The sequence below is a fragment of the Ochotona curzoniae genome, unplaced genomic scaffold, assembly GCF_017591425.1.
Source record: "Ochotona curzoniae isolate NIBS_2020 unplaced genomic scaffold, NIBS_Ocur_1.0 contig_2754, whole genome shotgun sequence".
Taxonomy (NCBI): Eukaryota; Metazoa; Chordata; class Mammalia; order Lagomorpha; family Ochotonidae; genus Ochotona; species Ochotona curzoniae.
The window spans coordinates 19520277-19664455 of NW_024465582.1; the positions used below are offsets into that span (position 1 = coordinate 19520277).

At 38.9% G+C, this 144179-nt stretch overlaps 1 protein-coding gene across 1 annotated transcript; it reads right to left on the reverse strand.

Annotated features, from left to right (window-relative positions):
• Positions 1–1525: 1525 nt before the first annotated feature.
• PLCXD3 (phosphatidylinositol specific phospholipase C X domain containing 3) lies at positions 1526–121109 on the reverse strand. The gene is made up of 3 exons (XM_040977676.1): positions 120777–121109; positions 53827–54535; positions 1526–1900 (listed from the first exon to the last, which is right to left on the reverse strand). The coding sequence occupies exons 1-3, from the start codon at positions 120877–120879 to the stop codon at positions 1747–1749; spliced, it is 966 nt and encodes a 321-aa protein (XP_040833610.1). The 5' UTR covers positions 120880–121109; the 3' UTR covers positions 1526–1746.
• Positions 121110–144179: the final 23070 nt, after the last annotated feature.

The window sequence follows — 144179 nt, forward strand, 5'->3', positions numbered from 1 at the left end:
GTTAATTTTTAAAAAAGTAAGGTGCAACAAGTCATACTTGCAAAGTTAATTCACTCAATTTTATACATTTTTAAGGATTGCAGTTTTAGTAATCCTAGTGTTTTAACTTGAAGAGTTGTACTATGTCCCTATTTCCATGCGTCTGTGCTTTTGGGTCTGCTTGCACACACGTGGGTCAATGTTGGAATGTTGTGTATGGGCATGTGTGTTCACACACCTGCAGTGGAGCAACCTCTCTTTCATGTAAGCATGCTGCTTGGTCTACAGCAGGTACCCCATGCTCTCCAGTATAAATATTTCCTATTCCTTCCCTGCAGTCAGTAACAAATGCTGTGTTCTTGTCATGAGTGCTTACAATCTGGATACATCTAATGTGCAAACCAACAGGCTTATCTGGGTGAAGAAATGAAGTCATTTGACCTGCTATTTACATGAATTAAAAGCTGAGGTCATGGCATCACTTCTCTTTGGCATGGGTTATAGAAAACTTAGAATTCTATGGGGGGAAAAAGCCTCACATATTTTTGTGAAGTGCATGCATAATAGCTACTGTGCACTTTTTGGGATAGTATTATAGCTGTTGAATAACCACCCCAAATTAAAGGATCACTGCTCTTTTTGCAGAGCAGCAGCATCAGGTGGTAGGCCACAGAAACCTCACGGGAACCTCGTGCCTTGGCTTTCATCTTGTTCTCAGGGAAGATGGAGCCCAGAGGTGGTGAGTCAGTGCCAATGTAAAACAAGACTGTCCTAACTGTAGGGATCAAGAATTTCCTAAAGATATTGAACATCTGTGGATTCATGGGTCCAGTTCCCAAAACACTGCTCTAATTTCCTCTGCCTGCCTTACAAATTAAAATCCTGAAGCATCTTCAAAATATGTGTAAAAATTTATGATTTAGAATTACGTATGTGGAAATCATAATTGGAAAGCTTGCACAGTGTTTCCTTTTTTCTTTTAATCATGCAACTATTGAGGACTTTTAAAAGACTTGTTTGAACAGTTTCCAATTTTAACATTTGTAATGACTTAACACTAACTGGGCCTTTTCTGAGAGATGCTATTTTAATTCTGCAAATTTTTAAATCTAGTATCTTTCACTACGGCCTTGGCACTCCTAGTTAAGAAAAAAAAATTGTACTCCATATTTATAGCTGCCTTAAATAGAAACACTGTAAAACATTTTCATAACACAAAAATCACTAATTATGGCCTCCAAAATTACTGATGCATAGGACCTAATTTGATGGATTTGGATTTTTTTTTCTAAGACTAAAAGCTCGCTGTGATTTCCCAACAGATAAGAACTACAGATCATTATACCAAGTTCCACAAAACAAATTTCAGCATAGCAATGCAATACACATTATGTTGGACATTTGTTTTGAATGAAAGAGGAAGCACGACATTGAGAAAATATACACAGTGTAAGAGTCCTAGAAAGTGCACTCAAGTAAACACTCAAATTTTACGTTACAAAGACTAACTTTGAAAATGAAATCCACTGGTCTTTTTAGTATCCTTAATGAGAAATAGATTGTTCTCATCACATGGGGAATGAAATATCTTTAGCAACGCAGAGTATGGCAATAAGCACTGAAGAAATGGTTTTCTCCCTTTTCCCACCCACTAGTAGCCCTAATCCCTTCAGAGACTCAGTGGAATGGGCAGGTCATAGCGTTTACAGGTAACAGTAATACAATAAGTCTTGTCTGTCTTACTCATGGGCACTCCAAACAGTATTATCAAGTGTTGGCTTCTCCTTCATCAAAGACGTAGTTGAGCTTTATGACAGTGCTGATGAAATCCCCCAGTTCGACAAAATCAGCAGTGACAATATTGATGCCACTCTCTCCGGGCTTCTGTGTGCGAACCCAGTGCATCATGGCTGGGAGAGCTCTGAGAAAAGAAACAAGAAGTGGAGTCACACAAGGTAATGTATTGCTTTTCTAGCTTATTTTTAGAATTTCCCAAGTGTTCATAGAGATGTAATATATAAAAGGCCAGTCAGGCAATGGTGAGTTCTTGAATTTGAAGACATTACATGATATGCAGGCATCATATTATTCCAAATTATTGGCGATCTCAGATAATGTTATTTATAGTGCAATATCCTATAGTAAAAAAAAAAAAACATGCTTTAGCATGGCATGGTCACAAACTCTATGCAGCAATGGGTTACAAGGCCAGAGGCAACTATATGTGCTTTGTAAGCACTTAGAATATTCCCTGAAAACAGTGGGTTTATAATATATATATGAATAGCCCTAACAAGAGTATTGTCCTTTACAAAAATTCAGTTCTAGAGTAGAAAGTAGGACAAAAAATTCAATTGTCGTACAATATGACTAATGCTTGTTCTTTCAACCATATGTACTGCATACCTATTTAGTTAGTTTCCATTGTAACCATTTAAAATAATTGTTACAGAGCTTACAACCTCAACAAGAGAAATACAATGACGCTAAGTACCTTATATACTTTTGCAGAAAGGAAGATGGAACAAGAAACGAAGATTAGGAGATGGAGGTTATGGATCTCACCTGAAAGTAAGTTGGACTCATTGATGAGGGAGATGTCTGTGGGATTGTCTAGGGAGAGAAACTCAAATATTCCTTAGGCTTAGCAATACTTGAGAAAGCAAACTGGGCTAGATTTGTGTGGGTACTATAGGCCACTGTAAGGGGCTAGATATGTTCTCTGAGTAACACTGAGGGCCTTGTGATCTGGCTCACTACGAAAGCTCCTACATTATCATGGGATCATAGAGGAGTGACCTAGCTCCTGGAAAGCCAGGAGTGAGCATTCAGAGGCATGCCACCCTGAGCTAGATGGTGAGGGATTCCAGAATGGGCATGGAGGCTAATGGCAGTGCATTTCCAGGCACAGGACAGAGACAGATACAGGTTGATGATACACATTTCCTTCTCACTGCACATTAGAGAGAAACCTACCAGGGCTTGAGCAGGATACAAAAGGAGTTTCATAAAAAGGGCAAGATGTTAAAGTGTGGGAGGAAATATTTGTGAATTCCTGGGGTGACATAGAAAGATGTCCTAGTTATTGACAAGAGAAGAAGCAACTAATTGATAGATGGTTTCGAAGAATGTGAACCAACTGAAAGTTGTTTCCCAGGGAAAGTACATGGCTAGGTATTCTTAAATGAATGAGAGAAAACCAAAAGACAGGCACAGATCACAATTAGTTGTTGAAGTAATTCCATCAGCTGCAACAGTAACTTGAATTAGACACAGCCATGAATATTTGTGAAAATGACTAAGATGAAATGACATGAAATGTAGTATGGGCAAGAAACGGAGAGCACATGAGGCCATGAATGAAGCTTGGATGTCTAGCAGAACTCTGGCAGACATACACCATCGCCTGTTCTTCAAAACAGAAGCCAGCCTTTCAGTGGAGGTGGTAAGTTTGGTCTCGAGTTTAGATCTCAAGGACAGTTAAGCATATGTCTGATATTCAGGGCTGAAAAGGGATCAGAATTCATGGTAGCTATGAATGAGAAGAAATCAGGAGGGCAAAAAAGGAAGGCAGACAGTACTTTTGGAGGCTTAAGGGAGAGTGGGCAGTGTGAAATGTGAAGTGCAGCACACACGCCTTTGTCCAGATTGCAGAAAATGTCTAAACAAACCCAACCCATTCAGAAAAAAACTGAGCCAACTGCCTTGGATCACACCAGCAATATCTTAAAAGTTTTTCTGATTTATGTTTTACATCATACACTTCTTCCTGTTAGAGACAGCGAAGGAGTTAGTTGCTTACAAAGCACTGTAATATGAATCCTCAAGGCCTTCAGTTAACAGGTGAGCAGGAGGAATAGGAACAGTTTTAAAACATTCTGTCTTAGAATGAGAAGTCTGGGTTCATGATCTGTCCAAACTCATCAGGCAGCCAGCTGCTGCGGCAATGTATATGCATCCTTGAATTTCATTCCTCTCGCTCACTCTCCTGCATTTGCTAGAACAGATGAAACACTTCTGTCATTTTAGAAAAGGCAAACAATGTCTGGAAAGAGGATCAGAACTGATTCCTTTCCTCAGACACTCATGGGGGGGGTAGGGTTATAGTGATGTGGAATCAAGCCCTAATTCTTTGCATCTTAGATTAAAATTCTTGGTCCACAATTGAGAATTAGTTGTTATCCTATTTCTCTTTCCTGCTCAGACAGAAATTTCCTGAAATCAACAAGCTACCCAAACAAAACAACCATTAGGACTAAGTTGAATTTCAAATGCTAAAGTACAGAATTATGTTAAACCAAGACTCACCTAGTAATGCTACTGACCATTAATTTAGACTATCATTTCCTAACTGTCCCAAGTGAGTTTTTTAACCACTTGCCCTCCTCCTCCATGAAATTTTAATGCTGCAAATAGACTGCATATCCATTTATATATACTCCTACTTGGCTTGTATATCTGTGATATATCCAAAGAATAAGAATTTTATTTGCCTCTCAAGAACCAGTTTTTCCTGTATGGGGGAAATATTGCCACTGAGGGTGTTTGATTTACAACTAATTGGCAAGTTCTCAATTACATTTGATGTTGCAAAATAATTAGGATAAATTGAGAAGTCTGCTCCAGTGGTGATAAAATTCCACCAATTTTCCCAATGTAAGATTGCTATTAGCAACCCCAAGCAGACTAAAAAGTAAATGTCTTATTAACTGCATGGATTATGCTATTTTGTTTTCAGTTTTGGAGGCTACTATGTCCAAGATCAAGATGCTGGAGATGGGGTGTGTCCAAGTTTCCTGATTCATAGACGGTATCTTCTCACTGTGCCCTCATGTGGTGGAAGTGCAAACAACTCGTCTCTTGCCTTTTTTTTTGGTAATACATCATCTGTGAGGATTCTAAGTTATGACAATCACCTCCTCCAAAACCTTAACTCTTAATACCATCAATGGCATACAGATCATGAAAACACAAAGAACTCCAACTTCCAACTGCTTTTGTTGTTTCAAGCCATCCATCCAAGACCAACCAAGCACCTAAGAAAGTGTGTGTCAGTTGTAGCTCCCCCAAGTCATACCAGGTACCTCATTTCCTGTAGAGTTCTTGGCAATGTCTCACCCTATACTTATTGTGCTTTTTCTACACAAAAGCTTATCTTAAAGGCTTGTGATTATTATTCCTCTCCAAGAATAACTCAAAACCTTGTTCTGATCCTGAACATAACCTTTTTCTTTATATGTCATATTCCTTACTCCTAGTTTGTTGAACATACACAACAGACAATGCTAACTATCTCTCCCTGGCTATTTCTAGCAGCAGCTTCACCCTTCTTACCACTGATGATTATTATCTGATTTTCTATATCCTGTGTACCTCTAGAATCCTTATCACCTCAGAGGAAAACACATTTGTTGAATTCCAATTGTTTACAAGAAATCTTGGGCTCAGATGTCTCCAAGCGGAACAGGTAACCTAGTCATGATGCTACAACTAGTCCCATAGGTGTGAGGACAGAATTCTCTGGGACTATATAGTAAATCCAATAATTCATTTCGTTTGAGAGAAATGGAGGAGGATTTTAAGGAACCCATCAAAAAACAGGACATTGGCAGAAGAATGAATATCCAAACTATTGGCCAAATCTTCTGAAATATCAAGCCAAAAAAATTAGGAAACCTGAAATAGAGTGTTGAGTCCTTCTTGGCCTCCTTAACAGCATTCAAAACCTCCAAATTTCAGGCTTTTGGTATTTCCAGATGAGGCCTCCTGGAAATGTCAAAGGATTCACTTCTCATTCTGTACAGACAACAACTAATTAGGCTGTTTGTGCTATATTTAAAGTTCTGTTGAGACACAAAGTGGTGTGAAATTTTATGCTATGATACTGTATAATGCTACTGATATAAATGTTCTAAGACTAAAAGTCCAGTGACTTTGTAATTAACAGTATGACTAGAAACAAAGGCCTAGAGCTCCTAAAGGTTGAAGTGTGTATAAATCCTGTATGTGCTTCCTGAAAAACAATATAGACTAAAAACCTCTCCCTGTTGGTTCATGAGATTTATGGTTCCTGCTATAACTGCTTGAAGTCTTGCCATTCACAATTCTCTGGAATCTAAATTGGACTTTAGAGTCCTTTGGCAAAAATCTTAAAGTACCTAAAACTAAAGTATTGGATAAACCTGGTTATTAAAGTATAACTTTAATTGTTAGGTTTAACAGATGAATATTTTCTAAGCATATGTACACTTGCCTCAAATCTATAGAAGGCATTGGAGCTTTAGGTAAACATTTTACCAAGTTCTTACTTGACATTGTTACCGAGAGTAATGCCATCTGATGATTCTGACTTCTCTCCATTTCTGCTCTAATCTTGGGTGGGAAACTGATTCCATTCTGAAGGACTCTCAGGATGCACAGTTTGCTATCCAGATCTAAGGGCTTAAATTATAATTTCATAGCTAGAAAGACTTAGGAGTGAGCATCCCCTTGACTCACATTCTAAAGGCTGCCTCTGTGGTCTACTTTACCAGAGGCCAAGAGAAAAGGAGTGAGATACGCAGCAAAAGGCCAATTAATGTGGCTTGATGGCATGGTGTGCCATCAAGGACACCCAAAGCCAGTCTGCTAAATAGCACTTACTTGCAGTGTGGGAAGCCAGCTTCCAAAGAGCCCTGCCAGCTCTGCCAAGAACCAAGCCACTGGCAACAGAACCACGCTTGAGGTTGAAGGACTCTAGGGCTGGAACTGCAGACCCTGTGGGCCTCAAGCTAAAACTCCCTTCACTCTGTCCAGCTTCCAAAACAACCATTGCTGCAGAGAAGATAACCCAAAGTCAGCAGAGAGGAGATGAAACTGAATTTGTGCTTCACTTCCTATTCAGATCAGCTCTCCTCACAGTCAAGCCAGGTACTGGGAGTCAATAGGTCTCCCCTAAGCAGGTTCAATTCTTTATGCTATCTGTCCAGAGCTAGGTCTGCCTCATACACACCGTACCAGGCCTACAGACTCAGCTAATTATCTAACCCCTTCAATCAATTTCTACTTGTCTCTCAGTGGGAACACTTCCTCTGGATTTGGGTAACACTGCCCTGGATTCTCTAATATTAGTCCACCTTAGGGCCAGCTGACAGTACTGTACAGTGCCCTACTACATGCCAAGCCAGCTGACAGGAACAAAACCAGACCGCTCTCCTTCTCCACTCCATCTGATATGGGGTATAGAGATCTCACCTCAGATGGATGCCTCTCAGCAGCAGCAGCAGTGAGAAAGAATCCAGTGCACAAAGAGTCAGGATTGGTGAGGTAAAGACAGTTACCCAAACAGACAATCCCATCAGGGACATTTTGTGTACTGACTTTCCAAAGACCAGCACAGTCTTGTGCATCTCCTTCTTACCTCTTGGAGCAAGACCTATCAAGGTTGAAATGCCACACAATAGCTACTTGTGTCCCACCCCTTCCACTCCTGCAAGATATTAAAAGCCGAGGCTGTGGAACAACAGCCTCCATCATGTGGTCCCTCCCTCTACATATGGACAATTATCCACCTTTGGAATGCATTAATCTCTAATAAATTCACTTTGGCTCTGAATTCACACCCATTTCTTCTGCTCTGTGCCACTTTTGTAACATTTACTATATTCCCAGGTATGAGACTGATGAAAATTTTTAGTGGTAAAGTGACAGAACAAAGCCTCCACAGGATAGGGATAAAAGAGCACATGATGGGGGAGGTAGTGGTGGCAGCTCACTCTTCTTGTGGAAGAACTCCATGGAAGTTAAACCTCTGTCTCACCCTCTCCCTTCCTGGCCCACTTTAATCCTTACCATAGCAAGTGTGTGTATATTCTTCATCTTTCTGAACAAATCAGTGCCTAAAATGCCTTAAGAAAGAGGAAAGAATTATGACAACATCTGCACAAGTCAAGGGAGGTAATTATATGATTAAGGAATCAATTCAATAGGAAAAATGTAACTAATAAATGTATATGCATCTAATGCAAGGACATCTGGCTTTTACAACAATGTTAATGGTTGCAAGGAAAGATCTATGTTCAACACAATAACGGGGACTTCAATACCCACTTTCACTAATGGACATATTAATCAAGCAGAAAATCAACAAGGTAGCAATAGATCTAATTTACATGGTTGACCAAATGGATATAATTGGTGTTTACAGAACATTTCATCCCACAGCTGCAGAAAACCCATTTTATTGGCACATGGAAATTCTCTAAGATCATATGTTAGACTGCAAAAAGAGTCAACTAATTAAACAGCTAAAATAAAGCATCTTTTCTGAACACAATAAGATGAAGCTAGAAAGTAATGTAAGAAAGTCCAGAAAATATTCAGACACATGGACAATAAGGCTCCATGCTTATGACTTAACAGCGAGTCATAGAAAAAAAATCAAAGGAAAATTTAAGAATTCTTTGGAGGAAATGAAAATGGCAACACATCAAAATTCTGGGATACAGCCAAGCCAGTGTTTAGGAAAGTTTATATCAATTAGTGCCTACATAAAAATTGGATAATTATCAAATACATAATGAACAATGTATCTCAAGGACCTAGGAAAAACCAAACAAACCAAACCACAAGTTAGGAGGAATAAAGAAATAATAAACATTAAAAATAAGGTACAAAAAAGATCAGTGAAATTAAAGAGCTTATTTTGAGATAAAATTGATAAATCATTGACTCAACTTCCCAAAAGGGATCCAAATTAATAAAATCAGATGACAAAGATGTATATTTACCTCTGGGGTAGAGATCAATCATTAGAATTTATTGAAAATGACTTTCAACAAATCAGAAATCAAGATTATATGGCAACTGTCTGGACACCTGCAATTTATGAAGACACAAGCTTGAATATATGAAAAACTATCACTAATTAAATCACTAATACAGAGCTGCTCAACAAAGAAAACCCCATGATCAGGTGGCCTCCCTGTTCTATTCTACCAAGACTTCTAAATATTTTTTTAAAAAGAACTGGGATTAGTTTTTCTTTGTTTTCCCTCTTTGTAATTTTGCTGTTCAGATAAGAGATCACCTTTCAAACTATTTCACTCCCCAGAGGGCTACAACAGCCTGAAGCCAAGACAGTGTAGTGTCTTCTCCCATGTGGGTGCAGGTCCTGAAGACTCGATCCCTCTTTGGCTGGTCTCCCAGAGCATTATCAGGGAGCAGGATCAGAAGTGGAGCTGCCAGGACTGTGGTACCCATATGGGATGCTGGTGCCAGAGGTGAAGATTAGCCTGATACACCAGGGTGGCTCTATTCCCAATTCTTAAACGACACAAGCTACCCAAAGGAAGGGGGATTCCTCCCAACTCTTCCTACAAGACCAGCACAGCTTTAATTCCCAAACCAGATAAAGATCCAAAGGAAGAAACCTATGAACAAATATACATGATGAACACTGATGCCACATTCCTGAGTGAAGTAGTAATCAACTGAATTCAATTATACCTGAAAAAGCCATCGGTCCAGACCAAACACAATTTCTCTCAGAGATGGAAGGATGATTCGACATATGCAAATCATTAAATATATCACATAATAACATCAAGAATAAAAACCATTTTATTATCTCGGATGCAGAGAAAGCAACCGATAAAATATAGCGTCCTTGTATGATTAAAAGAAAGTCTTGTACTTGCTTGAGTATAGAGGGAACACCAGCAACAATGGCCATCAACGTGATAAATGAGGGAAATCTAGAAGCATTTACACTGATACAGAACCAGTCAAGGATGCCCACTCTTAGAATTATTATTCAATATAGCTCATGTTTTAGCCAGAGTCATTAGACAAAAAAAAAAAAGACTAAGGACACAAGTTATAGAAGTCATCTTACCCATGTTTGCAGATTTAATGATCCTTTATACCAGAGAATAAAAAGATTTCAGTAAGAATTCGGCAAAGTTTCAGAATATACAATCAGCCCACAAAATCAATAGCATTTGTATGTACAAATAATACCATGGCTGAGAAAGAACTTTTAAGATCAACCCCACTCAGAATGTCCACAAATAACAACTTAGGATAAATTTTTTAAATCAACTTAGGATAAATTTTATAAAAATATGTGACTATCTCTACAATGAAACTTACAAAAGAATATGGAAACAAATAGAAGATGACACAGAGAATGGACAATCCTCCACATTCATGGACAGGAAGAGTTAATACCAAAATATCCAGGGCACTCAAATTTACAGGTTCATTAAGATCTCTGTGAAACTATGAAGGGCATTCTCAGATCTACCAAGAAGAATTCAAATAGTCACAATGAAACACAGGAGACCTTAAGTGACCAAAGCACTCAAACAATAAAAGAAGGATGGAGGAATCACAATATCCAATTTTAATACATGCAATATTACTGTTATATTCAAAGCAGCCTGATACTGGTAAAAATAGACACATGGACACATAGAACAGAATAGAAACCACAGAAATTAATCTAGATATCTCCAACCAACTAATCTTAGAAAAGTGAGCTACCACAATTTCTCAGATCTCAGATAGTCCCTTCAACAAATGGTGTTGGGAAAATTGGATCCCCTCAGAAACAACTATGAGAGCAGATCCCCTTACCTTACTTTGTTATCAAATATGTATTTGTTATAGTACGTCAAGGATGTGAATTAAAGAGCTGAAACCATCAAATTACTAGAATCAAGCAGAGGGAAATCCAGTAAGACATTACACAGGCAAAGATTTCTAGACCCCAAAAACACAGGAAACAGAAGTTTAAAAAAATCAACAAATGGGATTATATCAAGCTAAGAGGTTTCTGCCTAGCAGAAGAAACTGTCAATGAACTGAAGTGGTTATAGAAATGATGGGAGGATGTGTTTGCTGGCTATGACTCTGATAAAGGATTGACATCCTGAATACATAAAGGGCTAAAGGAAAAAATAAAGCAAATAATGATGTTAAGAAATGGGCAAAGGCAGCTCTGCTTTTAGACCAGAGATGGTCTCCCCAAGAAACTGTTGAATTTATCTGGACAATAAGATGCTGGACTCTATGCTTTGTAGATGCTTGCAATGAAAGAAGCATGACTGGATTTGAACTGTAGCACTGCAATAAGGTGGAGTAATTGGAGTAATCCACCATGGGGGGAGGGCACAGGGAGGGGTTGGGGGAACATCAGAACCTATGAAATGGTGTCATAAAATGAAATGCAATAAAAAATTGAATTATAACTAAAAAATGGGCAAAGGACATGAACAAATACTTTTCAAAGGATGAAATACAAATGGCTAGTTGACACATAAAAAGATGCTCAGGATCATTAGCCAACAGGAGAACACAAACCACAATGAAACTTCACCGCACTCCAATTAGAATGGAGGTAATTTGTAAACTTTTAAAAATGACAAATTCTGCAAGGGTCTGGAACAAATGATACTCAAATGCATTGTCAGTGGGAATACAAACTGATACAACCATTAAAAAGCACAGAGATCATACAGAAAACTAAAACTATGTATACTGTCCAACCCAGGCATCCCACTCCTGGAATATGCTCCCCCCAAATGAAATCATTATATGAAAAAGTTAGCTGTTCCCTTAGGTTTGCAGTTGCCCGATTTACAATAACTAAAACAAACTAGTTGTGCAAAAACTGATGCCTAGAAAAATATGATACACTCACACCAAATCCATCCATACAGAACAGAATACTATTACTCCATAAAAGAATGAAGCCCTATAGTTTGTAACAAAAGCAATGCAACCAGAGGCAAGTTGCTTATTGAAATAAACCAGGCCAAATAAGATCTAATGCTTTCTGATTTGTGGTAGTTAATAGAGTATAAAAGGTAGCATACATGAGTGAAATTGACTACGTGGGATTTAATTATTATAACCCTTATCTATATTCCTGCTGAACAGTAGACTTCTTATATTTGCTGAGTTCTTCTTTTAGTTATAATTACACCTTTGCCTATAAAGTCCATTAACAATAGCTTATCACAAAAAAAAATTAAGGTGAAATGAAGGAAGAGTATATCTATATTCTTTGAATTGTATCTTTGTACTTTGTGAAACCTGTTTAATGAAATTTAAATGAAAAAAAATCTGGAGGCCAACAGTAAAAGAAATAAGAAAAATAAAGTTTGCTATTGACTTAGTATTGTTAAAATATATTTTTTAAATGTCCATGTGAAGAATCTGCTATCAATACCATCCAAAGTGTTCACTGAAGCTTGTACTCCCTATATATATGTAGGGAGTGTGTGTATATATATATATATATATATATATATATATATAAACTCATGCTCACTTCAGAAGCATGTATAGTGCAAAGATTCCAGTATCATTTTTTGAAACTCTTTATAATGCTATGAGACCCCTATAACCTTCACCTATTCATACTGACCTGAACTTAATTCATAGCAAAGAACTTACTAACGGTTATAACAGTATCACCAGTATCATGAGGTATAATGTTTATAGATGAATATTATAGACTTTTTATTTTTCATAACACGTCCTTAAGTTCCTTTTGAATTTTATGTAAGTCATTTAGCATCTGTTATTGAATAGTCTATTTTGGCACAGAAAGATGGAACTATACCAAATCTGCTATGCTGTCTAATAAATGCTTTCATTACATTCTATATTTGTAGCGTGGATTTACTTGCAAGACCTAACTACCCAAGTCATTTAAATAATTACACATTTTAAATCTCAGCTGTAGAGCTGGACTTCCTTTTCTTGTCTTATCTCCGTTATTTGTTGTACAAAAGGTAGTACTCTACAGTTTTGTTTCACTCGGATAAAATTGGCTTGATTGTGAGGATTAACTTAGCACATGGGAGATGCTTAGAAAACTTCCCATCTCTCAGTTGTGGCATTGTCTTGGTACCCACTGAGTGCCACCTGTGCCATTCCCTGCTCTAGAAGCTGGAGATAGCAACAGTTAGATATTCTGAGATTCAGGGGTCAAGTCCTGACATTGCTGCAGTGTAAGCAGTCTGTAAGATTCCTTCCCACGTTTGCCAATTCCCAAATCCAAGAACAAGGAGGCAGTGGCCTGGTGCTGTCCTATCAGACTGATGGAGAATTGTGTGTGTGTGTGTGTGTGTGTGTTGGTGGGTGGTGAGAACAGTGTGATTCCTACCTATTCTTTCGTGGCTAATATATAAACAGGCTTTTTCAATTGGGGGTTCTCAAGTGAGTATTTGGTGTTTGAAGAATCAAAGCCCTTCTCTGGAAGGTGAAGCTCTCCTGAACAAATGTGAATTCAAACAGATGGCAGGCTTCTTAGGAGAGAAACAGAAGTCTACAGGAACAAGGATTCATTCTTTTAATGCAGCAGTATCAGAGGGAGAATGGGAGCCAAAGACCCTAGACCTTCTCTCTCTCTTCCCCAAAGCATTAGATAGACAGACAGATAGACAGACAGACAGATAAATAGTGTGTGTGAATGTGAGATTTGGTTTTGTTTCAACAAGGATGCCTTGATGTTCCTGACCCTTTTATATGGCCAATTCACTCATCCTTCAGGTAAAAGCTTAAATGTCACTTTTTCAAGACGTTGTAATTAAAGATGGAATTACATGCTACATCAATGTCCATCTCCCTAACTGTACTACAAGGTCTTTGTTGACTAGGATTTATCTGTTTCCTCACTGTTGTATTCCCAATGAATACACGTTGACTGTCGCAGAATAAGTATGTGACACTTAGGTTACCATACTTCGTACTCAAGTGCTCAGGTTCAAGTTCCACCTCTGCTTATGGTTCTGGTTCCCTGCAAATTAGCACCCTAGGATGCAGTAGGCAGTAACTCATGTTCTGGGTTCGCGTTACCAATGTGAGAGATTCAGACTAAATTCCCAGCTCCTGAAGTCTTTCGGTATTTGTGGGGCATGAAACTGCCACTGGAAGATCTCTATCTCCCTATTTTTGTTCTGGTTCCTTTTGAAATCAAGTGGAATTACAGAAAAATAAGTCTCATCTGTAGAAGAGACATATGCAATAGCATAATTTCTGAAAATACTTCACAGTTTTCTTTGTTGTGGCTACTGTCAGATTTTAGTTTATGAGGTCATCATTACTTTTCTAAGAAGATGATTTAAAAATTCAAATGATAAATTTCAATATTTGTTTTTGGATTTATTGGCAGAGTTTCAACGTGGGCATCTTGTGAAGTATTTTTCTTGCATTGTGCATATGGTATAATATGATTCTGCATTAATAATAGTAGTAGTCGTTACATACTTTGTGGGCATCACATTCACTTTGATTTAGATACTACACTGGTTAATTTTAAGTGCTTATCATTTAATTAAGTAGAATCCAGTTTCCTATGATTATGAATCTATCTGAAATTAATATTTAAGCCAGTATATGTAAATAGCATGCTTTTGTAACATGCATTTCATGCAGTAGATCCTATTTCCTTCACTCTTCTGGATAATACAATAGTTGTCTCAGTGAATTTTATATGAATGCATTTAATTTTCAATGAAGTATTTCTTTTCATCAATGAAACAATTACCAGCATCAGTTCATCACTTTCCACAGAGCTCTCTGGTGCACTTGGAGATAAAGATTTCTATGAAAATGTCAGGGCCTGTTCCACACACAGCCTCTTCTGAAAAGTGGAGTTTTCTCTGATCTCTAAGCTTTAAAACCATGACCCCAGCTTACTTGGAGCAACTGAGTCACCCAAAATGAATGAACTAGCATCAACTCTGGCTGATTCTCAAACACTATGATCTCTTACTCTGAAAATTTCGGAGAGAATCTGGAAATCTCACTTGACAACGGAAGAAGAAAACAGAACAAGAAGCCCTGCAAAAGCTGGCTAAACATGCAGCGAAGTAGTGAAAAAGGCACTATCTTTGTTTTGAAGGTGTGAAAGTAAAACAAACCTGAAGCAGACATTTGGGTTTCATAAGCCAGAATATCCAAATACCAAATCTGTTTCTTGTTTTTTTTTTCCTAAACCAATATATGATCAGGAAGAGCATGTCCGAACTAACAGGTCATATCATTTTCTGAATGCAATTTTGAGGGGGTATTTTTATAAAGAAATCCTAGCATTTTTTTGTAAAAAAAATTCATAACAGGTACTTCTGGAGACTCAGTGACCTGGGTTTTCTTGAACAGGGCAAAGGCCTTCCAAGTGTTTCTATATTTTGCCTCAGGTACTTTCAGAACTAAATTGCCACAACCGTTTAGGTATACAAACAAAACTATTTGAAGGAATGATTAAATCTTTGATTAATAGGAGGATTTTCCCCTGGAGCTGCAAAAGGGTGAAGTGTTTCTCTTGATTTGCCTAGAATCTCTGATGAAATCAGGTGCAAACATTACTTTTACCTTGGTAAAGAAATATGATCAACAAAAGGCACTAGCCTTCCACGTCCATGGCTTCCACAGCGTCAGATTCAATCTGATTAAAACAGTTTTTAAGAAATGTTTGTACTGAGCATGAACATTTTTCTTGTCACTGTTCCCTAAACAATTCAGGATAACGTCTGCATAGCAGTGCACTGATTACACACAAATACGATACTGCTACGTAGAAGGCATCTGAGCATCCTCAGATCCTCAGATAGTCCTGGAATCAATCTTCAGCAATTGCCAAGGGTCAGTGGTATTTATCAAGTACCACTTCTGTGTTAATTATTCTAGATTTTGAGAACACTATGATGGTAACAAGCAGATATCATTCTTACCCTTCTGGTACATGCAGTCCAGAGGGAAGGACAAATAAAACCAATCAACACCGACTGGATTAGTGTCCTAGAGAAATCTGGGTTGTACCCCTGACTAAAGTAATGTGTTTTGGTTATAAACTTGCATAATGCACATACAATTTCTGACTCTCAATTTGCTCCGATGATAAAATTACAAGTAGAAATTAGTAGGAGTTTTATCACACCCTGTGAAAATGGCCACATTCTGCCAGGAGACGACATGGCGGTAGTGTTATTTCAATTTACCCCAGGGCTGTTCAAAGCTATTTAGCCATGATGTTGTAAAAAGATGTGTTCCGGAGGCCACAGGATAGAGAAAGGACGAATGTCACACCAAAAATATGGTACAGGTTATTACCATGTCTAATCTACACCTCAACAATACCAGCTGTTTTAAATTTTCCAACAGGAAAATTTGCACAACTTGCAGATACATGAAACATGTCTTATTCCTATGCTAGCAGGTGTTGCTGCAGTTTTTGTTTGTTTTTAACAAAAAGCAACATGGTCAAATTAAGCAAATATGAAGCCATTCAAAACATTTTCTTTGATGATAGCAGCTCTTTTCTGGTAGCAAGAAAAATCATATAAATGGGAATAAAAACGGTGTTTGGAACTTAAAAAATGCTCTGTGCCCTCAGACATGAGTTAATTTAATCCAAGTCGGTGTTTCAGGGCGAGTCATACACCCTGCTTGAGACAGACCCTGAACGCAGCCAACAGCCCCCAGATGGACTACTGCTGTGCAGGCACTATTCTGCCCAATCTTTTCCTAAGGGAATGAAGGAGGCAAGAAGGTTCTGCATATTTTAAAGAATGAGCCACCAGTATGTTAATAAGATATAGAAAGCCAAGAGACAATGGACTTTTGCTCAAGGGCAGTCTCTGGTGTGTGGGGCAAGTGTTCTCGTTTCACAGTCTCTTTCCCTATACCAAACCACCCCCTTTTCGGTGTAAATGCATGCTTCAGGGTATCAGTACATTTCAAGCTCAGAAGCAGTTACTTTCCTCAAAACACAGGGTGTTTTTTACCTGCCCACATCTGTCTGCCATTGAGAAAAATAACTACAGACCAATATTCCTGATAAACATAGATCCAAAAATCCTTAAAAAAGCTATTTGAATACAAAAACATTTTAGAATGATGATTCATCCAGACCAAGCAAAATATATCCCTTGCATACAGGGATGGTTCAACATATGAAAATTAATAAATGTACTATACCACATTAATAAGCTTAAGAATAAAAACCATATGACCACCTTAGTAGATACAAAGAAAGCATTTGATAACAAAAATAACATCCATTCATGATGAAAATAATTATCAAATTAGGTATAGAAGGATCATTAATCATGAACACATCAAGGCAGTATATGAAAAACCCACAGCCTGTGTCATATTGAATGAGGGACATTTAGAGGCATGTACAGTAAGATGCAGGACCAGAGGAGGATTCCCACTTTTATCACTGCTACTTAATGTAGGGATGTTTGAATCAGAGCCATCAGGCAAGTAAAGGAAATCAAAGCCATGCATATTAAAGAGGAGGAAGTCAAGCCATCCCTTTTTGGTGGTGACATGAGCGTCTGTATAAAGGAACCAAAACATTCTACTAAGAGACTACTGAAACTCCTAGGAGAGCTTAGTAAAGATGCAGGATATAATATCGACACATCTATAACCTTTGTATACACAACTCTGACTGAGAAAGAACTAGTAAGATTAGTCCATTCACCATACTGCAGAGAATCCTACCACATAGGATGACATACTAAGCCTATATTATATATATACACACACACAATATACTATATAATATATACATTATATATAATACACAATATATTCTGTATATAGTAGGATATATATCCTACAATTTTATATATATATAATCCTACAATATAGGATTATATACTAACCCTATATGTAATCCTATGATTATATATTTAATTTTATATATCATAAATATATGATATTAATTATATATAATCCTATAACATAGGATTACTATATACAGCCTTTGCTTACACTCATGAGGAACAGCAGGTTTTTTGTTTCTGCTTGCTTGCTTTTGCTCTTTGTTATTTTCTACTTGCCATATGTTCATATCTTTAGCTAATGGAGTGTTAAATATGTGGGGAAAATAAATTTGATCAAGAATATAAAAAAAGTTATTTTACAACTTTGATTGTTTAGTGCCTGCTGTGATGAGTCATTCATTTCTACACTTGTGGATCAAGGACATTCATTCTCTAAGCTCTTCGAGTGCTGTTGGCTTTCAGTTGAGTTTGTAAGAATTGTCTTCAACCAAAACAAGCTACCACCTCACTTGGGGTCACACACCTGCATCTAGAGAATGGGTTCTGAGTAGGGGAAACGGAAAGTCTCTGGCCTCTTGGTGGCACAACTCTGAAAAGCCAGCCCAGCTCCAGAACATCTCATTCAAAGTCTTTGATTTGGATGGAAACCTAATTCAAAGTCTTTGATTTGGATGGAAGAACATTCTGTAATCGCAAAACCAATCTTCCCTTCACTCACAAGGAATCAAGAGTGGCCCCTAGCAAACTTACTGAGGTAGAGAAGTTCAAGTATTTGCAACAAAGGGGGATTCTTAGACCATAATTTCAGGGTGTTTCATGAGTGAGGTGGGGCTATGTGACCAAAACACCATCTATGCACAGACTCACATGGCTACCCCTGCTTCCTCTGGCCAAAATAAAAGCAAAAAAAAAAAAAAAAAAAAGAAAGAAAGAAAAAAGAAAAAAGAAAGAAAGAAAAAGGTGCCAAACCTAGATTGTTTATGGCATTGATCATGGTTTGTTATCTCAGTTTTCTGCCAGGATTTCTCTCTGGATACCATTAAGCTATGAATAGTATATAAAAAGCTCAGAAAACTGAGACATTCTTCCAAAGAAAATATTTATCATGGTTACTCAGATGAGAGACGTGGCAAGTGGGAACTACCGATCAGAAGACGGAAGGTAGTGATTACATCATCATGACCTCTTGGTCACTGTGGAAATCCAGGTCCGGGTCCTTTCGATCTATCTTTTCAAAGGTGCATGTGATTACCACATGCAAATCAGTAGTTCAATGACAAAATAAAGTCCAATTCTGAATGATCACATTCTTTAGAGAAAACACAAACAAGCAGAATAAATACAAGCCAAATTTAACTGGAGAATTTCCCAGGTGTTAATGCTTCTTTGAGCCCATTTAATCTTGCCCAATTATCAAAGGTACTATTTTCCCCCTATAATTAGAGACAACTGCAGGTGCCAAAGGTAGAAGAATATGTCATCTGTTCTTTTGAAACTGATGTTCATCATGCTGCTATTTGTATACTCTCTTTTTGACAGCAGTCTTGCAAAGTCCAAGCCTTAATAGTGTCACTAGACGGCAGAATTGCTGTGAGGCAGAGAAGAGTGTTATCTGTTGTTGTACTTTGGAAATGATTTTTTTTCTGGACATTTTTCAACTGTCTGATTACTTTAGTATGTTTGTCAATTTGGAAAATTCCTAATAACTTAATAATACATAGTGATTGTTGCCAAACTAATTTGGAGCCACATATGTGTCCTTATGATGCATCTCCCTTTGTTGTCTATTTCTTCATTGTCACATTTGGAAAAGTGTTGGAGAATATTATGTTTGAGAATTTCCTTAAGAACATAATAGAGTGATCACATTCTTTACAAAGAGTTTCCAACACTGAAATCTACACAACATCGCTTTATGTTAAAAAATATTCCTATGACAAAAGGTTTCCTTGACGAAAGGTTAGAGGATGCTAAAGGTTCTTTAACATTCACCATACACATAACAACATAAGCCTGTCATCAAATGGAGGACATTGATGTGTCTTCAAGTTATGAACATAGGTTCCAAGGCTGAGAACTTTTCTGATTCAAAACTGTTTCTCAACTTTGACCTGAAAAAAACCCCTCTGACAACCAACCTGACACACATGTGTATGTCTCTGCATATATACACATGTACAATCTCACCATGCAAGCAGTGGATATCTGGTGAACCCAATGTTCCAGAGATCTCTATCCTAACACACAACCCAGAAGTCTTTTCAAGAGTTCAGTATGGTCATACACATATGTTTTGGAATTCTCAGACTCTCCTTTGACTCCCCTGTCTTTGGACTATTCCTGCTATTTTTCTGACAGTAGCCATGCCTAATACCCTGTAAAATAAGACTATATTCTTTTAAATATTTGAAAATAGTTACTATCATGCTAATTCCACACTCTACCTAGAGAAAGAATGTGCTCCTCTCTGAGCACCCTACTTCATGCACTCACATGTCTGCTGAACGTGCAGGCAATAATGCAGTTTTCCAGCTTGGGTGGAGAATGTACAGAAACATAACCTACATCACTCTGGTTCTTCCATTGTGACCCAAGAGTATTTTATTTCTCCACTAAAATTTACAGACATTGTATGATCACCCTTTTCCTGAAATTCCCTGACATTTTTTCTGGAAGGATTTGGCAGGTGCAAGAGGAAGGGGGTGGACGGCAAACAACTCTGCTTCTGCAAAAACTGACTATGAGCATGATGGTCTGAACTGTCTGTCTCCCTCCTTAACTCAGCGGCTCTGCTTCCAAAGAAGAAGCAAATGAAGCAGGAAGTGAGACCTCATCAGAGCTCTGACAGAGTCTGCAACAGTGCTCTGAGGCTGGGTAATTGCTGGAAACCAAGAAGTAGGAGTAGATGAGGATTAAGAAATTTAGGATCCTTAAGGAAGAGGCAGCTTTACCTGGCAGTAGCCAATGCTGTTGCCAGGATTGATTGGCATCTGAGTCAATCTCCTCTGAGTTGCTTATGTCAACTAATTCACAGACATTATGTACGTAAACATTTTGCTTCAAACTTCAGAATTACATGAAGAGTTGTGAATCATTGGCTATATAAGTTGCCTGCTTGCTGGATTGAGTCTGCACTTTGCAAATGCAGAAGCAGTATTTGCAAGGCAACATGATGACAACAATGCTGGCTTTCCTTGAGGTTGGTGATTATTTCAGGTTTAATCAAGCAATTAATTAACTAACTATTGATTCTGGGACCCATTGAGCCTGCCTGCTTTGTTGTAAGGAAATGAAGTATTAACAATTATGTCTGGTTGGATTTTAGAAAGACATGTCATAATGTGATATTAAGGGAACTCCTGCAATACATTTTAAAAGAATTAATTAATTAAATGGATTAGTGTATTTAAAAGGTAGCATTTACAGAGCGAGAGGAAGATGCAGTGTCATCCATCTCCCATCTGCTGGTTCCTTCTCCAAAAGGCCCTGATAGCCACAAGTGGACTGATGTAAAGTCAGAGCCAGGTGCTTCTTTCTGGTCTCCCATGTGGGTCACTGGAGTCCTTCAGAAACGGCACAGGTGGGACGTTAACTGGCACCCGTTTGGAATGCTGGTATTGCAGGCAGCAATTCTATGCTCTCGCCACAACACCAGCTCCAGCATATTTTTCTTAATTAAATCATCCTTCACATTAATCTATAATGTAATAACTCCCTCCAACATTGAAAAGTAGTGCCTCCGCATAGCAGATCTTACTCAGATCTGGCTATCTTGGGGGAGGTTTGCAGAGTCTGGTCTTTAAAAATTGTTCTAGGACTTATTCTGAATGAGTAGAACAGAAAGATACTGGCCATGCAGAGACTGCGAAGAAGCTTCTGGTATATACCTGGAGAGTTGTTGAGAATGTAGAAGAAAGGGGGGGGGGGTGGGTGGGTGGGAGTGCGTGCGTGTGTGTCTGGAGTTTCAATTTCCCAAGTTCTTTAGAGATGCACTTCCAACTGTATTAGCTGCATGTTTTCTCATGTATACTGCTCTCATAAACTTCTCTCCAGAGTGCCTCGACTATGGTAACCAGTATTCACTACACTCTGCCTTGTATCAGTATGTTTACCGATGACTGAATTTTGCAACTACACATGGTGTCCTAAAAACTGATAATATGATACTATGAAATAACTACTATACTAACATATTGAAAAAATATGTTAATTAATTAACCAAACCTATTTTTGTGAGTACACAATTAGAAATATAAAGAGCATTATCATCTTCACTGACTCCACCAAGCTGTGAACAGAGAGTGGGAGATACAGCCACATTCCATTTGCCCAATGTCAAGGGGTGTTGGCTATCACTGGCTGCACCCCGTAATACAACTTCCTGTTGATAAACTCCCTGGGAAGCAATAGAAGATGCCCCAAGCAACTAGGACCCTGCCATCAACATGGCATATAAATATATACATATATATACATATACATATATATAAACACACACATATATGCTTATGTATGCATGTTTATGTATATGTGTTTATATATTATATAACAAAATTTAATTGACTAACCATTAACTAACCAAAAGTTATAAAAGTGAGTCAAATGCCATGTGGTCCTAGTTTATTTGCAGTAGACTAGAACTGTTTATAAAATTCCACATATTCTTCACCTCTTTACATTGTTAATATTTCTTTCAACAGCAGTTTAGAAGTGAGAAAAGCAGCAGAGAGAGGTGATCACCAAGGGCACTAATCCCTCATATGCCCTTGCATTGACCAGTCCATGGTACTATCAGTTTGAGAATCAGTTTGTCCCTTTGAATCTGAGAGATGTCATTGTTTTCATTCACCACACTTTAAGATCTATTCTATACCAAACACTATTAATCAATGGAGGCACCATTCTAAGCATTGGAGACTTAGCCCAGAAGAATACATGAACATGAAACATCAAGTTTCTAGTTAAAATCAGAAAAGACTGAACTGTCTGCTCAGGAGACATTTATCGGCTCAATCACAGATGTAGTAATTAATGCCATTGACTCATTTCATTCAACTAGGAAAAAAACGTATGAAAAGTTTTGCTCCCAAAGCAGCTGGAGTCCGAAGGTAGATTAGTGATTAAGATGAACAGTCATACCCTATGTCTTCTAGATACACAGTGTCGCGTATTTCAATACCTTCTAAGCAAAAAGATGATAATGTTTGGTAAGTTTCATGTAAGTATTCTCTCAGTTTTAAGATGTCATTCTGTCACTTGAACATAGCAGTGCAACTGTCATAAAAAATTAAAATCAGAAATAAATATATAAATCATTAGAAAAGCAAGTGTCGATTCCTTCCAAAATTCAAAATACTGTGTAGGCATTAGTCACTTCAATTAGCTGAAACTCTTTGCTTTCTGTATAGGAAAAAATTTGACCAATGATACCTTCATTTGCCTTTCCCCCCATTTTATTTGAGAGATAATGTCTATACAAATGTAAAATTAGTAGATGATTCCTAGGTTTCTACATGTTCACAAAATTGGAAATTGGTAACTTCAAAAACCTCTACCTACCTGCATGTGAATATAGACTGTTTAGAATAATATAGATGTTTGATGATAATTAACTTTGTATTGGTAACGTACCTGTACTGTTGGCACTGCTGCAGCTTAACAAGTTAGAGGCTGCTGAGAGCTAGACCTAGGCAACTCCATCCTCACCCTGGAGTTCGGTCCCTTGGCTTCTGGATATTACCACTGAACACCACTATGGTAAGAGACAAACTGGATTTCAGATATTAAAAGCATGCTGCGTCTTCAAATAGAGAGCCACTTGTTAATACAATCTGAAGAGTTCATGTGTACTTAAAATTGTTTATTTCAAAAAATCTTCTACACACACAAGATTCAATCCAAGGCCAAAATCAATCCTATACATACATCCAATAGCTCTTATGAAAATAGCTCTTATGAAAATGATTTACTACAAAGCAAAAGGAACACTGAGTCATTTTATACTTAAAGTAAACATCTCCTTGTAGGCTAAAAGAAATGGTCTATTCACTTCTAAAGTCAGCTGAAATGTTAAATCCCAAAGGCTCACATTACACTGCCATAAACTCCACTCAGCTCCCTTCCAGCCTGTGTCTCCCTTCCCCTCCTACCTTTTGGCTCCAGTTATTTTGGATTGAAGTGATTTAAAACCATAACCCAATGTCTAGACTGAATATGCTTTTAGTCAATGAAAATCTAACACACTTAAACTTGGAGAACATAAAGAATGGCATCAGTTAGTCTGAATTCTGACACTTCTCTGATCTTACTGAAATGTCATCCTGTGTCAAGTCACAGTCTTATTAAAACATCATCTGCTAAAGCCCAGGAGTTAGACTGGCCATCCTCAGGGCACACATTTCCATGCATTGTTACCTGCTTAAACTGAATTGGATGACTTGTTTACTGGTAAAGAAACTACTTTTCACCTCGGGAATTTATCTCAATCTAAGATAAGTACAACATAGTACATTGCTTTTTTTTTTTTTTTTTAATGTATCGTCCTGTTTGCCCTATGTGTCAAATGGCATCTACGACTTCACAGTCTCATAGAACGTTACCATGGATTGAAGAAATAATGTTTCTAAATTGATGTTCTGAATGAATGGGCATGTTTAGAAGTGATGATTTCAGATGGATTTCTAAAACATGAATAGTAAACTGGTCATAATTAGAAACATTAAACTGACATTTTGGATGTTCATAAGTGCAGGACAGAAGATAAAAGATAGATCTTTTCAACATTTTATTGACATATTTAATAAAAAACTGCAATCTATGTCAACTATCCAACCTATTTTTAGAAACAGTGGGCTAAATATTTCAGATTTCTTCAACTTGTATTCAGGCGCTTTTATATTTTTCACTCTAATTGTCCACAGAACCACTTATTTTTAATTTGATAGCAAAATGAAGAATTTGATCTACAAATAAAATTTAAAAAAAAATTATAGTCCAGAATGAACATGAATTTCCATTTATCACTTAAGGAAAAAGTATTTTATTATTATGTTTTGGGTTCATAGCATTTTCCATTAATCCACTTTGTTATTTTAATGCAATTGTTTGTCAAGAAACTATTTTAGGTGTGAAATATGTAAATGTAACAGATGCCTGTGACATCAGTTATGTACAAGAAATTACCTTTGATTGCTAACAAAATTACTAAGTTTCTGTTGAAAATTTTGTAGCTTAAATACGCAGCCATTTGGGCCCGGTGGTGTGGCCTAGCGGCTAGGGTCCTCACCTTGAACATGCTGGGATCCCATATGGGCGCCGGTTCTAATCCCGGCAGCTCCACTTGCCATCCAGCTCCCTGCTTGTGGCCTGGGAAAGCAGTCGAGGATGGCCCAATGCTTTGGGACCCTGCACCTGTGTGGGAGACCTGGAAGGAAGCTCCTGGCTCCTGGCTTCAGATTAGCGCAGCACTGGCCGTTGTGCTCACTTGGGGAGTGAGTCATCGAAGATCTTCCTCTCTATATATCTGACTTTGTATTGAAATGAATAAATCTTTTAAAAAATATGCAGCCATTTAAAAAGTTTCCTTATTTATATAGTATTCGCTACATTTAAAAAAATATTTATTCCTGGGTGCTGGTGTTGTGGTGTAGCACGTAAACCCTATATCTGCCATGCTAATGTCCTGGGTGGGCAGGGGTTCAAGTCCCAGCTGCTCCACTTTTGATCTAGCTCCCTGCTATTGTGGCTGGGGAAACAGTACAGTGTTGCGTAATTACTGAGGCTGCTGCACCTGCATGGGAGATCTCAATGATGCTCTTGCCTCCTGGCTCAGCCTGGCTCAGACCCGCCCATTGCAGCCTTTAAGGGAATCAACCACGAGATCTTTCTTCTCTTTCCCCTTCTTTCTCTTTTTTCTCCTTCTCTCTCTCTGCCTCTTTTCATCATCTTCCCCTCTTCTGTAACTATCTTTCAAAATAGATAAATCTTTAAAAAGTCTTGTACATCATGTGATTGTGTTGCATTATTTGAACACATCAGTTGATTCAATATATATATATACTTATTTATTTTGCTCACCCAGTCTGATTACTATGCATTCAAGAGTTAATAGTGAATGACATCAGATTGTAAGTTAGCTCCACGTAACTCACAGCACATTTGTGTGTGTGTGCTCACACACACGCACAGGCAGCTATTATTAAATAATCACTGCAAAAGTAACTACAAGTTACAGTACGATTTAGGACCAGATAGATGGTTCTATGAGAGCATATACTGGGATGCTTGTAGAAAATACAGATACCCGAGAAATTTATTTAGGTAGCTTTGGCGTTTTAAATTTTTTCAAAGATGTACTGATTTATTTGAAGGTCAGAATGACACACAGAAGAATAGGGTTATTTTTCACCTACAGTTCACTCCCCAAATGGTCGCAATGGCTAGGGTTGGTCCAACCTGAAACCAGGATACCAGAACTCTACTCATGTCTCAACGCGGGTTGGTGTAGACCCAGGAATGTGTGCTATGCATATGCTTTCCCACGTACCTAAGGAGGAACCTGGGTCAGAAGCAAGTAGTTAGGGCTCAAATTGGCATTCTGAAATAGGATGCAGGTTTTGTAAGCAGCCATGTAACTAATCACAACACAATGCCAGCTGCTGTAATCTTTTAAAAAGCTGAAGAGCAGATGATAGGATGGGTCAGCACTACATTTGCATCCAAGCCAGATAATCTCTGGAGACATTGGCTTTCTTAAATAGCCTCTAAACTATCCTTCACAAAATCTCACAAAAACACAATAAGGAACTGGAGAGAAAGAAAGGAGTAGAGGCAGCATTTATTCCAACCCTCTTATTGGGCAGACATGGAAACTAAACTAACTAAACTGACTAACTTGCCTCTGCGTTGCTTAATTGGGACCCATTAAGCTAAAATCCTGCATGGTGCATTGCACTCATGTATACCACTCTGGGTGTGCTTTACCTGGGATCATCTACTCTAAAGGCCTCGAGCGAAAACAAGAAACAGCTACGAGAGCTTGGAGAGCAAGATTCTTCATGAGGGAACACCGATTTTCTGAATACACAACAAAAAACGGTGATGTGTGCAGCCAGACATCATAGTAATTTTCTGATCATTTATGTGCTTCATGCTTTATTCCAAGTGTGAATGTGTGTATCATTCTCAGGTGGATAAAAGATGTTAATACAGTTTGACTATTTTTAAGGTCAATTCTATCTTTTACCTTTATGCTGTAGTTATTTGTCTTTATCCATCTGTAGTTTTAGAACAGCTATTAGTTTGTAGGAATGTATTGCACAAGAAGTGCAGGAAGCTCTTACCTACACACAACTGTAACTTGCCTCCCGCCAAAGACACCCACAATTTATCCTGTTGTTTTTACGTTGTGCTGGCACAGTACATGTGTCATAACTGATCAGCAGCAGCGACAGATTATAAACTCAGTCCATAGTTTACAGCAGCACTTCGTCTTACGGGTTTTAGCAAATTTATAAACCCACTGTTGACAGCTTAGTCTTGCTGTCCTAAAATGCTGTTTCACTCATTCTTCCCTTCTGCCCTCCAGCCTAGGCAACCGCTGATTTAACTGTTTCTGTAGTTTTTAATGTGTAGGTAAAATATAGTTAATAGAAAATTCACCATTTTAAAGTGTGCAGTACAGTGGTATTAAGTATGTTAGCACTGTTGTACCAGCACACCCAGCTGTCTCTACAGTGCAGCCTTTTCCAGAATAACCTGTGGCTGAAGTTACATGCTATATAGTTTATCAATCTCTATTCATTAATTTGCATTTAGGTTTCCCCATTGTGACTTTTTGGCTAATTTATATTCCATTTTTTGGTTATAGAATTTTCTTTTCCATTCAGCTCCTGATGGATATCTTGGTTGCTTCATGTTTGCTGTTTGTAAGTTTTGGCAATTATTACTAAAGCTCCTGTAAACATCCATGTGCAGATTTTTAGGTAGCTATCCATTCTGAGCTCATCTCAGTAACTGCCTAAGAGTGACTGCTAGATCATATGTTAAGCCTAGCTTTAGCACTTAAGAACCGGGTGTATCATGCTTTCAATATACTTGTACCATGTTACATCCCGGCAGGGATACACAGGCATTCTGGTTACACCACGCTCAACAGAACCTTTGGTGGCCCGGCGTGGTAGAGTAGTGGTTAAAGTCCTCATGTTGAATGCACTGGGATACCATATGGGTGCTGGTTCTAATCCCAGCAGGCCTGCTTCCCATCCAGCTCCCTGCTTGTGGTCTGGGAAAGCAGGAAAGCTTTGGGATCCTGCTCCGGGTTCATGGCTTCAGATTGGCTCAGCTCCAGCCGTTGTGGCCACTTGGGGAGTGGATCATTGGATAGAAGATCTTCCTCTCTATCTCTCCTCCTGTGTATCTGACTTTCCAATAAAAATAAATAAATCTTTTTTTTTTTAAAAAAAGAACTTTTGGTAATGACAATGTCTGGGATTTTAGCCATTTTAGCTGAATGGCATATTATTATTTTCATAAATAGATGTTTCTTAAGTCTCCAAATCTAACTATTAAATAGATGCTTTAGCACAGTAAGGGTAGGTAGAAAACCACGTATCTCATGTTATCCTTGGTCATAGTTGGCCAAGGCTGGAATTCAGTAGAGCTGGACTTTTGTGCACATCATTAGATCAGTTTCCTAGGTCTTCAGAAAGTTATTACTACAGAGCAAAATGATTTCTCTCTCCTTGCTCTTTTAAAGCATCTCAGCACCTGTGCACTCAAATAAGTGTTGATAACAATGCACTGTAACAATTTATTACTGTGTCAGACTTTCACTGGACTTCGTGGTCCTACAGATGGAGAGCTCCACATACAATCTTGGGTCTACACCCCTGTGCTAAGTAAGTACAGCATCTAGAATTAACCCAGGGGTGAATATTCTGCAGCTGCTCCTCACGATCATGGATACAAGTAGAAGATATGAGACCAAACTCAATCTGGTATTCTGATTGCCTTGTTTTCTCTTTAGCATGTTCACCCCTAGAATCAAACCCTTCATTCCCTATTCCAGCACTAGATTTCCTAAGTCACCAAATAGGAAAAAAAAAATACTGGCAGATGAAAAAAAGCAAGACAACATCAAATCAGTAACCGAGTTATTTTTTTGAAAGGGGAAATTTGACAGGTCTTACCATTCTTCTTTCTCTAATTGTCCTGGTAATAACATATCTAAGAGTCCCAGGGACAAACTTTACTATCTGGGGACCTTGGACAGTCTTGACTAGACTGCTGTGTGCTTCTCCACAACTGAAGAGAAACCACAGAGGTCTTTCATGGATGTTATCTGATCTGTAGCAGCTATTTAGAGAAACATGTGCTTTTTCCAGCTGATCAATAAACACTCCATGAAATTCTCAGTTGTAAGTTTCTCTCACTTTGTGAGGTCATAGTATTAGCCCCATTTCCTAAATGAATTAGGAAAGCAGCTGTTCTGGATACTTAGACATCAAAGTGTGACTGGTTGTATGAATCCCTATAGTCTAATAGGGGACACAAATGAATACCGACCTACCATCACATAAGTACAGATGAGTTGTTAAATAGGCAATGATAGAGTGATATGAAGAGGCAATCACAGTATAGATAAAAAATTCTATCAGTACCTTTTTTATGTCTATTTGACAAGAATGAGAACAAAATGTTGAGCTGTAGGAAAATATTTAACAACTCCTGATTAACATTATTTTAATAATGTTGATATGTAGGACTATTTTTAACAAGACAAAACCATTTTTGCAAACATTAAGACGTAAAGGCTTCCAACTTTGAAAGTACATTACCCCTCCCCCCCACCCTGCCCCAAGAAACTTTATGACCAGCATATGGAGAGAGATGATTTACAAATGGAAGAAATCACTAGAATTTGGGGTTTGTTCTGCATTTAATTCCAAGAGTTTTGGTGTTCTAACATGAATTCAGTATCTTCACTTTCAACATTTTAGTGTGGTGTTGAGTATGTTGGCCTTTTGGCAGTCTCTGAAAATCCAGGCTCATCAAGTAAAAAGGCCTTGTGGGAGAGTGGGACCTGCGGTTGAAATGTGAGGACTTGACACTGAAGACTCAAACAGCCTGGGGATGAAGACAAGTCAACTCTTCCAAAGAGTGGAAATACTGAGCTCCGGAGAGTCGGCTAAAAGCAGTGAAAACCAGGCAAATGACCCTAACACATCCAAATTTGCTTTAATTACTCAGTTGTTAGATCTAAACATGTAATTCAACGGTCCCATAGGGTTACAATGTGAATTATTCATCTTCTACAATTCATTGACAATTTCCATCAACAGATAATAACTGTTAGGATGCATTAGAAAGATTCAAAGTGTGACCAGTTCTGCTTCTGCAAGGTAAAAACCCTTAGTTGTACTTGGCAGTTGTTTAAAGGATCAGAAAAATCTGGCGAATTTTCTTGTGTTTCCAAAGTAAAATCTATCCATGTATTTTCTAATGGTTAGGTTTACTAGAGACTGCTTGGCTGCCAAGTGTGGCAGTAGAAACAAATCAGTCATCAAAAGTGCAAAATGTTGTCAGGATGAAAATGTCATCAGACCTCTCCTGTGGAGACTGTTACTTTCAGGAGAATACCTGGAGACAGTCAAATGAGTTCTTAATATGCTGAGTTCTATCACTTTTTGTGTTACAAGGATATTACCTTGACAGAGTCACCTTGCTGCACCTATAGCAACTAGAGCACCCATTACATCCTGCAGAGCATGGCCTCAGAGGTGAGGGTTGTCAAAAGCAGCCCATGCTTGTGCCACAGGAAACAGTACAAGAGTTTAAACTAGTGATTCTTTTCTTTTGAAAGTTTCAACAACTCTTCAAAAAATGCTAGAATTTTTTTATTGCACACATGAGGAAATTTAAAGACTCAAGCAAGCATAACCTACACATATGCTAAAGAATGTTATTCCAGCGTAAGAAAGGATGAAATCTTGTCATTTGCAGTAACATGGGAAATTGAAGGTCATCATATTAAGTGAAAAAAACCCCAGGCACAGGGAAAGTACCTACACAATCTCACTCATGTGTGGACTTTAAAAATGGATCTTACATTAGCTAAGAACAGAATGATAGTGAGGGCAGGTTTTGATATAATGGCTATTCCACTTTTGACCCAGCTTCCTGCTAATGTGCCTGGGAAGGTACCCAGTATGGCAAATATCTTGGAAATCCTGACATCCACGTGAGAGACCAGGATGAATCTCCTGGCTGAACTTTAGCTTGGCTGAAACTTGGCTATGGTTATGAGCATCTGGAGAGTGAACGAAACTGTCTTCACTCATTCTTTGCCTTCCAATTAAGTGAATAATTTTTTTTTAAAAAAGAAAGAGTATAATAGTGGGAAGTTGGGGAGAATAGAAAGGAGGGAAAAATGAGGATAGGTCAATTGAAAAATATCAAATACTAAATACTAGTTATAAGGGGAAGAAATATTCTAGAGTTTGGCTGCATAGTACTATAGATAACAATGTAGAGCCCCTTTTCCAAAGCGTTCTAACATGTCTCAGATGATGGCTGGATGAAACCCTTTCTGAAGCCACTTGGTACAGAAGAAAGAGCCAGATAGGATGAGCTCTTGCAGTGCCATTGCTTTTTCTGTCTCTGGAGCCGCTGGACTTCACACTTGCAATTGTTGAAAATATGTGGGCATCATCACTGTTAGTGGTTACATTCTTTTTTAATGCTTATTTCATCCATTCTCTTTAGCTGAAGTCTTTTTTTCTGATAACATCAGTTACTACTTTGGTAACAGAAATACACAGGACAGTACAGTAGGAAGACTATAAATAATGTTAATATACTATATATTTCTCTAAAAAATTCTAGAATATAGAATTATCCTGATTAGACATGACATGACGAATACATATATCCAAACATCACAGGCTACCCCATAAATATGTATCATTTTAAGTATCTGTTCAAAACAAATAAATCAGTTGATGATATATGGCAGTTTCTGGCAAAATCAAGTGCTAGAAAAAAATGAATGAATGATAATTAGCTCACTTGTATCTCTGCTTGTTTTTAATGTATCTGATTCAAATAAAGGTGGCAATATATTACACAAAGCATTTTTTACATTCAGAGTTCCACATTGCTAAAGCCTGCAGATTTTAGACCTCGCTGTGTTCAAGTACAAAATAGACATATATTTGAACTACTTTTGACAGCTGAAACTACTTTGCTTAGAGAGCTTAAAATGAAGCAAATGATTTAAAAGCAATTTTTCTTTGGAGCAAAGGAATTGTTTAATGTTATATAATTTTCTACCATATTCAATAAGTGATTAGAATTAATTTGAACAGTGGCTCGTCCTATGATGTCTCAGAACTGACTGGCTTAAAGAATTCTCTTAGGGATAGTTTTAAATAGTAAGAAAATAGGTTGGACTTTTTATGATCTTTAAAGACAGGCTTTTCCTGTTTAAGAACTGAAGGTGCTGAATTCTTATGTCATGGTGAACTCTGGTTAATTAAAGCACAGCACCTTAGAACCTTCTGCCAAAAGTAGTATTTTGAGCACTCAGCTTTTAAGGGGGAACAAACAATACACACTCAGGAAAATAAATTTATATGAGGACTTTTCCACCAGGAGGCTTTCCTAGAATGGCTCTGATGTGAGAACACATCTGGTCCTGAAGTAGGATTAGCCTTCTAGTCTTCCAACACAAATGTACTGAGTCTCTACTATATGCTGGAGATTGTTCTAGATACTGGAGACAGCAGCAACCGCAGACTAGATCCTACAACACTGTGGAGCTTCAGTTTTGTTGAAGGGAGACAGATGCAACACAGCTTTCCACTTGCAACGTGGTCACATGGGATTGTTTCCCTCCTTAGTTTTCTCTCATTAGGGACTTAGGAATAGAGGGAAGGCTTGGTAGAGAAAACTTCCCTTTTGTGCAATCCCGTTTCTCTGTTGTAAATATCTGTGCATTTCCGTAATCTACTTAACTATCTCCTCCCTCACCACAGTTTTGACTTCTTCAGTTGGAGGTCATGTTTATTTTATTTTAAATCTTTAATGCCTAGAATACATGGCCTTTTTTCTTAAGCCACTAGGCCACTACACCAGGAAACCACCCCCCCACCCCTCTTTTTTTTCTTGAAACTCCTTCCTCTGACTGCTAAGAATCTGTATTCTTTCCAGCCTTTTCTATTTAATTATCTTCTGTGTCTGGTCCTTCCCCAGTTTTCCTGCAACCAATTTTCCTCTATCCATGCCTACACTGTCTACTTCTGTTGGACTGCCGTTTCCTCTCGCAACCATCTCATTATTCTCATAGTTCTAATTTCCACCTATACCACAGCAATCCTCAAACTACTTTTGGAGTTCAGACTTTTTCCCAGACCTTAGGAAACAAGAGCACTTTGTGATCCTGAAAACCCAAGGACCCTACAATGGGCTCAAGATCTACATAACCAAAACAGCCTACCATCTTCCCCATCTTTACAACATGGTTGTATGTCCAACGTTGTATGTCAGTGAGTCATTCCATAAATCTGCTTCTCTTTTGGCTCACCTAATCCATCAGCTCCCTGACGCAAGTAGCTAACTCCTGTAAATTCTGTTTCTCCAGCAATTTTGGAATTCTACTCCATTTCTTCTCATTCCTATAGCCACACCTTAATTCATTATACTGTCATAATATCTAAATTACTGCGACAGCGTCATCTAGTGCCACATCTACACTGATTAATATGCACCTAGAGTCTGGGGAGCAAAGATAAATGAGGTCCATTGAGAATTTGGTCTGATGACACTGCTTTGATAGCCCTGCCTGCAGTGATGCTCTGATGGAAACGACTGCTTCTGCAATGACATGATTTGTCAAACTCCAAATAGGTTTCTATGTAAAGCCCTTCAATTAATTCCCAGACTTAAGAAAATTCTAAAATTTCTTAGCATGAAATACAAGCTTGTAATATGCACCTTTTTTCCCCCACTGAGTTCTCGATCTAATCCTAAAATGCTGTGCTTCTGTGTTCACGGCTGCTTGCAGTTTTCTGAATGCATTGTGTTTTCTTTTACCTATAAGTACAAACATTTTTTTAGGTTACAAAAAAAGCTCTAGCCAGAGTACAAGCACTCACCAGCTCTCAATACCTCAACCATGTTTACTCTCAGACAAACCCTGCTATTTCTTCTCTTGCTTTTCTTAACACTGGACTGACACCAGGATTCAGGCCAATAATAGTATACAAGCAGGCAGTCTCTCACTTATCAGCTAGGAAACAGCCACAGAATTCTCTACACTACGGATCTTCCCCAGACATTCTGGGTTATGTTATACAAATGGTTCTTGTGTCTATGAAGGATATATTCTAACAGAGCCACATGGTTCCTACAACACCTTCCATCAAGAATGTGGCCACTGCACTCTAGAACATCTCTCAGCTTGCATAATTCTCTCCAGCTATCTAAGGCTGAAACAGTAATATCCTCCTCTACATCTGCACTCTTCCCCTACTCCTGCTTCAACTTGAACCTTTCCCTTTTTATTCGCTCTGCCACGGACTCTCCAAAGTTATTTATACTCCCCTCTATCCGGACTCTTCCTGGCTACTCCTCAAGAAGGCCTTAGCTACAGGAGCAAGAAGACACCACCTCAGGGCTTTTACTATATGTTGACCATATGTTTAGAAGAAATGTTGAACATCTTTGCATTGCACCTTCAAACTGCCTTAGTTAGAAGGTGGATTGCACAAAAGACAATTCTGGTTCCATGGAGAAAGCAAGCACAGGGGAGCTTTGGCCAGAAAAAAAGTTAGGAACAAGTGAGGAAATATTAGAGAAGAGAATAAAAGATTTTGTCATCACAAATCTGGGCTTATTTATTACAAAGACATCTTTTTCCTTTGCACATAGAATAGGTTTTTTGGCTTCAATTTTAACTTGTATATGAAAAAATTGTAAGCATATCCAGGGCATTTATCTCTGTTACTCAATCACTTCTCCAAAACAGGAAACTTCAGCATCTTGACATCCTCCAAAAATTCACTACAGTGGTGACGGGTAGTTTTAAGAGATGGCTTCATATCCATGAGTAAATGACTGGATGCAATAACAGAAGTGAAAATTAGCAAGGTAGCTATAAGCAATGATATCATGCATGTGGATCTAGGAATTTGGGCATCATCAACTGTCAAATGCTGTTCCTAGATAATTTCTTCTTGCTTGTTTTACTTGTTTCTTAATAGATACAAATGCTAAGTTTCTTAGTATTGGAGGTATCATTAATTCCCATATCATGTAGATCCCTGTTCAAATGAGAACAGCTTCTCATTGAAGTCTAGGTTACTGAGTATCATGTCTGGAAATTTCTGTGAGTAATGTATCCTGCAACACATACTATGAAACACTCCCCACTACCACCACCACCACCAAACACACACACGCGCGCGCGCGCACACACACACACACACACACACACACACACACACACACACACACACACACATTCTCCTAGGCAAGTGATCCCCAGTGTTAGGAGACACACTTCCCTCTCCACATCTCTGCTGATGGCACCAACACAGGAGGGCTCACTAGGCACTGCCCTCTGGAGGGTTGCATGTCATCACTGCCAGAAATGTGGCAAGCAGGAAGGACTGCATGGCGTATGGAGAATCTGATACCCCAGGGGCTCGCATTAGCTGCTGCATTAGCTGCACGATTATCCGAGTCACAACTAACTGTCAACAATGGAAATTCAAATCCCAAATGCCACCTAATGCACCATTTTCACTTTTACTGTGACAACTGTGTATGTACAGATACGCTTGACCTAACCCTGAAGTGGACATCTGCTCACTTGCAGCAGAAATCTGCTGGCTTGGTTGATGTACTTAACTAATGGAAATGTGATTAATGGTGCAACACGTTCTTTCCTGGAATGGTACCTTGTCCACATCATCCAGCTAGTACAAGCTGTCAACAACTCCTTGGAGGACGAGTATTTAAGCTGTTTGCTAACCATGACATAAAACAGCATAGCCATCAGAAAGTACCAGAGACTGAATTCTAGGCGGAAAAATGTTATCATTTAATCTATTATGGTCATAATTTAACCTGGCATTGAACAATAATGGTTCTGTCAGAATATTCTCATCATTTCTTAAAACATGCAAGATGCGAATATTGTGAAGAATATATAGCTGAATTTCTCTTTTGTGTGTTCCCATGATGACTGACCTTCAAATCCACTAGGAAAGGATAGTCGTGACAGCAATTTTATGGAATACAAAACCAAGGAGATGATATTTCCTGTCTTCAAGGAGCATATGATTTGACCAATTGGTGATTGTTAAGCCTGGCTCAATGCCAAAATGACACCAGGCTTTTTGTCCCCTGCACAATCTCTGGAGGGAAAGGAGAGGTATGCGTAGATTCTAAGGTCTCACTGGTAACTCTGTTACAGTGGTTCTGTGCTCCACAATTAAGTGAAGGTCTCAAATTAATTCCAACCAAATTAAAATAACACAGCAACACTGTGTAATATCAACAGAAGAAAAAAAAACATTATGCCCAGTGAATTAAGTAATCTCAAAAGGACAAGTATCATATGTTCTGATATAAGGCAACCTTCCTGCACAATACGAAATACATACATACATAAACATGTATATATATATATATTCATCTAGATGAATTGCGTAATGGAATATAGCACCCTGGAAAGTGAAAATGAAGTAGAGTATTCATCTCTACTCCTGAATAAAAGGATGATTTCCAGTGAGACTTAAATACCTTGACAATATGATACTAAATTTCCTACCACTGCCTCTACTATAATGCCATGCTATGCTTAAATAGCAGAATGTTGGGCTTGTGACTGTTGCTAAAAGTCTATACTATTTTAACAAAATTGGGAAAAAGTGTGTGGGGGGCAGAAAATGAGGGAGGAAGGGGAGTTGGAGGGTGGAATCCCTACAGCTATAAAACTATACTATGGAAAATAATTTTTTTAAAAAAAAAGAGGAGAGGAGAAGAGGGGTGGAGTGAATGGGAGAGGAGTGGAGCAGATAGAAGAAGGGAGGGAAGGAGAAGGAAGAAGAGGGAAAAGAAGAGGGTTGAAGAGTTAAAAGGAACAGTCTGAATAAGAATCACTGACACCTCTTGGAAGCTTTACACATCTAATCACCTACCAGAATTACTAAGCTGTCTGTCACTGAAAAGGCTTGAATTTGGGAATGGATAGAAACATTTTCTTCTATTTTGTTTTGCAACTGCTAGAAAATATCTGTTAATATTACTGTTTTGAGAGATTTCTGAAAGGCATCATTTAATCTCAAATCTTCAACTCAGACTGGAGGAATGGATAGCGGGTAAATAAATGGAGCATAAATTCTGAAAATCAGAATAATGTTTGCTTGGATGCCAGCTGTGCTGTTGATGCCAATGAGCTCAAGTGCAGGTCTGCTTTGCTAGGCTTAATTTTTTTCCATATGTAAAATGAAAATGTCTTTACTGTCCTAGTATTAGGAAGATTAAAATGAAATACTTTGTAACTTCTATTGTAGTCATTTAAAGATATTTCCGGCTCCAATTCCAAACTCTTCATCTTTCAGTGAAGAATGTTCACTCCAAAAAACCTCATCTTGTGAATCATACAAACTTTAACAGACTTGTCAATGGCAGTCTTATTTTTCTGATGAAACAATGCCAAAAGGATTATGAATTCGGTTTTAAATATGGGCATTTTACTTCACTTGCTACCACCTGCTATTTTCTTAGAATACAACAGCTCCTAATCAAGGAAGTAATTCGCTAAGTTTTTTGCAACTCAGTTTAGTCCAGGTAGGAGAAAATAAGAATTGGCTTGGCTTATGATCATTTTTTTTTACAATAAACCATCAATAACAGGACAAAGCCCTTGACAGCTGGCATTTATGAATGCTTAGTTGAGCCTATCTTTCTGTTTTGGTAACGCAAACTACTAGTCACCATGTGGTATTATATGACGACTTTTTTCATTTGCAAAACGTTGAAACACACGTACATAGAAACTGTCAGTGTCACCACAGAATCAGAATATTGACATTGACCGAGGACAAAGGTTTGTGGATTCCTGATTTTACAGTTTGGAAAGTCAAAGCTAAGTGAAATGATATTGCTTTTTTCAGTTTACACAGTTAGCGTGTGGTAGTGTAGAAACCAGGCAAACCCCCATTTCTGATTCATCTTACATTTACCAACCTTGTTGACATAAGCTATTCATCAAACTCGCTCTCATACTAACAGTGAACAGCTTTGAGAAGTGGAGGCTGTATCTTAGTCATTTCAAATTACAAGTACTTGTAGACACTCAGCAAAACTACTGTAAATAACTATTATCTGATCATACTATTAACAATAAGTGTATCTATCAGAAGACATTTGCTCAAGAACCCAGAATATTTTCCCTTGTAACATCTAATTCTACAAGGTATGACTAAAATAATGGGTTTTTTTTAGAACTGACATCCCAAAATATACAGGCTAAAAGTGAGCTTTCATCCCATGGAGAGGGCTGTTCACTTAGTCCAGCTCTGACAGGATGACTCAATCCTTTCATGACTCATCCATTTAAATTGAGTTTAATGTCTATTCATAAGGCGTAAAAGAAAAATTGATCCTCATTATTGTTCTACTCAGATTTTATAATCAGCTTTACTCATCCACCTTATTTACTGACTGGCTCTGAATGAGTTCTGGTTGTTTCAAAAGCCAATTTACCTTGAAAGGATAAAAACTTACCCCCACTAAAATTATTCTTAAAATTGAGGCAACATCATTTGAATAGATAAGTAAATTCCCATGATGACTAATGTTAAGGTGTCAGAAGACACTAAAAATGCTCAGGTTCTGTCATACTTGCTTGAACAGAAAGCAAGCCATATTAACCATTACATGTTCTTCTGGTTCTTGAGCAGTTGGTATCATCTTTTTAATTTTTTAAAGGTTTATTTATTTTTATTGGAAAGGCAGATTTTACAGAGAAGCAGAGGCAGAGAGAGAGAGAGAGATCTACCATCTACCGGTTCACTCCCCAAACAGCTGCCACTGCCAGAGATGAGCCAGTCTGAAGCTTCTTTTGGGTCTCCAACATGAGTCCAGGATTCCAAGGCTTTACTGCTTTCCCAGGCCGTAAGCAAAGGGAGCTGTGTGGGAAGTGGAGCAACTAGGACATGAAACAGCATTCATTCGGAATCTCAGCACCTCAAGGAGGGAAGATTAGCCAATTGAGCCATTGTGTTGGACCCAGTTATTAGCTATTTAACACGGGAAGAAATTAAGCTCTGGGGAAAAAAACCCACAGTATTGCATGACTATTGCATGATCTTCATTGCAGTGGAAGATATAGGTTATTGGTTTCCACACAGGGGTAATGCATATCTTCCCCTGGATGGCAAGCATTTGGCAATGATTAGCTATCAATCAATGGGAAAGTTGCTGTTACTATATAGTAGGTACATGGCAGGAATGCTGAATGTCCTACAATGTACAAGGGTTCTCTAAAACAAAGACTTATGTTATCCAAAATGTCAGTATTTTTGAAGCCAAGAAACCCAATATAGTCCAAGAATTCTGATTCCAATTCTCTCCAGTTCCTCCTCTACAATCAGTATTGATAACTCTGTATCCTCATGTTCCTATTAGTGAAAGCATGTGCATATAATTCTTTCTAACTAAAAGAATAAAAATCTGACCACACTATTGGGCCACTTGAAAATTCCCTGTAGCCCATGGCTTCCTAGCAAAGAATGCTAAATAGCCACAATCACAGAGCTTGTCTGGAGATGCATTTAGCATCTTAAAAATCTAATTTTCAGGAAAATCAAAGTAACGTCAATGTGTGTGCTTTAGGGAGAAGTGCCAGTCCCATGCCCTCTGTGGTTTTTTTTTTTTTAATTTAATCTTAGACAGGGCTGCTGGGGCCAGAACAGCTGGAACTTTCTGCACTCCCGTTTTGTCAAGTTGGTATAAAATTATCCCTTCTCACCACAAAACTGAAATGGAAACAGAAAAAAAAGCAGCATACTGGCCAACTCTCTGCTATTCCTCAGGGCTCCTCAGGAATCCCAATGGTGGCTTATCGGTTGGTACATTAATTCAATAAAGGAAAGGAATGTACTGCACTCCATGAGGACTTTTGACAAAGAGTATTGTTGGCAACGCCTGCATCGCCATGTACTTCCAGCCCCGAGTCGAGTGGAGGGACTAGGGTTATGAGACAGACAAGACACACAAGACACACAACACACTGAGGCTCATTCTTGTGAAGTGAAGCCTTTATTCAAAGTCGAACTCTCTTATATAGTCTGCTTGGCCCCTCGCAGGATCTTCCCAATGGTTAAGCAACACCTAAGCTCCCCCAAGGACGTGCAAAAAGGGGAAGCAGGAAGGAGGGAAATTGCAGTCAGGACATGCAAAAATGGGAAGCAGGAAGGAGGGAAATTGCAGTCAAACCACTGGGGCTAAATGTATCAGGCCATGATTGCCCTTCCTGTTACACCTTTGAGAAACAAGCTGAGCTGTGTTGTTAACCCTTGGGAGACTGGGGCCTACAGAGTATGTCTTCGCATATGAACAGAGCATGAAATGATGTCAAATCTGAAAGCTCATTTTTCCACTTCAAATTCTTTAAATGCACTACACAACATACAGTTACCATGTTTTCACGGCATCTTGTTGACTTCTGTGGTTGAGAGTCAGCTCTTTCACATAGCAATTTTGCTTGTCCTTTCTTATCTGCAGCTGCCACTATCATCAAGCAGAAAAAGGTATGTGTCTTGTCTCAACTCTCCATGGAAGTCTTGTTCTTTGGCCTGCTCTGAATCTTACTGTCTGGGAATGTTCCTCAAATTAAACATTATGGTAATGATCATACAACTGCCAAAGTAGATTGCAACTGGGTAGAGAAAATAGAAATATGCTCCTGGTTGTTTGGCCACACAATTATAATTCTTTGAAGAAAGATAAAGGGCAGGAAAAGTGACTTTGATAATTGTTTTCAAATCACATTTGCCATACTTTCCTCCTTTGGACACCTCTGGCACGTATCATGTTCAGGTCAACATTTTCATACTCAATTGCAAACTATGTCTTGTACCATTTTCTAATCATGTCCTTTACATAAACCACAGACTCAATGGGGTTTGCCCACTGATCCAAGGACAAGGATGAGACAAAGTTTTGTAATATCCTACACATCATTTGTTAGCTCTTTTTACGCAACCAATTTTCAGCAGCCAAGTCCTTTTTTCGGGATAAGTTTGCCACAATAAGCTAAAGTACCAGACTCAGCAAGGTACCTAGGAGATCCTTTTACTCTTATAGCATCAAGAGGGAAGCAGAGGCAGAGGGAGGGAAAGAGAAGGGGCAAGTCTCTTGCCATGGTAGCACGAAGGGGTTGCAATGGAAGGGGAAAGCTGGAGGCAAGAGGAAGGAGGATGGGAGAAAGTGGGAAGCACGCTAAGGGCAAAAAGAAGACACACACCTGAGTGTGCCCTTTTTTGCAATGGTGGTGGGCATCATGGGGCTGTAAAGGATTGGTGGATGGTATTGTCAGAGCTGCAGGGGATTGGTGGGAGGATGGGGTTGGGGAAGGGCCCAGGAGGGTTTGGTGGGTGGGGCTGTCAGGTATGGTGTCATGAGGTTACAGTGTATTGGTGAGTAACCAGAATGGCATGAAGTTTGCCAACTGTGGAAAGGGGAAGCAGATATCTAAAATGGCAGGGGGTTTTCAGGACTGGTGTTTGGGTTACCCCTCATATCATTCCTGTCTTGTTCCCACTCCAAGCCCACATCACCTTCACTTAAACAGATTCTTGTCTCTGTCCTTGCATGATCCAAAGAATGCTGAACCCTGAGAAAATTACTTTGGATTGCTTTATATAAAGAAACAAACCATTTTTCCTGAAGTCATACCAGAAATACCATCCCAGTCATTAAGTTGATTGCATCACTTTCTGCCCCTATACATCCCACTATCTTATTCATGACTATTAAATTTTTAATGAATTATAAAATTTTAATGAGTTATAAAAAATCCTCAGATATAACAAAGACAAACTATATAAGGTTGGAAACTAATCTTTCTGATGTACCCCAAACAAATTCTGCATGGAAAATGCTAGAAGAAAACACAAGGTTCAGAGTAAGCTAAAAGAATGCAGACAGGTGTTCTGGGCCAATCAAGAACTTAGGTAAGAAAAGACCCTACTAGGTACCTTAACACTTAAGAGTTAATCGACTCTTAGGAGGTCATCAGCTCTTTCATTTTGGAAGATAAAGGCACAGTGCAAGTAAAATTGTTCATTTTTAGAGTTGAAGACAGAAATATATTTTTATAGAATGGAGAGTAAAGCAGGTAAATACTTTTTGTCATTACTTCCTGCTTACTCCTTTCAACATCTACCCTCCCTCCACTCAGACATCATACTTGATCTAGGGCTGTTCACTCAGTGCTTGCTCGAGTAGAATATGGTGGGCCATTGAGACAGTCATTTAAATCCATACCATGTCATGCAGATGTCAACATGGCACAGCTATGGCTCATGGCATTAAGAAGCTTTCTATCTTTGTGAGATACAAGAATTCTCAGCCACATCCTGTTTGAGGATAGCTTCAACTTCAGACATATGAAAAAATGTTAATGCATGAGCATGGAGTAGCAATGAGAACTGTTAACACGCAAAGGTGAGAGATCTTCCCTCTGCCACATAGGGCCAAGTGGAAGTCACAGCAGCTTGCTGCCTTTCTGAAAAGCAATACAGACCAATTAATTCTTTAATTCCTAGCCTACAGTATAGGAGGAAGACGAGAATAAAGCCAAGCTTCTAGGCTGCTTAACAGCAGAACCATCAGGTCTCCTTTGAGTCCACACATGGTCTACACTAACAGATTCAACTTAGGCTAAATCATGTATTGAATCAAGATTTCCTACAATGTATTGATTGCAGGATCCTGATTATAAGTATTTTATTTGAAGACAAGCAAACTGAATTAAATGCTTCACAAAGATCGATTGAAATGGGAAGATCTACATGCATGAGTAGATAATATTCCTGAGTTACTTATTTTCTAGATTGGTTCTGCTTTGAAACAGAGCTAAACAGTTTGGGGAAAGTGCCTTGTTCAGAATTCAGACATGTGGCAGCTGCTCAATGAATTGTGTGCGTGTGTGTGTGTGTGTGTGTGTGTTTTAAATTGGCCAGCTCTCATACTTCCAAAAGGCTACTGTGCTTTTGGCATCCACAGATTATAGTCTCACTATCATATACTGCTGCATCCAGACACAATCATCCAGCTCCCCAAAAAAACACCTCATAGACATTTTTTTCATTTGATGCCCAAAGCCACGGGAAAAGTGATGTGGGAGGAGCAGAAAGGAGTATTTTAAAGCAAAACTTCAAGCTATACTTGTGATTTATTTAAAGAAATAACGACAAATAAGTAATTCTTGACTAACTCATTTTAGTGCTTTAAAATAATTAGCAATAGGTTAAAATCTTAGACTCAGCAAGAGCCACACTGATGCTCTAATGAGCAAAGCCCAAGATTGATGCCTGTAGTTCATCATATTTTCTTCTACAACTCTCCAAGGTCAGATATCCTAAGAAAACTTATCTCCAATCTTATTGTTGTGGCTATATTCCAGTTACAATTGAAGAAATACTTGATCAAATACATCTGCTAATTTAAAAGCTGGAATGTCTTCTCTTAGAGAAGTGTCAGTAAATTGTTGGAAATTAATGTGACTAGTTGGCTAGGTAAGGTGTATTTAACCCATTTACCAATTAAGATTTAGCCAGTATCATCTCACTTAGCAAAGCATGTACTTTTCAGAGCCTTTCTCTTTTAATCGTATCAGTCACTGAAAGCTGTCCCTACCAAACTGATGCAACAGAAGGACCTAGACCACAAACCTTCAAGGGCATCCACTCATAAGTCCAGAGAAAAGCTGCTTCTCCCTTGTTAAAGGGTCAATAAAACAACTGAGTTGAAAACATGATGTTCCACCATCCTCTATCTTCTTCCTCATGCCCCGAATGGATTCTGAAACACAAGCAAGTTGAATCTGCAATTCCCTTCACACAAAGCTGAACTTTTCACTTCTTTCCTCTGTCAGTCCCCATTATCTGAGATTTGGTTTTTATTTCTAAATGTTTATTCACTCCTTTGAAAGGTAGAGTGACAGAGAGAGAGAGGCAGAGACAGAAATCTGTCATCTGTTGACTCATTCCCCACATGGCTGCCATATTCCATGTCTCTCCCAGGCACATGAGCAGGGAGCTTGAACCAGAAGAGCAGCATCTGGCATTCAAACGGTGCCCATATCCTGGGTGACAGCATCCCAAGTAGCAGTTTATTATGGTGCACCACAGTGCTGACCCCCAAACTGTTCATAATTATCAATCAATACTCAGTTGTTTGGTGATATAGGGAGAAATTTCTTAGGATCACATAAAATCAACTGAATGTCAGTATGGCTAAATTGTAAGAGTTTGCGTTTTTCAATAGATAATCCCTGGGCTAGGATATTATGAATTCTTGAATTTGTTTTATTATAAGGATGGGTTGGATTTTTTATCTGCATGACCTCAACAGCTTCAGTGAAAAACAACAAACAACAAAACGCACATAAAAAGCCTAACTCACACGAGAAGTTCTGAAACCAAATACCAATAATAGATATTCTCTTTATATTTCTCTCTATATTTTTTATATTTGGAGGGAAAAGAGATGGGGACAAAGAAACAACCTTAGCCTGTGATGGCCGGGAATAGACCTGACACAGAAAACCGTGTTAATCTCAAATGCATATATTATTTCCTAGAATTGCAATCTCAGACAAGATCACTATAAAATCATGAAATAAGGTGTATGAATAATGAAGAGATTTAAGTTTGCTCACGTTATACAAATAAGGTAAAACGGAAGATAGTCATAATTTTGTTTAAGCACAAAAAATAAGATCACTGTGCCTGCCAAATAACTAAACAGTTCCCTTCCTCTCTAAAATAAGTAGCTTTTTCTTTTACCAGTTGTACTTTAATTCCTCTAGTACTATAGATGAGACATTGAAATATTCAATTACAAAATTAACCTCACTCTGATACCATCTCAAGGGAATCCTTGTTCCTTTGGACATTCTCCAAAATCATTCCATTTAAGCCCCAACCCTACAAAGTCCTTGTTATCATCCTTCTACCAGTGTGTTTCATTGTTCCCCAGGGCATGTAATCTCCTATTCCAACAACTAATAAACCAGTCTACTCAACAATACATTTGTGCCTGGGGATCTTTGGCTTAAGAAGGAAAAGCACAGAAGTCTTGCGCTTGCTCTCCTTCTGTTGAAAACAAAGGGCCCTCGTGAGAGGAGCGGTGGTTCATTGGATGAGTTCTCAGCTGAATGATCTCCAATTCAGGAGCTCTGGCTTTCAACAGCATAACGGAAGAACTAGGCAAAAGTACTCTTCCTTCTATTCCCAATGTGTCCTGTGATATCCAGACCTGGTCCATCTTTCTTCTCTAGTCAGACACTTCTCTTTTTCAAACAAAAGCTTAAATTATAGTTAACTTCAAATAATCTTTTCCATTCAGTTGCTCACTGAAGCACCCAAACCCAGTGCTACTACCTGAGTCAATATCCCTGCTGCTCATCTGACCCCACCCCTACCTCCCTGATTCTTCTCATACTATGCAAGTACCAACAATGTATATTAGGTCTGTATTGGATAGTTCATTTCAGAAATTAAACTCAATCCGACCAGCAACCCCAGGTAAGAAAACAGAATGTATTACACCTGTTATATATTTATTCCACGCCATGTGATATGTGACATATCATACACACGCAGTCACCAGGCACTCAATGGATACCGGACTTCTGAACAGTTTAGAATCCTCTCCAGTCCCTGACTTCTACAACACAGATACTTGAAAGCAACTTTCCTGTGTCTGCATGTGCCTTAATCTCACAACATCAGCAGGAAGGAGATAAAGAGCTTTTATACGTATGACTGTTTCAAAAACCCTCAGGTCAAAACTGTTAAAAGAAAGTTGCAGACAGCCTTTGCTCCTGCCACATGGCAGAAGGCACAGGTTGTGGTCACTCTCCTCTCACTTGCTTTTACAAGTCACTACAGCATCATCATTACTCGCTGGTAGGGAGACAGTCTGGATTTAAAACGCTGCAATGTTAGCTGTGTTCAACTTAGCAGGGTAGTCCATGGGAATGTGTTGGTTAGTTCACAGGAGCCTATGGTCATGCTTTGTAACAGAGTAACCCTGGAATCCAGCTAAGTGATGTGAGAGAGAATTTCAGGAGCAGAAGCCTATGCCTTGGAAATCATTGATAGGCAACCACACCTAAGTGACAGAACAAGCAAATTAGAACTTAAATCTGGCAGGCACTGTGGGTAAAAGAGTCATAGCTTAGAATGAATACAAGCAAGCTGAGCCTGGAGGAGATACCCTAGGTTTGACTCTCTCCAAATTTGCCTAAACATGTGCTGAGATGCTCAGTGCTCCTCAAAGGGCGCCTCCAGGAACCTGCATCTGAACAAAACCTCCAAACACATATTCAGTTTGCCAAACTCTGGGTTTGGGATTGCTTTCTGGAACTTCCTCTTGATCTCCAAAACAGATCCTAATGTTTCATCTCAGACTACTCTAGGAATGCATATGATATCAATTCTGGGCCTGGACAGTAGCCTAGTGGCTAAAGTGCTCGCCTTGCATGTGCTAGGATTCCATATGGGCACTGGTTTGTATCCTGGCTGCTCTACTTCCTATGCAGCTCCCTGCTTGTGTCCTGGAAAAGCAGTAGAGGATGCTCTAAGGCCTTGGAACCCTACGCCCATGTGGGAGATCCAGAGGAGGCTCCTGGCTCTGGATGGACTCAGCTCTGGCCATTGTAGCCATTTGGGAATTGAACTAGCAGATGGAAGCCCTTTCTCTATGTCCCCCTGCCCTCCTGTATATCTGACTTTCCAAAAAAAATAAATATTTTTTAAAAGGTAGCAATTCTGAACTGATTGTGACCTTCATTAGCTATAAGTCACTTGTGCAAAGTGACCCTTAACTTCTTAGACTGCAAAGTGGTATGACACTTGCTGCACATGTTAAGACACGCAGAGGTTGACACATAAATACATGCATATGTACATACACATTTATGTATGTTGGAGAAAGAGGAGTATGAAGGCCTCTCATAAGCAATGACTATTCTAGTGCTGGCTTATCAGTATCTTTTCGAACGCAGCATCTGTTATCTGCTGTGATAGGAATATGTTGATCCTTTGGGAGGGCTGGCCCTGGGTATAACATCAAAGCAGAGCTGCTCTTCTTGGACAGCAGTGCTGTCCTGTACAGCTCTGCAGCTTACCGAGAGCTCCTGAGTCTGATGACCAGGGAGGTTTTTCTCGGTTTCTCCAAGCTCCTAAAATGATGATACTGTAACTGAGTATCTTTAAGAGAATGAATCCACATTTGCTGAGTCCAGGTAAAGATAGAGTCACTTGGGAAAACACCCTTGTTTACAAGCCTCCTACTGCCCATCAAATAGAGAAAGGAAAAAAAAAAAGAATCTTGGGTTCATGACATATAGAGAAAGCACAAGGAAGGAAGTCCAGTCCTCAAGCCTGCTCTCTTAGCTCTTTAGTCAAGGGTCTACAATACCATGTAGCATTCAACACTGGGCTGTCTGAAAGCCAGACTGTCCTTCCTTATGGGTTTCTGCATTCTGGTGCTCTCTCTTGCCCTCCCCAGGCTCCTCTGGCCCTTCCTCTAGCCTTATCCTTCCCTGTGGTATGGAAGAAAGAGCTTTATCTAAGGGGAAGGAAACCTGGCTTTTAAACCCATATCTGCTATGAATTAGCTCTGGGATGTTGGGTAATCTCTTAAAATTCATCTGGATCTCAATTTACTTACAAAATGGAAAATAGCCAATTGGCTAATAATTGTAGTCAAAGAGGGTTAAGCATAGTAACCTCTAAGATCCCTTCCTGAACTCTTGCTTTGTAACTGCTTCCCCACAGGTCCCCAGACCAGCATTCTCTCTGGGTCTGCTTCCCGCCAAGCTGTACACTTCAGACCTTCACTTCTTACAGATGTGTCATACTTCCTCCCTGAATAATTTGCTTTCCCAGTTCCTTACACTTGACTCTCCTTTTCTAGATGAAAAATTGTTACATGTATTTATTGCTAAGATATGCAGACTCTACATGAAGAAAAAACTTTATGAGATATGAATAAACCATTGTTAAGGGGAAAGTTCATTTTAGTTAACATTTACATCAAGATATTAGAAAGGCACCAGGTCAATGAGCTAATCATATGTCTGAAGAAGACAGAAAAACAGCAAAGCAATCCCAAGATTAGCAGAAAAAATAATCAAAATAACGGAAGAAAAAATCAAATGGAGACCAAAATAGCAACACATAAGATCAATAAATCAAAAAGCCGATTCTTTGAGAAAATTAACAAAATATATTCCCAATTAGCTCAACTAATCAAAAAGGAGGAAGAAAATATCAATAGAATCAGATGAAAAAGGAAATATAACAAATACTTCAGACATACATATAGGATAATCAGTAACTATTGTAAGCAACTATGTGCCAACAAATCAGAAGATCTTGAAGAAATGGTCCCAGCTAGAGACCATTATGCTCAGTGGAAAAAGCCAATTCCAAAACGGCAAATATCACGTTCTCTGATGTAAGGCAACCTTCTTGTACAATACAAAATAAGTACACATAAGTAAACATTCATATGCATATATTCATCTAGATGGACTGTATACTGGAAACAAGTATACCAGGAATGAAGATACATTGCAGTATGCATCTCTACTCAAGTAAAAGAAGGAATCCCAATGAAACTGTTAAATATATCGTGACAATAGGATAGTATACTTTCTGCTAGTGTCTATACCTACAATGTCATGATACACTCAATTAGCAGAATGATGGACTTGTGACTTGCTGAAGGACTATACTATCATAATAACATGGTAGAAAACAGTGGGTGGGGGAGCAGAGAAGGAATTCCTGTGCCTATGGAATCATATCATGGCGAATAAAGGCCTTCTAAAAAGGCTACATACTATAGGATTCCAACTAGATAACATTTTGGAAAAGGCAAAACTATGGTGACAGTAAAAAAAAACAAAAACAAAAAAACCCAGTTGTTTTCAGGGCTCGGATGAAGGGAGAGATGAACAGATGGAGCCTGCAGGAGTTTCAGAGCAGAAAAACTACTCTATGTGTTCCATGGTGATGAATACATGTCTCGATTCATTTGTCAAAACCTACAGCACATCCAACACCAACAGTGAAGCCCAATGTAAGCTCTGTACATTGAGTGAGGAGCACGTACACCACTCTGGTGGGGATGCAGACAGTGGCGAAGGTTGTGGTGCTTGTGAGGCAGTGTGTGGAAACTGCCTACTCTTCAAATTTCAGCAGGGATCTCAACCTGCTCTTAATGGTTTTTTCTTTTTTTTTAAGAATGAATGCCTCAACATCTGTCCCAGATTAAGGGGAAAAAGATGTATGCTAAACTGAACCTAGTATCCTTGAACATTCTGCCAGATATGTTGCTGATATTATTGAACAGCATAGACGCAAACTAGCAAACCCTTCTTCACAATGGTGTTGCATATCTAAAATGACACACTTAATGGAGTGTCTGGAACAGAACAGAGAGGCAGAGGTGTTTTTTTTTTTTTCTGTGAACAAATGGAACAATGGGATTTAAATCCTGAATCAAACTTTTTTCCCCTAACTTATCTGGGTAAGTTGCTGAACACTTTCAAGGCTTAACTCCTTTAACACATATTGGCAGTAGAACCTACATTTGAGAGGACCTGAGTTTTAAATCAAATAATTCATATGATGCTGTTAATACAGCATATTAACAGAAAGCACTTAAAATAATTCATTGTTATTGCTATCATCTCAATTATTGTATAAATACTGTCTAATTTAGTTCAGCATCAATTGATTTGCAAAAAATGCACTGCTTCTTAAAAATTGTAACAGGTGGTATGACTGTATTTTAAACAACCCCAAAACACACAATAAATTAGGAAAGGACTTGACTCAAGCTGCACACCTTTTCAGGAGTGTATTAATTCTACGGGAGTGAGGTACAAAAGCTGTTTTTTTTTGAGAAACACATTAAAAATTGTTAAGAAAAAAGAATTTGTCTTTTAACATCACTAAAATGTGGAAAACACATCTGCAATATTTGGAAGTAATAGACTGAAGGCTAAGGCATCTACATCTAGGATGAATTTACCTTCCCTGAAAGCCACCAACAATAGCAAACATTTGTTAAATGCATATGCTCAGAATGTTGTTAACCCAGATGTTAGACAAGATCGGTTAATCAAATGCAGGATCTTTCAATTATGGGAATTACTAAGTGGAAAGCATATTAGAGATAAGCTAGTTCTAACTCCAAATGTTGCAAGCAAAAAGCCTTAATATCCAGAGAGGAATTCTGACAGCTGATGACTTTTCCTTAGCTCGAAAAGGATTACTCATTCTTCCTGTTGACTCCAACATTGGACTTTCTGAAGGAAAGGTGGCATTTGGTACAAAGACCAAGAGAACAATACATGACTGAATCTTCTCTGTAGGTTTCATCACTTACTAGGAAAAAAAAAAAAAACAAGCTAAGGGAAGAATGAATGCTCCTTTACTGCCTTTCAGATGTAACAAAATTGCTTTTGCAAAGCAAGACCCCGGAGTTGACAATTGCCTCTTCTAACAGGCCATTCCAGAAGCCCAGAATATGTAAAGAATGTAACAACATCCTGAACTTTAACACCACATTCAGAACACAGCTGTGCAAATAGTTAAGCAGCAAATCCTTCTGATACTTCTGACACTGAATTCTCCAGAAAATGCTTCTAGCACAAGTATAAGCATAATGGCGGATTTGACATAGGTTTGTGAACCATTTACAAATAATTTAGATGCTCCTAGAGAGGAAAAAGTTGATTCATACAATAGGATCTTCATTTCCACTTTCATTCCTCTTCTTGATCCTATTTCTTTTCAATGATGCAGCTCTATGTTTATGGATAGGTAAGTCAGAGACAAGCAAGAAGGTCTGAATAAGAGCAGATGGGTGAGCATTATTTTGCAAAATTAATTCTATGTGCTTGTAATAAATGTTATTGGAAAAAAACGAGTGCTTGGAAATATTATACTAAATCTAAACAGAATTCTTCTCTAAAATAATTGTTAGTGCCTTTTATATGCTAATATGCATTGTGACTCTCTTGAGAGAGCTACCTAGAATAGTTTCCAGCATTTTCCTGATTTGATCTCTTGGCATGAATGGCCAAAAATAGTTTAGCCATGTTCTGCAAACTCCCAAAGTGTATCTCATGTGGTATGAGACAAAAATGAAAAAATTTTCAGGAGTGGGTTTTCATTCTTGGCTTCTTCATTGACTGGCCCCTACTCAACTAAAATCAGAATTCAGTACTTGACCAGGATGCAAAATAGGTATATAACATGGATAAATGTTTCCCTAAGCACAAAACTACAGAGAATGTTCAAGATGATAGAGATCTTATGTCATGCTCATGACATGGAGTAGTGACAATGAAGTTTTCATTAAATTATCAGGATAAAGGAAAGTGCCAGAGTCACCTCTTTCAAGGACTTCTCCTGTGACTTTTGACATCTAGTATTTTTTGCAGGGGAGGGGATTCCTCAAAATGTGGGAACTTTTGGGATAACACTTGATTATCAATGTATTCTTTTCTAAGTTTATGGAAGAGGGAGTAAAATACTATTTACTGGGACAATTAGCATTTGTAGAAAGTGCTATCACATACAAACTCTTCTTGTTTTAATGGGTTCTTTGAGGGTACTAAGTAAGTTTGGGCTTAGAGATGGTGTGGGAGATAGTTAGGCAGGCGTAAGAATCTACTGAAGAATGCAGGGTTATCCCAGTAAGGGGAATAGTAGGGTTTCCATCATAGGATGTGACAGAAAGCCTAGGTCATCAGGGGAGGATAAAGCCAGAGGACCATGATAGACAAGCCTGTAATTTAATGATGAATTACCTACACTATCAGGATTATACAATCTTTCTTTCTCCTCACTTCTTCAGCAAGGCCAGAATGAAGCACAGAGCCAGATCACTGGAGACTGACCCCTGATATAATCCAGCAGTGGGAAGGCTCACAACATGAGAATGCCATTATTATTGATAGAGATCATGGGGAAGGGCTTGTGCTCATACATGTATACACTGAGGGAGTGAGACTTATTTAAAGCCTAAGAAACAGAGATCCCAGCTGATACATAAATAGCATAAGGAAACCATTGGACATGGTGGAACTCTTCTACTCCAGTTACTTATGGCTTTTGCAACCTGTCAGAAATTCCAGTAACTCCCAGATGAACTGGCTTATATTCCCAATTATGAATCATATTGCATTGTAAATTTACATTCAATACTACCCAAGTTATATCTCCCAGGCTTCTTCCAAGTTCCTGTGACTTTGTTCCCTGCCTCTGTAAACATCTCCACTATCTCTTCCACTTCCCAAGCAGACATCTTAACTCTTCCCTTCCATTCATACCACATAGCTAACTAGACACTAAATTCATCCTAATTTTCAGTTTATGCATCATCCCATTCTGTATTACTCCTCAGTTTCAAATGCATTTTTTAAATCTTGGAACTTTATTATATTCAAATGCATAATACTCCAGTAACTAAAGAATTCAACAACAAAAAGTAAAAATCACTATAGTTCAGTAGGAACACAGACAAGGACCATCAAGAACAACAAATGGAAAGATGCCAACTTCACCCAAGAAAAGTCATCATCAAGCTAGCACCTCATAAACACTCACCTTTTTCATTCCATCTATTCCCTAGACTGAATCAATTATTACAAAGATCTGATCAAAAGTCACTCTAATGTGAGACAACCTCCAAGTCCACCATTGCCAAGTTCTCTGCCAGGCTTAAAGGTTCTTTATTGTATCTTGCTTCTGTTACCAATTTTACCCACTGTTGCTTACCATGCTATATATATTTTTAAATAGGAAATGAATTTGTTAAAAATTATCAGGTATTTTACAGCATCTTAAGGAAATCTGTAACTTAGGTGTGCAATGAATAAGAAGCAAGGACCAAAACTTTATAACATCAATTTTAAGAAGTATAGATTACATCAATTATAAGCAAAAAGTGAAAGCCTGGAAAGAATTTGTTCAAGATGACATTTGTATCATCTATGCTTCAAATTAAAAACATTAGTTTGCATTTTTATCACTCATTGGAAAGCATTACAAAGATCCTTGATGATTGCTAGAGTTACACCTTATGAGCAAATACCCTTCATGTGGTTGAGATGTTACCAATGTAAGGCGCACTTCCTAGAGGGCGACCTTTCATTCTAAAGCTGCTGTGGGTAGTTTTAAGGACACAGGAGGTGGCTGGAGAACAGAATCTGAGTTTGTTTCATCCTTCATTGCTGAAGGGGCCTTAGGCAGACCATTTCATTTTCTTAACCTCATTTCCTTTTACTCTGCAAGATAATATCTACTTCTCAGTGTGGTTATGCAGAGCAAATAGAATCCGCGCACAGAGATTGTGCAAACTGCACAGATTTACATCAGGCACTATGTAAATGCAAAAAGGAGTGCTATGAGCAGAGAAACAGACATGAACTCAAAACACATGGAAACATGATCCATGTCACAAAAGGACTGGTTAAAGTCCCATCCCTGTACCTGCAGATAGGATGGTTGGAAATACGGTCTTTTCACAAATAACTGAGTTAACATGGTGCCCACTCCAGGTAGGTTTTAATCCAAAATGAACTGATGTCCTGATTAGGGGAGAGAGAAGACACGGTGACGTAAGAGAGAGACAGCAGATGATGAAATGATACAGTTACAAGACAAGGAACACTGAGCATTGTCAGCTGTCCTCAGAAAGCAGGAGAAGCACAGAACAGGTTCTGCCTCAGTCCTTGGGAGGAACCGATTGCATTGACACCTAGATCTCGGATTTCTAGCCTCTAGGAACTTGAGATCATACAGCTAGCTAGTTTTAAGCACCTGCTTTGTGGTATTTTGTTATGGAATCCCTAGGAAACCAAGATGCATAGTTCTATTACTCATTAGCTCTATTCATTTGAGTTAAATTATGGAGACATTTCCGCTGATCATCGCAAGTCACTCACCGTTCTGTGATTGTCTCTCTGAGTCCACTTGCCACACCTTTGACCACAGTGCTAGCTTTGGGGGTCAGCACCACCTGAGATATAAAAAATGAGCCCTTCTTTCTTCTCTCAGTGATGGATGCCTGAAGAAACTGGATCAGCTTTTCAGGGTCTGTGGTGTTGGCCCAGGGTGCTGGCATCATCTGCCCAGGCCATAGGAAGGGGACTTCCAGGGCCACTGGACTGTGGTAGAAAACCAACACCTGATAGTCCTTCTCCCACAGGTACTTCAAACTAACTTCCTGGGCGAAAATAGCTGGGCACATTTTGTTGCCATAGATGTCTTTCAGCATTTGGACCAGTTTTTCATGGTGATATTTCTGCATCCCATAAAAATGGTTGAAGTCCAAGAACACCACTTCCTTGTGGTGATCTGTGAGGAATGCATTGATCTCCTCAAGGCCTTCATTGACTTTGGCACTGAACAAGCCATGAGCAAAATAGAGTTCATTATCAGGATCCCTGGGCTTGGTGGAAATTCGAAGATCAAAATAACGGATACCAGCTCCTAGCTGACCAGTAAAGTTCATTGTCTGAGTGGCTAACCATTTCCTCATCAATTTTTTGGCCACAGTCCCAAACACAGAAACAAAATTCTGGACAGTTTCTGGCTGCTCAGGACCCACAGGAGAGGCTTCATCAATGTAGAAGCTGAAGGAATCATGAGAACCTAGGAGAATAACAAGGAAAAATGTGGTGAATTTTCAGGTTTTTATCTGTCACACCATCTTGCCCTATTGCAATGCCCATACCACTCCTTCAAATGAGCCAAACGTTGAGCAACATATCTTAGAGTTAATTACTGTCTCAGGATGATTCATTTTATGACCCAGTACAGAACACAGAATACAGCTCGATGTATCAAGTTGACAGTGAAATATTACAATTTCCTTTTGCTAAATATTTTAAAAATTTCTTTGAGAGGTAGAGAGATAAACAGAACATTCACTCACTGGTTCACTCCCTAAAAGCCTGCCATGATAAGGGTTTGGCCTGACCACATCCAGAAGCCAGGAACTAAATCCAGATCTTCTTACATGGTTGGAAAAAAAATAATTACTCAAGTCATTGGTACAGCTTGCTGGAGTTCATTAGCAGGAGACCAGTCAGGAGTGTGAGCCAACTTCAAATGCAGACATTCCAGTGAGATCCAGGCATCTTGATGGTCACTTAGTGGCAAATTTAAATGTTTCATATCCAGCAACATTTTAAAAACCACATATTCACCTAGTCTGGTGAGCCAAACATGCAGCATATAATCTAGGGCTGTCTTTCCATGTAGATCACCAAAGTCATCTTTCCCAAAGATTTATGGGGACTCACTACTTCCCCAGTACTTTGTCTAAGATACTCTCTATCATTTTATGTTGATTTCAAGTGTAAAAGCCTTATCTCAATGAATAAAGCTTGTTTTTTGTCCCCATCCACTGACAATTATGAATTTTTTTGAATTGTTATCTCACACTTTGGAAAAGCACAAGAGGTCAAATGTTTAGAGGAAAGGAGAACTAAGATGAGAAGACAGTACAACACTGATATTCATCACTTAACAGGGATTTATTTTGATAAGATCATGAAGTGATTCCATCATGAACGTATTAATAGCATATACTTAAACCAAAATAGCTATAACATCACTAGCTGATATGCCACCACCAGGGGTATGATTTGTTGCTATTCAGCATATGCCTATATTTAACTTCATTCCTGGCATTGTGTTTTGGCGATTGTGAACTTAGATGTGGTTTAGAATTTTTTATATTAAATAATCAATGAATTTTTCTTGCAAGTTAACACAACTGGCAATATTTAAGAACCAATTAATGGTCTGGGTCCCCTCAACAGTGAAAATGAACCTTGAAGCTCGCTTTTAAGTTTAGATTCCTCTGTTAGGAAGAATTAGGATTAATTATTTTTGTAAGTTACAAATCTACAAACTAACAACAATGTGGTGTGTTGGCCTATAAATACTGCAAAGGATTTAAAGCATAATTAGAAACTAATAAAGAAAAATGGTTTCAAGATTGAATTTTCTTTTTAAACTTTCCTTTAATTCTGGATAGGATTAATTGTGTAGCTAAAATGAAATGATCACACCCTAAGTGGTTTACGCATGATCAGAATCAGACCTTTCGTCTTTCACGACCTGGTTCCAGCACCATCTTTCCCCATATGTTACTCGGGCTCTTCCTGCAGACACCTGCACTGACTGCTTCTGCCTCAGATCCCTTGAGGCAGATGCTTTTCTAGTCATTTTACTCCCAATGCTAGCACACACGTATACACATACACACGTATTATACATATATACTTACATACACATACCTCTGATTTTACCCAAACACCCACCTTTGGTGCCTTTTTCTTGCACGTTATTTGAAGTAACTTTTTAGGGATGCAATATTTATGTCTATATTCCATGTTTGTATCTATATACATCAACATATATGTATGTGTATCTACAGATGTCCAACTTTAATAATCCGTAATAACCTCAAGATTATGAGGTTCAGATACCATGGTAGGTTGTTAGAAAAAAATACTTTCCTGAACACTAGTATTTTGATGTCCTACAGATCAAAACATTTTGGATTTAGTGAAAATGTTTCAATATTGCTAATTTGTTTAAAATAAAGAAAAATAGCCCAAATATACAGAAATGCCTTGCTGACTACCTGAAACTGTGTGATCTATTCATTTACTCTAAATGAGTAAAGGTGGCAACTGAAATTCAGCATGGGCAAATTTCCACAGGCCTATAAATTACTACATATTGATTCATTAATTGCTATTCAGTTGACTATTAAATGAACAAGTCAATCTATGCTGCAGTTCACTATACACAGACATGTTTAAGAAATAATGAGTTTGAGTTATAATTAAATGATCCAAGATTAAAATAAATAAACATTTCTTCGAAACAAAATTTGAAGATGCTCATTTCCAAGCATGTGGAGTAGGGTAGATGAAAATAATTGATTACTTCTGTACTCTTGTAGAAGATATAATTGGAAGCGCACAGAAAGGGAATCGGGTGTAATTTAATTTTGTTTTTCTAGAAAGAAGTGGTCTTTGTTACCCATATGCCTTTGACTTTAGCTTATTGTATGGTCATAATAAATACACACAATTCTAAAGGCAAAAATAATCAACTACTTTGAACTCTCATGAAACAATGTTATTTCTAGATTGCATTATCTGTTGACATGCAAAGAATTTTATTAAGATAAAAACTGAAATTTTAAAAGCAGACAGGAAACAGGAGGAAAAACCAACAGTACTTCTATCAACATTCACCCTGCATAGGCAACCCCATGGCATGTGCACAGGAGCCATGTGGAATGGTGCCCTATGAAGGGGCTTCACACTTTAGATATTGTTTGAATCAGAGACCTTTTTTTGAGACTGTTACAGCTGAAGGGAGCGGCTACTGGCAGCTAGTGGGTTAGGACCAAGTTTTGTGTGAGAATATTCTCTTAAAATCAAACAAATTGAGTGCCTATAGCATGCAAGAAACACATAAATGGTACATGTGAGCACAGGTGGGATTGTGGCTGAAAATTAAATTAATAGCATTTATTAAGGGAATAAAAGTCTGTTTAATCAAGTGCCTGTTATGTCCCATTTCCTTGTACATTTAAAGATTGTGAAGACATTAAGTATTCACTACACACCATACATTAGCTCAATGACATACAAATAAAGCACATATATGATCGTTTGGGACTCTGTCCTTGTAGAATTCATATCACAGTGGAGAGGCAAGAAAACCCACCACGACCACAAAGTTTGCTGAATGCACAGATCTATACTGTATCTTTTGATACTAGAGGGGAAACTCAATTGGGCATGGAGGGAATTCAGGGAGGAGGACAGGAAATCTCCGAGCCTATGGAACTGTATCATAAAACAATAATAAAGTCAATTACTCCAAGGCATCTCCTCCCACAACAGGTTTATCCTGATGACAGGTACCTAAAACACAGCATCAACAGCAGCCCCTGAAAGGAAGGCAATGAGGATTCAGTGTCCAGTACAGTTACGTGCATGACAAGGGAAAGGAACAAACCTGGGAAGGAGGTGCAGATGCCACCCAGGGAGCATTTCTGATCCATCTCTGTTAGCTCATTGCATGAAATACTGATCTCCATTCCAGCTCCTACCCATGACCGACTGATCCCCTGGAGACCATCTGGCATGGCAAACCCAGAGCATCAGGAAGCCCTGAGTATCTGTAACCACAGGGGTAACCCTGATTTCTTGGGCAAACAGATGAAATAGCCTTGAGAAAGGGAGAGGGAACACTGGATAAAACCAAATCCACTTTACAGAAACCAGCTATTCTGAAAGAAAAATGGCTGTGTCTTTTTCTCTTAGAAGAAAATGAACATGAAACATGGAAAATAAATAGTGCAATTATTAAATACTCTGAGATTTGAGAGCCAGGATTTGAAAGCCCAACTATTTAGTTTTGTCCTTGCATGTCTGGAACTATTTGTTTTCCTTTTATGAATAATGAGAATCTGAAATAACACACATTACCCTTAATCATGTTTGTACAGAAGAAACATCTCCTTGAAATACAAGTCTTTGATTCTCCGATGTGCTCAGAAAACAGTACTTCCTGCCAACAGTTCTTTTTCTTATCAGGAAAGGAATTGAGTTTGGGGAATATTCCTTTCCTCTTTCCTTCCAGTTTCTCTCTCCTTCCAGATTTGAGATTTGAGGATAGAGAACACATCTTCTCTTACTTCCAGCACTGAATCAGAAATGCAGTAATAAGAAATTGTCTATGGAACCAGTGCACGTGTCCTGGCTGGCCTCTAAAAACTAGGAGATAGTTACATGAAGGGATCTATCGCCACACACACGATTTATACAATCATGCTAACGATCTAGAGTATCAATTACAAATAGACATAATATGTATCAGATTACGTTATGAATATATTTACATAGTGCTATAGTCTTCAAACATTGTTTACATAATTGCATCCTGTATTTACTAATATGAGTCTTCTAATTTGCATTTGATTTTCCTCTCATAAAAATTATATGATAATGAACTCATTTTCTTATAACAAATTCTTAGGCATTCAGTAGTATCATTTCTTGGGTGACATTAGCTCTTTTTCCTCCTCTACTTCACTCCTTTTCTCATCTCAGTCAAAACTCTCTTAACGGGAGCAAAGGATAGACGGGTGCTGTGGAGGTCACGAGGGATGTGTGGGTAACGACAGTGCCCAGGAACTTATGCACTAATCATTTCTTACTATGATCCTCTTCCATTCATGAAACATTTATCTGTTCTACATAATTTGTTTTCTTCTGTTTTTAAAATTGTTAATTGCTTCAAAGTTTTTATTATTATGCATATATTCTCATACATGGACTATATAATGAAGACTAGCATATTGGGCAGTGAAGACACATTGCAGTATGCATCTCTATTCCCTAGTAAAAGGAGGACTCAATAACACTGGTAAATACACCTTGACAATGGAATATCAGACTTCCTACCATTGCCTAGACCTACAATGCCATGGTAAAGGGCAGAATATTGGACTTGTGACTATTGCTGAAGGACAATCCTATCATAGTAATATAGGGGGAAAAGCAGAGTGGGGATAATGGGGAGGCGGGAATCCCTATGCCTACAACACTGTATCATGGAAAACGATAAAACTATTTTTTTTAAAAAAACATGTAATACATGCATGTTTTCTAGAGTTCATTGTAATATTTTGACATGTATGCAGCACATACTAATAAAACCTGGTAATAGCCTTTGCTTTTTAGTACCTTATCTTTTATTTATGTTTGAAGTCTGAAAACTTCTGCCTTCCGGTTTTTTATGCAGTTAGGAATATCAGTACGCTATTATGTGTTATATCTTGTTCCTTAAATAGGACTACTTTTAGTAGTCACTATCTAATCTCTCTATTCTCCTTTCTTTCCAGTTCATAATCGCTATTCAAAGTTCAAATTCACATTGGCTTCCACACATAATGGAAAACATGCAGGGCTTGCCTTTATATAGCTGGCTAATTTCACTTGACATAGTGACTTCTAGAGCATTCATTTTGCTGGAAGTCTCAGAAATGCATTCTTTTCATGGTCCAACAATATCCCACTTCATATATTTTCTTGATCCATCAGTGGTCAATTAGGCTCAGTCTGTATCTTCACTATTATGAACCACCATCCCCTAAATCCTGGATGCAAGGATGTCCTTCATGACCCGATTTCCCCTACCTCCTTTCCCTTCCCACCTAGATACATGATTCCGCCTCACCTCTCCCACCACTTCCTACCTTGGTGCTGCACAGCTCTTATTTTCATTCTTGCCAGTCCTTATTCATGCCTGTTGGCCATTCAGGAGTTAACTCAAAGATCCCCACTCCGGATACTCAAAGACAATATCATTATCAGTACCCTTCAAGTTAACTCCTTTAAGCACACAGACATAAATGCACCTCAAACAATTGTTTTACTTCTCAAAAAATTTTTAAACAGCCTTTTTTATTATAGCAGAATATTTGTATTTTGTTACTATGAACTGTTCAAACTAGATTTAAAATATGATAAAATATGCACTCTATGTTTACTTTTGGTCTCTCTGGGGGGGAAATTGTGAGTATTGGAATGATATCCCATGACAAATTATTTTGAAATAACCCAAATTAAGATAAAGACAAATATTGCAATACAGGGCCTGGCACAGTAGCCTAGCAGCTAAAGTCCTCGCCTTGCATGAGCTAGGATTCCATATAGGCTCCGATTCTAATCCTGGTAGCCCCATTTCCCATCCAGCTCCCCGCTTGTGGCCTTAGAAAGCAGTTGAGAATGTCCCAAAGCCTTGGGACCCTGAACCTGTGTGAGAGATCTGGAAGAGGCTCCCAGCTCCTGGCTTTGGATTGGCCCAGCTCAGGCCATTGTAGCTATTTGGGGAGTCAATCAATGGATGGAAGATCTTCCTCTGTCTCTCTTCCTCTCTGTATATCTGATTTTCCAATAAAAATAATTTTTAAAATTGCAATTCAGTAAATTCTGCCATAAATTATTTTCCATTCATTATAGGATATGTTTAATTTGAAAATTAACACTCAATCATATAAAAGTGCAAGTAATTTAAAAACTTTGCTTAGTTCAAAGTTAATTCTATGCCAACCAAGAAAATACTTCAGAGTGAAAACAATCACACATTCTGTGAAATCTAAGGAATTATTGTGAGCAGGCTTAGACTCCGTGTCAGCCCAAGCTGAGCAAGAGAATATTGGGACCATCCTGATTTTTGCAATGAACTTAGAATTCATTCAAATAAAGTGAGTAAAAAATATTGAATATCTGCAATGTAGAGGGAAACATGCTAAGGAATCATGAGATAAAGTAAGACCATCTCTGGCACCAATCAACTTCTGAATTATAAATTATCCTTTTACTTTCTCATTATTTGAATAGTTAACATTCTTGAATTGCTCCTTCTTTAGTTTATAAGAAAGTTTTCTCTTTTCATGCAAGTTAGGCAGTGACTTGCTGATGAGGTAAGAGAAGAGTTTTTAAACTCCCATGAGGCCAGCCTAATTCTTAGTATTAAGTATAATAATTTCTGGGGCCCAGCACAATAGTGTAGTGATCAAAGTCCTCACCTTGCACAAGCTGGGATCCCATATGGTCGCCGGTTCTAATTCCAGCGGCTCCACTTCCCATCCAGCTCCCTGCTTGTAGCCTGGGACCGCAGTTGAGGATGGCCCAAATCCTTGGGACTCTGCACCCACGTGGGAGACCTGGAAGAGCTCCTGGCTCCTGGCTTCAGATTGGCTCAGCTCTGACTGCTGTGGCTCACTTGGGGAGTGAACCATTGGAAAGAAGATCTTCCTCTCTGTCTCTCCTCCTCTCTGTATATTTCCCTTTTCAATAAAAAGAAATAAATCTTTTTAAATAGTAATTTCTGTACTTCATTATATGGAAAAATTTTAAAGTCTCCTATTGTAAGAATACATAAAAATATTTTGATAACATTTTAAAATTTTCAGTTGCCCTAGTCAGAAACTAAAGGTTCCAAGTGTGAAACAAGATGAAACAAAAACAAGGGAAAGAATTCAGTGGGTAAGTCAGTAGGCACGACATGAGTTATTTGAAGCAAAAGCCTATAGCCTTTTTTTTAAAATGGGTACATAGTGGGGAAAAAAAAGCTACCAGGAGAGGAACAAGAAACTTCAGTGAAGGGATTCAGAAGGATTCAGCCATCCAGAAACAAGCCCATGGAATGGGATCAGAAGGAATGAAGGAATGAATTTTGTGGTCACTCTTACAACCTTCTTAGGTTACTTTCAATAATCAAATCCAACTATTTAACTTGGTAGCAAAGACGTTGATTCATGAATTTGATCATAGTCAGCCTCACTGAGACAAGGACAAAATGAGGGATGCTAGAGAGGTCTAGAGAGAAAAATATTTTGATACGCTAGACATTTTTGGCTCTGCTATGGTTTGAACAAGTCTTGGTTCTATAATTCATGCATCCATTTAAACCCCAACCTGATGGTACTAAAGAGGGCAGAAGCTTAACCCAGTTGTGGTGTCTCGGATGGGTTTAAGATCATTGAGAATATGCATTCAAAAGTTAAGGTAGACCTAGCCTCCCCCTCTCTGCCTCTTGCCTTGCCATGTGCTTTTTGCTTTACGTTTGCTTCACCATCCAATGACATCATCACCACAATCAGACAGAGGCAGCTCTCTGATCTTGAGTGGGGAGCAAAAGCCCAAGTAAAAGTTCCTGCCAGTATCCAGGGATGGGTATTTAGGTGTAGTATTGAGAAACTGAGGAACACAGAGTGAAATTTAGGCTTCCTTATTCTGAATCCACTTTGAACTGTAATATAACTTTCCTTGTATCGCTCACAGGATGTTTAATGAATTACATTGACTTTGAACAAACCTAAACTTCTAAACAAGGAACATTAGCCTCATGTTGACTTCAGGCGCAAAGAGGGTGGGTCTCAGATCAGCTTCTGCTTTCGGAATTGGAATCAAATCCAAGAGCTGTGTTCAGAAGCAGATGGGAGCCAGTGTGGAGTACAGGCCAAGTGAGTGCAATGTTCCAAACAGCCAGATTCACTCAGCATCCTCTTTTGCTAAACAGTGACACAACCCAGCATATGGCAGGATGGACATGTACGCGGATTTCAAAGAAACATACTAGCTTTCAAATGTGAGAGCTAATTCTGTGCAGTAGCTTTCCATGAGAAAAGAGATTTGATAGATTGAAAAAGTTCAAGACCATCATGTTCTTTTGTTCATGTCTAAGACCTCTGCCATAGGATGACTTGGATCTTAACTCTAAAAGACAAGAGTACCATGGAGTGCAGGTGTCAAAGCTAAGCCTCCGCAGAGGCTCAGACAGAGCAGTAGACAGCATACACAGGTGCACATGGAGGATATGGCAGTCCATGGGAACCTACAGAAGACACCTGGCATCACGACAGAGGACAGAACAAATCAATCCACTACCCCAGCCATGTGTTGGCAGTGCAAACCTGGGCAAACAGAAACTAAGCTGGACCATGTCAACCAGTGGATTCTGCAGCAATTTCATCTTGCTTGGAATGGCGAGATTGGCAGCAATTCATAACTGTTGAATTAACAAAACCACTTGAGCAGGACCCTTGAAGCATGCCCCACATTGGCAACCTGAGATGGGTGGGAGGCTAGGTGGGGCTTCTCCCTTTATCTCCCTCCCTCTTTGCCCTCAGTTACAAGGGGGGAAAAAAGCAATAATGTGGAAACAATAATACACACTTTCCTGTAGCCCTTGACCCTTTGTGTCCTAATCATCTATATAAAGATTGTCAAACATTAAAAAAAAAATTTTTTTTTAAAGACAAGAGTAAATACAACTTTTTCTGGGCTTGAAGGAGGTTCCATTATCCTTACTCCAGTAAGCCCCAGAGTACCAAACATGATAAATCCACCTTTTGTGAAGATGAAAAGCATGCAAGCAGAGATGAGCTACCAATTAATTCAGTGTGAACACAGATATTCCCCATGACTACTTAACATTGTGGTCATGTAGACTTTGACAAGAACAATGGCAGTGATGTTTGAGGATGATCTGGTGGATCTCCTTCCTTCTCAAACTTGTGGTGAACATGAGTATGGCTGATTTTTCTCTGTAGGCATACATCCCCGGTATTTCAAGGTAAACAAAAAGTTAAACTGTATCTGTAACATATATGGCTATCTTGGGCCAGTGCTGTGGCACAGTAGTCTAAGCCTCCACCTGTGATGCTGGCATCCCATTTGAGTGCTGGTTCCAGACCTGGCTACTTCACTTGCATTTCAGTGCCCTGCTTATGGAAAATAGTGGAGGATGGCCCCAAGTGTTGGGCCTCTGCACCCACATGGGAGACCTAAAGGAAGCTCCTGGCTTTGGATCAGCTCAGATCTGGTCACTGCAGACAAATGGGGGAGTGAACTGGTAGATCTAAGAAAGGAATTCTCTTTCTCTCTTCTACTCTACCTTTCAAATGCAAACAAAGTAAAAACACAGCTCTGTAAATAGGACATGGCTTGTTATTATCCACTGTAGGCCACTGAAGGTGCCAAAAAGAAATGCTCATTTCTACCCTTGGATGGCCATTCTTATTCTGAGGCTTTCATTTTAAGAGTTTTCCAGTTGCATTTGAAGGGTAAGAGGACTCAACATGCCTTCACAGGAGCCTGAGCTAGGACCCTTAGTTCAGCTTCCTCATTCCCACCTGAAAACTTGAGCTGCCACTAGCTGAAGAGACCTGACTCAACAGCAAGAAAGAGGTTCAGGATCTGCTGTAGCCAGACTGAGAAAGTGCTGCCTCTTCTACCAACTACAGCAAGAAGAACGAACTAGGGGCTGAAGAAGCGATAGGAGGGAGGCAACTGGGTCTCTGAGAAAATCCTTGGAGAATCCCAAGGAAGGGGAAAAAATATCCCAGAGCAGAATAACATATTAACTAACCTCTCATTAGCAGCTAATTGCAGCAAATGAGTTTACCGACCTTTTCCCTGATGATTAGGAGTGCACTGCCGTCATAAAGCTGTCATGCCTTGGCATAAATCTGTGCTGCCCAACCCTGCAGAGATGGGGCTTTACCAAGGAGCCAGGGATAGCAAGGGGCAAGCTGACCATTGATACCCAGGGATGGTGGTCAGGAAATCTCATCTATATGAGGGGCTCAAACTGATGCACATGTCGGATGGGCAAAGTGGACTGAGCTAGTCTTTGGAGATTACAATGTTTGTGCTAAAGAAAAGAACATATGCTTAAGTGGGTTTTTTTTTTTTTGGACCCATCTCACTAGTAATAGAACTATGTATTTGCTTCCAGAATTTAAATGGCACATTAAGGTGTCTGAAATTAAATTATCAAATAGAGTTTGTAACAACCCAATGACAAATAAAAGTGCCTCTCCAATTTAAAAAAAAATGTGTCTAGGACAGCTTAGGATACTATTTTCAAACTGCAGTGGATGTATACAGCAGTATACAATTCTGGATGCCATTGAAATATGCGTGCTGTGTTACTTCTAGAGCATCAATTTTTATTTGGCACTTAGAGAATATTTTCATCTAAAATTCTCCCTCTCCTTCCTGCTCTTTCTCATTCTCCCATGGCCCATTCCCCATCCCTGTCACATGTGCACATGCACACACACCATACACTCTCAGATTAAGGATGAGAGGGCAACATTTGCTTTTGCTTTTGTTTTTAAGATGAAACACAAGGCTTCAAAGACTTTCCTTTCTTGTGACAAGCTACTTTGAAAAACACACAGATCATGCCCCCTGGGGTCTGCTCTCCACGTGCAGCTATTAGAACTACGTGGGCAGAAAATTCAAAGGAGTCCTGGTGATGTACCAGCTGTATGAACAAGCAGAGGGACAGGAAGTAGAAAAAGCCCTTAAGGTCTTTCACAAACCTAGAAACTGAAGTAAAAACAAAATGCATGAGTTGCGATCATTTTTTTGGTAAGTCATGCTTCATATTTTAAATGTGTCTAGATTAAGGGCCTCTATGGTAGATAAATACTTGGCTTTTGCTTCCCTCCTACTATAAGACCTTCCTCTACCTTCCATCCTACCTTCCAATTGGAAACACATTCACTCACAAACCATTCTAATTGTTATTTCAACAGTAACAGTGGAACAAGTTTTCAGAAGAATATAATCCTGAAATATTTTGCCATTTCTTATGATTCACAATCAAATGATGAGCCTTTATACTCCCAAAGTTGACTGTTCAGCAGACGTCACCTTGTGACTGGGAAGCAGCGAGCAGAAGAACAGAGGGGGAGGCTGAGCAGCAAGCAGGGAATCCTCCCTTTGGAAGCCACAATCCTTGGTTAACAGAAAATACATTTTGCTTTAGATGCCTCCTAGTTCCCTTCTCTCCATCTGTGTAGACTAGAATGTTAAAGCACGAGTTTGGCAGAGGATGGGGAGCAGAAGCAATGTCTTTGAGGGTTCCAACCAGCAGCAAGAGTTCCTTTCCAATTATTTGGAATTTCATAACCACAAATTCCCCCTAGATCATAAAAGGTCCCTAGCATTTAACGTTGGTTAAATCCAACGTTTCATGGTAATAAATACTGTACAAGGCACAGATTACAATGAAAGAGCTAAAAGTCTAGTCAAGAAGCTTCCCAGGGCATGTTATTTTCTTTCCAATGGAGGACAACGAATCATGTGGCAGCTCAGGCAATTTTGAATAAGACAAGGCCAGAACTTGGAGACAACAGTAGCTAGAATATCTTGGTTTTTGAGGGGCAGCGTGACTGTGAGAAAAGCAGTGACTCGGATTAAAAGATCCCCCATCCACTGGCTCATTCCCCACATGGTCATAATGGTAACAACTAGGCCAAACTGAAGCCAGCAGCTTGGACCTTCATCCAAGTATCTCACATGAGTGGCAGGACCCCCAAGTACTTGAACAATCTTCTCCTGCCTTCCCAGGGACAATAGTAGGGAGTTGGATAGGAACTGGAGTAGCTGGGGCTATAATTGGTACCCCAATATTGAGATGCCAGCATCATAGGCAGTGTCTTACCCCACTGTGCCATAATACCACAGACAGCTTTTCTACTGTGTTGCCTTTGAAATCATTTTAGAGATACTGAGATTGTCCTACCAACATTTTAAATGTCTTCCTAAATTACAATCACATCAGCAACTAAAAATTCTGTATCAATGATCATGTCAGAGAAAATGCTATGTATTTTAGAATTAGTTTGCCTTGTTTAATTAGTTCTTAGCTACGTAACAGGCTAAATTCCTTATCTCTGTTTCCTTAGAAATCTCAACAGTTTATCTGTAAAAGTAAGAAAACTATCATGGCCCAAATACATTCAATAGGCTGTTGCAAGATTTAAGTAAGATGTACAGCGAGCACTTACATAGTGTTTTAGTGCTAATTCATTAACTTAAGATTGGCAGAATTTTTTTCTGAGTTTTCATAGGAAGCTGCTATAGTAGCTAAATAAATTCTATGCACACAGAATTTTCTAGTCTTTTCAATAATTATCTTTTACTTATTCTATGTCAAATGCATTGTTATTGCTATACTACTTATATCTTATAATTTATATGCCATATGCTGTTTGAAAAGTAAAATTGGGGCAGCCATTTGCTGCAGTAGTTAAGATGCTGCTTTGAATATTTGCATCTCATATCAAAATCCCAGGGTTCAAGTTCCAGCTCACTTCTGATCCAGCTTCCTGCTAATGGACACCCTGAGAGGCAGCGAGTGATGGCTCAGATGTGGATCCCTGCCCATCCACATGAGAAACCCAGATTGAGTTCCTGGCTCCTGGATTCTACCCAATAGAGCATGGATTGTTGTTGGCAGTTGAGAAGCAGGTCAGAGGACAGAAATCGTGTCTGTGTCTCAATGATAGATATAAATAGAAAATATTAAAGTCCATACTTGAAATATGAGTTTTTAAATGAGCTTTAACACCTACAGCCTACTCCTAGAACATGACAACTCATTTGAATATGTTAAAGTACCTAACAAAAGGAAACTCTTGCAAGCCACTCAACCAGATCTATTTGCAATGAATCTATTATATTAACTCCTTCTTGATCTAGAACTATACATCTTTTAAATTCATGTGGCTGCCCGTCCAATGTAGATAACAGCTAAACAATACATTAGGACCAATTCAGAATCCCTCACCCCCTCCAAACCAACCATTGTCAAATGCTACATGAAGCAAGATGATGATTATCACATTTTCTTTCAGCAATATATAGAGTAAGAAGTGATACAAAGAAATTACAGTGTCTGAATCTAGCCCTCTTCCCATGCTCATTAACAAACAGCTTACACATCTCAGAGTGGGCTTCTGCCAAACCTGCCATGCTTAGCAATCCAATTCCTTCTGTTTCTTTATGGCAAGAGGCACTTCCAATGCCTAAGCAGAGAATTTGTCTTTGTAGGCAGGATAATTGCAGACAGTAACCCAGGACACATAAGATACAGAGGACATTATTTCAGCATTTTATGTCTTTCCTCCACCCTCTAATTCAGTCCAACCACCTCTGCATTGTCTGCAACTTATTTGTTACCATCAGTATGCCAAATCTTTAAGGCAGCTTCTCTCTGCAAACATATGGTCAAGAAACTCCATTTTAGGAGACTATAAGCAACAAAAATCCTATCCAGGATGCTCACAAGTTGGCATGTTTTCCTGTGAGTTCTCTTTTGAATCTTACCCACCAGGCAAACCCCTGATAACTTTATTCTCTCCCAAGGCAGGTAGAGCAAACTTCTAGTAACAATATCTGCTCTCTGAAGCCCTGAGAGTTCAGCAAAACATAATAATGGGACTCCAAGCACTGAAACAGAGTGCATTTCAATTCTTCCCTACTTCTCTTTGTTTATGCATCTTTTATAAAATTTATTTCAGCTCTGCCTTTCTCAACTTTAAGTCCTTTTTTATTATATTCTGGGCCATCTTGCTCAAACAGATGGAATTTAGGGCTGGGTATTAAGCAATGGGTTCAATCACTGCTTGAGATGTTCTAACCCCAAATTGGAGCGTCTGGTTCGAGTCCCAGCTGCTCTGTTTCTGGTCCAGCTTCTTAATGCACACAGTGGGAAGCAGGTGGTAGCTCAAGTACTCAGTCTCTGCCACTGACATAGGAGAACTGGACCAAGTGTCTAGCTCCTGGCTTCAGTCCACGCCAGTACAGACTGCTCTAAGCATTTGGGGAGTGAACCAATGGAGCAAAAACATTGTTTTTCTCCCTATATCTGGTTTTGAAATAAATGACAATGAACAAAAATTTAAAGCTAGGACTTGTAGACAGAGTCGATGAGTTATAATTTCTGCAACAGTCCATGGAGAACTATAGTATTAGTATGTTTTTAATGCTATATGAAACATCAATTTGTTGAAACCAGATAAATGAAAACCTTAAATATATGTATATTATATTGGTTAATTTAAAAAATATTCAGAGAGTAGACACTTAGCCTAGCTGTTTGAATATCCTCCTCCCATATCAGAATGTGTGGGTTTGAGTCCTGACCCTGCTCCTCTTGTCTGCTTCTGCAGAACCTGGAAGGTGATGGCTCAGGTAACTGGGTTCCTGCCTCCTATATGCATGGCATTCCTGGCTCCAGTTCAGAATCAACCCCAACTAATGAGAAACATTCAGAGAGTAATTCAGCAGATGGTAGCTCTGTCTGTCCTTTGTCCTAGAAAAAAAATCAGACTCAACTCAGGTCTACTACAGAAAAATGTCCATGTAATCTCTATGCTAGTTAACAATAAAACAAGTTTGATACACCATGCTTTCTATCTATACTGACTATAATTTTTAGTATCACTATAGAACAAACAACCTAGGTTCTTCCAAATATACATTCATGTACTGTATCCATGGAGTTAACCATCGAGGTCAGCACAAGGCTCAACTGGGTAATTCGCCAACCTCCAACAGATGGCATCCCATATGGGTGCTGGTTCATATCCCAGCTGCTCCACTTCCCATCCAGCTCCTTGCCTGGGAAAGCAGTGGAGAATGGCTCAAGACCTTAGGATCCTGCACCCATGTGGGAGACCAGCAAGAAGCTCCTGGTTTGGGATCAGCTCAGCTCCAACCATAGTGGCTATTTTGAAAGTAAAACAGCAGATGAAAGTTCTTTCTCTGTGTAGCTTCTCTGTGTAAGTCTGCTGTCTCAATAAAAATAAGTAAATCTTATTTAAAAGACTTGAGTGTAAATGTCTGCCTTTCACTGTGTATTTTGTAGCTTTCATTCTTACTTTGTGCCTATCTAAATATAAATAAAACATTTCAAAATAATTAGATAATAAAACATTTATAGGTTAAACCCTTTTGGGACTTTGTGCTTCCAAATGATTATTTATGAACAGCAAATTATTTAGCTCAATTTTTCCTATAAATTATTTTATCCTTGTGTATGTTTTACATGCAGTGTTTCCATATTTCAATTCCACAATGGCTTCAAAATATGGAGCCCACTGCGAAAATAAAAGAAAGACTTGGTAGCAATTCAGATCAAGGTTAAATTCTGCTTTTGCCTTTTCTTTCCCCCAAGCTCTGTGATCTAGGAAAATGATCAACCACTGTCTGAAAGTCTGGGTAGCAGGCGTCTCAATCTTTTGTCACTTTGCTCTAGTTATTTTTAGAATACAGCACCTTCACATGTATTTTTAGAACTAGTAGAGCTATTAAAAAACATATTGCAATTTGGATTGGGGTTGTTACTTAATAGAATGCTGGAAGGATTGTCACCTCTGATGTTAACATTTTAAATCTTTGCAACCTTCCAACATCAAACATCTCCTCACGTGCTTGGGTCATCATTTAGGATCTTTAATAAATCTTGACTTTATAAAGCTCCTTTGCTGGATTTATGTTCAGATATCCCACAGCCGACTTTGCAATCAAAGTGTTTCTTTTCAATATGTGTGTGGGTATGTGGCTATCTCCCTTTTTTAATTTACTAGCTGATCCTCCAACACAGAGATGGGTAGTATTACTGACAGCTTGCACATTTGCCTTTCTCCTAAATTTAAAGGAAAAAGTCTTTCATTACTAAGTGAAATGTTAAGTATCAATTTGTCTACCAGATACAAAACTTATCAGACTAAAAGATCTATTTTTACTTTGCAAAAAATGTTTTCAGTTTCTAATTATGAATAGGAGTTGAACTTGTCAATGCCTTTTCTATATTTGAGAGATGATTAAATACTTGTTTTCCTTTTTATCTGTTCATGGGGTGAATAACATTAATGGATTTTCTAATTTTAAGCCAGTATTGCCTTCTTGGCATCAGCCTTATCTGACTTTGATTTATCGTTTTAATTTTTTCTCTTCTCCCAGGACAGTTTATATATCTTTATATAAAAAAAGGGTTAGAAGTTCTTTGATGACTTCGTAGATTACAACTGAACACAGTCTAGTTCAAATGCCATATTCCTCAAGTTGGATAGATGTCTAAAGACTTTTTGAATGCTTATTCACAGCCTTTTGGATATGCTAATAGGTTCATTTGCTGTACTTTTACTTTGAGAATATTAAGTTTTTGAAATAGCTTGACATAAAATAGTTCATGGAATTCTCTAAAAATGCTACTGTACAAAGAGCTAGGCCATCCTCTTTTTATTCCTTGATCAAGATGAATCACCTTCTTTAGAAGGGATAGATTGTCTGATTATTTTCTGATTTTGTATTTAACTAATTTTTATTCTAACCATGTTCCCATTCTAATTTTAGTTTTTCCATACTTCCAGTTGAGGCATTATTAAATGAAAATTGCATATATTTAATATGTATACCATTTAATATGTATACTCATTTAATATACATTTAATATACATTTAATATACATTTAATATATGTATAACCATTTAATATGTAGACCCAAAATTGCATACAATTAATATGTATACATTACATATATGTAATATGTATCTTAATTGTCTACCCCACCAAACCTCAACCACATGACAATTATTCATAGCTGGCAAGATACATGTTTAATTTCTTTTTATTTTCCTAATTTCCTGAGCATGACAATTATTTATCCATAAGATAATGTTTTCTGATATATATACACATAACAGTCTATACATTTCACTCTAAAGACAAGTTTAACTTCATCATACTTATTATCTACTTTCTTACTTTTTAGGTAAGAAATATTTTAATACCCTGTTTTTGAAAAATTTTTGTCCTCAAAATTTCTTCCTAATTTTTTAGCATTATATATGAGGAATATGTGTTTAATAACTACTAACTGGTATTAAAACTTGCCATGTGAATTGATAGTTAATATGTAAATCTATTTCAAGTTTGCTTGAAGGAAAGAATATAATTTTGATTAGAGACTGATTATATAGATCAAGTTTTGTCAAATCAAACATACCTTCCTAATTATATTACTTCATGAATATTGGAATTATACTAGAAATATTTTTCACTGAAAATATAAGTTTTAGTTATTAGAATCCAGGAATCTTTTACTTTACATATTTTAGGATGTTTTGATGTTTGACGCTTTGGTCGCTGCAGCTTTGGGGTTGTTGAGCTTTTTCATTAATTTCTTCAGTCATGACTGGTAAACATTTGCATTATAGTACCATTTATGTAAGGTTAGTTCGGCCATACCACTTTCTTCTGTTAACGAAAATACATTAAGTCAGTGCTTTCTCCCAGAACATTTTACAGAAGGACCTCATGTTCTTTTATGGCTCGGTAGACTGAAGTTCAACTGTAGTCTAATCCAAATGGGATACTTCTCCATATAGATTTTACTTTCAACTTTTCTGTGTCTTAATAAAAAAATCAAAAAGGCAAGATGGAGTCTTTTAAAGTGGACTTCATTTTTTTAGAGAAATTGTAGGTTCATACCAAAATTTAACAGAATGTACAAATCTTATATTAAAGCTGACAGGAGGAGTTTTCATTGTCCTAAGCTGGCTTGTTTTGAGCCCCGGCTTCTAAATCTCTAGGAGAAACTATGTTATTAAGGTAGGAAGCAGTTACTCTCACTATTCAGAAGCATTTTAGAAACATAGGAGAATTGTGGTCACCTCCAGTTGTAAGTCATTCTTCCGTAACTGGTCTATGGCGAGCCCTATACTTACCAGGTTTGCTCCATATAGGGAAAAAACCCGAAAAAACAAGGAATTCTCATAGGTCTTAGGTGAGGATCACTCAAAGCCAAGCCTGTCAGAGGTGACATGAAACAAACACAAACCAAGATGAGTAGTCCCCTGCCCACATGAATAATGGAGTCTTTTTCCAATTACCCAGATTCTATGCACAGGTGACCCATCTATGCCTGGTTTGCTTTTCTTGGATGCTGTGAAGTTTTTCTATTGACTTTCAGTGCAGAGAAGATTAAGGCTTCTAAATGCCCAACAACCTGATTACTATACCACAAACTTCCTTCTCCCAAGAACGTAACTGCAAATAATTCAAATTGCAAGTGACAATTCTCAGACTTGTGCCAAGTAGAGAAACTTATTCTACCTAATGGTACTGAGATTCAAGTAAATTTACTGAAACTGGGGATTCAATTCCTCCTTTTTTGGATTACTGCCTTGTGTGTATGCACAGATGCTCACGTAGCACAGGTTTACTCAGGATAAAAGTAGAGGAGGTAGAAGTTGAGGGAAAAAGGGGAAATGTGCTACATTGAGGCGTTTTCTTCCTTATAAAAATTTAACAGGATCTTAAAGTTTAGTGACAAAATGGATGTCATTTATCTAATGTCTGCTCTTCCAGAAATTGCTTTAAAATTGTCACACCTGCTGAAGAATAGAGACTAGTTCCAAGAGGAGAGGTATGCATTTGCAACACCCAAATCCCCAGCAGAACCCGTCAACTCAGTGCACAGTAGTGATTTACCAATTACGTAGATAGGAGCAACCTTTACTTTTATACAATGACACCAACAAAAGAGGACAATGTAGCTAACTAGTGATTTGCCTCAATGAAGAGTTAGGCTCACTCCATGGACTGTCTTGATATTTTCACTGAACTGGCCTGTATGTGGGCTGTATTAACTGTTGGATCTTTTCTTTGCCTGTGGAAAAAAAAGGACAAAAAGGGCTGCATACTCCACTGACATCTGACTCTGGCTTGTCTGCTGTTTTCTTTTAACTCAGAACCATTTTCTGACATCACACGGAACTTGACCTTATTGCCAAGGTCAAATAGCAATGTAAGTTAGCACTGAAGGTAAAGTCAAACACACACACACACACACCTGCAGCTCAACTTAATCAGCTTGTACAGAGGCTAACTCTCCTCTTGACATGAAAAGGAGGACTTGATGGTCACACACAGGATGCCAACTGCCTCCTTGACCTACAGGGCCTTTCTCTGCTGGAGTCAAATCAGCGAGAGAATTTGGACTCTGCTACCTGACCACCAGGTCAACCTGGAGCAAATCTTAGCTTTTTGCTGAGCCTCAGACTAGAAGTGAAAACAATCATTCCAATCTCAAGCCTCATTTGACATTTACATCTTAATCCCCCAGTGCTCAGAACCTGTTTAACAATACTCACATCTTTGTCCTTAAATAGTTATTTGACAATATTCACATCTTTGTCCTTGTGTTCCACCCACAACCCCCACCCACCCTTCAACATATGCCTATGGAACACTAAAGAAAAGCCTGGAAACTATAGTGGCTCTGCCATTGTAAAGGAGCCCCCATTCACTTAATGCAAAACATCCCTCCCCCTGGCCTCGAGATGGAAGCTGCCAGATTAATTTCTCGGTAACCTCCAAGAGGTGTTTTATACATTTCGTCATGTTTACTCAGGAGCAAGAAAATAGAGACCTGAAGTGTAGGTGAAGTTGTTTCTTCTGCTACTGACTTATAAAGATGAGAGGGGAAGTCAGGAAATAAAATGCTCACCCTAAAAACCATTAAAGTGCTATGAACGCAACCTTGCTTTTCTCAGTTGATCTAATAGGTGCCCTCACAGTAGGGAGAGAAAATTGCTACTACACCAAGCAATACATTTTAACCTCAAGAATCAATTCTTCAAAAGCACTGAATCAGAAACATAAAATGTAGCTCTTCTTGCTTGTAATCTCCTTCCATCAAATGGCTCAGGGTGGGATGAAAAAAGAATGGGTCACTTGTGTAGCTGGGATGTGATGGGAGCCACTGGAATTTCAGTAGGCACATTCTGGGCAAACACAGCTCCAGCCACGCACTTCCCAGCCCACTGAACAGGAAAACAGCTAGCTCAGTCATGGAGAAGGATCCTCCAGGCCACTGGCTGAAATCTGTGGATCTTCCTGTCTCTTCTGCGTATCTTCCATCTGGTGCCTGTCCACAAATTGCTTTATTTCAAACACCTCAGGTTTGATTTCAGTGTGATTTTGGGCAAGTCATTTGATCACTTATGCACCAGTTAATGCAGTGAAAAATTGAGTATTTTCTATGTGCCAGATACTGTACTATTTGCTGGAGATATAATGAGGATGGAAACCTATTTCCTCTCCTCATTCAAAAATATGTAAATGAGAATGTATCATGGATCACAACAACTGGGATACTGGCTAATGGCAAAGGCCAGAGCTCGTTAGGAAGTCAGGGCACCCAGCCTGAGACATTGCAGCTTAGGTTTCAAAATACACTTATTCTCTTAATTGTATGTCTGTAGGACACGGTGGGCATCCAACACTGTGATATGAAATGTAATATAAACACAATAACAATTCAACTGGTGAGGTATTTGAGATGTTTTCAATAGCATTAAACGTCTGAATTACAAAGGGAGACCCTTGAAATGAATCCTGAAAGATGGACAGAATCTGGATGGATGGAGATTAAATAGGATGGAAAGTAAGATGCAGACACTGCATAGGAAAAGTGGAAAGCATATTAACAGGTAGAAGTGAGCGTGGTGAGGATAGTGCTGGAAATCCTTTTTTCCAAAGGCATCTATGCTTTGTGCCTGGAGCTGGTGTTAGGACTTGTGGAGGACCTAGAGAAGTAAGGTGGAATTTGATTGCTACACAGAGTGTGAACGGAGTTTTATGTTTTGCTTCTCAAGGTGACATTAGCTTCATACTTTCACCCCTTTCGTTTTAATGCTATAGCATCATAAAATTTTTCATCAGTGTAAAAAATGGATAAAATTTAAAATAACACATAACATCACAATCTGAATACATTGCCTGCTAGTATTTTGAACTAAAAGGACTTTCGCCTTTTCTTGACATATTCTATGTATACACAGCTACAAAGGAACATGATATTTCCATTGATGCCTTATTAGGAATACTGTTTTGTAATCTATACTTAATACATTGATATATCTGAGGAATTTCTAAAATAAGCATACAACTCTCATTTTTGTAAAGATACTAGTTGCTATCATGGCATTGTACCAAATGTGTACAATTAATTCCATTTTGATGAATAGTATTTTCCAAGTTTTGGCTATTATAATGAGTCTGCTGATGAACATCAATAAGGAAGTCAGTATGCAAAAGAAAATGTTAATGAAAACAACCTTGGATTTTTAAGACAAGTTAAGTGCCACTCAATGAGGCTTGTAGTGCAAAAAACATTGGGCTTGAATGTAAAGAGTTTGAGTTCTAGTTTCAGTTCTCACCTTAAGCAATCTCTGAAAACTTACCTGGCCTGACTCTAAAATTCCTCAAATGTAAATAGTGTGTATGTACATGAGGTGGAGTGTGTGGGAGGGGAACCACAGAACTTCCCACTGAATTTTTAAAAAGTTATTAAGTGTTGCCCTAAAAGTAATGATTGTTACATATTAGCTTACAAACATAATAAATTTTAAAGCACTGAAGTCTGAAAGAAATGCTTCATGGAGACTAAAGATGCTGTGGTTTCTATTCGGTACTTAGCAGACAAAGCCATTTCTCCCATAAAGACACATAGCCCTTGATCTGACATTCCCCTAGACAGAACCCTTTGTCACTTCACTGCCCTAAAGTGACTACGCCACCTGTTGGATTTGTCTCCACATCTGACAGCTAGGACTGCCCTGAGAATACCACCCAACCATATTTATGGTGAGAGGTTCCTGGCATATCCTCTGAGGAAACAATTGTTTAAGGGTATTTGTAATTAGATGGAGGTTCAGAAAGCACATTTGAGGTAAGAAGCACCTCAGTCACAGTGGTTAAGCACACTTCTGAATAGAGGATACATATTTTGAATATTACTAGTATTTAAATATATACTAAATGTATAAATATCCATGGAGCGGTGCCTTAACAATTACCTACACATATTTCACAAGAAATGTATTAATGAATATCATCTCTAATAGCCACTAATACAAGACAAATCAACTTAAGGTGGAATCTTCTATAGATCAAACTGGCATTCTGCTATATCCTCAGTTCACCTCTCACAAGTCGTCTGAATATGTGCAAATTATTTTGTCCCTAAACCCTAGATACTTCATCTCCAAGTACAAATGGTGAGTATGTTACTTATTTCAATAAGTTTCCTATTTAGTATATTCAAAAATTAACTTCTAGTATCACTGAATTACTTGAGAAGTTCTTATTATGAACTCCTTTGTAATAGTATCAATAAGCCTTCTCCCAAAAGATTCCAGTAATTTCAGCTTTCAAAAACTACCCACTGTGGCAAGTAGCCATAAATTCTTCAACTTAACAAAACCACCGTGTACTAAGCCCTTAACAAGTGTACAGCAAGAAAAGGACTAAATGTGGAACTTGAAGACAGCAGAAAACTGCTTATAATGCCAAAGGGCTATGAAACAAAAGCTAAAAACCTATTCTAGAGTACCCTTTAAGTATTGAAAAACAAAGGCTTACCTGTAGAATTCAATTAGTTATTTCGCAGAGTCTATACACTCATTCTTAGTCAATTAAAGGAAGGTGTCCCTAATCTTTCTGGAATCTCCTTTATATAAATATCACATTGGAAAAATTAGTATGCTGAATCTCACGAAATTTTCACTCAGACCACAAACACCAAGGTGCAAGTGAAAAATCCCCATCACTTAGAGCCATTAAAGCCATCATGATGTTATAGCACAGTATTTTACCCACATACTTCTGGTGATTGCATAAACTTGCTGAGCTGCACTCATAATAGTGTAGCAACTGTAAGAATAACAAATGCCTGTATTCATGGTTATGTTTACTATACTTTAGTATTTAAAACTTAACCAGCAGGCATGTTACGCTGGCAACAGTCTCATTTTGTATTTATCTCATTTCTCAACTGCAGAGGATTAACATACTCCATCCAGGTTTGGGTGAATGCATTCTATGCTATTCCCACACCAGAATTACCTAAGATCGCATTTCCCAGAATGACAGGAAAACGGTAAGCAGTGAGCGACTACAATCACGTCATCTGGATGGGAGCAAAGTCTGAAAGTGAAATTCCTGTTACATGTGAGCTTTTATGCACACAATCTAGAAGTTTTTAAAAAGACTTGTGGTTATATGTGCATATATACTTGGATGTCTATGAATATATTTATATCATTAAAGGATCTGTAACTTAGTAGGCTCTTGATACATTATTATCAGAAACCCAGCATAGAGGTGGCAACACTTGAAGGCTTAGAAGGCTGCAGCCTGAGGGAGAAGGCCTGAACTTGCCCTTCTCTTTAAGGAAACTTCGGCTGACAAAATAATTACCCTTTTTGACATGCTTTCAGGGCAGACAGTGCAAAATCTAGACCAGACACAGGTGTAAGCCTAGGACAGGCTGTCCTTGTACTTACATCGGATGCATCTGCAAATCCATGTTTTGAGACCTCTTGCTTCTTTTAAAATGTTTCTTTTAATCCCACCTTGTCTGAACACTTTTTCTGAACTATTCTGATGACCAAAGGCTGGAATCTGTTTGCTTTCTGGTTACATTACCTCAGCATCCCAATAAATGGGAAATTGGTGAACTACAGTTCTCTTCGTAAACAAAACCTTCTCCTAAGATTATCTTACTAATTCCTAAGTCATTTACTTAAGTTCTAGCCTATAGTCTATAGCCTTGGATAGAAGTGAACAACAGTGAAAACCACATTGCTCACAGAAACAGTCATTATTTGTCTTAATATTGCAAATATTTAACCCTCAATCCAACCATGGGCGTCTTTCACACATGTTCCCAAGACCCTTCAAGTTTTATTAGCAAAGTCATTGCTGTAACCAAGTCCACAGAAGGACGAGAAAATTAGAATCATGTGGAAGAAATCCTAATGAATGTACTTCAGGTACCAAGAAAAACATATAGAATTGATTTTTAATTTGAATTAGAAAGGTTTTTCAAGGCTTCTGATAGCATCAGCCAATATCTTCCTCCTGGGCAGCCATAGCAACTATCGGCCAGGAGCAGCTTGAACCCAACTCCTTCTGCTGAACTTAAGTTCAATTCTTATTTTGTTTTTGTTACTTAAACAAATGACTCAATTCCTATAAAGCCAACTGAGCGGCGACACATACTGTAGAGCTAATAATCATGAATTAATAAGAGGACAGAGTTTCAGCAGCAGTTTCATTGCTATAGCTAATATTTAAAAAGAACAATCAAATAGCCAATTGCATTTTAAGTAATCACCACAGGCTGGAGCCCATTAACTGCAGAGATGCACAAATTACTCAAAGCAAAGCGGGCTGCAGCTTCTAACACCTGGTAGGCTTTATTTAGTCATGGTACGGTTTAGTAAGCTCCATATTGCACAACTTCAAAAGTTTGAGGAAAATGGAAAGATAACGTGCATTCTACATTCACATTTTGAAACCCCTCATAAAAATTTGCTAGAAATGCGAGCAATAATTTCGGCAGTTCCTAAAGCACTTGGTGGGATAATTCTCAAGCATGGGGAAGGAATTGTTCATGTTCCTGAAGTGAAGCAGGTGCTTGCTGGGTAAGCTTTTGTCAACATATTCAGTAACACCATGAAAAGAAAAAACAGGTCCAACAACAAATTCTCTGCCAGCAAGAGTCTAGCCTCATGACCCCGAAGAGAAGCCAGCTTTCTTATATTAAAGTGCTGAGCAACAGCCATCAAGAGGGAAGGTCAATTCTGATTTGGCCATGTGGATTTTGTCAACTAAATGCAACAGTCCTGGCTTATTGGGAATAATTTCTGGTGACAGACTACTTTCTTGTACTTATTCCAGCCAGTACTTCCAGCCAGGGTCTCTCATTAGGAAGAATATTTAAGTCAGACCATCCTGGCTCCCAAAAATAGGAATAATGCTTGTGAGATATGTTCACTATACCACTTTGAAACCAGGAGTCAAACTAGTATCACATTTCAAATGTCTGACAGAAATGCCACCAGTGGGTTATTCATGAGTCAGTCAAATCTGAGACACCTTCTACCGGAACATAACCCCTCACCGGGAAGTGAGACAGACACGTTGCTGTTGTGTTAATGGTGTCCTGTAGGAGCACTGGTTGGAATCTGGCTGTTCCACTTCCAATCCAGCTCCCTGCTAAACGCCTGGGAAGACAGAGGACAGCTCAGATTCTTGGGCCCCTGTCACTCTCACGAACATTCCAGACTCCTTTCTTGTGTCTAGTTCAAACCTCAACGTTTGGGTTATAAGAGCGAGCCAACAGAAGTATGATTTCTCTTTCTCCCCGTCTCTCTTTATCTTCCTGAGTTGAAACAAATATGCAAAGTAAATTAGGGACCAAAGAATTTCTCAGCTTCTTTTCTGCAGTAAGTTATCAAAGTCTTCTTTAAAGATATAAAAAAGAAAGAAAAACCCCACAGGACCCCTGTGTAAGTATTAGCTCATCTCTGATAAAGAAACACATAAGGTTAAGCACTTCGAAGAAAAAGAGGAGGTTTAGCTCACAGTTTGGATGCTGAAAGTTCAACACCAGCAGGCCCCAGTTCTTCTGTCTGCAGAGAATCTCATGGTAGATGAGGTCTTGGCAGGAGTGCAAGCAAAGGAAACCACACTAATCTGGGGAGCAGGGCTCAGGCCTGCTGCCTCCCCAGCAACGAGGTGAACTCACCCTCAAGAGCCCAGCTTTAGTCCTTTCCAAGGGTGACGCCTCCAATGTTGCTAATTGGCTCTTACCTAGGTCCCACCTCTTCAAGATTCCAACCTTAATTTGACTACATCAGGGATCAGATTTCTAACACCTGCACCCAAACCAGGGCAGTTTCCAAGGAGCAAAGCACCAGTTAATGTAGAGAGGAGAGGGAAGGGGGTGAAATTGCAATTTGAATTTCAGAATACAGTGTTTTGTGGAGTAGGGCCTGGGAAAGGCCATTGTTTGGTTCCGTCCTACCACTAAATTCTTATCAGGGTGTTTCAAATTCTCCTTTGGCTTTTTGAGAATATATTAACCAATCACAGCTGAGTAATTAACCAGTAATGGAAAGTATGGCTTCTATACAGCTGCTGGCTGTTTACTCTAAACTTGATTGGGCTGTGATCTGACTCAACTAGTCAATTTCAAAATAAATTCACATGGGTGTTTCATACTGGCAAAGGATGCCTGTGTAAAAATCTCTGTGGAACGAATAAGTGCTAGTTTCAGTGGAAACAAGCTTTTTAAAATTGGAACCCAATCTTTCAGATAAATGCTAAATTAACTATATAATTGCTTTACTCTGAACCTAGCTGGGGTTACATGTAGAGGTGCTACAATGATTGTCCAATAGTGGAAAAAGCTATTAATGTTCAGAAATAACTTCCACCTACATGCAACTCATGGCAAATGCTCATGCAATGGTTGCGTGTCTGTAGGTGGGGGTCACAAACCCTCAGGAAGGTTGCTCTGGAAAATGGGCTGGAGGATGGCTCTATTAACCTCTGGTGCTTGTAAAAATGGGTACCAGGCTCCTGGCTGATGTCTGACTGTGAATTACTCTGGCTGTGTTAATAGAGCGGTTGCCCTTTTCTGCTCATTGCTAACCATTAATAAGTTACCAGAAAGGCAAGTGGGGAAAAAAATAGTTGTTGTCTAGGGTTAACAATTCAGCAGTAATTGAAGTGAATGGAGAAAAAAAAAAATTTCAAAAAGACAAGGCCAAAATATTTTAAATAGTAGGGGTAGGCATCCTGTCAATTTTTCTGTATTAAGGAAGAGGAGCTAGATTCCAGTGGTATATTATCTCCTAAATTTTGCTGGATTAAAAGAAGGAGAGAAGGAAGGTGGGAAGGTAGATGCTACACAGAGGAACAGAGTGGTCTATTCACAGGCCCTGCTTGATCACAGCATAGCAACATGAAACACCATAGACTACACGCAACTTGAATCGTTTCTTCATCTGAACCACATGGGTAAGCCCCAGGGGACATTTCATTTACTTCTCAAGATGAGGAGGGAAAGAAAAACTTGAAATGGCCCAATGGACAGAACAGGAGGAGAAGGAGCCCATAACATCTGTCTCTCTTTGCAAATAGATCTGACAGTACATCAGCATAGAGCTACAATTTCCTCTCGTATCTGCTTAGTGAAGACTGACAAATAAAACTACCATAAACCTCCAAACTAGGAGGCAAGCCGTTATCTCATTAAGGCAAAATCCATTAACTTGCCATCATCATCTGGCTGCATGCTGGCCTGTGAATAAATTAAAGTTGGAGTTAGAAGAGGCATTCTGGTTGTTGGGAGTTGACATGCAATGCAATAGTACAAATACCACTAATCACTCACACACCAAAACTACCGGAGACAAGCAAGTAGGCTAAGTAGGACAGGGCGAGCCAGTCCTCAGATCCCAGCACAGCTGTAAATGAGAATCTCCTAGGAGCTCTCAACATGCCACGAGGAGTTGGAATATCAATTGCACAGGTCATCTTTTCCAAGATCTCCAGCACCTAAACAGAAAGCAAAGGCAACTGAAGTGGTGCTGCTGGAGCCCAATTCTCCTATCACTTCTGGGGCAAATTCAGATCAGGAACCCCATAACTTTAGCAAGCTGAAAAGGTGAAAAAGCAGCGTTCTGTTGAACAGAAGCAGCAAGAGGCAACGTTCAGGACCCGTGCACCTTCTTTTGCTGAGCTTTCTAACTCCCCATCTCACCGGCAGGTCCTGTAATCCTTTGAAAAACTCGATTGAGACTTGGTTCCAATTAATTTTTTAAAATAATTAAGAAAGTAGATAACATCAGAGACTGAAATAAATCTGTAAGACCTTTCAGGTGGTAAAACCATATGGGACTGATGTATAATCACCGTGGCCAATTTATATCTTTCTGGAACAGTTACTGAATAAACGGATACATAACTCATATAAAACCAAACTCAGTTTTCCTAATTTTTCAATCATCAAAGTTCTAGTCATATTTTTCTCCTTTCACCTTTTCTTTTACCAGGCAATGAAATCCAGTATATTTCTTGAAATGTAGCTGAATCACAGTGTTTATTTTTCATTAATTACTTTTCATATGATAGGCAAAATTCATTTATATGGCAATACAAATTTAAGAATCTACTAAATCCTTTCTACCCTAGCACTTTCCTTCCCACATTCCCTATCCTTCCTCCTCCTTAATTTTTTCCTAGTTTTTACACTAGCATACTTTCATTTCATTTCACACACATTTAACACTGCATTATCAACACCTGACAAGCAGAGAATAACAAAGAACAAAATAAATCAAAACAAAACCCTATTCCTCAAGTGTATCAACACAGTCATATTATCTCCAAACAAAAATGCTTTAGTTTGGTTTCCAAAGGTCTCCAAGCTAAAGGATATGGAATTTTAATAAGCAGATTTCAATTGACAGTGAATTAAGGTTGAACCTTCTATTCATCAATAGTTTTAAAGCTCCTGAGTAGAACTTGGGAAAGTGGCTGTCAACATTGTTGCTGGCAGCTTACAACACGTTTTAATGCTAACAACACTTACAGAAGCAAATTGAGGGGCTGGCATTGTCACCTAGGCTGTTAGGTTGCTGTCGGTATTGCCTGCTTCCTACATGGGTGCGGCTTTGAGTCCCAGCTGCTCCACTTCCAGTACAATTTCCTGCTAACGCACCTGGGAATGCAAATAGGGGATGACCCAAGTGTTTGCGCTTGTACACCCATGAGGAAAATCTGGTGGAGTCTTCTAGTTTTGGTCTATCCCAGCCCAGGCCAATGCAGCCAACTGGAGAGTGAACCAGCAGATCAAAGATCTCTGGCTCTCCTTTTTCTAACTCTGATTTCAAGTAAATAAATATACCTTTTTCTTTTTTTTTTAAGTAGAAGGTTGAACATTTATTTCAAGGACAGATATAACTTCAGGTTTATTTAACTCCAAAGAGAGAGGCAAGTACCTTATTTTCCCATTAATTGAGTCTTCTATTAAGGATTCATTAAAACTTTCTATAGAAACACATTAGCAATGGCACATTTTCCAAACGCAGGAAACCCCTAAAGCCTTGGGTTATCTGAAACCAGCACACAGATCCTCCTCTGTGGGACCTTGGGCAGGGAGGCGTGGCACTTTCTCACTGCTTTCTCTCCATGCTAGGGATTCTACAGCTAGAGGCCAACAGCAGGAAATGAAAAAGGAAGAGGCAGAGGAGGAGATGGCTCCACATAGTGGGCGACGAACAAAGACTCAGCAAAAAGAAGGATAAAACTGAGCAGCTACACTCCAGTTTGAGCCTCTTACTCTCTCCAGGCCTAATTAGTACACAATGGAGCCAGACACTGTGTCTCATTCTCTGGTCTGGAGGAAGCGTCTCAGCCAAGGAGCCTGTTGCTGGTGTGCAAAGCAGACAAGATTAAAGCAGTCAGGGAAGACAATGTCCTTGTTGTACATGTTGCACAAAGGGGTTTTACTCTGAGTAGACGCTTCATAAACACACAGAAGGCTCAAGGGTTCTCCTGTGAGAGAATGTTGTAAAAGCCAGTGAGTCCCCTGCTGCCAGAAATGTGTAGAAATTTTGCGGATGAGGGTGAATATTAGCAAAACTCTGCTTGAAGATGGTGATGGTAAACTTCTACTTACAATGCAATGTGACAGACATTTAAGTACCTACTATTGCAAAAGTGATTCTAGAGCTTTCCCTGATGTTGATGGGGTCACACTCTAGCAGAAAGATGGACACAGATGATGGCTATGATAAAATTGGGATGTTCAAATGCTTATGCAGAGAGGAAAAGCATCGCTTTGCCATGGATAATGGATAAACAACTCAGAAGAGAAGGAAAGTGATTGTTTTGTTCAGAGGAGCGGTGTTACCATTCTTTCCATTGGGCTTTGACACCTAACCCTTGCTATTAACAAAAGACGAGATGGACTCACCCAATGGGAGATACAGGGGGACACTGCACATTATGAATCAGTTCTCGTTGAGATTCTTTCTTTTTCATTTTATCTGTTGAGTCTAGGCTTTCAGATAGCAATTTTCTTTTTTCTTTTAAGATTTATTTATTTTTATTGCAAAGTTAGATATATAGAGAGGAGGAGAGACAGAGAGGAAGAACTTCCGTCAAATGATTCACTCTCCAAGTGACTGCAATGGCTAGAGCTGAGCCGATTCAAAGCCAGGAGCTCTTTCTGGTGTCTCATGTGGGTGCAGGGTCCCAAGGCTTTGATCCATCCTTGACTGCTTTCCCAGGTCACAAGCAGGGAGCTAGATGGGAAGTGGGACTGCCTAGATTAGAACCAGTGCCCATATGGGATCCTGACACATTCAAGTTAAGAACTTTTAGCCGACAGGCCACCATGCTGGGCCCAGCAATCCTCTTTCACAATATAATCAACTGATCCTCTGCAAGGTAAGACAAAATACCATTTTCTTCTTGATTTGGGTGCATCCTAAAGCCTACCTGATGGTTGGACTATAACATTTACCAATTCTAAAAGGTAGACAATCTGGTGACTCTGTTGAGAAATAGGTGTTGCTTGCCATGCTATCAATCAAGTCTTACTTTCCTTTGATAGCATTCTTTCTTGTACTTGTCAGATTTGGACCAAACAAGTTTCCTTTCATTCTCATTTCAGTAGTCCAGAACCTTGCTATGTACTAAGTAGGAGCAAAGGAGAAATGATTAAAGCAAAACCTGCAAACATAAAGTGAGACTGGCTAACATTCCACCAAATATAGAAAGTGCCACTGGTCTAAACATTATAGATGAGGTTTCCACCCACAGCAGCACCTACAGAGAAAAGGAAATGATCCCCAGAGCAGGTTAAACTCAGCACAAGTGACCCATGCACTTGCTGTTAAAGGGGCATGCCAGAGACCCCAAAGAAAACACAACAAAGAAAATGGAATCAAACAAGACTTCCAAGTAAAAAGTCACAACAGCAAACACAAAAGTAGTTTTGCATATATAAAAGTAGTTTTGCATACTCAAGCCACACCCCCACCCATTTTCCAGCAGCTTGTATGGTCTACATCAAGGTCAGTGTGGGCAGACACATTTACTTGAACAATGGTTAATGGCATGTTTCAGCTATGCTGACAAGCTCAGCTGGTTGCAGAAACGTAAAAGCCTTTGCACTTAAAAAAAAAGAAAAGCACACTTCTGAGGCTCCCTTAGCAATCTGCAGCATCAAAAATACTCGTTCCATTCCATTCTTTTTTTAAATTGACAAAATGTAACAACATATATTTATGGGGTACAACATGATACTTTGAAATACACAATATCGAGGAAGATCAGGCTAATTAGCATGCATTAACTACAATTCTTACCACTTGCATGTGGTGAGAACACCTAAAAATTACTCTCTTGGGGCCTGGCATTGTGATGCAGCAGGGTAAGACAGTATCCAGATGCAGGTTTGAGTACCAGCTTCTCTGTTTCCAATCCAGTTTCCTGCTAATGTGCATTCAAGGACAGCAGCAGATGGCCCATGTGGAAGGATTGGCTGGAGTACCAGACTCCAGGCTTCAGGCTGCTGCAGACCCAAGTGTTGTAGCCATTTGGTGAGTGAACCTGCAAATTGAAGATCTCTCTCCTCCCTCCTTTTCTCCCTCTTCCTCTTAGCCTGTCACTGCCTTTCAAATATATATATATATATGTGTGTGTGTGTTTTTATATACACATTTATATATTATTTTATGTAGTATATATTTTTATATATACTGTTTATATATATTATATATACACAAAATAAACATATACATATATAATTATATATACATAACACTGCATGTGTATGTGCATTATTTATATACTTATAAATACATTGTGTATATATTACTATATATAAGTACATACATATGTGTATATACATACACACATATATATTAAATCTACTCTTTTAGTGTTTTGTAGTGCATGGGCTTCTTGACTGAGAATGAGGATATGTCCTAGAAAACGTACCTTAAATTGAGACTATCCTACATGGAAGTGATATTGAATACACCCGAACTACAGAACAGCTTAACTTAGCAGCATAGCACACTGTGAGATCTCCGATGTTTCCTGTCACAGTGAGGTGGCTGGCAGGGTGCTGTGGCTGCCACCCAGCATGGAAAGTGTGGATCACAGTGTGTGTCATTCGCCCAGAGACTTTCAAGTATGGTTTCTACCAAATGTTTAAGGAAATAACACGTAGTTTCTAACTCTACTCATTGCAAAGTTACATAGAGTTTAGTGCCTTCTGTCTTCCTGACATTTGGATCCTTTGACCAACAACTTCCTCCAGCCCACCCAACTTCCAGTCCTGCTTGCCACTATTCTATTATCCCCTTTGACAAGTCAAACTAATTTCACTTACCTAATGCTATTCTGTTTTCTTCTAGGGAGTCTATGCCAGATGGCTACTCCAACCATCATAGACTTGGCTAAATGTTTTGCTATTATGCTCACTATTTTGTTTGCTTTTTCTGAACATATGGGAATTGGTTTCCTCCATATGGCATTTTTATTCCTTCTTAAGTCTTCATTTGTTTATTCACCTGGAGTTTTCCCTTTTTTGGTTTGCTTTCTTTCATGGGATAAGCATAAACAGTTTTGAGTTCCAATCCTGGCTCAATGACTCAGTAAAGTCATGTGGATATGTTATTCAGCATTCTTAATATTATTGTTTCATCTATAAAAATGCAACTAATAAATATCCCATTGAGTTATTTTGAAAAAATACAATTTGCTTATGCTATCAAAGTGCTTAGCATGTGGTAGATGCTAAATAGAATTGCCTCAGTAGAACACAGAAGCTTAAAATCTTTCTCTGCACAAGGATGTTTAACTCCAGAGCCCACTGTATAGACAAGAAAATAAGTTCATACTTAAGAAACTTTTGTCCTAGCTACGTTCCCCCAGACAAATGCAGCCAGTGAGTTCCCCACACTAGTTCTGTAGTGTTCAGGAGACATGCACCTGACTTGGTGCTGCATCCTGGCCTATAGACAGATTCTGTGTCCTCTTTCGGGTCTACCTAAAGCACTAATCATGGCTACTGCTCCAGGTTTCTACATTTCAATTTTCTGTACTCAGTTCTGTGCAAGTTATTTCTGTGAACAAGAGGGAAAACATTTTTCCTTGGACCATATAAAATCTCATATATTAACACTGCATGATATTAGCGCTCGTGTAAAAGCTAGAGATAAACCACACAGCGTAAGGATTAAATTGGGGTCTTCCCAAAAGTCCAAGTCCACCCACAACTTCAGGTAGTTACTTTATAGGAAAATAGGGTCTTTGAAGATATAAGTTCAGCGAAGATGGTGTCACACTGGAATAGGGTGGGCCCAGGTGGCTTTTCAATGCCTACCTTCTTATCTGAATCCATTTGGGTAGCTACAACTAGATGTCATAAACAAAGTGCCTTTGAATAACAGAAACTTTCTTTCATAGTTGTGAGGCACAGAAGACTAAGAGAAAAGTGCGGGCAACTTTCATTTGCTGAGTTCCTGCTTTCTGGTTCATAGACACTACATAAGAGGAAGGATGCAGTTCCTGTGCCAAGAACTTTAAAAGCCAATTTCCCAAAGCCCCTGCCTTCTAATACCATCACTTTGGTGATTAAGCGAATTTGGTGATTAACTACGAATCATGGGGTATATACAGTCACGCAGACATTAGCATAATAGGACTCACGCAGGGCAGCATGTGGTGTAATGGGTAAAAATGCCACCTGCCAGGCTCAAATCCCATATGGGTGCTGACAGGAGTCCCAGCTACTCCACTCTTGATCCAGTTCTCTCTTGATGGCCTGGGGAAAGTAGCATAGGATGGGTAAAGTGGTTGGGGCCCTGCATGCACCTGGGAGAACTAGATAAAACTTCTGGACACTGACCTACCCCTGCCCCAGCCAGAGCTATTACAACAACTTGGGGGAGTGAACCAGTGATTAGAAATCAGTCAGTCTCTCTCTCTCCTTGCCTCTCTATTATTCCAACTTACAAATAAACTTAGGAAATCTTTCTTTTTTAAAAGAAGGAAAGTACCCCCCTTCATAAGCGACACACAGAAATCTGGCTGTGTTGCATTATTTTGAAGGATTGGTAAGTTCACAGGAATGAAGTATATGGGACAGGTCAAGCTAGCATCATACTGCCCAAGTTCCTTTAACTCATCATAGTCAAGGTAACATCCTTAAAATATCACACTTGGAAGCAACAAAGTTTCACAGCTATGGCTTCAACTTAGCTAGACAGGTGTGCTACTTTCTAACACATTCCAGTCTGTTTCACCAGAAAGATCACCCCAGAGTGACTGGTTAACCTACAGTGATGTTCTCTCTCTCAATGTTTACAGATGATATCATCAATCTATTTGGCACATTCATATCTTTCCCACCCACTTTTTTATGCCCTACTTAAGGTTTGCATTAAGTATAGAAAAAAAAGATAAGTATTCACTGAGCATCTATTTTGTGCCTCTGAACTAAGTTATCATGGAGGAGAAGGGAAGGTGAAATGACTAGAGGAATAAATATAGATCCTGCGAGGAGATGTTAGCATTCCAGACATCACACCAAGAATGTACCCCAAGTCAGAATTATATATAACAAAAGCTTACCTAGGCAGTTTAGACAAAATTGGAACTATAAGACCTGGCACAATAGCATAGTGGTTGAAGTCCTCGCCTTGTACGCACTGGGATCCCATGTGGCCGCTGGTTCTAATCCCAGCGGCCCCACTTCCCATCCAGCCCCATGCTTGTGACTTGGGAAACTTGAAGACAGCCCAAAGCCTTGGGACCCTGCACCCACATGGGAGACCGGGAAGAGTTCCTGGCTCCTGGCTTCAGATTGGCTCAGCTCCAGCCGTTGCGGCTGCTTGGGGAGTGAACCATCGGATGGACGATCTTCCTCTCTGTCTCTCCTCCTCTCTGTATATCTGCCTTTCCAACAAAAATAAATAAATCTAAAAAAAATTTTGGAACTACACTTCACAAGCTCTTGTCAATCCATGTTTCCTAACAAAGAGCTCTATACATAACATAATAGAAGAGTCCCCAGTCTCCTCTAAGTTGTGGTTTAATGGACACTTGTGTCGTCATTGCTGTATTGTAAACCTTCCTGAGGCAGAGAATTTTTTATTTCTAGTTCTATCACACCAGTGACCCTGATATTAATTCTGAATAGCATTGACTGCATTTTAATATGCTTCACCTTTGCTCCTGTTGAACTGTTCTCAAATCGTTCTGAACATGGGTGAGCAGAGGGGCACGGGTTTCACTCTCTGATGCATGCAGTTAATACAAATACGCTCCTTATCTCCTGCAAGTGTGTGTGTGTATTGCTAGGTACATATTTTAAGAAGTTGAACAAATGCTAGAGTGAGAACTGTCAAATAACAGCATAAAAATGCCAGTGTTTACTGCAACTCATCCATGTTTAGAATGCTGTGTGGCATCTTGATAGAAACAAGGCAGTTTACATGGCTCCTGGCTTGAGAGCTCTTGTACCTTTGGTGAGCAGGAAAGTTGGTATATTTCTTTGCAAATAAGAGTGGCTAGTGATGCTCATTATTTTGCAAGACTTGAAAGATTCACTGTCCTATTTATGACAAGGTTGTTACATACTTCATAAAATGCAATTTCATTTGAGATCATTAATAATTGCATTTCATGTATTATCACTAATAACTGGCCTACAATTTGTAAACCTTCAGTTTTTTAAAATTCTTTTTATGAGTGTTCAAATTTACTCCGTGTGTTTTCAGAATCTATCTTCTATGTCTCCTAATTCTCCTCTCAGATTCCCCATTTCTGTATGTTGTGTTCTGACCCATTACTCCGTACTCAGCTATTTCAGATCTGCTACTCAATCAACATATGCAAAATTACATTTTTTTAAAAAAATTTACTCATTTGAAAAACAAATATAAACACACTATTTACTACCCAAATGCCCACAACAACACGGACTGAGCTGGAATGAAGCCTGGATCTGCACCTCCAACATGGAGGGGACCCAAGTATTTGAGTCACCACTTTATGTCTTCCAAGATGGACCTTGGCAGGCATGTGGCAGCATTGGGAGCAGAGCTGAGATTGTAGCCAGGCACTGCAACGTGGGATGCAGGGGTCCCATGAGACAGCGTAAGGGCCCTAAATGCCCATCCCATGTTTATTTTCTGTTTGAATTTCAGTAAGCACTCTAGTAATTTGTAAAAATTGTAACAATAATTTTCAAAACATCTGCTTCTTGCTTAATTATCACTCGTTTTTATTCTTCTCAGAGCTTTTCCTAGTATTTCCATTTGGTTCTTTTAATGGACAAAAAGAGGTTTTATTTTAGGAGATTCTGATTGTTCAGTTGTCTGTATTTTGGGAATATTGATTCTCAAGCTTGGTAAATTGTTTATATGCTTTTGATTATTTTGATCTTCTCTAGTAGTCTGGGTTTCTTGATTAGGGAGTTTATCTTTTGTGGAAATTCACAGTGATTTCAAAGAGGCAACAGAGAGCGTTGGCTGGGATAGTGTTGAACAGCACCCAGATAATGATAGGGCTACCTACCTGAGATTCAATCTTGTATTTCCCTGGCCTTCAGACCAATCTACCTCTATAAGTCCTCGTTCTTCTTTAAGTAGTCCCACATGTATTCTCCATAGTCTGCCTTTCCTTTGGTTTAAAAGTAATAAGGTATTCATTTCTACAAGTATCTGCCCAATATTTTTCAAGAATTTACAGCAGACAGGAGAGGATTGAATGTGTGTTTAATTCTCAACACACTGTCTTGAATCAGAGGTCTTTTGCTTTTCTTATCTCAGCTTTGCTTTCCCTTCAATGATGAATAGAGGGCTAAACAGCAGCAGAGCTTGAGGAAGTGGGTGGCTCAGAGACCCTGAAGCCCTATATAGGCCAGGGGACGGAAGGTCTGTATTTGTGGTCTGAAAAGGAGACTAGCCTTCACAAACACCTATTTTTAGCTTTGCCGTTGATTTTTGAAATAGCCTGAGGGAAAAGCTGCTATCTCAGCTTCTTCACTGATGTTCCCTGCTCTCCTTTCCCCTCAATTCAATTTGAAAATAGACCTCTGCTGTGAACTTGGCTAATAGTTTGTAAGCCCCAAATGTTCCTAATCCATGAAACAAGATCTGCTTCATTCTTATACATTTTGGTATTCTATATATTTATTTAGGGGAATAGCTTATTCTAGTTACATACATTTTGTTGCAAAACAAAACATTTTTTTTATAGCTGAGCAGTAATCCATACACACCACCACTTATTCAGTCATTAGTGGATGGGCATTTGGGTTGATTCCCTCTCTTAGCTATTGCAAATTCAGCTGCAATAAGTATGGGGATACAAATACCTCTTTTGGATGCTGCCTTCATTTCTTTTTGGTAAATTACAAGATATTGAATAGGTAATAAATATACACAGTTCAAAATTCAAAAGATGTAAAAGTATATATGGTAAAACTAAATATCTCTTTCATACTTGGTTTTTATGAACTTACCTCCTGCAGGTCAAAGGGTTGTTTTCAAGTACCATATATGTAGGTAGACACATTCAATAGAAACATTAATCATAGTTTAAAGGAAGGAATTCAAATAGCCAACACTCACGTGAAAAAAATGCTTAGGATCCTGAGCCATCAGCAAAAAGCAAATGAAAACCACAAATAGGAATCACCTCACCCCACTAATAATGGCGATCATACAGAAATCAGAAAATAATAAATGCTGGCAAGCACGTGGGGAAAAAACTACCCTAATCCACTATTGGTGGGTATGTAAGCGAGTGCAATCATTATGGAACACATAGTGGAGCATTCGCTTCACCATATGACGCAGATATTCAACTTTGGCCAATTCTCAGTGCCCTCTCTGCATAGTTGGGTTGTTACCTGACTTTCTTCTCTTCTTTCTTGACGGTAGTAAGACTCTAAACACTTGATCAAATCCCTGAGCAATTCCATGGAATTTAAGTCCACATATCTTTCTAACTTAAAATAATTTTTTCAAATGCAGTAAGTCCACACTTTAAAGCTTCAAACTGAATATTTACACACAGAGATGCCATGGAGAGTGCCCCAGCTGTTTACAAAGGATTCATGACTGATGCATGTCTGTCTTAAATTTTCAATCTGTTATGTTTCTGCCATTCAGTAATTTGCTTAAACAAGCAATTAATTCCAAACGCATCAGTAGCTGCAGCAGATCTGACAGGCCTGGCTTCTGAACTATTTAACATGTGGTCTGTGACCTAATATTTGAGTAAATAACTTATTTGCCTTGTTATCTAAATCTGTGTTGTTTTTCCCATGACTAAATTTCCTGGATACAAGACTCAGCAAGAAATTAAAGGTAATGAAGAAGAGGATGTTAAACTGTATGCTACATAACTGGCAAGAGATATACAATAAGTTTTTATCCAACTGGATTACATTTAAAGTCCTTGAATATGAAGGAGGCACTTAGAAAGAAAATAAACAACCTAGGCCATTATTTCTGTATAATAAGCAGACATGAATTCTCATCCCACAATAGGCTTCACATGTTGTTTCTGTTTCAGAGAGGATATTGCAGTGGCTTAAGTCTCTGTGTTTTTCTTGAGATTTATTTGAAAAACGAAATTACAGAGATTGGGAAAGCCACATCTTTGGGCCAGGCTAAAGCCAGTAGTCCAAACTCCATCTGGGTCTCCCAGAACAGGCCCAAGCACATTGGTCATCATTCCAGGAAAGTTAGCAGGAAATTGGGTTAGAAGAAGAGCAGTGTGGAGTTGAACCAACATTCAAATAAGAAATACCAGTGTTGTTGATCGTAGCTTAATCACCCATACCACATCACAGCCCCTTAAAGTTCTGTTTATTTTATATACCAAATTTGGGAGTTCAATTTTTTCTAGTTAAGATTTATCTTTATTGGAAAGTCAGTTATACAGAGATGAGGAGAGACAGAAAGAAAGATCTTCCATTTGCTAATTCACTCCCCAAGTGACCACAATGGCCGGAGCTAAGCTGATCCAAAGATGGGAGCCTGGGAGCTTCTTCCAGGTCTCCTAATGGGTGCAGTGTCCTAAGATCTTGAGCTGTCCTCTACTGCTTTCTCAGGCCCCAAGCAGGGAGCTGGATGGGAAGCGGGGCTGCTGGGATTAGAACCAGCACCCAAATGGGATCCCAGCATTTGCAAGGTGAGGACTTTAGCCCTTAGACTACCACACCAGCCCTTCAATTTTTTTTTTTAGCTTACTTTATTTATATCTCCATTATGAAAAAGATTATGGTTTTTCTTCATATAAGGAATCAAATAATCCTTTGTTTTATTTTCCTTGAAAACATATGCTTTTAGGAAAAACACATGGTTGAGTCAAACATCCACATGGTTAAAACTAGTTTTAAAAATAAAAATATGAAAAACTCAAAAATATTCATATTTGTGGAGAATCAAATAAAACATGCTTCATAAATTTGAAATTTTTTAAAGATTTATTTTTTTAAAGGCAGATTTATAGAGAGGAGGACCAGAAAGATCTTCCATCTGTTGGTTCAATCTCCAAATGGCCACAATGGCTGGGACCAAGCCAGTCCGAAGCCAGGAACCGTGAGCTTCTTTCAGTTCTTCCTTGTGCATTCAAGGTCCCAAGGCTTTGGGCCACCCTCTACTGCTTTCCAAGGACACAAGCAGGGATTGGATAAGAAGTGGAGCAGCAGGGGCACAAACTGGTGCCCATATGGGGTCCTGGTACTTGGAGGTGAAGGATTAGGCAGTTGAGCTATCATGCTGGGCCCTCAAGCACCTTAATTTTTAACATCATATTTTATGAACAAACTTTATTTTTTAAATGCTTTATTTCTAACGTGTTATTATTGCTTAGAGAAGCACATGCAATAAATAAAGTATTCTGGATGGCTGAGAACATCCTGTCTGGCATTAAAAATTAGCATCTCTATTAGTCACAAAGTCAAAAAATGCATTGGCGGGTAATTGAGGATTAACAGTATCTCAAAAGAATAAAGGAGAGACTCTGACTCTTGGGCTTTTAATAAATCAATTTACAATTGCTTAGATTTCACAGCATAAAATAAAGTCATGACATTCTCTTGTACAAGTTGATAGCACATTTATCATCTTTTCTAGAAGTCAAATGTGACCAATGTAATGCCTGATCTAGTACAACCATCCCATATTCAGACTTTTAGTAGAGAGAAAAGCTTGTACGTGTGGCAGTCCACCGAGACACACTGTCAATCATCATTATACAACTCCTTGAACATTTCTCTCTCCCCTGTCCCTGGATGGAAACGTACAAGCTCTGCCTTCCTCTTGTAAATTTCAAACAAATGTTCAAGCTTTAAGAGTCCCTATGAGTGAGTAGCTTCCACTTTCCCATATTGTCCCTTGGGTGTGAATCTGTTTGCTTAATAAGGCATCACACTCAAGACACACCAGAGAAGACATACACTTTTTTTTATGCTGCAGTTTGACAGGTGAAATTACCGACACAGTTTCTATGCAGTGCTCCATATGTATGAAGATAACATGCAAATAGAGAGGTAAAGAGTATGCTAGACTGGAGACCCTGTGAGACGCTGTGCACGTCCTGCCAGCTGGTTTACCCGCTAAAAGTAACAGGCGCATAGTTTTTTGGGTCATGCACTAAGCATTCCTCACGTATCCATCAGCTAACGTAATCACTTTTTGGGAGCTGAGCATGGATTAATTAAAAACACAGCAGGCCTGACAGCCATTTTCACAAAGGCCTCCCTTCAAGGTCCACCTTTGGCCAACATCTAGCTTGGATTTCAAGAGGTTTCCTACTATTTCCAGATTTTCTAAAAATGGTTCCTTGTGCTAACCTACTGGGCAAAAAATCAAGTTTATCCTTTCTACCTGCTTACCTTCTGGGTTACTAGAATTTCCCCCCAATTAAAAAAAAAACACAAAACAAAACCTAAGTGTTGGAGCCTCTCTGATTGGATGCCATCTTGCACATACAGTCACAACTTGCTGCTGAGAATATTAAAGACATCCCGGATGACTCCTCTGAGTGAGGACTGTTGGAAGCTGGGACCTAGTCTCTCTCATTTTGGCCCCACTTACTGATTTTCCTTTGTTTCCTTCTGTGATAAATCATAGCGGCTGACTATGCCTAGCATATCACTGGACCTGAGGCTGATCTTGGGGACCCTGGCAGAGAATTCAAGTATTATTATTACATTACTGAGGAAAAACCAAAAGCATAGAAAACTTAAGGAAACCCCAAAGTTCTTCCCAAGGCTTTCAGTTAGGGTCAAAAGCCATTCTGGGCCCTTACAGTCATTTGGATCAGATGGAAGACCTTTCTCTCTGTCTATCCTTTGCTCTCTGTAAAATATGCTTTTTAAATGAAAATAAATAATCTTTTTCAAAAATCATTCTGGACCCTGTGGATGGGAAGGAGCAAAACATTGCTTAGCACCGTAATCTTCCATTGAATTAGAGACACTTTTTCCAGACTGCACTGCTCTACTGTCTGTGAGAATGTTCACCCTATTTCCTGCTGATACATACAAATGTAAGAATATATAGAGGGGCTAGCACTATGGCTTAGCAAGCTAAGCCTCTACCAGTGGTACCAGTTTATCAGCTGGCTGCTCCACTTCCAATCCAGCTCCCAGTTTATGGCTTGTGAAAATAGTAGAGGATGGGCCAAGTGCTTGGGCCCCTGGACCCATGTGAGAGACCCAGAAAGAGCTCTTAGCTTCAGACTAGCCCAGATTTCTCTGTTGAAGTCAGCTGGATGGAAGACTTTTTTGTCTCTTCTTCTCACTTTGTAACTACGCCTTTCAAAAAAATAAACATTTCAAAAAAGAATTTTTGAAGAAAAAAAATTTTTTTTCAAAGTATCAGCGTTTTAGTGCAATGTAGCCAAGTCCAATAGCTTATGTATTTATATATTGGCTTCTGTGCTATAAAAACATAATTGTATTGGATCAATAGAGACCATAATGGCCTGCAAAGTCTTTACAAAAAAAAATGTGAAACTTCTTTCTAGAACATTAATGGTCAAGGCCTTTGACTCCAAAGAAATTATATGGCAGTCTTACTGTTTCACCTTCCACATGTAATTTCTGTAGGCACCTAATCCTGAGCAAATTCCTGGAATTTCCTATAATCCAAAGCCCATGTTACAAATTTCTGACATTATAAACTTGGAGAAAAATCACTTTTTAAAAAGATTTCTTTTTTTATTGGAAAGTCAGATATACAGAGGGTAAGAGAGACAAAGAGAAAGATCTTCCACCCAATGATTCAATCCCCAAGTGACAGTAATGGCTGGTGCTGCACCAATCCGAAGCTAGGACCTAGGAGGAACTTCCTCCAGGTCTCCCACATAGGTGCAGGGTCCCAAGGCTTTGGGCCATCCTCAACTGCTTTCACAGGCAATGAGCAGGGAGCTGGATGGGAAGTGGAGCTGCTGGGATTAGAACCAGTGCACATATAGGATCCCGGTACATTCAAGGTGAGGGCTTTAGCCACTTGGTCATCACGCCGGGCCCCATAAAATCACTTTTCAAGTGGGTTACAGTTTCCTTATCTTTCATCCCATAGTAGATGAGAATAAAAGTATCCTAACTGAATCACGGTGAAACTTGTGAAATAATGCAATAGAAAGACTTTAACATAAGATCTTAAGGAATAGTACTTGCTTCTACAAGTTTCTACAGTACAACAGTACTTATTTTTAACTCCTTGTATAGCATATTGTGGATGATCAATAAAAGTTAAAATGCACTGATTTCAAATATATAATATACATGTTTGAAAAATTGAAATGCAAAGCATGTCTTATTGGCAGGCTGTATTAGAAAGAACCCATGATTCTGGAGTCATGAGATTTTGATCCAATTCCAAGACCCATCACTGAGCAGCTGAGAAAACCTAAGCCAACTGATTATATTCCCTGAGTGTCAGCTTCATTCTCATTGTTAATACTCCTGTAACATTTGCCTGGCTTCTCTTTGAAGGTCATGTCAAGCAATCAGGTGCATATTTTCTCAGATTCTGAGACTAAAACGGTACTTAAGACCAAGATGTCATTCCTACGATCCCTAATATCCAGCCCCTTTGTGCCATACTGACTTCCAAACTTTCCTCAGCACTGCAGTTTACTTCAGGGAAAAAAAAATCATCTCGACCTTAGAAGTCATTTTGAAGAGGCTGTCTGATATCTCAGTGCAATTTCCTACATATCCACTCCAGACTATTCTCTGCATGTATCAGATTGTGCCTGACCTAATTTGTAAAGACTACAATGAAAAGAGGCTCGTTAAAAACCTTCAGCTCTTTAGTAGAGTCCCTTTTCTCCCTCCAAAGATCTAGGTCAGAATGACCCAATAGCTATAGCTCAAAAATATCACAAAATCCAATGGCATCTGAAGAGAGATTACAAAGGGTGGAATGTCCAACAGTTGCTGGCAAACTTGTACTGTATTATAAGGTTTTTAGACATGTGCTCTGCTTCAAAGAAACTATGAACTGTGTAATGGCAAAGGCATGGGGCTGGTGCAGTGGATCAATAAGCTAATCCTCTACTTGCAGTTCCAGCATTCTATAAGGCACTAGTTCTAGTACCTGCTGCTCCACTTCTGATCCAGCTATCTGTTTATTACCTGGGAAAGTAGCAGCAGAGGACAGCTCAAGTCTCTGGGCCCCCGACCCATGTGGGAGACCTAGAACAAGCTCCTGACTCCTGGCTTCAGATTGGCTCAGTTCTAGTCATTTTGGAAGTGAAATAGCACATGGACTTTCTCTCTCTCTTCTCTCTTCTCACTTCTTCTCACTTCTTTCTTTCTCTCTGTAAATGTGCCTTTCAAATACAAATAAATACATAATGGCAAAGGCATTCCTTTTTGCAAACATATTACTTAGGAATATCAATAAGTCTTATAAAGTACATGCTCATCTAATGATTTAAAGGAAGGGATGGAAGGAGAAAGGAAGACATACTAATTCCTTATTACTAATTCTGAATAAACTAGACCCTGTACTTCAGGGGGAAAGTTTTTTTTCCATTTTTTTCTTGGTATATATGAAATTTCTAATGTAGCTGAATTTTCTTGTTTTTTTAAAAGGCATTTTCCTCTTTTGTCATCAAGTATAGAGAGCACATATAAGAGAAAAATGGGTCCCAAGTGGGTCAGAAACTATATGGAAACATGGACCCACAACACTAAAGGGTGTGGAGAAAACGCATTAGGAATCAAAATTAATGTTCTGATTAGGTTTGGGATGTAAGCAGCAAATGCTAGCTGAATTTGACTTAGAAAAGTGAAGATACACTGTAGTATGTATCTCTGTTCCCAAATTAAAAATGGACTCCCAATGAAAATTGTTAAATATATCTTAACAATGAGATACCGGACTTTCTGCCATTGTATATACCTAAAATGCCATGATTCACTTAAATGGCAGAATGATAGGCTTGCGACTGCTGTTGAAGGACTACATACAATTGTAACAATATAAGAAAAAACAATACAGAGGGTAGGTTGGGGGAGGGTGAAAGAGGAAAACCCTAAACCCATGACACAGTATCATGAAAAATATAAATTAAAAAGATTTATTTACTCTGCCTTTCAAATAAAGAAATCTAATAATTTTTTTTAAAGTGGAGAAATCAGAGACAATTTGCTGAAATGCCACAGCAATGATGGCAATCCTTCAACCGTCTGAGGGTAAAAACCACATCCATCAACAAATTATCTTAATGTGACTTGCATATATCATGGCTAAATAACTGATATTTAATTATCACAACAAATTGTTTATTAAACCTTCTGTCCACACTTGTTATACATTATGTATTTCGAATAAAAGCATTGGCTATTATTAAAGCCACTTGCACTGCCAGTCAATTATGTTTTGTTTTATTTCAGGGCAAATATGAAAAGACACAGAAATTTTTAATACCCCCCCCTTCCAAAATCAATTGTGCTTGGAGAGCAGAAATTGAATTCAGCTATGGAGTTTGGGAGGGGGGGCCCTCAAAATCCTTAGGTCTTCGGAAGCATGGGCCTAGGAGACACTTCTCACAAGAGGATCAATTATACAAATTGACTGGAGTCTAGTCACTCACTGCATTTGGCCTGCAACGTGATTGTTTTTCCATGAATCCCAGCAATGCCATCCTCCAGGCCACTCCCCGCTGGCCAATGGCCACACCAATGGAGTCTGTTGAGTTTGGAATTTGAAGCTCCAGATTTCAAACTTGGAAACTCCACAATCAGGAGAGCCTAAATAAGCACCCTTCCTCTATAAGAACTCCTTTTAGGTATTTTCTTCACGGTACTGAAAAGCAAATAAACTAATATGATCCAGTATTTCCACTTCTAGGAATAGACTCAAAAGAAATGAAAACAAGGACTTCCATTTCTATGTCTGTTCATACCAACATTATTTGCAATAATCAGCTGATAAAAGTGACTCAAGAGTTTTCCAACAAATGACTAACTAGGAATTGGAACTGTGGCATAGCAAGTAAAACTGCCACCTGAGACACTGACATTTCACACGGATGCTGGTTCATGTCCCAGCTACTCCACTTCTGATGCAGCTTCCTGCTAATGGCCACCCATGTGGGAAACAGATAAACTTCCAGCTCCTGACTTCAGGCTGACCCAGCAAAGGCTGTTGCTGCCATCTGGGAAGTGAGCTAATAGAAAATCTCTTTCTCTCTGTGTAACTCCTTCAAATATATTCTTTTAAATGGGTAAGTAAACAAAATGTGGTATATACATTTAATATATATGATTCACTTTCAAAATTCAATACAATTCCTACACATGCTACAACATGGACAGAACTTATAAGCACTATGCCAAATGAAGCATGTTGATAACAAAAGTGTTACATGATTCTAATTAAATGAAATATCTAGATTAGTCAAATCCATAAAGGTGGAGAAGAGAAAGGCATTTGCTAGGGGATGGAAGAGGAAGGCATGGAAGTCAGGGTTTCATAGGTTCCGAGTTTCAGTTGGGGAAGGTGAGGGATTCTTGAGATAGTGGTGCTGATAGCTACACAACAATGTGAGTGAATCTAATTACACATCTTAACTAAACATCTTAAAATGGCAAATTTTACATTGTGTATATTCTACCACAACAAGAATGATGAAATTTAAACACAAAAACTTCAAAACATTGATGTGTAGGTCAGTGAATATGTGCATGGACCATTATTCCTATATCAAAGTACCTTCAAAACATCTTTTCACAATCTCTTTATGATAAATTATATAAAACAACATCTAACAATAACCCTCTATTATAGAAACAGTTGAGTTTAACCAATTTTTAGTACTCTGTAGAGAAAGGGAGAGACAAAGATAGACTAATCTTTTAAAAACAAATCTTGCCTGGATAGTTCAAACTAATCCTGGTGCATTTACAGAGGCAATTTCCATAACTTAAAAATAATTGCTGCATGGTTTCATTACAAGTAAATGTTTGCCCATATTGTTGAAAGGATCTAGCACATGGCCCAGAATTTTAAAATAATTATTAAATATTAGACCCATAATAGAGGAAAATGTAAAATTCATTTAATTTTCACTTCAAACAGTGTCTTAAAATTTGATTAAGATGGGGGAGAGCGGCATAGTATTGCAGCTTCTAAAGACTGCTTGTGACACTAACATCCCACACTGGAGTGCTGGTTCTACCTCATTTTTTTAATATGGTCTAAACATGACTGGGTTCTGCCACATTTAATCTTTTTTTCCCTTCACCTATTTGATCAGCACAAAAGCTCATGTTCATTTGAAAACATTCATTCTTCTCACCTTTCCTCTGAATACTATTCATCCAAACTGAAAGTCACAAGTGAAAAGCTATAGGTAGCATGCCAGGCTCAGTGAGGCACTTTGCACATATCCTCATCTAATGCTTAACCCATGTGTGAAGGGTTGGCTTCAAAGCCAGGAACTGGAGACCAGGGTCTGTATGGGAACTATGCCTTTATCATATGCTAATTTCACACCAGCCACCCTAAGCAACCCTCTAGTCCTTTCTTGTGGTCCTCTCTCTAACTCTAAGTATAGTGAGGAGAGAGCATCACACGGTCTTCATTTTTTTAGTCTCAACCCTTTCTTGACTTCAGCCAGTGCTGTCACATTTCTGGATTTGTAGACTGGTTCTCACATTTTTACACAGCCATTTTAAACATATTGTGCTGATTTTTGAAACATAATTCTTGGTTTTGCTTTTGTTTTTTGCCTTATGGCTATCATGCATACTTTTGTCAAAATTTAAAGATAATTCCAAATTTCTTATACAGAAGTCAATAAATACATTAACAGAATTACTGAAAATGATTGTGTGGTTGAGTATTATTGCCCAACCAATTAAATAAGTCATGATCAACATCATAATTTAATTACCAACTTTCAGATAATTAGAATGCCAATCTAAAACTAAAGCAGTATTAAATGCACCATAATAGGTTTTTTCTGGAGGGCACAGTCCAAGCAGTGGACTGTGATAAATTATATAAAACAAGCATTTTTCTAAGTATTCCTTATAATTGATCATCATTAAGCAATCCTACACTTTTATATAGAAATTAAAAGAAGAGTCATGGAACATGTAGCATTTTAATGGCCAAAAAGAGCAGTTACACACATTTTTGGGGACTGAAGCTGTGGTTCATCTGGCTAATCCTCAGCCTGCATAGCCAGCATCTCAAAATGGGCATTGGTTTGAGTTCTGGCTGCTCTCTGATCTCTTTGCCTATCGTATGAGAAAGCAATGGAGGATGGCTCAGCTTTGGGGCAAATGCATCCACATGAGACATCTGAAAGAAGCTCCAGTTTGTGGCTTCAGGTAAGTTCAGCTCTGACTGTTGCAGCCATGTAGGGAGTGAACCAGTGGATGGAAGATATTCTCATTCTCTCTCTCTCTCTCTTGCTCTCGCTCTCCCCTCCCTGCAAATTTGTCTCTCAAATAAAAATAAATCTTTAAAATAAAACTCTACCCTGTTCAATTCTCATGTGATTCGTTTGAAACACATTGTTTCTGGGAATGGTTTCTATTGAAGTTTAAGATCATTCATTTTTATGAAATGAAGGCAGGAATTATGGAAGAATTTTCAAAGATGTATTTATTTATTTGTTTGAAAACCAGAGTGATAAGAAATAGAACTCCTAAAATGGCCCCAAGATAGTCACAGAGGTGCCAGATTGAAAACCAGGAGTTAGTAACCCATCTTTGTCTCCCACATGCATGGCAGGAGCCCAGATCTCCCTATAATCTGGTGCTTTTCCAGGCACATTAGCAGGAAGCTGGGTCAGAAGCAGAGCAAGAATTTACAAGCTGACACAGTAACATGGGGTACCATTGTTGTCAGGGCTTAACCTGCTACAAGATAACGCCAACCCCCTTGAGGGATTATAAATAATGTAGCCAAATTGTTTGTAGTCTCTAAGTTGTCTTACTCTCAAACCAAAATAATGGAAGCTTTTGAGCAAGACTACAGTCCCTTTGCACTGGCTTTGTCATTTCATAGGAGGGAAATATGTATTGCATGTTAACTGTACAGGACAAATTCTGGGCACTGTAAAAGGTCCAAAAACAAAGCTTATTTTAATACAATTTATGTTCTACTCATCAACAGATACTAAAAACACAAATAAGTAATTACTCACAAGCACTAAATAATTCATGGTCACTGTTAAGAAGACATTGCAAGTACTTGTTAGAAAAATGAAGTAAGGGGCCTGGCACAATAGTGTAGCAGCTAAAGTTCTCGCCTAGAACAAGGCAGGATACCATATGGGCACAATTCTAATCCCATAGAAAGAAAAGACATGGTTTAGCCCTGCTTCCCATCCAGCTCCCTGCTTGTGGCCTGAGAAAGCAGTTGAGGATGGCCCAAAGCCTTGGGACCCTGAACCTGTTGGAAGACCAGGAAGAAGCTCCAGACTCCTGCCTTCAGACTGGTTCAGCTCTGGCCATTGTGGGCACTTGGGAAATAAGCCAACAGATGGGATATCTGCCTCTGTGCATATCTGACTTTGCAACAAAAATAAATAAATGTTTAAAAAAAAAAGAAAAATGAAGTAAACATTGGCTATTATGATCTAGGAATGTCCCCTGAGAAGGTAACATCCTGACAACTAGAAAAAGAAGAAGGTCGCCCAGTGGCAATCTGAATGAAGATCCAAAAGAATCCAAGACAGAAATGTAGAGTGTAAAGGTCAGAAAGAATGCTTGGCTTAATGAGCAAGGAAACAGTGGAATGCACTGAGGTTCAAAGATAAAGTCAAGTAAGCTGCAGTGGGGGAGTTGACATAGGCCAATGGCATATCTGGTGGATACTTCTGAGAGTTTCCCTGTGCAGTGGGGCAAAGTGGTGCCAGCAACACTGGTGTGGAAATGACTGGGGCAGCCATGTAGGAGACAAGTGTGCTGAGACCAGGATGCTAAGAGTGAAAGCACTGAGGAGTAGAAAGATGTGAAATATATTGTTGGAAAAATATCCAACAAGCTTAAGTGATGATGTGGTTTTAGCACTTTAAAAAAAAGAAAATAAAGAATCACCTAAAAGTTTGGGGCTTGAGAAACTGATGGGCAATGGTACAAAATACTGAGAGAAAGCATGATAAGGGCACACTTGTCAACGGTGGTGACAAAGATAATTCTTTTCAAGTCATGTAAATTTATGGGTTAGTTAAATGTACATCATGGAAAGTAATGTCATCCATGAGGTTAGATTTCAACAGAAATGTCTAAATTAAGTGGCATTAATTTGGGAATTATTAGCATGGCATTATTTGAAATCATTGGATTAAATATGTGCATCTAAGATAAAGATAGTTCAAAGGGAGGGGGAAGGAAAAGATTAAGTTGTGGATACTGGAAGATTTCTTTAGATGCCCAGAAAAGACTTAGTTCATGAAAATGACCTTGAAGAAGCAGTCACTGAAGTGGTGAAAACAAGTGTGGTAAGGAATGACATCAGCAAGATGCCAGAATGGGGAGCTCCTGACTTCTCATAGAGACAGCTAACAGCAATGCAAAAGGAATCCAAAACCAAGTCAGAGGGTTCTTCACAGCAGGTGCCAATGAAATTAGTCACATTACACTCAGTGCCCAAAGCATAATCTCCAGCCCCCTCCACAATCTCCCACACCAAGTTGCAACTGTCTGTTCCCAACTTCTCCCCAGAGAGAAAAAGTGAGGTCTATATAGTATATTTCATGTTTTAACTTTAAGGGCAAGCTCTCAGAGAGACTGCCTTCTGTCTCAGCTGTATAGCAGGGCGGATGGGGCCAACATACTCCAGATTTCTGATGCTTAGTGAAAACAAAATTGCTCGGCAACTTACTGCTGCTCCAAAGAACTGGTGCCACAGCCCAGAGGCCAAGGTCATCTAACACCTTCACCCTTATGGCAGGAAGAGTAGAGTATGCAGCCAAGGTTCTAACTTTTCAATGCGCTAGCCAAGATAATGGTTTCTAGTTAACCTCACTCAAGGCATGACAGAACCCGCTCTACTCTACATGGTGGAGGGTTTCTGAGAACAAAAGGAGCAAGACAATGTGCTGCAGCTTCAGAGGACTGACAGTATAGCAAGCAGACACCAGAGGGAGTTAGAGACTACAAGTTCCTGAGAGAAAAAAAGAAACTAGCAAAGCTTTGCAATGAGAAATTCACACACAAGTCCATTGAAGACACATCCCCTGAAATGTTCTGAATGACCTCTGGATCCACACCTGGGCTGGTGGTAAAGACTGTGAGAGGCAGCAGTTGTTTTTATATATGTCAATACAAGGTTTGAAGAATATAAAGAAAGGAAGAAAACGGTATAATCCAAACAATGAAATAAATCCCAGAAACCCACCACAAAGAAAAAGAGAAACATGAATGACCTGACAAAGAGTTTAAAAGAACCACCATAAAAGTGCTCAGAGTTCAGGAAAACAGTGTAGGAAAAATGAAGATTTTGACAAAGAAAATAATACGTGAACAAAATGAGGATTTCAAAATTAATTTCAAAAGAATCAAACAGAAGCTTTAGAGATGGAGAATGTGATAGCTCAACTGAAAAATTCTCTAGTATTCAATAGCACACTTTACCAAGAAAAAAAGGAAGTTAAGAAAAGTTGCCAGGCCCGGCACAGTAGCTTAGTGGCCAAATCCTCACCTTACATGAGCCAGGATCCCATATGGGCACCAGTTCATGTCCCAGTGGCCCTGTTTCCCATCCAGTCCCTGCTTGTGACCTGGGAAAGCAGTCGAGGACAGCCCAAGACCTTGGGACTTTGTGCCAGTGTGGGAGACCCAGAAGAAGCTCCTGGCTCCTGGTTTCCCGTTGGCTCAACCCTGGCCGTTGTGGCCACATGGGGAGTAAACCAGCGGTCAAAAGATCTTCCTCTCTCTCTTCCTTTCTCTATTTCTGACTATCCAATAAAAATAAATTAATGCCTTTGTTTTTGTTTTATTTATTTATTTATTTATTTTGTTACCAACAGGACATCTGATACTGTCTGATCAGTGGAACAAAGAAGAATGGAAAAGGGTTCAATATTTCAGGACATATAGGAGACAATCAAGATGATTGATATGTGTATTATGGAATTTAGGGAAAGAAAGAAGTAGAAAACTTAAAGAACTAAAGGCTCACAAATTTACAAATTTGGTGAAGGAAATAGCTATCCAGATTAAAAAAAAAAAAAAAAGCAAAATCAGAAGAACCCAAATAAATCCGTACTGAGATACATTATGCTTAAAGTCAATGACGCAGAGAGAAATTTGAAAGCAGATAGAGACAACTGGTTCTTGATGTACAAGGGAAATTATATCTGCGACTATCTTAGTCGGTCAGAAGGGAAAAGCATGACAATGGTCAACCAAGCCTACCATAGCTGAGAAAAGCATTCTTCAAATAAATATATTCCCAAGTAGCAAATGACAGAACTTATTGTCATTTGTTCTGTTTACAAAAACGCTTAAGGGAATCCTCTAAATTGAAACAAAATGTGCTCAATAAAACTTGGAACCATATGAAAAGATATATTTCATCAGTAAAAGTAAATATATAGGCAAATAAAGAGTACTTGGACACTAGGATGTTGATGTTGCAATATAAAAATACTAAAAAAGAAAACTTGTAAAATTGACAAAAATATGTAATGTGTGGGCCTAATGATATCAAATTGTGAGAGATGGATGTAAAAATAGTCATTAATGGGAGTGAAGTTATCATCTCAATATTTTTGTTAATGTAAGCTGCATGGTAACCACCGTGAAACCCATAGCAGACCCCTTACTGTTGCGCCTCCCCAACATGGGAAGGTGAGAAAGAAATCAAAGATACAACAAAACCAAATAAAACCCAAGGGAAGGGTGAAAGAGTGGCACAGGAGCTGGAAGTCAGAGAACATAACAAAATGGCAAAAGAATGTCTTTTCCTATCATATTTTGAATTGAAATCCAAAATTCATCAATTAAAAGTTATCAACCAAGAGATGTGAAATAGATGAAAGGTAAAAACCAAGAGATATGTAGACTTATTTCAGATTTTAAAACATGCATAAGCTGAAAGTTTGACATTGGAAAACAAAATTCCAGGAAAACAGTGAAAATGTTTACATGAGACAAATCATATTTTTGTATTAAATATTATAATATTTATATATAGATCATATTTCTCAAAGAGTAATTACATATACACACATATATATTTTGTATTAAAGAGAATATTTTATTATATATAGATTATATTTTTGATAAAGAGTAACTACATGTAAACATATTTTTCAGAAAATGTAGACTTAATCAAAACTGCCAGATATAGAAGGTAAAATCACCAGGAATAAATGACATAAATGTATGTGCAGCCAACATTAGAACACGCAGATATATAAAGTAAAAAATCAATGAATTAAAGGTAGAAATGAACAAAACAACAGTACAGACTGAGTACTCCTCACCCCAAATTCATACCATGAGAAGTATTCAAGAATTTAGAGGTTTTTTTTTTTTAAACTTTTGTAATATTTGCATAGACCTTACCAGTTGACCATTTCTTTGGACAAACATTTGAGATTCAAAACAATCTGGAATATGTTACCTTTTGAGCACAATTTTGTGCTCAAAGGATTTCAGATACTGGAATATTTCTAACTTTGTAGTCAGCTTAGGGGTGCTCAGCCTAGAATTGATTTCATGTCCCCCATTCAAATGTGGATGCATCATCCAGAAAGAAAATCAGCAAGGAGGCACTGCATTTGAACTACACTTTAGATCAAACACGTAGAATATTCCACCCAGGTAGAGTAATAAACATTCTTCTCAAGTACATGGGGAATTTCTCCAAGACAGATCACACACTAGATCTCAAAAACAATTTCAGAAATTTTTAAAAATTGAAATCATACCAAATATCATCTCTGGAAACAATGGCATAAAGAAAGCAGTAGCAGGAAGATAACTGAAAGATTTATAAATGCATGGAAATTAAAACAATACACTTTTGAGTTTTAAAATTTTCATCCAAATCACTTTTATGTATGTATAATGGGTGCATATTTCTGGAATGTCATGATATTTCAATATATGTATATAGTAAATAATGCACAGTTAATATATTTATATCTTCAAATATCTAATGAGCCTTTATAGCATGAACAATTGAAATCCTATCTTCCAGTTTCTTTTCATATAGAGAAAAGCATCCTATCTTAGTGGCTTTCCTATGGAATAAAACCCCAGAATTACTGACTTGCATCTAGTTCTAGCTTGGTATCCATTAATCCACTCCTGCTGCTCCTCATCCTTTCCTGGACTCTGATAAATCTTAGTTATGATTTTAACTTCTGTGAGATCTGCTTGGTTTGTTTAGAACCCACATGTGACTGAAATCACATGGCATTTATCTTCCTGTACTTGGTTACTTAACACAGAGAGCTCCAGTTCCACCACGAGGTTGTCAATGACTGACTAGTACTTACATTGTATACATTACCCATACTATCTTTACCTTTTCATCAGTGTGTAAAAACTTGAATTAGGAACAAATTTATGACTGACCTGTAGAAAAAAGAAATGTAAAAAGAAAATTCGGAAAATGCTTGGATTAAAAACAAGATGGAGAATGAAAACAACACACACCACAGTGTGGGATCTGACAAAAGCATCACTAAAACTAAAAAGTTAACAGAGCTGCTAGCTATGTGTAAAAAGATCTAACAACAAATTCTGCAACTCAAAGAACTAGAGAAAGAATAAACAATGCCACAATTAGTAGATTCAAGCAAATGAAAATTAGAACGCAAACAATAAAATAATAGAAAAATTTTTTAAGTTTTGGGATTTTTTTAAAAGATAAAAACATTGACATTAACTAAGCTAGAGCATAAGTGTAACTGAAGTAAGTAAGAGCAGAAATAAAATAGAAGACATTACAACTAATGCCAAAGAAATTGAAAGAATCATAAAAAAAAAAGACTGCCACAATTATATGATAGCAGAAGAAACAGCCTAGAATCAATTAAACATCTGTTGACAAAGAAAAAAAAATTACAGAACAAGATTTCTTTGCAGGTGAATTCAACCAGTAATTTAACACAAAATTTATGTTGATCCTTCTCAAAGTCTTCCCAAAAATAGAATAGAAGTGAACACTCACAATTCATTTTATGAAATCAGTAATACCTTAAAATCAAAGGCAGAGAAAGATTCTACATGAAAACAAAGTACAGGTCAATATCTCGGATGAAAATAGATTCAAAAGTTGCCTAAAATCCTAGCGAACTGAATGTGACATCACACTGGAAGAATTATTCATCATGATCAAATGAAATAGCCTTGGGAGCAAGAATGTTTCAACATATGAAAACGAATCAATGTGACATAGCATGTTAACATAACAAATGATAAAATCACATGATCATGCCATAAGATGCATAAAAATCACTTGACAAAACTCACTCCAAAGATGTAAAACAATCTCTATAAAGAACAAATCTGGATATACAAACTTTCCAGATTTCAAAATATACTACAAAATGTAGTAAGCAAAACAGTATAGAAATCGCATCAATACAGACATACAAGCCAATCACTCTCAAATAAATCCATACATAGTCAATTTACCTATCAGAGGCTACCAAAACTACACAATAGGTAGACATTTCAACAATGTTGAGAAAACTGGATACTCACTTTCAAAGAATGAAATTGGACACTTAAAAAACACACAAAAATCAGCTTTTAAAAAATGATTTGGGACTATAAAACTCCTAGGATGAAAACACATAGAAAATGTCTTTAGAAATTGGGTTTGGGAATGATTGTTTGGGTATGACACGTAAAGGAAAAGCAGATAAGCAGGCTTATGTCAAGCTGAAAAGCTGCTCTGCAACAAAGGAAATAGTCATGAGGGTGAAAGAGAAACCTACAGAATGAAAGAAAGCATTTACAAAATAAACTCCTATAATTCAAAAATAAAAAATAAAAGCTACCAAATAATCAGACTAAAAACTTGAGAAAGAACCAGATAACCAGATTATATATTTCTGCAAAGAATTATGAGATGGTTAAGAAGCACATGAAGGGGTATCCGACATTACCAATGAGCACTGAAGTAAAAATAAAATCAGCATGATATGTAAGTTTATATTATTAGGGTCATTTCATACCTGTAAGCATAGTTCTTATCAGAATCACATAAATCACTGTTTGCAAGGATATAGAGATATTGAAGTAAGAATGTAAAATGGCCCAGCTTTTATGGAGTACAATATGCTAGTTCCTCAAAACATTAACAAATCTGCCGTATAACAGAGCAGTCACACTTTGGGATATTTTTTCAAAACGATTGAAACGACAGCCTTAAGTCAGGATCTGCATTCTCGTGTTCACAAGCTAAATGTCTTCAGATCGATGGGATAAAGAATCTGCGACTGACACACAGAATGGACTATTATCCTATCATAAAAAAAAAGAACTCTAAGATTCTTCTTACCAAGCTGTTGCATATGACAAAGAAGAAAACCTCTGCTCTCCTAAAGTCAAAGCAAAGGCTTTGAGTTTGAAGTAGACAGAAATACAGGTGCATGCCACACACACAAACATATCTGCATGCTGCACACCTACTGACCCAAGACATTCTGACTCTGGAGGCAGCACAAGCTTCTCAGAAGATCTAGCTCCCCACCAGGAGAAACAAGCTTGGCTATTAAGACATCACCAAGATCCCCCTAAGCACTGAGTCTTCCTGGAGGAACACAGAAAACACCACCTGTTCCAACAAACTGTAAGGAAGTTCTATGATTCTGATATCCTCAATGGCAATCCCCTGATCATAGTAGATGGAGACAGTAAGAATTATGATTGGCTAGATCCTGATTACTCTGTTTTTGATGTTATTAATTAAATGGGAATAATCTAAACTGAATACAAATGGATAATTATACCTATACAAATGGATAATTATGGAAGCAGTTGGGCATTTGGCTGTGGGGTTCATGCGTGAGATGACAGTGTTTGAGTTTAAGGCTCACCATGGGCTCTTAACTCCAGTTGAAGCAGACTCCATGGGGTAAAGAGAGATGGCTCAAGTAGTTGGGTTCCTATCGCATATGTGAGAGACCTGGACTGAGTTCCCAGCTCTCATTGTTGGCATCGGCCATCTTGGCATTTGTGGGAGGTTGGGGAGTGACCAGCTGATGGGAGCTAACTCACTCTTGTACACACACACACACACACACACACACACACACACACACACACACTTTGCCTATCAAATAGTGAATTTTTCAAAATAAAAGCAATAAAGAAACCCTGTCATATGGTACAATATGGCTGATCCTTGAGAACATTACGCTAAGTAAACCAATCACAAAAGAACAAATATTACGTGCATAATTCCACCTACAAGAGCTATCTAAAGTAGTCAAACTCATCAAAGTAAGAAGTGGGGTGGAAGTTGCCAAAGACTGGTAGAGAGAGAAACAGGCAAAGTTCCTACTCGCTGAATATAAAGTTTCAGTCATGTAAAATGAAAAAGTTGCAGAAGTCTGTGCTGCATCATGGCAATATAAGCCAGAAATACTACATGTGTATTTTTAAATATGTTAAGAAGATTAATCTCACGCTCTCTGCTTTTACCACAATAAAAACTGCAAACAGGGTAAGAAGCCAAAGGAAGAATAAATTTCAAGAAGAGGCTTGAATCAATTCAAATGTTTGCAAAAGACAAACTAAGATAATAGAAAAGTAAGCATTAGCTTTGGCTAAACGTAGATCGTTGGCAACCATCGTGAGGACAACTTTAGCGCTGTGGTTGGAAAAAGAGTGTGCTTTGCATGGACTAAGAAGAGAAAACAAAACAACAGCCCGGAGACAGGCTGTCTCCATAAGCCTCAACAAAACAGCATTGTGGATGGAGAGGCAGGTCTGGGATTCAATAGGGAATTTTTAAAAGAGGATATTATGTTCATGTGTATGCCACCTGGAATGACCCTGTCGAGGAAGAGAAAAATAATGGTGAAGGAGAGAGCAGATAAAAGAAGGAGGAATCAGAAGATTCAAGTGGATGGCATTATAACAGAAGTGGCAAAGTTGAGGTAGAAGCAGATACATTCCTTTTTCTTGTTTAAAGAAACTACAAAGTACACATAAATTGATGCAAGCAAATTGGCGGAGACAGGGGTGTGGAATGAGGACATTCTTTTCTGTTTGGATCTTTGAGTTTCCATAACAGGTGAGGTAATAGTTCAGATGAGGTAGAAGAAAGTATTGATTTTATATTCCATAAAGAAGAAAAATATTTTACTAAGGAAGTATAATAAGACTTTGTCAATTCTAAATGCCCACTTAAAATTCATGGTCAGAAATGTCTAATACATGTAATCATTTTATCTGTTTGAATTTTCTCTAGTAAAATTCACTCACTGAGGATCAGAATTGGTATAAAGTTGAATTTGAGTTGAGGTTTTCCAAGTAAGTAGAATAAGAAAAGTGAGACAAGAGAATTAAGGGCATCCATGGACTCTAATAATACATCAAGGAATAGACAAGACATAAAAAGATATGATGAGGTAACAAAGATGCGACAAAACTTCAGAACTTCACATTTTGCAGCCTTCCACTCTAGCAGCATTGTCATGCCCACTGGGCACCCTTTGACTTGAGAAAGGCTCAGGTTAGGTAGCAGGGGAAATGTGGCTAGTGATCTCTTCTCAGGACTCCATATGGCAGCAAACGTGTCTGGCATGGAACATGCAATTAAGATAACGCTCCCATTTGCCTATTAACACTCCTTCCAACCTATCTTCTTCTTCCCAGCAATCGAGTGGGGACCTCCAAAAACGCAGTCCAGGAAACTAAGATTACCTTTCATCATAGCTCCCTCTCCCCCAGGAAACAATGCTGCACATGGATTGAAGAGCCATGCTAGCTTTTATAATGTTGACTAAGGACAAACACAGCAGCTTCATAAAAATTAACTCACAGAAAGCACTCTTCTGTGTAAACGTAACATTGGCTGGCGTGTTAGAGTAGTGGAAGCCCTGTCCACTCCCGGATCTGTATTGAAGTACAGGAGCATAACAAGAGCACACAGAACAAATCCTTGGACCATCTGTTGTAGCACCTGGTTGCCAGAGGTGACTAATCCTTGCTGCTTCTCAGGAATATTGCTTTCTCATCCTGCCCTTCTCTGACCCCCTTTAATGGAGCAGAATACACCACAGGGTGCTGTGGAAAACTTCTCACAGCAGATTCTGCCTGAACCATCTGGAATATGTGACTGAAATACTGTTTTGGCCCCTGGGCTTTGGAGCCTCATCCAGATCAGGAGAAACATGAAGACGTACAGACATCTTGAAGACAATGAACTCCATGACTGTGTTTAAGTATTTCAGGTAAGTATTTCAGGATGGATCCATCACAGCATGTATACTCATGCTTAAAAATAAGCATTTGTTGGTGAGAGGCATTCTCACTGGTAATAACAAATACATTTTCCAGGAAACATAGTCCACCCCTTTAAGAAACAAGAATTATAATGTGTGCATATGTATGTGTGTTATGTGTGTCTCTGATTTCATGTATCCATGAAGGGTCAAAAATATTAATTACATTACTAAGATGCCTAAAATTTGTTTGGTTATGTCAGATTGTTTACCTTTATTTATATTATTTCAGAACACAGAAAGGGAAATATATGAACCCTAGCTATATTCCTTCTTGAGATCTATCTAGAATGATTAGAAAGCACCCATTATAACTGCACTTATCAGAAAGTTCAAGAAACTTCCTGACAAGAAAGTTATGCCAAGATAAAGTTGACACAAAGTAGGCTAACATTGAAAACAATGCATAGTAGAGAACAAAATCCCATCTCACACATTGTTTTATGCTCAGCCCTCACAGGCTTGTATCCTAGGGCAAAAGGGCACAGCAAAATAATCAATAAAGTCCTGGCAAAATGATGGGAAATTTTAACAGTGCTGACACTCCTGGCTTCAGTAGCAATGGCAGAAAGCACTGCAGTAGAGGTTGGGATTAGTAGCTCCTAAAATGAGGACCCAGCCCTGGGATGCACTGTTGGTTGTTACACATCAACATCCTCCCTGTTCAGTCTCCTCAGACACAGCACTGGCTTAGATATTCCTACTTAACCTGTGGTCATGCTTTGGGTATAAAACTATGAAGGCATAACTCACATAAAGCAGCAAACTTAACTCCTGAAAGCTTCACCCAAATAGAAATGAATGAAAATATCAGATACTGTGGAACATTCCTGATAGACTTAAAGGCCACACCTAAGAATTCATCTGTAGATTTCTATTCAGTAGATATTTGGGAGAACTAGGACTACTGACAATATCGTGACTCTGACTTTACTTCTGGAGAACTCTATCTTTGCACTGGTGTGTATTCTTTGGTTAATCTTTCCTCTCCCTGCAAATCTTCCCTACTGTTAGTCCTGACATTTGGCACTCAACAGTCTTCTTTACAATTTACTCTTTCGATTCAGATTGCATGGTGTTGGAATTAAACAAGAGAAGAAAAACTTCAAGTAAGCTATAATAAATTTCCATGAATAAAGTAGGTCAACATATAAACACTGTGGTATCTAGCCATTAGAGAAATGTGCCTGTCTATGTGTAATGTAACCATTTTACATTATCTAGAACAACTGAAATTCAAACAAGTGACTTTATGTACACTTAAGCATGCTATAATTGCACGTAACCATGCTTCCAATAAGTGAGGTGTGGCTTACAAACACAATCAAGACTGATCATTTCCTTTCTGTCAATACCACTTTGCTCGTACCAGTATTTGAGATGCCCAGGGCCAATAAGAGAGGGCCAGTATTCAGTAGCTGAGTGATCCTGACCCCAGCTTTCTGCTGCTGTGGAGTCTGGGAGGCAAGAGAGTCAACACAGGTACTTGGAGTCCTGCTAATCTGTCACGTGGGAGACCTGGACTGAGTTCTCAGCTCACAGCTTCAATAAACCCTTCAGGATTTGTTGGGGGGCATCTGACGAATGGAACAACAAATGGGAGCTCCCTGCCTCTCAAAAAATAACACCAAAATAATACAAGCCAATTTACAGTTTGCTTTTGCTTCACATGACTTCCTGATGCTGATTACCAATATATTTTGCACACATGAGGCTACTTTTACTCGAGTGATGCTGGAAAATCTAGCTTACACTGAACCAACATACACCTTTTAAATATAATAAAAGCAGTTGGGCATGTGTAAGGCAAGGGTGCCCCCAAATAGACAAAGAACCAACTCAGATCTGTTTCCTAAATTGTCATTAGTGTCCACTAAGCTGGATGATTGTTGGTGCTGTTGATGGCCAATATCCATGAACAGCCAGATTTTAAGGAAATGAGAGGCAAGATTTTACATTTATCACAGTGACCTAATTTGAACACTTAAATAGCAATTAACTCACATTTAAGGCTCCCGGTGAACTCTAATGTCAGCTATCAGAAATGTTCCCTACCAGGGCCATTAGTAGAGTCAATTATGGGGTTCTGGTTTTCAGTCTTATTGTCAGTTTGATCACTTGTGGATAGATTGTACTGCCCAATTGGAAGAGCCCCATGAAAAGCTTATATTTAAATTCAGCTCTGATACCTAGGGATAAATTCCCCTTAGAGATATGCTGAAGTCCTGGTTAGTACAAAGTTGTCACTGAGATGATATGAGAGGTGGGGGCTGAGACACTACAATTCTAACCAAGCCCCTGTGGACCCTGCTATGGATTCATGGTCATCGTTGAGAAGCAAAGCTGAAGAAGACCACTGAGAGTCGTGTGAAAAAACAGTCCATGAGGCACTTTGGAAATTCCAGGCATCAGGAAAAAAACAATTTATGGTCTATGCAGTCTGACAGTTTTCCCTTTCAACAACAGGAAAAGCAAAACATGGAATCACAAAGGTGGAAAGACAGCTATCCTTAGTGATGGTGTTGCTTTTTAATTGCCTTGACAAGGTCTTCCTTGTCACCATCTTCACTAAAAAGACTGGGCCAAAAATGTGCCTTGGCTATTAGACCCCATCACAGGTCCATCCTGTCCATCCTGGTGTCCCAGTTTAAATAAGAATAGCAAATTAGAAACACACACACTCACACAAACTAGTAAATCGGAAAGACAAGGTAAAAGAACTCTGTTGGCTCAGCAAGAGTTCATTGTGACGACAGAAATGAATAAATAATTTAAAAATTACAAAACACAGAAACCAGAGTCGTACAAACACCTAGCTTCCTTGAGTGAAACTGTTGCTTTATTAATGGTGTTGGCACTTTCTAAAGGAAACTAAAACAATCACAAGTATAATTACTGATTTACAAGGTATTTCTACATTTATTCTATGAATGAAATGTGTAACTCCTTGCTTAAGAAAACACACTTCTCTCAAGTTCCAGTCCCTAAACATCTTGACAGGTTGATCAACGTTGCATGATCACTTTGCTGTACTAGGTAAGAAATATTTTCATCACGTACCAGAAAATGCATAGTGCCCCCTTCCTTGAGCTAAATTCTTCCAAATCTTCTGGATTTACTATGCAAGGACCCCCTGTCCTGTGACTAGATTATCAAAACTGTATTTATTGCCATGGTGGGGCTTTTATATGATGTTACATCCATGTTACATTGTGGAAACAAAGTTTTAAAACAAATTTGATGACCCCAGATTTGAAAATCCATGTGCAGTTTTTCTTGCGCAATGATTCTGGAACCAGCAAAAGTGTGCTTCAAAGATGTCCAATTTTCATCACACTCACCTTCACCTGAATTTGATCTTTTGTCTTCCTGCATCCGTATCTGTCTTCTCTCACCTGTCTGTGGTGAGAAGATGTACCATTCACATCCCAAAACCCCATCGTTCAACAAATACAGATGAATGAAACTCAACTGGGCACCCTCAAAGAGAGAAATAAAGGACACTGACATCTGAGAGCTATCAGTGCATCTGGCAATGCCACTCCTTCGAAAAGTGAACTACAAGAACAACCACCGACACCAGTTGCTAACCTAATTGCTCAGTCCAGTCAATACCAGATTACTGAACCATTTAAATGCGGAACAGGCATGAGCAACGGGGTTCATCAAGCATTCAGGATGCAGAGACACTGAGAGGTGCCAGCGCTGCACTGATGATCGGGAATATCACAGGGGTGCACCTTGTTCTTTGCTCCTGCGCTGGGAAATCTGGGTCAGCTGGCCCAGCTACGTGGCCTTCTAACAGCTGTTTCACTCTCCAGTTGCTTCGCCTAGGAAAACCTGAAGCTTTGAGGATGGCTGAGCAGCAGTTGCCCTCTACAGAAACACTTGTCTGGTGCACCAAGAGTGGGCTTAAATAGTGGAGATAATTGCTTAATTCAAGCTCTAGCAACTGGCCAAGTAAACAAGTAGCAGCCAGGAAGCTATTAGCATGATTTTAAGGCAATTATTCCATTAGTGTTTAATAGTCTCCAATTAGTCTGCTTTGACTATCAAAGTTTGAACATCTTTCTTCCCCAAACTCTCAGTATCAAGGCAGAAAGGAGGTGCCAAGCTCATTTTATTTTAAAACCTGACTTCACATGTCTGGACCTACCAAGCTTGATTTATAGATTCACAGAAATAGAATCACAGATTTTGCAAAATGTGGGGAAGGGGAGATGCTAAGATGTTTTGGGGTGAGAACGTGAGCATTTACAGGGGACACATTTGCACATAGCACTGACAGAGTTGAGAAAGCAAAGGAAATGCCCACAATGTTCAGTGCCATCAACCTTGTGTCTTTTCTCTATCATCAAAATACCAGCCCCTAATTGCACACTTCCACTTTGTCTTATGGAGAGAAGAGGAATATTGCCCTGTTCTAGCAATACTTAGTTCTTTCTCTTCATTTAGTTAGTACAAGAGAACTCCAAAGATTCATGGAAAACCCATATTATGAAAAAAAAAAAAGCTGCACCTAGATTTCAATATTTTTTTCACACCAAAGTAACCAACTTTTCATTTTATTTTTTTTTTCCATGATCTTTTGGAAGTGCTCTCGTCCTTACTGCTACTGAATCACCCAGCCCCAAATGCTAAGACCTGTTCCTCCCAAATTCCTAGGGGATCTTTCCTTTGGTCTTAATTGAGGTTGAGATCAACAAACTGAGTGAAGATCATTTGCCTGTAATGAGATTTACATTTTTCACCAATAAAATGAATAATACCAACATGACCTGCTTCGTGGGGGTTGGAGAAGAATGTTCTGAGCCCACATGCCTCGCCATGCTTTGCAGAGTGAATTACAGACACACAAGGCGTTTTCAGGCATGGCGTCACACCGTCCACAGAATCAGCTAGGCCAGCTCAGGCTCTTCTCTGGGCAGTCCCTCACCTGTAAGAAGGCTGTGCTGTGCTTCTTGCTTCCTGAGCATTCACAAAACATTGAGGTGAGACCACAAGGAAACAATTGTCCGGAAACAACGTAGGCGGGGAACAAGACGATGGGAAAGCTTGTGGAAGGGAGACGGGAATTCTGCCAGCATAATTGTGTGCTTTCTACTGGCTCATTTAAAAGAACCTATTCCCAGGTTCACCCAGAGAGCCAGGCAGGTGCAGAGTGGAGAAGCTGGAGTGTTCTTTTCCTTGAGAAGCTGGGTGAGCAACCAGGGCAAAAGGAAACAAGCGCTCTGGAACCAGCAATGGTGGGGTAGCTTGGCCCACCACAGGCACCCACCCGCCTTACTAACATTCCAGTAATTTCCAAGAGGACCACTTGGAATTTCAAAAGGGACTTCCTTTCTACTTTCTGGGGATAACTAGTGGTGGTGGGGGGAGCTAGGACAAGGGACATAAAAAGGGATCCTTTACTGTTCTGCTCAATGACTGCTAGAGAATTTGAATGGGCCAACTCCAGAGGAGGGAGGCTAGAAGGTTGAACTTAACCATGCAACTCAGGTGGACAACCTATGAGTAATTTGCCCTCTAGCCCAGACTTAGCAGGATCAGGTGTGTGCTCCCTCAGCCCACGTGCACAAATTGGTAACAACGTGTGTCCGGCCAAGTCCGCAGCTACCAGCGTTAGAAAATGTCCTGCAACGACCCACCCTCCGGCCACCTGCACTAGAGGCTGCTGTGTGCTCCTGCCGCAGAAACCTGCCCAGCTCTCTGGTCCAACTCACTCGCGCCATGCTGAAACCTCTTGATGTCTCCCACTCTTCCCGGCTTTGGCTGCGCTTCCTTACAGGCTGTAGGCACAGCGGCGCAATCCCCCCACCCATACTATTTCCCGGTTAATCCCATGGCTGCCTACGCAGGTTCCCCTGCTGGCCTTTGGGGCCAGGCAGCAAGCGCCGGGTCAGCAGGGAGCTCCCAGCCGGAGCGCGATACATTGTTAACACGCCCTGGGACCAGACACTCCAGACGGTGACCACTGAGCCAGGGCCCTTTGGGTCCAAGCAGATCAGGAAACGGTGTCATCTGCCTCTCGCCATCCTTTTAGCTCCCGGTCAAGGGCGCGCTCTCACCTTTGTAGGTCCCTGAACTTTAATCACTCTTCTGGAGCGTTTTTGTCTCTTCAAAGGAGACTGGGGACGAATATTAATGATTCGAATAGGTTCGAACCGAGAATCTACCAAAGATGTTCAATTCTGTGCCAGGGATGGACTCAGGTGCAGGGGCCAGAGTCGAGCCCTGGGGCGCAGCTGGAGCTCACCCCGTATGGCCACCCCCAGACTCCAAAATCATCCCACCCCTCAAATCTACAGGGCAAATCGTGAGAGAGTAATGCGTTTTCCTCTGCCCCAGCCCTGCGCACACAGACAGTTTCAGACTTGGGGGGGGGGGGGGGGAGGACGGAGGGGCACAGTCACCTTGCCTCTTGGAGCCAGAGTCCCCCAGAGGTTTGGAGAATGCTAGGAAGCCCCCAAGCTACCAAACCTCATCCTAGAGAACCCCGAGTTTTCCTTCCATTGGCCCCGCGACAAGTTACCGTTTAGCGGCTGATAAAGCAGGGCGGGGCAGGTGCATGCAATGGGCGCCGCGCGCCGGGTAGCAGGCAGCCTCCACGCGCCTACCTGGGATGGCTAAATTGGTGAGGGGGATGCTGTGAATGCTCTCCGGGAGAGTTGCCATCCAGTCGGCGAATTTGAGCTCGTTTCTCCCCTGGGACGAAGCCATCGTGGCGGGTGGAGGGTGGCGGGCGGCGTGCAGCGCGCTGCTCCTCGCGCTCCTCCGGCAGGCTGACAGGCTGCTGCCGCTAATCCAATGTTTGCTCCAGCCCGCTGGAGTTTACACTCCGCTCTGCGCCACACCCACAGGATGGCGCAGACACATGCTAATTTTAATAATTATTCAAAACACCCCATGCTCCCTGAGTGCCTGCACCTGACTCCGCTGGCGCTTTTGTTTCTGACGTCGGTGCTCAGCTTGCTCCTCCAGACACCCTCCTCCAATTTTACCCCTCCTGAGCGGCTGTGCTTCCTGTAGCCATAGCCCTTCTGAGCGTCCCTTGGCTTGATCTTGTGTTATGAATGTATCTTCGCCCTACCCCCAACTTGATTTTACTTAACTGCTCTGTCCAAGGTCTGGCTGTGCCCTCTTGGTGTGATTTCCTGATCCCTCGTGTAAAAGGACAGTTTGCAAAGAAACCTGCCTCCCAAGTGCACTCTGGGGGTAGTGAGGGACAGACTTTCCAGCCAGCCTTCAGGACTTTGAAATTACCCAAGAGCGCTCCTTTTTTGGGGTGGGGGGAACTCTGCCAGGCGAGGCCTCTCCTTCAGCCAGAGCCCACATCTCAGCTGGTCACCAAAGGATGGTCTCTGCCAGCACTTGGGCTATGGGGGAATGTGGTGCTGGGCTAAGGCAGGAAATTAAAGGTAGTTTCGTCTTCAACTCCTGGCACTTGTGCTGCAGACATTTCATAGTAAAAAATATGCAGCACCCACCTTTCAGTCTCCGTTCCTGAAAAATCTGAGTAATTTCTAGGGAAAAACCTGCCTTGGTCCAGTAGGTTTCATGACGGCGGGCAAGACTGAAGCTGATGCTGAAAGAAAAGTGCCGCCTCTCCCAGGGACACGCTGTAATTACTGTCTGTAACATTTGGTGGAACATATCTGGCACTACCCAAAGTGATCTATGGGACTGTTTGGATTTTCATCCCTTGGCAGACTAGAGAGAGAGAGGACTCTCTCAAGAGAAATAACTCATAGAGCCGCCAAAGAGCTGCCTAGGTTCTCTGATGAGGAGATGGAATCTTAGAAGCATGATGAGAGATGTCGTGAGGCCTGGGTAGGAATGGATGAGAAAGGCTGCAAGGGTGCTGGCTCTTAGCCACCCAGAGCATGAAGATGGAACACAGCTACTTCCGTGGCACTGTTGTGTAAGTGTTTTTTTTCCCTGAAGGACATGCAACTACATTTACACAATAAACATCTAGGTAGGAGAAAGAGAAAACTAGGAAATGTGGGAAAAATTATTTCAGTTCACTAAACCTGTTTAGCATATTTTAATGAACCCTCAAGCCTATTTTATAAGACACTGAGTCCAAAGATTATCCAGCCACAGTAAGGGAACAGTATGGGGAACTTGGAGAAAATCACTCATCCTTTTCATCAAATCTTCCATTCTCCCATAGAATCAATTTGTAGTTCCAAGAGGATAAGGCAGGGTTATCTTTCGGTACGAGAGACATACTGTTTTGTTTTGTTTTCCTGCAGGCATGTCTTAATATTCCTACAAGTAAAACCCACATATTCTTTAAAATAGGGTGGCAACTAGGTCACCGTAGTATTCTTCGAAAAAACATGTACAAACCACTCTGCTATGAAATGCCGGTGTTTTGGGGGTGTCATGGAAAGAAACAAAGGCAGCGTATCTCTGGAAGTCAGGTGCTTTGTCTCAGAGTACTTTGGGTATGTACCTGGCTTCCATTAGTCCCAGATGTTCCCATTTTGAAAATGGCGCTAATAACCCACAGTGTGTGAAGTATCCAGAAGGCAGAGCCTTCAGCTGATTACAATAACAGCGTGTGTATTTATCTCTTTTTGTCTGTTCTAGCTTCATGAAGTACAATTCCAAGAGGATGATGTCATTGTTGAATATGTGGAATATTTTTAAGCAAAAATACATTATTTTTTTTTTTAATTGGAGAGGTAGAGAGAGAATGTTCTATCTTCTGGTTTATTCTCCCAGGGCCCAAGCTAAAAGACAGGACGCTAATGCAGATCTCTTCTGTAGGTGCAAGGAATCCAATTACCTGCGCCATCACCACTGCCTCCCAGCAGCTGTGTTAGCACCAAGCTGAAGTTGGGAGGCAGAGCTGGACACTGCCCTCGCATGTGCAACATGAATATTTCAAATGGAACTTAGCGGGTATGCTAAATACTAAATATACTCCAAAATATACTTTCAAAATATTTCTGTTCCAATGTATTGAGCTTATATACCCTGAAAAGAACACAAAGGTGTGTATATAATACACACACACACACAATAAAACTACCTTAAATGGGGGGGGGGATTCTCCACATGTGATTTATCTTTTGATAAAGAAAAAAAACAATTTCTCTATTTTACCTGGTTTGAATTTTAGGATTTTTAATTCCCTGACTGCATCTCACTAGGAAGACCAAGTAGAAAGTTTACAGAGCTTAATTTCTCTTCGAGCCTCGTAATTGAAATTTTAGACAACTCTATGACCCAGTTTCCTTATCTTTTTATTGGTAGCCCTGCTACCATTTATTAAGTGACATTAGGAAAATCATGACATTTCTCTGGGCTTTATAGTTTGGCCACTGTTTTCAGTAGGTTCCTGCAAAGAAAGAGAACCAATAGCATACATAAAGAGATGTACGTTTACAAATGGAATGCACTATTGTGAAAACTAACAGGTCTGAACGCCGTGCAAAATCCATGTGGTGGACCACGCAGGATGTGAACTGATGAAAGATGTTTACATTGCAGTGTGGGAAAGTACTGTTTTTTCTTCAGGAAATGTTAGTCTTTGCTTTTAAGGACTTGGAAAGATCTCTCAGATTTTTGCAAATAAACTGCTGCACTCTAAGTGAATGATTGTGCATATTAATCACAGTCACAGATTTCTTCTCAGCAGCCTCTATGCTTAGTATCTGACCAAACAGCTGGGAATCATAGTCTAACCATGTTGACACATACGCCATTATATCCACTGACAAACTATATTAGAGGATGCTGCTGCTTTGTGCATCTCCTTTTCATCCTGTTATTCTATAACTCTATTAGCTTTTATTTCTAATACATACCACTGCTAGAAATGGCAAGATGATGAATACAAATATTTACATTAGATTTTTTTCATCTAGGCAAAAAACTCATTGTAAGCCTGTGCTGCCCATCGAATTCAGAGTTTCACTTTTCTACTCATCTGGAACATTTTTCTTTTTTTTATATTATTTTCCACCCATTAAAATACATAACTTTTCACTGGACAGTCTCATTAATTGGTTCATATCTCTTGTCTATATGAGACATTTTATTTTCTGATATATTTTGAATTGTATTATTGAGAAAAAGATTATCACAGCTCAGAATATGCCAGAACACATTTCTATTAAATACAAATATTGAAGAGGAAGTATTTTTGAAAGACTTCAGCAAAATTGCATAAAAGTGAAGTGTTTAGATATATTTACACGCTTAAACTAAAAAAATACAAATGAGTACTAAAGATCATTTGTACAATTAACTGTTAACATTCAGTGCCTTTTAACTATTCTTTACAATGTCTACTTAAATATTGCATCCAAAGGACTTTAACATATTTTAAGCATTGAAATGTGATTTTTGTACTTGAACTCAAAGTACAAAAATCTGATAACATTTTCATCCACTAGTTCAAGCCACGGAGTTTTGGTCTTACCCATCTTTTCCGCTTCTATATCCACAATTTATACATCAGCCCAAAAGAAACTCACAGTCATAAAAATACTCTAGCAACCAACATCACTGTCTATGGAACCAGAAAGACTGGATTCAAACTAAGTTTGTGAAGCTAATTAATTGTGCGCTTCTTGGTTTCCTAATTTGACGTATAAGGAACTATTACTTCCTCCTGGGACTGGCAAAATGGAAGACACTCTGAAGCTTCAATGAAACAAGCAATGAGAAGATTATTGAACAAACTGGGAGCTTCTGAAGTCCCAGCTCATTGTTACAATTCTGTCACTACCAAATATTTTCTGTCACTCAGGGATGTACTTTATTTTTTCACCTGTCAAAATCCTTCTTGGGCTAATTAATTTTTCTTTGTAACTTTCTGAATAGAAGTAATCTTTCCTTTCTCTGCACATGCACTCTGGTTTACGCGTAGCTATCTTGAAATGCATTTCTAACTGGCTAGTTTTAAGACATTATGTAAACAGGGATGATTTTATTTGATGTTCTATAATGCTTTTTACAATGCCTACAGATTCACAATGACTAATTTTTAAAAATTCATTTCATTCACTTATTCCATAAATATTTACTGTCTGTTGTGCCTCCTCTCTTAGAGACAAATGATAGACAAGCAAGTCCTTGAACATGGCAAATAATAGCTAAATGTTGGAAAGCAAGTGACTGCACTGTATCTTTCACCTCAATGACAAAACCCCTATTTTTTCAGCCCTTCTGTAAATAGTAAAACAGCAAAGACGGGTAGGTTAGTTTTGAAAATTTATTCTAAAACAATAGTTTGTGCTGAGCTGCTTTGCTTTTCTAACCCTCTTTTTTTTTTCCCCCTAATTCCTTCCATCCCCATGGCTGTTATCTTGGTAAAATAGCAATGACTTTTAGAAATAACCTGATACATTCTTTGCGATATCCTGGCATCATAATTTCTCAGAGACTGGGGATTGGTGGTGATGGAGGTAACTAGGAAAAAAAATGGGAGGATATTTTGGATTCATAGTGCAAAATCCAAAACTGTTGACATGCTCTACTTGTCATTGATAAAAATCTATCACCATTGTGCTCATATAACAATGCTCACTGCAATGTTATTCATAATTTCCAAAAGGTGGAAGCAACTCATATGTCCGCTTACAGACATATCAATTAACAAAATGTGGTACATACCTACAATGGGATGATCCCGAATCTTGAAAAGAATGATATTCTAATACCTGCTACAACACAGGTGAACTTGATGATGGTATGCTAACTGAAATAAGCTCTTCACCAAAGGAAAAAAAATTGTGATTTCACTAATAAGGGGTACCTAAAATAGCCATGTTCCTAAAGACAGAAAGTAGACTCATGGCAAGGAAATTTAATAAAGGAGGGCATGGGCAATTTTGTTGAACAGATAAAGATCTGCAGTTTCAGACCCATGATTTCAGATTGGGATGCCCTTATTCTATATGATAAGTGCCTGGGTTTCAGTCCTTTATCACATTCCTGATACCAGTTGCCGGCTAATTCCGACCCCATGAGGCACCAGTGATGACTCCAATAGTTGGACCCAGACACTCAGATGGGACAACTAAAATGAGCCCCTGGCTCTTTGACTTCGGCCTTGCCCCCAAATCAGCCTTGGATCAGGCCTCAACCCTGCACAAGCCATTGCTCTCATGAATTTGGAGAATGAAATATTGATTGGAACTCTATTGAGGTCAATATTTATCTCTTTCTCTCTCCTAATTTTTCTCTCCTTTGCAAAGGACTAAAATTAAATATTTTTTTTTCCTATAAGATAAAAAATGTTCTGCAGAAGAGGAGTGGTGATGGCTGCAGAACAACATGAATGGTCTTAATGCTCTAACTGTTCACTCAGAATTTGAAAATAAGGGGAAAATAAGGCTAAATCTATAATTGGTGAAGACATAGGAATCACCTATTAAAAGAGGAGAATATATGGTTTTTGTTGTATGTACAATATTAATGTTCTATTTAGTTCCACGCATGATTCAGGAAGGCTGTGCTTTTTCTTTGACTCATCAAAGTAACATAGTGGATCAACATTAGGTTCATGGTCAACAGATGAATATTAGGCCTACCTGGCCAAAGCAAGAAGCTCTCACATGATACAGACTATATTTCTCTTTTTTAAAAATAAAATAGATAGACATAGCCCAGGCTAACTTACCAGGAGTTTCAACAGTCCTGCTATAAAGGAAAGTTTTTCTGATTATACATGTTATTGGCAAGTTTGACATATACTTTCCATCAGTGAATAATTTCACTTGCACCCTGTGACAGGAACAAGTTGATGCAGTGAAGTAAAATGCATGACTAGGTTTACAACCTTATGGATGTTCCTGTACAAGTATATCCCCCAAATCAAACAGTCTCTCAAGTGCACAGATATAAAGATAATGTTTGCTGCAGAACTCTCAACTTGCACTGCAGCCCAGTCCCTGCTTGTGAACCCCAGGGGCATGGATCTGTATCTAGAGCTATCTGAAAGGCACAGGAAATGCTATGGAACATCACCAGCCCCTTAGAGAAAGAGATTCTGAGAAGATTAGATAATGAATTCTGCAGATAAGACTGTGTCAGGACTGTGAGTATGGTGTGAGAGGAACAAGTGTTTGACTACTGGGAGAGCTTTGAGCAATGCTCGCTATGGAAACCTGGAAGAATCACAGACTATGAATGTTTGTGCTTGTTTATTTTTCTTGCTATCAAATTGTATCATTAAAGACTATAAAATTACCTCATAAATATTTACATTAAAGGTTTGATAATCATCTTAATTCAATATTAACACTTTTCAACTTAATGCAACCCTACGAGTTTTCCTTTTATTTGTATCCCCAAATAACGATTTAAAAAGTGGAAGATAATGCTTTACACATTTGAGCTCAGTGAGTCAAAACTTGAATTACAGAAATGTAACTGTATCCCATTTATTGCAAAAGGTTAACTCTATATAATTTTATAGTGCCCTTATTTTTTTATCCACACTGTAATATTTAATCACACTACTCCCCTCAAAGATGATAATCCTAAGAAGTCAATACATTTATGATTATCTAATAAGCAGCCAGTATATTCTGACTTTTAAGATCATCAAAGACATGTTGAATGAACTGGCTGAATTTTTCTGATTTGAAAGGCTAATCAGGTCTTATACATAATGTAAACATAAATGTTCACATTTTCTCTTATATAACTGATGTATAAAAAATATATATGGAAATTTTTTACTCAAAATTTAAATTTTACAAACACGACCACCTTTAAGTCAAATTAACCAGTTATTCTTTATTGTGTGATCAATTTCATTATCAGTTCCTGCATTTGTCCTCAATAATCTAACCTGTCCTTTCAAATGACTGAAGTATCTGTATTTTTATCATTGTGTAGTCCATCTTTCAAATAATCGAAAGAAAATGCATTCATCTTTAGTAAAGAAATGTGAGATCTAAACTTCATTTTGTCTGCTACATAAGAAATAACCCATATGATTGCTAAGTTATTTTATCATATATCACATTGCTGTAAGATATATTTCTTTTTTCACATAGGCAATAATATGATTTCGTTTACTCATGCAGCTTGAAAATCACATTTGACAAAAACACGGATACATTTGTAGATATCTCTACAAAGACATATACACAATGATACATTCCTAAAATGTAGGAATTCGATTGTATGTAACAAGTAATACTGGGACTTGGTATTAAGTGCCTTTGTCTGGACTTACAATACCTTTGAAAGCTTACGGAAGAGCTTCTAAACAAACTTGCCTTTCCATTCACTGTAAAAAACACTATAAAATGTGAATGGCATCAAATGAAAACAAATACTATTAATATAAGTTGGCCGCAGAGCAGTTTTTCTGGTCCCAGCAAAGACAATCACAGATCCAGAAGAGATGAATGCCAAACTCTATCAGAAGTCACATAGCACCTGACAGAAAAGTCCTCAAGGAGATTGCAAGTGCCTCCATGCCTTGCTTCCCTGGCCGTCTGATCCTAATTTATAAAGCACAGTAGAAAAGAAAAGAGCGGCTAGCAAACAGCAGCCCAGCAGTGGACCGCCATAGCACATCATTGGGAGATGAAGAAGCAAAGGAGTAGCCTGCCTTAGACAAAATTAGTAAACACGCAACCTCCAAGTTGAGGAGTTTGGCAGAAAAAGCATGATCAGGGCACTGAACAATGGCATACTTCTCAAAGTGATTAATGCTGGTTTATAGGAACAAAGACAAGCAATACAAATGTTGATAGTGTAAGGAAATTCCAAAAGAAATTCTTTCTTGCACTTATGCTTACATAATATGAACACACATAGGCTATAAAGCAACAGAAAAATATCCCAGTATAAATTTCCTAACAATAGGGAAGTGGGCTTTTTTTCATTTGACATAATTTGCAGGAAAATTTATAATCCAGAAATATCACGTTTCATGTAATTATAAACTTTAATTCTTCATACATGCCAGAAAACTTTGTGGCACAGATTTCCACAAAGATTTATTCCTTTGATCAGTGCAATTAAAAAAAAAAAGGAACACATCTACTATTATGATGATTCATGCCAGTCTTCCTTCACAAGCATTGAAAAATTTGAAATGTGGCTGTTATGAAAGAGACATAGCATTTGGTAAATTCAACATTAGGAAAGAAAGATTTGAATTGACTGAAAATCAAAGCAGATTAAAAACAGGTTATGAAATCATTGCCTAGTCAAACACCACTTAAAAATAAGTTATTCACAACAATTGCTGGAAACAATAATAGGCAATATGAAGCAAGCATATTTCCACAAGCAGTATGTTGAATGAGGTGATTTGTTAGGGTATTTGATAAAGTTAAGTTATAGGAGAAATTAAACTACATCACAACAATTTTTAAATTACATAGACAGATTTTGAAAACAAATGCGGGCAGCTCAAATAACTGATAAATGTGATGCAACAGCTTATCTTAAAAGAAAATTGTGTTGCTATAACTGTGGTGTTGCAGCAAGTAAAATCATTACTTGCAAAGTCAGCATCCCATATGGGTACTCATTCCTGTCCTGGCTCCTTCACTTCTGGTCCAGCTCCCTGCTAATGGCCTGGGAAGATCAACGGAAGATGGCCCAAGTGTCTTGGACCCTCCCACCCCTATTGGAGGCCCAGATGAAACATCTGGCTCCTGGCTCCTGCCTTCAGCCTCAGTACGCCCTGGTCATCACACCACCTGGGGAGTGAATCAGGGATGGATGATATAGGTAAATTTTTACCTATTAATTTAGATCTTCTAGATTCATATACTGGACAATACTAATTAGTTTGTTTCTCTTTGCTTTCTGTCATACGGACATTGCCTAAAGCCATCCTCTAACAAAACACACAGATGAAAAGAGACTGACTCATTCAATGACTCACTTGCCTACATCACTAAGGCCTGAGTTTTGTTTTTTTTTTCCATTTAGATATTTGACAATATGCTAAAAGTCAGGAGAAATCAACTTTAAGTAATACACATCCATTTTATCTATGACATATGGTGAAAAGGTGGAAAATGTCTATTAAAATAATTTTAAACATTTAAAAATAGTCAAAAATACACTTTCATCTGGCACAATTAAAATAGAAATTCGTCAACCATATTGCACTTGGTTATATAGACTCATTGCCAGTTTAAAAAAAGGCTATCATGGGGAAAATAGGGTTGACTACTAATACTGGGAAATAGTTACTGGCTCCCTACTATAATCCAGAAAGCTAGGACAAGTAGCACATTCTACAAATGATTCGATTATATCCTCCCCTGATGATAAAAACAAACTAACCTGTGAGTTCCCAGATCTCTACACCAAGCTTGAACTTGTAGTTGTCTTCAGAAAAATCCAAAAACAAGAATGACTAAATGTGTATCTACTAAAATGTATCATTTGGTTCACTGTAACTATGTTCCTTGTTTCTTTAGCTGATATTCTAAATAGTCCTAAGACGTTCCCCCATAACCATAGCCCTTTTGCATTCCTTGATTTATATTTTTGTTCTAATAATTTTACTTTCCTCATGCTCAGTACCTTGTGATATTAGGAAAGGAATATATAGGAGGGATCAAGAATTAAGGTTTCCAGCTAGGCATATGCTCATGGTTTTAAGAATCTGGTTGGCAAATCTGAAGTTAATATATAGGTGGGCTTTTCTCATATTTTAGTTATAATGTTTGGTCCTCTCAAACTGGTTATCTTTAAATTAGATATTAGTCCTCTAGAATTAAGCTCCAAGGAAAGTTCTGTGCATAGAAGGTTTATCTCTATATTTTTTTGAACTAAGATAATATCCCTTACACGCAGTTTATCATCTATTTTCTAACAAGCAGATATTATTGATTTTCACATTACACAATAATTCATACTAAGGGTGGGTGCAGCAGGTGGATAGTTAAGAAACAAGGAAGCAGCAGTGAAGTTTAGCATCTGGCAGTTCCCCAGACACCCCCTCCCCCCGCACACACACACACACCTGAATGTCTCTTAGGTTCTTCTCATCTGTTATCACTAGTACCAGACGGCAGGTTGGAACACAAGCATACACACACTTCAGTGCTTGCTTATTCCTTAGTGAATTATTTTTCCCTTTACACAGCCATTGTTCACTTTAACTCAATGTCAGATATAGCATGATCTTTGGGATATCATATTCAATGTCTCAAATTCTTCCCTCTACCCTTCAAAGAGTTGTTTCTTAATGGACATATACTTGATAACTTTGATTTTTTGATAGATGGACGCTGCTTTCTCTGCCAGTATTCCAAAGACCTTAAAGAGCAATAGAGGCCACTGAAGGTTGGATAGAAGGTGGGAGATAAGGGAATGAGGGTCTGGCCATTTTTAAAATTATCATATTAAGTACATTAAGAAAAGTGCACTGCTAGACAAACATCATTCCTATCTGATTAATAACCTCCTCAAAGACTGGGATGTGGAGATTTACAAGGGGTTCTGTGTTGCTAATTAATGTCAGAGTATAAAAAGCAGAATTAAATATGATTAAGATCACATTTCCATGATTGAAACATTATTATTTTATGTTGAGTGCATTTGTCTCTGGCAAGAGTAGTCTAAAAGATGTTCAAACACATAGAAATGAGTTCATACATTTTGGCTGTTGTTGCACTAGAGCATACATCTAGAAATTCAAATGAAGTTTCCTTTGGCAGTTTATTTAAAAAATTATAAGAACATGTAATGTATAGGTCTTCCTCTTTCTCTTCACCCACATAGGTTAAATTCTAGTAAGGTTTTCACTGTGATGGACTATTAAGCTACTGATATTGAGAAGAACATAATTATTAAACTTGGCAAACCTAAATCAGTTTACAGCATCTTTTAGCTTTAAGAAGCATTACATTTTCTGATAACCCTGAGTTACACTTTTTAAAATTATGTTTCTGTTCAAAAAATGTTAAAACCAATATCAGTGACTTGGTGATTTGGGTTGTTTGGTAGAAGATGTGATTTTAAAAGTGTGATCAAATGATTTCATGAGGAAGATAGATGTGCTTTTCTGAGTCACGTTTCATGAAAAAAGAAGCAACATTAATCAGGCTTGAAATAATTCCTCTCCCCTCATAGCTATTCTTACTTATTTCTTTTTGGATTATTACCAATATTTTAATTTTGTACCCATGTATTGGGGGAATTGAATACCTAATCATAGTGCAAACGTAGCAGACAAACAAAACTACACTAGGTATTCCAACTTAGAGGTTTTAATAAAGGCAAATGCTTACTCAGAGGACGAAGCCCTGGAAAAAAAATTTAAAATGAACATTACAGTAATTATTGTAAGAACCTGTTATCTCCTGGGCTAAGGAAGAAAAGGCAATATTTTGGATGCTTCGAGCTCTGGTCCTAAGGAGTAACAATATGATACTCCAAAAACCAGGCATTGCTCACCTGGTACAAGTACCTCTTAGTGGAAAGAGACTCATTTTTTGCCCTTGTGACTATTCTGAGAATATGGAGAAAAGCAGGACCTGTGTCCTCTGCTACTTCCAGTAGGAATGACAATTGTTGGACCAAAGCCAGTGAAACAGTCAAGCTCAACAGAAATTCCCCTCATTGTCGTGCTGCCTCCCAACATCCTTATGTGGCCCTATTGTCAGAGCCTAACAGGGAGCAGAAATAAAATTTACAGAGTTCCATAGATATAAAAGGTATTTGTCATCAAAGAATAATAGCCCAGCAACTGGTATGAGTGATTGGATAATGCTGCCCCCGCTGAAATAAGTATCTAAATGCTTCAAATCTGTGAATATGTTATCCTACATAGCAAAAGGGGTTTTTCAGCTAAACAATTGCATGATAGGAAGATTATCCTGAATTACTCAGGTAGGCTCAATAGTCCTCACAAGGAAGTCAGGAGAGGCGGAGTTACAGAAGGAGATGTCAGCAGAAGTTGAATCAAGAGAGAGAGAAAAAAAACGACAGATGCTACATGATGTTTTTGAAGATAGAGAAGGGGTACACGAACTAACACATGCTGGAAACATCTAAAAGCTAGAAGAGGCAAGAAAATAGATTACATTCTACAGCCTCCAGAGGATATATGATTTGCATGTGTGAGTTATAAATCTAGATGCCCACTTTGAACTACAGAATTACTTCTTTTATTGTTCCAAGTCATTAAGTTTCTGGCAATTTCTTACAGCAGACGTAGGGAATTATTACAAAATAGCATTGGAATGATAACATTTTAAGGTTGGAGAAGAACGCCACACATATCTCCCACAAGACAAGGAGAAATAGACATACTATCAGAGGAAATATACAATGGTCAACAAACACATGCAAACACGTTGGGCATTCATTGTCACTAGAGAAACGAAAGCAAAAGGCAAAAGAGAACAACATGCAGCCAGGCAAAAGACTATACTTCAACAGAACAAGAATAGCAAACCTCAACAAGACCAGGCAATCATGGGAACTTGTATTTATGATGCATGAAATGATACAAGCTCCACAGAAAACTGATATCTGCCAACCAAGTCAATCATTTAAAGAATCTACAAAAACTTCACAGAAACTGTACATGATGGAAAAAAACCTATAAATGGATTTCCATTTTTTTGCACCAAAGCACTTATTTTTAAAATCTATTTCCCACTCCTTCTTAAAGTCCTCTTGTATACTTGAACTATTTATACATCTCAGAGTAACTCATGGTATTGCTACAAAGATAATTATATGAATATATTTGCAAAAACTTTATTCCTAGTGTCCTTGTTTTAATTCATTGAATTGTGTCTGCCAAATTTTTGTTACAATCATAATCCCTGGGAATTCAGAATGTGACCTTACCAACAAACAGGGTATTGAAGAGGTAATCAAGTTAAAACAGGACCGTTAAGTTAGGCAGTAAAGCAACGTAACCCATGCCTTTACATGAAAAGGGAAACTTGAACACTTAGAACAGAACACAATGAGGCAAGCTTTTGATGAAGGCTCAGCTTGGTGGGCAGAGGCTAGTATCACAGTGCAGGAAGTTAAGCTGCCACTTGCATCATTAGCATCCGGTATCAAAGTGCCAATTGGAGTGGGGATTTCAGTCCACTTCCTGCCGAGCTTCTTGCTAATTTGCCTGGAAATGCAGTGTAAAACAACCCAAGTCCTTAGGCCTCTGCCATTCCTGTAGAAGACTTGGATGGAGTTCCTGGCCAGGGTTTCAGGCTGGCTCAGTCCTGGTTGTCTAGGTCATCTGGGGAGTAAACCAGTGAATCAAAGATCTCTCTCTCCCTATGTGTGTGTCCCCTTCTGTAAGTCTATATTAGAAATGTGTAAATCTTAAGTAAACAATGCTTGAAATGCTCACATTCTATATTAGAGAGCTGGTTCAAGTTCTTGCTCCATTCCCAATTCCCAGTTTCCTGCGAATGGAAGTTCTGAGAGGCAACAAGTGATGAATCAAGTACTTGGGTTCCTGCACCCATGCAGAAGACCCAAACTGAGTTTCTGGACCCTGGCTTTGGCCTGGTCAGCCCTGTCTGTTATGGCATTAACAGAGTGAACCAGTTGATGGAAGCTTTCTGTCTCTCTGCCTTTCAAATAATAAATACTTTAAAGCACGTATGGTATGATCCCTTCACACGAGTGTCATAGTTTTCAAACATGGCCATATGACTGTTCTCCTTAACAATATGCTTTGTAATTTCTTCTCCCACTGTGTCCAGCAAAAGGTGGTTATTTTTTGTCAATACAATATACTCAAAGTGATGGAATGCCATTTCTCAGACTAGGACATTCATATACTTCACTTTGTCTTCAAACCACATCCCAACACCATAGGAGCCAATTGGGGGAAAAAGAGACAGACAGACAGACAGACAATGTAAGTGAAGAAATGTCACAGCCAACCTCATCCTGCAAATGCAGACCAAGAAGAACCATGAAGGTAAGTCTGGAATAAATTCTAGATGCATTTATTTGTGAATTAAATAGGAAGTTACTCTAAGTTCCAAAATTCTGAAGTTGTGTTTATGCAATAACAGTTACCTAACGAAGTTAAGCCACAAGTAAATCTTCCTATCTTTGATGTCTCATCTTTGAAGTTTAAGAGTCAAGTGTCCCCTTCATTCTGCCCACTGATTACAAATCTTGAATTGCTTTTGCTGTGCTCAGAAGTGTCCAGTATGTCTCTAACTGCAACATCTGTACCACAGAAATCTGAAATAAAGTGTTTCTTAATGTTTTTAACAAATATCATAAGAAGTTAACCTTTACTGAAATACAGTTATTGACCCCTTTAATTGACTAAAAATTTGTAGTTATTTCAGAATTGTTATATTCTAGGTAGCATGATAAGCAAAACATAGTGCTTATTATATACATCTATTGGAGAATCACATGAATAAAAATTGGCTCATTTTATATAAGCTGAAGTGATAAGACTAAGTAAAGCTTAAAGAGAGAGAAAAACCTTCATTAGCAACCAATGCAACTTGATTGGCTTTAATATGGTAACCTAGACCTATTCTGTACTGAAAATATTTATAAAAATAAAGAGGCGATCATTTTTAAAATACCCATCACAAAAATTCTTTCCTACAGCAGCTTTTCTGGAGCCTCAAGTATCAGAAAACTAAATGCAGATGACAATTCCTATGAGGAAAAACAGAACCTAGTTGGGGACAATTGACATTGTCCTAATAAACCTAACGGAACTGGCTTTAACGGCTTACCAATTACTGTTTGTATTTATTTCGCATTACTACCAAAAATACCTGAGGCAACTAATGAAATTTTTAAAAGGCTCATTTAGCTCACAATTTTGGAGGCTTAACTTTAAACAGCATAGTGCATCTCCTAGCATCGTGCCATGAGGAATGCTGGATAACAGACAGCAGAGATTGTACCAGAAGACGTGTCACACCTCCACTCAACAGCAGAGAAAAAGAGAAAGGAGGGACCCGGTTTGCTCCTTTGATAACAGTGTTCTTATGAGAACTGAAGGGACTTATGAGGCCCACTGACCCCTCAGGCTCAAACCTCCTCATGATCCAAGGAGCTGTTGGCGCCAGGCCCCACCATCTCTCAACAGTGCCACCTCGTGGTCAAAGACTTCACTCACAATGGGTTTTGGGCTAGGGGTGGGGAATCATTGAGTCATGAAACTATATCCAAACTGTTAACAGTTACAATTTTTTGGGGGGTGAGGCAACAAATATTTCAGAACATGCCACACCTGAAAAAAACAAACTTCAAAATTATTTCAGATTTTTTTTTTTTAGCAAATACAGCTAATGCCTTTCTCCAATGGCATTCTTAACATTTCTGACATCCCTTCTTAAAAAGTAAGTTTATACTATTATTTCTCCAGAAAGGAGAAAATGAGGTTAGAATTTGATTAAATTGAAATTTGATTAAATTCTAGGCTGAGAAATTTGCTTCTAAAGAATTAATTACTGGAAACGTCTTGCCTCCTGATTTGGGTATTCTGGCAGAGCTATTCTGTTGGTTTGGAGTACACCCTTCAGAATTGCAAGGTTTTTATTCCCTTAAAAACATATTTACTGACAGTTTCTCTAATATCTCTGTTATTCAACACAAACTGAAGACAATTTACAAAATAAGCACTCTCCATTCTGTTCTCCAAAGAGTCAAAATGAAGCTTAGAGCAAATTGTACACTGTGCTCCGTCCATTAAGCGTTCAATAAATATCACAACTAACACCTTCATTTGTATTCCTATTACTTCCTCTAAGAAGTTGGAATTTACTGGATTCTTAGCAAGACTGTTCTGCCCCCCCTCAACTCGTCTTATCCCTTGATGCAGAGACGATGTAATGAGTCCCATAATTGTCTAGCTTCTGTAGCCTGAATGGGCTGGTTCTTAGGAAAATTCTAGATGTGAGACCATTGTTCATGTCAAAGAAGGAAAAACTGCATGTGATGGCCTTTAAACTGGGAAGAAAAGAAGTTCCTGTGGGAGGAGCAAGATAGTGGTATAGGGTGAGGACAGGTTTAAATTGACAGAGAATGATTAGCCAGAATGAAACAGAAAGGACAGATTCAGGAAGTAGCAGAGGACAGGCTGACAGCAGAGGCGCAACTGGAAACCCATGGACATGGGGCAACAGCAAAGGCAATGGAGTGCTGTTGCAGTGACCAGATACCAGCGGCGGTCAGCTGCTGGCAATTGGTGATCAGCGCTCTATCAATGACCAGGTGGAAAGGGCAGTTTGGAAGGGCAGTTTACCAGGCAATCAGGAGGTAAACCAAGGCAAACAACTGCCTGTCCTGCTGATTTGTTTGATCTGACCATGAGCAGAGATGAAGGGGAAGACTCCAAGCAGCGGTGCAGAAACAGGGTGGATTTCATGGCCCAAACCCCAACAGCGCCACATCGGGTGCCATTTTATATACTGTGGCAAAGGCTGCAGGACCAGAGGGACAACAGTGAGCTAGCTGCACATGTGCTAGGCCAGGAGCAAAATCAATTCCAGCTCAGCACATTACATTGGTCCTGCAAGGAAATCAGTACTGATGTGGTATCCTATGAGTCCCAATCAAAATAGGTCTGGGTAGCCCTCAGACCCAAAGGCCAGTAGATTCTCGAAAGATCAGCACCCAGTGACTTAGGAAAGCTGGTGTCTCTAATCCCAGGCATTTTTTGAGCCAGCATGGAGGAAAGACTGTACAGACAAGACGCAGCCAAAGTGTGGGGTCAAGAGGCGAAAAGTGTGAGCCAGGAGCTGGGACTACAGAGATTGGGGTAGAAGACTAACACAAGAGCTGGGGACTGAAACTTGCACAGAAGGAGTGGCATAAGTGATTACAAAGAATGAGGTACCAAATGCAATAAATAAAATCAGCCTATAGACCTGTGGGTGATACAGATTAGAAATAGCACTCACCAAAACCAAAGACAAACGTGGAGAACATCCAGTAACAGAAAGAATGCACAAGAAAGTGGGTCCTCCCCAGACCCACAATCTGCTAGCGCGATGATCATGGACTCCCCAGCCTCCAAGGTGTGAACATGGCCAATCTATGTGTTGTTTTTGTTTTTATTGTTGTTATTCTTTGTCAGGGATTGATACCCTATCTGTCAGACTCCATGCACCTGCCAGAATCCTGTCTGTCTAGCCACACAGTGTCAAGACCCCAAATGTAAAGTTCAGGGATACCCTGGGATAGAGAGGTGGAGCTGAGAAAGACTTTTTAATCAGGAAAGTGGACCTGCTGGGGACAGACTGTTGATGTTAAACAAAGATGGACCTGTGCTTGGACAACACAAATCCCTTCTTCATCAACAGCCTTTTGATTGAGCCCCATGTGAGTCTTTGCCGTATGAAAACTACTCTGATCATATAGCCAACATTTATAAGAGAGCAGCATTTATAAAACTGTGCTGTACTTGAAGGAATTGTTAATTCCAGAGTATCATTAGTTTAAAAGCATCTTGACCATAAATTAAGGGTTGCCTAGTTTTATCAATGGGCAAACTATCCTGAGTTGAAACCCCACAGAAGAAAAGGCTATGGTTAATCAGACAAGAAAAGTGTTCTTATGATAGCATTTCCCAACTGTTTATATAGAAAGCACCATTATATTTTGACATGCTGGGAACACTTGTCTTGATTGAATGATAGCCAATACAAATTGTTCTTTAAAGGATTGTTATGGGAGAGTCTGCTTTTGTTTGAAGAAGCTTCAGAGGCACACTGAGAATTTTTTTTTTTTGGAAAGTATACTGAACAAAACTTATTAAAATGTTATCAAGTATCAAAGAGGCACAACCTCTTTACATAAAAAAGCAGTATATTTTCTTGAAACTAGGTTTAATATGCTTTTTTTTCTTGGAGTCATAGATTTTTAAAATATTTTAGATTCACAAAATGGATATGATAAAAATAATCAAATGAAAGATTATAGTTAACCATTGGCTATCAAAAGAAGTGATAGATGGAGAAACAAAAATCAGACAAGCACACAGCATACTGTGATCAGCACCTCCTGCAGACATGTCAAGAGTCACAAAACTCTGTGCCAACATAAGAGGAAAGGGACATTTGTTATCCCAAAATTGAAGTCAGGAGAGCACAACAGTATCGAAATTCACTTGTCAAAGCCTTCCCCACCAGTTATAGAAACTGCAGTGGAGTGGATAGGACACCCATGCTGTAGTCCCAATTCCTCTACTTATCAGTGACCATGATTGGACTTCCAATGGTTATGGTACCTACCTGATGGATATATTTGAGGGCAAAAGAGTTAAAATACATAAAAGTAAGCTGAAGTTGCTAAGTCCTATACAAATGTAAGATGGATGCTTTCCAGTCCAAGAGTTACAATTAGAAGATTCTATGGTTCTCTGCAGCAACTCTTTCCTAAAAATTATTTTGACTTGCTGTTGAAAGCAATCTATGAGGTTTCAGGGGATCAATATGTGGCCACAAACACTAATGTGCCTCCTTTTATCCCTTGAGATGAATAAGAGGCCAAGATGGCCCTCCTCAAACAAAACTATTATGTTACTCACTATAATTTACAACACCTAAGACTACACATCTGATGGTGTTCCTGGTTCAGCTCAACATATAGGTCAGCATCCAAACTAAGAAGGCTTAGGGTAACAGAAGACATTGATATGCATAGAGTTCTCTGGTTGTTCATTTTTTCCTTTTTTTTTTTTTTTTTTTTTTTTTTTTTTTGCCTAGCAAAGCTGGAGAATGAGATAAGAAATCCAAGCATGGATTTGAAAAACTTCTCGCTTCTTGAGCAAATTGTTCCATCAGACTGGATTGCAGACCGTTTTCCAATGCCTTTAAATAGATTACCTGGTGGTCATCTGTTGGCCACAAGCTGAAAACTAATCAACTAATCATCTGAAAGAAGGTCTTCACAGAACAGAACTGATTTTTTTTTAATATATAATGGGCATAAGGCAAGCAATCCATGGCAGTCCATGCCAGAGGAAGCCCCCCAGAGTCACTGGTGGCAAGTAGGAAAACTAAATGCCAAAAGCTTTTTTTCAGTTTCCAGAGGCTGCTGGGAGCAGGCAGCTAGGCTGCCTAAGGCTGCCCAGAAGTAGCAATGCCTGCTTGGTATCAGCCGAGCCTTCCATGGACGCGGAAGGCTGCTGCTTCTGACACCTGCCGCTCGGGGGTTAGCTAACGTCTAGTGAACATAAATCCTGCCTAGACTTCCATCTTCACTGCCTCCTGTTTCATACGGTGCTGCGATGTAGTGGTCAGCCCAAATCTGGAATAGCTATGAGAGTCTGAAATGTGTGTTTTTCCACTTGAGGCTGTGAGCAGTGAAGGACATAAGATGCACTAATCTTGACTTTGCAGCTGGGTGTGTGTGTATACATAACTGCAGCCAGCACCTGAATCAGGCAGAGACTAGTACCAGCACCTGAAAAACTTTCAAACTTCTCTCACATCTCTTCTCATGGGTAAAGACCACTCTGACGCCTGTCATAGATGTATTTAGTAGATACGTCAAAAACTAGCTACTATGTGCTTTCTGTCTAGCATCTTAGAGAATATTCATGTTGATAATGGATTAGGCTGTTCTGCCAGTAATTGATTCTGTTTTATCACCTGTAACATTTCTTTGCATGAACACATCTGGAGTTGCCCATGACACACACTTAGTTGGTTCTTATTTAAGAATTTCAAATCACAATTCTAATAACACCCTCTTAGAGGTCTTTTGCTGCACAGATGTACACATTTCAATTCCATATTAACAGAGAAAGGTTTCTGATCTGTGGGAGATACTAGTTGAGTAGATATTCTCAGCTTTTGCAGGTGATGCAGCAGTTGAAATTCCTGCCAGCAGTGTTTCACTTCGAGCCTTAATGTTGATATCCATTAATATTTTGTGTTATTAATTATCACAAAGTGTCACTGTGGTTTTATTCTATGTTTTCCTGATACTGGTTATTTTGGATAGGGTTGTTTGGATATCTTACTCATAAAATATCTGATTTTTTTTAAAAATGTGTAAGCTTTTCTAATTTTGTTAATTTCCATGAACTTCTTATATATTCAGGATAGCAGTCGCTTGTCAGATGCACATTATCTCCCTGAATATGACTTTTTCCATTCATTCTCTCAGTGACTATGCTTTTAATGAATTGAAATCATTGATCTTGCTGACAAATTTATCAGTTCTTGTATTATGGTTTTTATGGCAACTTTTTCATATATCTTGTTTCAGACACCCAATCGTTCCCTAAGTTCACAAAGATGTGCCTTTTTATTCTTCATGAGATTTATTTTTCTGTACTCCTCCTGTACATATGCACTCTACCTTAAATTAATTTTAGTGTGTGCTGTATGAATATTTAATGCTACAACAAGATTTAATGAAAAGTCTATTCCCACTCTTCCAGGAAAAGACAGCGTTACCTAAATAATAAATTAAGAGGCTAAATATATAGAGAGCTATTTCTAGACTCTTAATTCTGTCCCATTGATCAGTTTGTCTCTCCTTGCACAATATCACACTGTCTTAATTACTACAGCTTAATGGAAAGTTTTGATATTTGGCAGTATCAATCCTCCATCTTTGATGTTCAGTAAGACTGAAGTTATTACAGTTCTCGTCATTTCCATAAAAGTTTTAGAATCAGCCTGTCAATTTCCATCCTCTCCCCCAAATCTGCTGGAACTATGATTTAGATTAATTAAATATAGAAATCAATAGAAGAAATTGATTTTTTAAAAAATATCAAGTCTTGGGGCCAGCGCCCTGACATAACAGGCTGAGCCTTCACTTGCATGGCTGGCATAGCATACGGGCACCGGTTTGTATAACAGCTGTTCTATTTCCAATCCAGCTCCCTGCTTACAGCCTAGGAAAGCAACAGAGATGGTTCAAGTCCTTGGGCACCTGCAGCCACCTAGGAGACCCAAAATAGACGTCTGGCACCTGGTTCCTGGTCTCCGACTGGCCCAGTTCTGAGCCTTGTGCCCATCTGGTTGATTGGAAGATCCTTCTCTGTCTCACCTACTTTCTCTGTAAATCCGTCTTTTAAAGAATAAAAAACAAATTTCAGAACAAGTCAAGTCTTATCATCCACAACATTACAAGGTAAACCTATCCATTTCTCTAGGCGTCCTTTAATTTCTTTCTGGCAAAATGTAGGGCATACTTTTTGGAAGCAAATATTTATTGGATTGCTTATTAGTGCACCATGTAAATGTGGCCCTCCTGCAGCTGCGTGGGTGAGGTTTAGGGATAATATTTCTGTAACAGCTTATCTTGTTATAGTAAAGAAGTGTTTTTGACAAATTCAGTACGCAGTGGCATGGACACAGATTTGATTTACTCTAATTTTGACAAATTCTGAACTTAACAATAGATGACAAGTCATAATGCAGTATTAGGAAACAGAATTTTTTTAAGATCTGTTTATTTTTATTGGTAAGTCACATGTACAGAAAAGAGAAGAGACAGAGAGGAAGATTTTGCCGTCTGCTGAGTCACTCCCGAAGTGGTCACAGTGGCTGGAGCTGAGCCGAGCTGAAGCCAGGAGCCTAGCTCCTCCCCCTGGTATCCCACCCGGGTGCAGGGTCCCAAGGCTTTGGACCATCCTCGACTGCTTTCCCAGGAGCTGGGTGGGAGGTGGGGCCACCAGGACATTATCTGGCACCCATGTGGGATCCCAGTACATCTAAGATGAGGACTTTAGCCATTAGGCTACTGTGCTGGGCCCAGAATTTTCTTAAATATTCTCAAGAAGAACTAAATGCCTGAAACCAGCTGCCAATACCTGTTTCAAAGACTTGTAAACATCAACACATTAAAAAAAAAAAAAAAAAACCAGGACACTGGGAAAAATTAAAATTGGTTTCAGAAAGTAGTTGAGCAAGTTAACAACTTCATTTTAAGGTTCATTTGTTTTTATTTATCTGACTGACAGAGAAACAGAGGCAGATAGGGGGAGATCGACCCTCCACTGTGCTGTTTCTCAGATGCTTTGGGTGTGATCTGCTTGAAGCCAGAAACCTGGAACTCAATCTAGGCCTCCCATGTGGGTGGGGAGCCAAGTACTTGTGATATCACCTGTTGTCCACCAGGGTGTGCTGAGGAGGAAGCTGAAACTGGAAGCAGAGCAGGCACTCTACTCAGGGATGCTGGTGGCCCACACAGAATCCTAAATGCTGTGCCAAATACCTGTCCCACAGTGTCTAATTATAGGCCTTTCATATGATTTGTGGGCTGTTATTTTTAAGTGAGTTATATGTTACACTAAGCAAGTCGTGTAACCCTAGGCCTCTGCCTTTAATCTTAAAATGCCTATTCCAAATGTATTGATTTCACAGGGTGGTGGTGAGTATTAAAAGGGGCGGTCCTGGGCCCAGCACAGTAGCCTAGTGGCTTAAGTCCTGCCCTTGCAACCACCAGGATCCCATATGCGCACCTGTTCTAATCCCATCAGCCCGGTTTCCCATTCAGCTCCCTGCTTGTGTCCTGGGAAAGCAGTTGAAGACGGCCCAAAGTAGCTGGGACCCTGCACCTGCATGAGAGACCTGGAAGAGGCTCCTGGCTTCAGATTGGCTCAGCTCTGGTCGGTGCAACCACTTGGGGAGTCAATCATCAGATGGAAGTTCTTCCTCACCGTCTCTCCTCCTCTCTGTACATCTGACTTCTCAATAAAAATAAATAAATCTTTTTAAAAAGAGAGAGAGAGATGATCCTAACGTGTCTTTCTGCTTCTATCCCTGGTCCCTTACATCTATGTCAACACAGCCATCCTAGCTGCGGTCATGCTTTTTCATATGACCACATCACTTCATGATGGAAACACTGGCATAACTCCCTGTGTCTCTCAGAGGGAAAGGCCACACTGCAAAACAGCCCATCAGGTTCCATGGACTGCTGTGAATTTCTGTCATCTTCTTTTATATCTCTCCTTCCTTTTCCACCAGCAACACTGTCTTTCCACATGCCAGGGATATTCTTGCTTCAGGATCTTTGCTCGGCCAATCCTTCCTTGGACACTGTTCCCCACCCCCCACGGCCCCCCCACCCCGTATCCACATGGCTCTCTC

Excerpts from the sequence above, each read along its gene's own strand:
- PLCXD3 (XM_040977676.1), bottom strand. The coding sequence starts at position 120,879 with ATGGCTTCGTCCCAGGGGAGAAACGAGCTCAAATTCGCCGACTGGATG. Across the intron at positions 54,536-120,776 it reads CACCAATTTAGCCATCCCAG|GTTCTCATGATTCCTTCAGC; the intron begins GTAGGCGCGTGG and ends TTATTCTCCTAG. Across the intron at positions 1,901-53,826 it reads AGAGAGACAATCACAGAACG|AGCTCTCCCAGCCATGATGC; the intron begins GTGAGTGACTTG and ends TTCTTTTCTCAG.